Source organism: Colossoma macropomum, unplaced genomic scaffold (assembly GCF_904425465.1).
Source record: "Colossoma macropomum unplaced genomic scaffold, Colossoma_macropomum, whole genome shotgun sequence".
Lineage (NCBI taxonomy): Eukaryota > Metazoa > Chordata > Actinopteri > Characiformes > Serrasalmidae > Colossoma > Colossoma macropomum.
In genome coordinates, this window is record NW_023494806.1 from 18,720,113 (window position 1) to 18,825,761 (window position 105,649).

A 105,649-nucleotide genomic window follows, 5' to 3' on the forward strand; every position below is an offset into this window, starting at 1 on the left:
TCATGTCATTGTTAAAGGGTGTGCCACAATATATATCATATATAGATCTTTATATACTGTATATATATACACACATATATATATATATATATACACACACACATATATATATATATATACATACACACACACACACACACACACACACACACACACACACATATATATGATATATTAATATATTATCCATATGTGTTATGAGGCAATGTAATCATTTAATCAAAATAAAAGGATATGCTTGGCTTTGTTATGTAATTTCAGATATTGGGCTGAAACGTTTTCACTAGGTGCCCACCTGTATTTGAAGTGTAACGGAAAATACTGGTACAACAGTCAGCTGGCCAATTTATTTCATATATTCACAACAAAAATAAAATTATATTACCAGTTTGTAGGGTTACAAAAATATACTTAAAAAAGCAGCACACAAACAATGTCCAAACAAAATCATATTGCACTGGGCAAACCAAGTAGCTGGCAAAGCAACCGTCTGGAAGATGGTGTCTTAGTTTATTTAGCAACAATAAAGTATGTAGTCCATCCAGCAAGGATCAAGGCACCAAATAACACTGTATAGGTGAACAAAACAAATCTCAGCAGTTCTCTGAAAGTCCGGAGAAAGCGAAGCATCAGTGGTTCTGTTTCAAAATGCACCTCCATCTTCAAATACTTGTCAAGCTTTCAAGCTTCTTCAAAGAGGCAGAGGCGTTTCCAGACCTACTGGCATAAAGATTTGTTTGTAACTTTGTTGACATTTCTTTTCAAATAAAAACGTGGATTATGTATCAGAGCTGCACTGGTGTTAAACTGTGCCAGATAAGTCATCACCTTAATAATAATGAGTAATCAGTTATGAATTGGTTGAAAATCATTCAGTTACATTAAAGAAATACTCAGCCAGTTCTCTTCTGCAGTATCTGTGTTCATTACAATGGAAAATAATTTCTTTGGACTCAGAAAAGAACAGAAATGCTGTCGACTCAGATTCAGCATCTGGCCATTGTCTTCCATTATAAATGTGTTCCAAGTTTTCTGTTTTCTTTTCTAAGAACAGGGAAATGGGTCCAATTTATGTTTCATAGCCAGCAACCATAAGCTAGAGAGTGTGCAGATAGAGATCAGGTTGAAAAACATTGAAGGATTCCTGGAAAAAAGTCTGGTTCCATTGACTTAAAATTGTCTAAAGTAAATAAACATTAATTGTTCATAAAAATGTGCAGAACTGTGTTCTCTGTACAGGATGTGTACTTTTTTTTCACTATATTACACTATATATGTGTCGCTGCTGTCGGGAACAAAACGTTGTATCTCCAAAATGGTAACTTTATAGGAGAATGAAAAAAATACTTTTAATGTAAGTCAATGGAACCAGACTTTTTTCCAAGTCATTTTGGGCTGTTTCTTTTGGTCCATTCATCATGAAACTTACACACAATGTAAAGGACAACGGCTACTTTCTAATTATGTCAACAACTGAAAAATGACAAAAATGGAGATACCAGGTTTTGTTCCAATATGCACTTCTCAGATTATTTTTTCTACATCATTTGAAAACAGCAGCTGCCCTTTACACTGTGATAAACAGATCAATTGAAATGTTCCAAAATGGCTTGGAATGAAATCATGTCACATTACCCTACATTAAAAGTAAGTTGTCACTTACATTACATTTTGCCTCCTCCTACAAAGTTACTATTTTGGTGTTATTTTTTTTCAACAGCAATGTTATTCCTGTTTTACAAAACAGTCTAAACTGCCCGTTTGTTTTTTTAAGCAACAGCAGCAGCAGCATAATGTTCTACTTAAAAGTTCTCAAAGTGGCAAAACCTTACTGAAAGTAATCCTGCCAGTTATCCTACCACACGCTGTACATTTCCCTTGATTGTAATGTGATCTGTTTACTGTCTAAACATGAAGCTGTTTACTCACCCGGATTTGAGTGTATTCTCTTCAGACAGCCCAGGCAGAAAAAGTGCTGCTGTGCTTCTGGTTTTACTGAGAGCTGCCTTTGATGAAGGAGAAGAAGGTGGTGCTCAGTCAGTGCTCATGCTGTAGGAGTGGCCAAAAGAAGGCAATTAAATTGATTACAAGAGGCAGAAACCCTTGGGTCCCCCTAATGGCTCAAATGCAGCATCCAGCACCTGCTCCACAGGCCAGTCTCAGCACATCCTCCCCAAGCTGTCCAACAACACAACACTGATCACTTCACACATTCACATTTTGTAATGGGGAATAAACCGCACACACACGCGCACACACACGCGCACACACACACACACACACACACACACACACACACATACATACATATATATATATATATATATATATATATATATATATATATATATATATATATATATATATATATGGTAGACACTCTGAATATTGAAAAAATGTATATGTTTAATTGTTGAAGCTTATTTAGTTCAATAATAACTTGATTTAAACATTTGAAATCAAGCTAATATGTATTTTTAAGAAGCAACAAGAATTAATTAAATACATAAAACATTAAATACTGCAGTTAACTATTGTTATTTATTGGCAAGTTATCTGCCACAAGATTTGATCACTTGTCACAAAGAATTTGGGATATTAAACTTAACATAACTGCATCTGTGATGAATATAAACTATTACAAGAATATTCTAAGACTTGTAACTGCTTTTTGGTTAACTGCTCCATTGGTTATAAGGCCTAGACAAATAAAGCACATAGTTTTACACAAAACGACTGCCTTCTTTTCCCCTGTATCAAGTTTGACTATAATGTGCCTGATCTTTCTTATTAGTCTATTAAGCAGTGTGGACCTCTTGCTTCAAGCTAGCTTCGCTGCCTGTTCTTCCCCACACCCCGCTGCTTCCTGCACCATGCTGCTGGAGCTGAAGGCACGGATGAGCTATCGATCAGTGCTGAGATCAGTCTCCAACTCTAGCACAGTAAGGCTCGTCCGGAAGAGATAGCAAATGGCCCCCTAATTCAATCATTGTCCTCCACTGTCAAATCATGCTCCATTCCAGGCCAGAGCTCCAGACAGAAGCCCATTATCGGCTGATCAGGAGGCCTGTTATAGGACTAATTGCCACTGTAGGGAGAAGAGCGCTGACGTTTTGTTTAACGCAACCCGCCTTCAGCCCAGGTCGTTACTCTTTTCAGGTCTACAGTTATTACAGGAGTACTGTATTTGCCTAATTTTGACAGATGTATGAGCTACTGCTTATAGACATAAAATGTTTTTTATTTATTCTCATCTGTGTTATTGTGTGGTCTTATGTACTAAAACAGTCATGATTCATTTTTACATGATACATTTTCTATCCTTTATCCATTTGAATTAAACAGACTGTTTTTGTTAATGAAGACTGATAGACATTTGTCTCCAAAAGGTGGACACAAGTTAAATCACCCTCTACAGGGAACACAGTTAAATGTAATTTTCCTGCCAATTTTAGTGCACATTTTTTATACCATATTGGAAAAAATAAACTGTGCCATAACTTTTACACAGGCCATATTTTACACCCCCCCAATATGGTAAATTCAGTAAATGAACAGTAATTGTGTATTAAAATGCGAAGAAGTGTGTTCTGTGAAAAGGATGTGTTAACTCATTTTCAACTTCCACTCCTTCTAGATGTATGGAAGGCTGCAATAAGACATTCGCTTCCCGAAAATCAGAAACAGCACAATGTGTCATTGTTAAATGCTGTAATTGCAGTCACTACTATGATGCATTAAAACATGGGCGGTAGCTTAGTTTCCATATATGCACTGTTGGTTGGAAAGTGAATGGTGAGTTTTAAAATGTTTTGAAACAGAGTTTATACAAAGTATCAAAGTCTTTTGGTATTCCTCAATATAGACTCTTGAACAGTATGTCATTACTTATTTTTTATTTACTAAGCCAGTAAGCACCTATGTTACCATCATGCATGCTCATTCTGTACAGCAACATCATCTTACAGCATGTGCACATTATATGTGACTAAACCCACAGCCAAATCTACTAACTGCCTGCAAATTTCACATTCCTGTCCAGGTTCTGGATTTTTTTAATGTGTAACTGTAGATTCTTTATGTTCACTTCAGCACAATAGCTTATTTGGAATGGCTGAGTTGATGCCACTAGTGTAAGAGTAATCGGTAACACTTTACTGCAGGGTTCATAAGGCTACATGACATCTACATAATGTCACTGTCAGAACAAAACTTTGTATCTCCAAAACAGCAACTTTTCAGGGGAAGGAAAAACAAACTTGACTTTGAATGGAAGTTAATGGGACTGGATTTTTATTTCAAGTTATTCTGGGCCATATCTGTTAGTCCACTCATCAGGAAATTTTCAGATAATGTAAAGGGCAGCTGGTATTTTTACATTATGTCATTACATTATGGAGATTTTGTTCCAACAGGCTTATTCCAAAAAGCTTGTCATAAAAGGCGTATGTAATTCTGTAGCCTTTCCCATCAGACTGTGATTGACAGCAGTGTGATGAAATACTGATGAATGCACGTCATTGGCTAGTTACCTGTGGGGATTTTCACAAAGTGGCTGATGTTACTGGAGTTTTTTATTTATTTATTTTTACAGTTAATGGGTATTAAGAAGCTTTCAAGGGAGGTGACACTGGGAATTGCCAGTGACTGACTTATCAAAAAAACCCAAAATAAAACACACCTACAAAAGACACAAAAATGAACCTGTACAGAGTCAAAAGCAAGCCACTTCAGTATTTGCAGAGAGACCCCAATGTGTTGCCCCTCAATGTCGAAGTAGATGGGTATTAAACCAGAATATAGCAATAATAACCCAACTAAAGGAGCAGATTTAGGATATTTGAGTTTCCGGTCGGTCCATAAGAGATTTGATCCAGCTGGTGCCATTGATGAGTTTGGTGGTGGCGATGACGTACTCCGTCCCTCCGTCCTCCATCTGAGACAGGAAGCGAAGAGCAGCGATTTCTGCGTAAGTAACACCACCGAGGAAGAACACCAGTGTGGTCCTATTTTCACCCTGTTGACCTGTGAAATAAAAGAGCAGAAACTGACATTCATTAAAAAAAATGCTCTCATAAAAGCACATATGATATGGTCATGTTTAAGGCTATTATCCCAACACTTGGTACCAAAATGATACTGATGTAAAATTAAAAACACATCCAAAAGATTTCTTTTTGAAATCAAGAAAACAGCAAAGAAACTTGATTATCTATTATTGATATCCTTAATATCATTTTTACATTTTTTTATTTACAATTTTCATTTATTTACAATTAAATTTTATTTACTAAAGCGTTTATTTTCCACCTGGTCTAATTTGCTCAGGGATGGAGCCTGACCGCAAGGGCTTGAGGTGGTTCAAATACTTGGGACAATTCATTGCAGATGGAAAAAACAGATGAAGAAGTAATCCTTGAATTAATACAAATGGCTAAATACATGAGGAAACATCTGTTCTCAGGATCCTCAAGTTTTATATTGTTTTCTTGTTGCCAGATTTTAGACAGTGAATAATAGTGGTGTTTGCGTTTCCGTTTAGTGGCTCAGTTTGGAAAAGCAATCATGATTCAAATGGTACACAAAAAGAGTAAGCTGTTACAAATGTAGACACAGGAGGATATTGCACATTAATAAAGCTAATTTGATCTTCAGTAAATAATAAATAATTCCAGCATTGCTCAAAGTGCACATAAAACAAGTTTTCTTTGTTCTTTTTCAGATCTAATTAATTCAATTATTAATTTGTTTGTTCATTGTTTCCTGTTACATTTTTTTTTTTTTTAACATTTATGGCATTTGGCAGACGCTCTTATCCAGAGCGATTTACAAATTGATCATGTTACACAGGCAGACGAAGGTAGTGTTAGGAGTCTTGCCCAAGGACTCTTATTGGTATAGTATAGGGTGCTTACTCAGGCAGGGATTGAACCCCAGTCTACATCATAGAAGGCAGAGCTACCCACTACACTATACCAACCAATGGGTGTTACCAGGGAGTGTGGGGGGCTTCCAAAGGCTCTTGTGCCCAGGGGCCTCATAACACCAATATCCATCCCTGAATCGCATTCATTTTAATTTGTGATATTTCTGATGTCAAATTAACATCAGAACACCTTAAATAAAACCAAACAGAAGAGAGATCAACTGCCTAATACACTTCTATATGTTTCTGTGAAGATATGTTTAAAGGGTGGTGTGGATGTGACTGTAAGAAAAGAAAATCAGCACCTATCCAAGTGGTTAATCACACATAGTTTACTGTTCTGCTTTCAATTATCACTTTCCTGTGAACAGAACATGGCAAGTATGAACATGCAATAAGAGCACTATTCATGTCCCAAAACTGAATTGTCTACTGAACTTCTTGTGCCTTTAAAACTATAGCTTACCTTTTTATTAACCTGCTCTGTCCATAGACTGGACACCTTAAAAACAATGTTTTGTTATGAAACGTTCTCTGCTGCATGCTACATAACACAAAACATGATTTTGTTTTTTTCAGGTTACTGAGAAACACATAACAGTCTCCAGTACTGGACATTTTGGACATTTTGAGCTTTTGAAACAAGAAAGTATTTTTTTACCATCAACATAAGGCACAAAGCAAGCACAAAGTTTCTGAACCTCGGGAACTACCCGGATGTCTGCATGAAAGGCAGTCATTTTCATGATGTTTTTCATGTCATAAGAATAAACATAGATTTTTAACACAAAGCATAAACAATGATTTACATTAGTATATATAAAATAAAATCATTTAAACAACTGAGGTCATTGATGAAAAAGTCAGAAAGCTATATTACATATTGGCAAAATTAGAACAAAAAAGCATTTTATACACTAGTCCAGTGTCATAGACAAAAATAACGTTTCTGTTTCTCTGAAACACAGAAAATGCTATTACCTTGATGCTAAAATGTTCATTTGTTCAAGATATTGCACATTTCCTGTGCCTAATTGCAATGTCAACCGTACTGGACAGTAAAATCCACTGAATTCACTTTAAAATAAATAAATAAATAAACATTAGATTCAACTTTTAACAAAGCAAAACTATGACTAGATTGCATAATGCATAAATCTGTTATACTAATCAAAGTATGATTTATTTCACCAAATATCCAGTTTTACTGGACAATAAACTTAATCTCAAAATTTGGAGGCAGTGAGCGTCTGCCTTACCAGCCATGTTTGTTTTTGTTTATGACATGATAAAAAAAATATTCTATTAAAGCCCCGTATACACTTGCCATTATATGGGACGTGGATTATACGTGTTTCATATCTGGATATTGTCTGTGATAGCATTTAAAAGATGAGTATAATTGCGATTGTGATTTTAAACATGATTGGATTTGTGTGTGTGTGTGTGTGTGTGTGTGTGTGTGTGTGTGTGTGTGTGTGTTTAAACACATTTCCCTATACTTAATACAAGACCAAGAGCTGATGTATCTGCTCACTGGCTTCTATTATAAGTGTGTTTTGAGTCAGTGGGTGTTCTGTTCTTTTCCAAGTTCAGAGAAATAATTGACTGTGGTAATCGACCATAAGCTACAGATGCAGCAGACAGAAAAAAGCTGGAGTACACTTTTTCTCTGAAGAAAAAACACATTCCCCAATTAATCAAAGTTGCGTAATTAAGAGCACACATTTACCACCTTCAATGATGTATGAACTATCCTGCGTCTGTTTCATGAAATTTTCGTACGATATGGGAACAAGCAGAGATTTGAGGGCAAATTATGAACCATATTCGGCTTGAAATCATGCCGCTGCCTACCTGTACCTCATTTACATATTGTTTACATGAAGCACATCTTAATTCATGCAGATATTTTGGTACAGAGCCAATAATATGAATATGACAGCATTCAGTGACTCGTGAGCCAATGGCTGCACTCATAGGCAGAGTCTGAGGTCAAAAAGTGAGTGCTCTTTATAGTGTTAAAATTATGACGACTGAAAAGAATAAAATGTGAAATGAAACAGCTTCGTTTTCCAAGACAGTAGAAAGATGTGACGGTGTAGTGTGATTATTTACTAACATATTCAAATGCTGTATTACTGCAGCGAATGAAATGCTCCTACACTAGCTGCGTGTATTATTATTTTTTTTTAGGTGGCGTCCGTGGTTTAAATCAAACGCTCAGTGTAATATGTCTTTAAATGCAATGTAGTATATTTGTTTATATCAATGTGCAAGTAAAACAGGGACATCCACTTTTGTTCCTGTTTTGTGCTATTTTGATTCTTATTGTTGGTATTATAAATGATACTGATAATAGCTTTGGTTAGATAACTGCAAATCAGTCTTTTTTTTCAGGTTGTTTAAAGTTTACGGTAAAATTTACATGCACTCCTACTACACATGAGTTTGACTGTACCGATACGTCAAAGATGAAACTAATGAATGAAAAAAGTCTGTAAAATTTGGGTATGCTCATTTTATGATCAGATTTGACTGTATGTAACTTTGATGAATAAGAGTCAATCTGTTTGTACATGAGATTTTCTGCCATATGTAAATCCAGTTGGTTCTGGACAAAAAGTCTTCATAGGTCAATTTGGCATATTCAGTAACTACACTACTGTTAATGTTATGTTATATAGCCTGTTTTTATCTCTGTACCAAGGGCTGCTTAAGTGGGATGGATTTTCTACACTTTCTACTTAATAAGAGAACAAGGCAAAATCCTACTGATTTAAAACTTTAATAAAAGAAACTATTGGTTATAATTTGAATAATCAGCAGATTGGATTAAACAAATAAGCCAAAGTGATGCACATACAGGATCAAACAAAACGTCGAAGACAAAGGCTTCTCTTATCTACAGCTTGCACATGTTAGCCCTCGTGTTCCATCTGACTGCTGTCTGGACAATAAATCATGACAAAATACCCTCCGACAACAAGCCTTACACATATGAAGCAGAACAGTTAGCTTACATTCAGCATGTATCTAGAGCGACAGAGAGGCAGTTATCTGTTTTTCTCAATGCTGTCAATTACTAACAAAGTGAAAAACAAAATTAGCAGCTCAAAACCAAGCTGGAATATATGGTGTATATTTCCCCCTGTATGTAGGAGGAAATATATACCATATTACCATCATTTGCAAATAAGATGTAAAGTCTCCCCCCTCGTGTTGTGTCACTTTTTTATTTTTTTGGTGGCATATTTAACATTTAGCCAATCAACTTGTTTAGAAGTGTGGTGCCTGTCCCATAGTGCTGATGTAAACATCCGTGTGATGAAGTTTCAATCGAGGCTATGTGAGGTAATTTGGGAAAATTACACAGATCAGGTACAATTCCACAAGTCAAATCACGCACAAATTACATTACCGGACCTTCTCTGATAGACTGATTTTTATCTTGAACAGGACTAAAATATAGCTTTTAAAAGGCAGATTTTATTGGTGGCTCTCTTAATAAAAGTTATTTCCAGATACTGCCATGCCTAGAATTTGACAATCACTAAGGTCCAATGAGTCTGAAGTATCATTTACGAGCAGATCTCGCAGCTGGTGCAGGAATATCAGTAATATCATTAACATTAGCACTGGAGGACGCCTTCAGCAGATTATGTTTGACAGGGCTCACAGGAGATCTATGGACAAACTAACAAAAGCAAAATGAAAATTCCCTTTAAAACAAGGCCCAATGTAGCAGTATGAGAGTGAGACGTCTAATATTGCGGAGGAGTTGGAATATCTAGTCTAGTCTTTGAAAGTGATAAACACTGCTTCACTGCTTTTAAAAAGAGACTTTTTAGGGTCAGTTCAGAGCAAATGGTCATGATTAACTACACACACTAATGCGATTAATCATGATTCTTTTCATTGTTTGACAGCCCTAGTAAAAATGTACTGATGCATCAATTTGAAGGTAGCAATTCAGCTTCACACATTTTAAAATGCAAGAATTAATTGTAATAGATCAGTATTTTAGTATTATTTTTTTGTGTGTGTGTGTTTGGTGTGTTGTTTTTACTGTCTCTATTCTACTGCTGGTACTGAATCGCACTAAAACTGAATAAAATCACACTGAGTCAAAATGACTTGCAGATGCACAGAAGTTTGCATGCTGACTTTACATATTAACAATATTCAGAGTATGTTTTTTTTTAATAAATGCAACACCACCTTACTAGGTAGTTACTTATGAAGGTTATCACTTACGTTTCTTATGGAGGCCAGTTGGAAGCTGCTGCCTCTCTTCAAAGTGTGGACCAGGCAACATTTTCAGCACTTCTTCAATGCTCCGCCAGCCAGGCCGGGCCAGCAGCTGGGTCAGCCGCACACTGAGTGGAGCATATCCACTGTACACATAAGAGATGTCGTTGGGGTTCTGATAGAAAAAGAAAGCATACAGTATAAGTACACTGTATAATAGAGGCAGTGAATCAAAAATAGAGGCAATGAGTCAAATACAAAAACACTACTCATAGTAGTAGTAGTGAGCAGTATATTGGTTGAAATTCTTCTTCAGGTATTTGGTCATAACTGTTATACCAGTGTACCACAAATACGCACAGATAACACAAGGTACAAAGACCTGGATATCAAACATATAACAGCCAACTGGCATGATAATGTTGGCACACCTCTGGGAAAACCATTAAAATGTTACTTATTAAAAAAAATAAGGGACATCCCCGAAAAGGCAAGTAAATAAAAATAAAATAAAAAAAAACTCTCTTTAGTGCCTGACTAACCTGTTCATTCGCATCCTCCATCCACAGCTTGAGGGTTTTCCTAATAGTGGGGTAGTTGTTCCTCGTGGTAATCTGCGGTTTGAGTAAACCCACCTTCTCTAGGTTGTTCAGGGTCAAGATGTGCTCATACCCATACGTCTACACCACCGAAAAACATGCAAAGGTGTATATAGAGTTAAGATACCAATTTAATCTCCCAATACTGGAGAGGAATGAGTCAACAGAACAGAACTGTAAGCGGTCAGTTTCTACAGTATACTGTTAAACAAAAATGCAGATGCACCTGCAGGATCTCTCTCTTGTAGTGGTCAAGGACTTTCTGCTTCAGGCCGTTGTTGCAGACGGACTGCATGCAGACAAGCCGGAAGGTCTTGATAAGAGGGTCCTTTCGTGCTATACAGTCTTCTATGTATGTGTTAACCTGCACAAATTCAAGCAGGTGTATATTTAGCTGATGCCATCAAACATGCTCAGACTGAAGGTCTGTACCGTCATTGTTTTGTCCAAGGGTAGTTGGTTTAAGGATTTACAGCTACACTCCTGTCAAAAATTTGACGTCACCTTGCCATCTTCTGAAATTTTTGATTTCCACTTTTATTTTTCAATTGTTAAACAAATGGTTCTCTGAAAATTCAAATGTACACAATTTCCTGTACTTACCTCGAATACAGATAATCAGCCAAGACATGCTTGGTGTGTGCTGTAAGGCTAATGTAACTAAAAAGTAATAAGGTCTATATTTTGGGTGAGTGATAAGGAAAAAATATAATATTACCATACTTGTAGACGTTTTCATGATACACAATAAATATCACACTATGTTGTTTTTTGAATGGTTTCAACTAACAATGCATAAGCAGTGGCAAATTTATAAACCGTTACCAAAAACTATACAATATTTTTTAGCCAACATTTCATATACCCTTTTTCTCAAAATATTGACTTATGTTGAAAAAAGACATAGTATTTTATGACTTACTATGTTAGAATTACAATTTATTTTCTCAAAATACTGATTCTCAAAATACTTTGACTATGTCAAAAAATTACTTAGGTATCTCTTAATAATGACTTATTATCCTGTAATAATTACTTACTATCTAGACGCTCATTACCTCGACACAGTATCTCAAATAAATAAAAAATAAAAAAGTCCATATTTTTGACATACATTTTTGACACTCAGACATATGCAATATCCATTTTTCTTTTGTCCCTAGGATTTTCTAAAAAGTTCAGAGCTTCTTCAGATTGGAATAATGTTTCTTCTTCTGAGAACTCTTACTTCATTCTGCTGTTTCAGAACATTTTTAATTCCTCATCTTAATAAAACTTGTGTATACATTTAATTTGGGTACACTCAATCTTCAATTGATTTGTAGAATAATATAAATTGCTTCAATAGCCTTAATGTTTATATAATTGATCTATTATGTGGGTAATTTTTCCTTACACAACAGCTCAGCGCTTGGGGTGTGGGTGGGAGAGGGTAAGAGCTGTCTGTAATGGTGTATTTGTAATGTATGTTCTATTATGTTGTTTTTGTCTGTATGTATTTTATAATTTTGTATTTGTGTTTATAGGACCCCCATGAAAAGGTACATCTCAAAAGCCTATCCTTTCATTAAATCCTATTTAAATTCTATTGACAGTCGGTTTACTTAACTGTAAGCACGTGACATAACTTGTTGACAAACACAATAGTACCTTGTCTGTGTCCACTCCAGTCATGAATTCTTGCTCTACTGTCAAATTGTCAAAAAAGACTTCAGAAGCTGAAAGAAAAGATTAGTAGAGGTACATATTAACTGTGACTGCCAATTTTTCATATACATTTTTTTTTTAAACGTAAGATTAAACTTAAGTGATGTCCTACATACTCACTCTGCATGAAAACTGTAAAACCTGACAGAAATAGTTAAGAAAATGTGATAAAAATGATGGTAAGCTGAAGGAACTAAACTCACTGGTGATGTCCTTGATGAGCTCGGCAATAGACGTGTGATTGGCTAGTGAATTCCGAGCAGCCTGCATGTGGGGCAGCTGGGATACAAACTGTTTAATCTCTCCAACAGTCTTAGCATTGTGCCGCTCCTAGAAGAGATAGCCAACATAGACTGTTCAGAGAATACACAGAAAACAATCAAGGATTAATCGCAGCTAAAAAAATCATCCAGAATTAAATTCTGTGTTAGAGTTAAATAATCATAACATCAAATAAACCACACATTTTTTCTGTGTACTTCCATATACCAAAACAGTGTTTCTTCCCAATCTCTATTTATTCCTTAGCATTAAAACAGGCTGCTTATGTTACTGTGCCTTTAAGACTGATATGTAAATGTTCTCTCTTCTGATTGTCCGCCCTGCATTGTGATTCATTCATCAAGCAGTCTGGCCATTCCTTTTGGATGTGTGGATCTTTTGGCAGCAAGAAATGATGCAACTGCTACTTGACAGCCAGGAACAGCACAACGTTTAACTGTTTCTTTCACTCTAATAACTCTGCTACAGACTGTCTGCAGTAAGTTAAACGACATTAGGTTGATTGGATGGTTATATAGAAAATGGGCTGTTTTTGCAACTTTGTTGTCATGCATGGACTGTATGGACTTCGAAGTAAATGGTACATTTTAAAACTAACAAATGTTTACACATCAAACACCAATTTACAAAAAGCAGGGATGATTCATTCCAATCCATGATATGGGCCAATTAACCCCTTTTCACAGTAGCCATAAAATGCAAACTCCTTTAGACACAGAAAGACATGGGCCATTAACATACAATATAATTTAGGGGTGCCCAATGGAAGTCTACTGCCCTACAGACTTTAGCCTAAGCGATAACTTTGGTGTCAACTGTTAAATATAGTATATATCATACAGAATATAGTCTCTTTCAGCCTCATCACTTATATTCTCGAAAATCTCTTCTGCTCTGCTACTCTTTTACATAAAAACTAACTGACTAAATAAAAATGCTAAACTCTGACTTGATTTTTTTTTTTTTATACAAATTATTATGATCTATTTTGAGATGCCAGCCATGCCCCTAAAACTAGCCACACTTTAAGGAAGGCTTCAGTATCATGGCATGATTTTGATTCCACAGTCTAAATGCAGAAAACTCCTGCTCAGCTTTGTAACCTGAAATGTTAAGACACAAACCTCAAACGCGGCAGAGATGATCTTGGCCTTCTTACTGAGGGCCGCTCCGACAGCATTGAAGTTTTTGTCACGAATTTCAGCGTACAGCTCCTCGGCCGAGTTAAGTTGCAGTTTCTTCGGCTCAGTCGGCAGATCTTTACCTCCTTCTCCTGGCTTCTTCTGAGCAAATTTCTCAGGGGGCAGTTTCACATAACCTGCAGAAGTAAAGCAGTTTAAGACAAAATCAGAACACCAAATAGACAACTTACAGCACGGTCAAAACTGAGAATTATAACTGTGCATGAATATCTGCGCTACGTTTCTTCATCTACAGTCCTGGAGGGCTAGAGAAAAATGTACACAATTTTCCCCCTTAACCCAAATGCTGTCAATCAGCCAAAAAACGCCTAGTGTGTCACTGTGCTTCTCTAGTTTTGCAATGAAACTAAGATGCTAATGTAACTAACAACTAATGGAAGCTTATACTTCACCAATAAGCACTGTTCACACTACATGCCTAAGATCATCACACAATTACCTCAGCAGTCATCTCAAATAGACTTGCTTATGTGTTTTCTCTCACTGCATGACATCACCTATAAAAATGGCTAAAAGTATAGATTTCAAGACAACTGATAGTACTTCTTTTAGCTATACAATGTATTTTTGTCCAATTTTATGAATAACAATGTGTCAAAAAGTCTATGTGACCATTTACTAGGCATGCAATCGGCCTAAGGATAAGTGGTGGGATACAAGCTTCTTTTATTTAGGTTCATTAGTCTCGTAACTCCAGCGCAAACCTTCCTTCAAAAATTGCTGTACCATGTTTTTATGTCACTACCAAAACACAAAGAGTTTTAGTCCACAGACAGAGCCTTATTTTAGCCACACCCCTGCATTTTAGAGCAGGAAGTAAGACTGCATCCCTGTCCCTCAAGGCCACATGGTGATAAGTTTGATCTCATTGGTTTGAAGCAAATGTGTCCCTAAGTCTGAAAACCAGTATGAAACATTAAGAATGGTCACTACCAAATCACATTTTCTAAAATTAAGTAAACATTGTTGTGTTTTAACAAAAATCTTGATGATTTTTTTGTGTGCAGCCAGTCAAAGTTGTGTTTGCTAGTCCTGTACTGGCTAGTGTTTTTGAGTTATGATCAAAATGAGTTAAAATTGTCACAGTGTTATGATTGAATCACCTCCTTTAATTCTAATAAAATAACCATAATGAAGGTATAGGGTCACTCAAAGCAAAAAGATTTTAGTCTCAAATCCAAGTCAGTCAAAAGTCTGAAATGTGTTTTCAACTCTTTGCACCAATTTGGTAGAATTACACACATCTGTGAAACTAGTGGAAGGGTAACAAAATAATTAATGCCAGTTTACAAACCATTTACAACAGCTAGAAAATGTCGCTGTCCCAATTCTTCATTAGCCAGTGAGTGGCACGGAAAGAAATGGCTTGAGGCACTGGAGAAAACGGCCTTGACCAAACAAGTGACTGTTGTGGCTTTGCTTTAAAACAACTGGCACATTTCTTCCATTCTGAAGCCTCTGCGCACCAAATTCAATAAACATGGCTAATGTTACACAGCCTGCTATTACAGTTGAGGTGTTAAATTTAAATTCATTAGAAAGAACTCATGATAAAAAATTTCATGTCAAGCAGACATAATTCATGTGTAAATAAGAAAAAGACTACTTTTGGTGAATATCCTCAAAGGGGTTTGATTATTGTATGATAAAGCATTTGATTATTCATTATACAAATCAGTATCCCATTTGTTTTTTCCTGGTTCCCTACTGCTGTATGTATTTTTAAATTTTGGTTTTCATGACTTTTCAGCTCTGTAGCTAAACGGCCGTTTGTTTCAGCATGTCAGTTTGTTAAACTATTATTTTCGAGACGTCATACATTTAGTGATATTTGTTGAATGCTGCACTGTTTTTGAACAGTCTGGTTGTGATGGGGTTCACCTGAATTTGTGATGTTTATCACTAGGTTGATGTGCTTGATGCCATTAATATTCGCTGTCCAGTATGCTCCATTCTCTCTACTGCTTTGTCTACAATTTTAAAGACATAACAGCTATAAAACAAAATGCATTTAAATAAATTTGTTTTTGATCTGGCTTGTAGCTCACCCACACTCAAAGGGTATTTTTGGAACTTCTGCATAATTACATGGTTCAGATGTAAACTAAGTAATTTCAAAGAGGCTTGATGTGGAATGGTGCATTGTAGAGAAACTTACCAAGTCACAATTGTCTACAGTGGTCGTGGTGGTAGGAGCTATATGTCTAAGGCATTTAAGCTAAAAGCTTTGTCACAGAAAGTTATTACAAATACAAACACACAAACACCCACACACACACACACACACAAAAACACCTTCTAAGCCGCTTATCCTTCTGGGTCGTGGGGGTTATTACAAATATGTTGGTTACTAATATGTTGCCTGATGTTTGAGACAATAGTTTTGAGATACAGTTTAGGCTTAAAACATGTTTTTAAAATCCATTTGTGGTGGAGTAGTACATGCAGTCCTCAAAGAAAACTTTTTTTCCATATTCATTATTTTACCATTATCAACATACAAAAACTCAGAAGACATGCAAAGGTTCACTGGTCATTTTGGATAGTGAAGAAAATGGCTACATTTATGTTGTACACATTGTGACCCCTGGTTCCTACCAGTGTAGGAGCTGTAAAGAAATCCAAGTAGGTAAGTATCTCATTTCACACCAAACCACTCTGAATTACTTTGCTTACACCTCAACAACTTCATTCTGCAGAACATTAGCAAAATCTGTGAAATTTCCCGTTTTAGTTTAGCAGGCTGAAGGTTATCCACAAGAAAAAGCTTAGGAGACAAGTAGCTTTTATGTGCATCATTTGAATAGAGGAAATTGCATAAATGAGTTGTGGAAACACTTATGATATGAGGAACATTTGTTTCATCAGCTACACTCTCAGAACCTGTCATGGGGTAGTACCCTCAAGGGTACATCTTCAGTACCTTTAAGTTAGGGAACATAATTGTGCTTTGAGGGTACATTACATTGTCTGTACCATGATGAATGAAAAATGTACCTGCACAGAACCCCTTTTCTGACAGCGTAGGTTGTACAGGACTAAAAGCAGCAGGGGTGCTATCAAACAGTGGAACTTCATCTTAGTGATAGCTAAGATATCATTTTAAATGTGAATGAAGCCACACCATTAGTGATGCCATAGATTTCATCAATGAGGCCCTCATAGGTGAGCTGTGTGGCCAATGGCGTAAGTAGGTCCACATTGCGGTCCAGGAGCAGCAGCGTGTCAAACACAGGGAGGATCTGATTCTGGCTGCCAGCAAATTCCCTCTTCATCCGCAACATCATGTTAGCCACATGCTAAGAAAAAAAAAAAAGAAAGAAAAAGAGAGTTCCTATAAGCTGCACTGAAACTGAGGAGTGAACTAGAATGATGACTTCTCTTTAAGGTCACATGAGGAAGGGGATTGGAAATTAACAGAGTTAGAGCACAACACTATTCCAATGAAAAGAGATTATAGAATATAAAGTGAAAATAAGTTAATACACCCTCTACAGAGAACAAACATTTGCACATTTTAATGCATACTGTACATTTGCTGAATTTAACATATTGTGGAAATATTATGTTCCCCCAGCCCAATATGTTAAATCAGCTATGTTGAAGTAAAGAGAAACATGGACTAAAATAAATTTGTTCTCTGTAGCAGATGTGTTAACTTATTTTCACTTGGGAAATTACCAAAACATGTTATTTGACAAGGGGTTGTTGACAGTATAATGAAAATTTGAAAATGCTGACTACCTGTCCAAACTTAAGAGAATTAGGTATTGGAACTGTCTTACAAATGATCTACCCAACAAAAATGTTCTTTCGTCAACAAAAATGTAACTGAAACTAGTGAGCAAATAGAACTGTTAAAGCAGTAAAAATATGTACATTTAGAATACGCCGTGAGATTTATATCATTTTTATCATGGATGCATGTAACCAGTCACCTTTTGGGACGGATCAGGTCTTTTTTGTGTCATAAGTGTCATAGATGAAGTATTCTGGGACAAACATCTGAAAGGCTAAGTAAAACGTTGACTAACTTCTGTTTTACTTTTAGTGTGTTAGTGTTGCTAGCTAGCTACATTAATGTTGCGGCCTACACCACTAGCTACTGTAGCATGGCTAAAGCTTCTCTAAAGGATTTGACAACCTTCTTGTACATAAATAAGAAAAGGGGGTATGTGTATCTAATGTGTACTGATGTGTGTACAGAAAACATGAGATATAATATTCTTGGTGTATTCAGTTTAATTCGACTACATAATAGCACTTGCCTATCTTAATTGATGTCTTTGATTTAGATATCTAAGGTGGTTTTGGTAGGCTACATGTAAGGCTTTAAGAGGTAAGAGAGACATTAGTTAGCATCACTGTGGCTGCTCTGTAGTTCAGTAGCTGTTAAATGCTTCAGTATGTTCATGTCCACCTACTGCTAGCTCTGCAGTTGCTATACAGTTCATGAAAATGGAAAGTGTACAAAGAAAAGATGCTGGGGCACTATGGGAACTGCAGCATCTGTAGTGAATTTCCATGGTCATAATGTTTGTGTCATGCAGTTCAGCTCAACATTTTAACCTTAAAACAGAAAACTTTATGGGCAGTGTTGATCTTTTTTCTCCCATGATTACAGTGGGGCATGACAATGTTTTACCCGGGCACCTGCCTCGGTAATTTGGGTCTAGTGACGTCCCTGGGTGCAGCTAAGATAGACTGTATTTCTATATTTTCAGCCATTTGTTTACTGAGAATACTGATTCTGAGAATTTGAAGGACTTAGCTGGCGAACTCTTTCAGACTGTCCATCTCCTACAATCCTTTTTGCACAGTGCAAAACAATTTGGAAACAGTTGTGAATGGAGAGTTGCTGGAGTAGCAGAATAATGAAATGAAATTTAAATGAAAGTCTGTAATGAAATTCAAATCTTACCTATCCAAAGGCAACATTTTTAAATGCAAGGGCCAACATTCTACATTTTTCTTAGACTTTATTCATCACTTACGAAGTTTGTGTGGGTTTATGTATCAAAAATAGTCAAATAATTTTTCCTGGACCATTTTCCAACCTCTCTTTATCGCTAAGAATTAAACAGGCTGTTTTTGTTACTCTGCTTCTAGCACTGACATGATTTAACTCTGTTCTGATTAGTTGCCCTGTATTGTGCCGCATTCAAAAAGCAGTTTAAGCTGCAACACTTCTTTCATACTTCAACATATATATGTAAGTGAACAGGAGATGTGCTAACAAGGTCTCTCCTAACTCGAGTGCAGTCTTCACCCTGAGACACGACTAAAGTGACTTTTACACGCACATAAAACGAAGTTAATAACTTTAAAAAGAACACATTTTGGTATTTTATCAAGAATTGAGGTGTATACTACAATGTATCACTCAGTTGCATTGAATTTTTGTCACTGTTCTGTAAAGCTTATCCAAGCTTGCAAGAGTGGCTACAAAAAAAAAAACAAACAAAAAAAAACACATTTGCGGTTCTAAACACTTCTAACAGGACAGAAAAACAAGAGGACAAAACAAATGTGCCCCTGAGGCCACTCACCCGTGCACATTCTCCTTTACCAAATATCTGAGGTATCGTTCCATACAGAGCCTGCAGAGTCATCAGCCCTTTTGCAGTGTGATACAGGCTCGTCTGGTCATTCTCAAGATAACATTCCTGCATAAAGTGAAAAGAAGAGAAGAAAGTCAACAGAAAGTCAATATAAAGCAAAAGCATTAAAGCCTCTCTCTCTGTTCTTACTATGTCTGAAAACCCCAATTCTAAAAGTAGATACAGTGGGTAAATTGCAAATAAAAACAAAAAACATTGACATATAAACCTCTTTTGACCAAACAAAAACCGTACAAAAAAGACAAGACAAATGTGATGTTTTCCTTTATCAACTTCATTATTTTTTGTGAACAATTCTTCTAAAAACAAAAACTTCTTTGTAAACCAAATTATTCTGAAATCGTAGCCTGCAACACATTCCAAAAAGGTAGTGACAGAGGCAATTTAGGACCAGGGATATTGTAAAATGTTAAAAAAAAAAAAATAAAACACAACATCTTAAACAGTTGACACAAACATGCGTGGGCAGAAAAGAAACATCCAGGAAAGGCCTAGTACTCTGTGAGTAAGGATGGGTTGAGGCTCAACACTTGGCCAAAAACACATGAGGAAAAAAGTTAGTTGCTGATTCCTCTGGGCCAAGCTCACCCGAAATGGACTGATGCACAGTAAGCATGTATTGTAGTCTAATGTGTCAATCTTTCAGATTGTTTATGGAAATGAGGGACATTGCATTCTCTAGGCCAAAGAAAAAAAACACCCAGACTGTAACCAGTGTAAAGAGCCTATCAAAAAAAGCCTGCATGCTTGCAGGATTTTAAAAACGTGACAAACAAAGCAGATGATCCGAGCTGAGCTTTTTGCAGTGAACGGTGGCGTGTAGAAAATGGTGAAGCGAAAAATATCAGATTTTTTTCACACAATCTACGTCTCTGTCAGACCTTACGAGGTCATCTGCTAACGCCATCTGACTCCGGACCAGTGAACTAGTAAAAGACCCAAATGAAGATGTACTTGAACAATCTTCCACGTCAAGCACTTCATGCAAAAGTACAACAAAAGAAAGACATTTCAGAACTTCTTGGATTCAGGAGTTTCCGTGGCTCAGGTATGATAACAGCAGACTAAATGCACCCAATTTTATTATCTTCAAAGAGTGCTCCTAACTCCCGTATCCAGCGGAGTGTCCTATGCATGTGAAAAAACAGCCATAAAAGAATTCAAAAAGCTTAAAATTAAATTCAACACAGCCTACATGATATCATGTGAAGAACTACCCTTCACCAAATTCACCTTCCCCCTCTAGTGGTGCCTGATTTTTTTTCTTAAGCTCAATTTTTGTCTGGAGCCCTGATATGCTTCCATCCAGACATTGTCTTTTTCAATAAAGACCTTGCTTACTTCAGCATGACAATGCCAAACCACATTCTGCCTGTATTACAAAAGCATGGCTCTGTACTAAAAGAGTCTGGGTGCTAAACTGGCCTGACTGCAGTCTAGACCTGTCACCAATTGAAAACATTTGGGGCATGATGAAATAAAAATATGACAAAGGAGACCCTGAACTGTTGAGCAGCTGAAATCCTACATCAAGGACAGGAAAACATTTCACTTTCAAACGTACAGCAATTATTCTCCTCAGTTCCCAAACACTTGCAAAATGTTCTTAAAGAACAGGAGATGCAACACAAAGGTAAACATGTCCCCGTCCCAACTTTTTTGAAACATGTTGCTGGCATCAAATTCAAAATGGGTATATATTAAAAAATAATAATACATAAATAAAATTCTCAGTTTCAACATTTATGTTGTCATTGTACTATCTTCAGTTAAATATAGGGTTTAAATGATTTTCACATGAATACATTCTGCTTCTATTTATATATTGCATAATGTCCCAATGTTTTTGGAAAAGGGGTTGTCTTTATTCTCTTTGCCATCCAAGGTAGTCTCAAAGTCTTCACAACACCAAAGTTCAAAGACATCTATATGTGCCTGTTTTGCTTGTTTATGATCTGCTTTTCAAATCCTTAATAAAGCACAGAGGAGATCATAGTGTGGACAATTCTGATCTTTGTAGAAAGAAATGGTTCCATTTGTAGATCTTTTCAAGCTCTGTCATCCTTGTGCTGCTGATTGCCGATCTATGTCATCTTTCTTACGTGCTGGGTCCTTTGCTTCATCCAGATAGGTAAAAGCTGTCCACCATTTCCACATCTGGCTGAAAAAGTTACTAGCCCAATGGGAATTCTCCCAATTCTTGATTACCTACTCTGGCATTGGTTGTTAGCCATAATTAACCTCGTAGCAAACCTCTGACACCAAACAGGTGTAGGCTTAAGACCTCATTTGTAATATGCAACCAAATTAAATTTCTATTACATTAGCCTCATAGCGCAAATTAAAAATTGCAAACTTAAGACACCCAACATTTCTTTGCCATCTTTACTACAATGTTGGTTGGGTAAGAGGAAAACGGAGTGAGCGAACCAATCCTTTAACAAATTTATTAAGAAATTATATTAAGTGCCTTCAAGTAAATTTTTGCAGCCTGCCTTATCTTTCTATAATGTGTTGCTCTCACGCATCACAGCCCTCGCTGCCAACAACATAACTGACATTTAAAATAACAAGAAAGAACAGAGAGAAGAACTAAAGCTGGATTAGATGCAGGCCAAAATCTATTAATGAGAAACCCAATGTGAATTCTGAACCCAACCGAAGCTAATAAATATAGAGCAAGAAGTCAAGTCTGGTTGGGTTGGGACAGATATCTGAAGCTCTATTTCATACCCTGAATGCACTCTCAGACTCCATGGACAGCAGGTCTCCATCGTAAGGGATGAGATCCAGAATGTATTCGTCTATGTTGGTGAAGGAGTTGAGCACGCCCTGCTCTTTCAGACGCTGCTCACACAGCAGACTGCGTCGAGGCACAAACAGTATGTGGAACTCCCGCGGCGGCTGCAACTTGTCCTCACTGCAAAGCAAACATAGTAAAAGGAACAAGAAGGTAAAGATCATGCTATCACAAAAACAAAACATAACAAAATAGCATGGAAAGCGCCCATATAAAAAAATCTTTTTTTCTTCCTTTTAAATAGAAAAAGACTTTGGTGTACTACGCACTAACTGTTAATGTACACTGCACAAGATGCAATGCAGGGCTTTTTGAAAAGAATCACCTAATTAGAGGAAATTTACTTAAAGGACCCACATATTGAAGCTTAGCTGAAAAACGTTAAATTCATTGTTTTTGTGATGTCACAAAAACCAAAAATTTTACATAAATCTGTCCATCCAGTCTGCAGTAGTTTAGCCTCACCCATTCATGCTACAGTTTGTCAGAAGTGTATCAGCCTGGACTGCTTTTCAAATGAGTCACAATACAGGGCAGCCAATCAGAACAGAGGACATTTGCATACAGTAGTATGCAAAAGTTTTGGTGCCCTTAGTCAAATTACATTGTTTGTTCAACTGCTGAAGTAAAAATAACATTCACTAAAGTGATTTTTTTTATTGTTAAAGTGAAAATATGTTTGTTCTACAGAGAACACACTTCTGCAGGTTTTATGCACAATTACTTTTATTTGCTGAACTTAAAATAATTTGGGACACAAACAAAATAAAGGTGATGGCACATTTTATACTTCAATTATTTTTTGTCAATGTCAATCTCACTGAATAAATAAAAATTTAAGAGTGATCTCTGCAGAGGTGTTAACCTATTCCACTTAGAAATTCAACAAAACAAATGATTTCACCAGGGGTGTTCGAACTTTCATATACAACTGTATATCAGTCTTAAAAACTAACCTGTTCAATTCTAAGGACTAAAGAAAGGAAGGAAACTAGCCATACAAACTTTATAAGTAGAGTGAAAACAGAAGATGTAAGAAATTGGACAATAATCATAGAAATTATAATTGTTTTGGTACATAAAAACCACACCACCATAAGTGGAAAAAAAAAGAATTTGGGCCCTTTAGTACTCTTGGGTCCTAGTACCAAATACCTAAATTATCTGCTGGAACACATCGGCCTGAATATTTATCAAGCTAGCCTTAATTTAACGAGACAGAAAGAGTTACACTAACCTCATTACATTCTCTGCAATTATGTCCATCAACTCCAACCTCGGACGGACAAAGAAGATAATGTTTTTGACGTCAGCAGAGGGCACTCGTCCCCCTTTAAGTGTGAACATCTTTTCCACCTCATGTTCCTTAAAAGAGAAAGAACTGAATTCAGCAAGTAATTACTTATATGATACAGTGCTCCAAAAATAAATAAGCCATGAGAGGCCATGTGTTACAGAGTAAGGGTGCTAAAACCACCTTCCCCATTCTAAAAAAGAAGATGAGTAAGATCTACTGCTTTTGGGTTTGGGAATGGATAAAGATTCCCTATAAACTCTTTAAAAGTACCCATGCACAACGCAGCAACATACAGTAAAGTTCTGACAGCTTGTCAGAGGTGCATAGCTAGCCAAGATTTAGTCTTAAGGTGTGGGGTTTGGTGAGGGTCTCATTTGTAGAACATTTTATTGTTTTTTTTTAGTTTGTCAGTCAGCTTGATTGAGTGTTAGACTTCAAAATTCAATAGTTTTCTTTCACAAATTCCACATACAATGGTAGTAACAGAGAAATGTGTCATTGTGTGGTTTTAAGTGAGTATACACAAATCACTGTGGTTTCCTAATGAGTATACAGCAGGGTGCCCAATCTTATCTGCAAAGGGCCGATGTTGCTGCATGTTTTCACTCCAAACAAGCTAGAGCACACCCAACTCCACTTGCTTAATCAGTAGGTCAGTGGGTAATGATATGATAATAATGTATAAAATAGCATAAAATACCAGATCATCTAAATATACTTATAAAGTAAAACTCTCACGCATTCAATGTGCTCCCTGGATAGCTTATATCAATATGTTTCTCACCTTTAACAAGGAATACTGAGCTATTAACCCAAATGGTCCAGTGAGGTACTCGTCCCAGACAATAGCCTACAGACAAACAACAGACAGAAAACTGAAACAGTACATTTGCCTCAAAAAACAGCAAAATATCTGTAATGCTATAAGACAGGAGAAGCACTTCAGTCTGATCCTGAAATGGCCACAATTAAAGGCATAGTATATGATTTCAATCCAATTTTTGTCAAATTCTTCGAATATCTCCTAGTGATGAGCTAGCTCTCTTTTCTGTGCGTGCGCTGGAAAAAAAATCCAATGTTGGTGCACAGCCCTGGCTCTGTAAATGGGAATTACACAAAGTGGTTCAGGATGAGCTGAAGAGACGTCATCAAAGATTAAGGAAAAATGCTAAGTTAAAATACTGGCTTCTATGACAACACTGCTACAACCAGTATGCTCTCTTTGAAATTTCCATTCCGGAGCGGAAAGTCTGTTTTGGCCTGTGATCCCACTGGCCATTTCCCAGTACTGTTCCGACACCCCGGGTTGCCAGACATGAAACACAGCATGCTGCAGACATGCAAACTAATTGGACACTGACCTAAAAAGCCTCTACATCCTTCTAAAAGCCCAATGACCAGAGATGTAGTAAAATACGAGTAAATGTTGGCGATGTGCCTGAAAGATGGAGATGGCTTACAGCCCTGAAGGACTTTAAGAGGGATGCAGAGTTGGCTAATTTTCTCCTGAACAGATAAGCATTAAGCTTCAGCTAAGGTTAGCTAACCTTAATTAATCTGTCATAGCTACTAGTAGGGATGGTCATTTTACGTAATTTCAACATTCAAGTACTTGCATTCATACTGTGTGATCCACAAACAGCTTGGTTATCAAGGCAGACACGGCTGAAGTTAGCTTCCTATATGCATTTTCTCGTTCCACCTTAAATCGTACCATTTGACCAGTTAAGGTGGAACAGGAAAATTCAAGGAAGAAGCTGAGGCACCTGAATATAGGCAAACTGCTGCACCATTTAAGGTGGAACAGGAAAATTCAAAGAAGAAGCTGGCGAAAAAGAAGCTGACTTCAGCTTCATAGAGTTGAAAGGCAAGAAAACAGATGAGGAGGTTGTTTCTGCTTGACAGGTGGGTTTCATTAACTTATTTTTGCTGTTTCACAGAAAGCAGCACTTCTGAAGGAGCACTGAAGGGAGGGGTGTATTTGTTTTGCTGCTGAGGTCAAACATCAACAATCTTTCTCCAGAATCATTTACTGCGCCTTTAAAGTCCTTCTGTCCTCAACAAGTACAAGTGGATGGCTCGGCTGACACTGTTGATCAGCCGTGCACGTAAAAGTAAGACGTAGCTAGTTAATCTAATCATGTTTTTGCTCAGGAAATTGTGTGGTAGCTATATGTGAAAACAGCATTGTAGTAAGATATTCAAACACAGACATTCATTTTACTTGGCGACTCGTTCTATCTCACAATAAAATGATGATACAGTAGAATGATGTTTCTAATATATAAGAACAAAAATCCCCATACGTCGTAGCTAAAGCGCCACTATTGATGGCCTATTGGGAGCTAGTTATTGTTAGCAAAGTAAGAGTCCGTTGAATGCACCCGCGGTCAGTAACGTTAGTAACTTAGTTACCCTAAAATATTCACTCTACCTTACTCCCAGCGCATTTATCCAGAAACTCTCGAAGTTCTTTCCTCGCGGCTTCTCTCAAAATGTTCAAATTGACTCTGCCGTAAGACAAGTGGGCAGCCATCTTTGTGATGGTAAAAATCAGTGTCATGTGACGCTGTCAGAGTCATGTGGTTAGAAATGTTCTTTTCCCACCCGTATTCCGGAACACCCCGCCTCCTGCGCTCTGATTGGCCAGTAGAACAAACGCACAACAGTACGCCTGGAAACAAAAAAAGGAATAAAGAAAAAAATATAAACATATATATTTTTACGTTTGTTTCTTCTGAAAAATTTACGGTTCTAATTTTTTTTTAAAACCAACAGTCACAATTCACAAAATACAACGAAGAGGGCCAATATATAAAAGGGGTGCCTTATGTGTACAAAAAGATTACACTGATTAAAAGAAGACTCTTTTTTGGCAAACGGCAATGGCAAAAATAAACTTCCGGTGATACTGGCGGAGTTATGCAGGTCAAAATGTTATTTTTTCCACCTGAATTTCCACAAGCACCGCCTGATGGGCCAGCACTTCATTTTCACCCACAGTCCGGCTAAAAATAACTTAGTGTAGCGTAGGGAAACACATACAATACAAAAGCTTTTAGTTTGTAGAATTTATAGGTTATTTTAAAAAAATATTTTACTGCAAAAGTTCAGTTTAGGAGTGGCTTTGTTCATATGTTTGTTTATTAATTATTCTGATTGTACTATTTTTATTTTGCTAATAACTCACTTTGGCTTCATTGCCTTGCAAAAGCATTCAAACACTGAAAAGTCATGATATTCGTCTGGGCTACAATGACATCTATACAGATTGTTTCAGCCAGTATTTTTAGTGCAAACCAATAAGTAACTTTTCAAAGTCAAAATTATTTATTTATATTATAAATTGAACTTTAGTCATGGAATGTGTCAAATGTACATCAGCCAAGAAATATTTGGAGGCCTAATATTGCTTCTTTAGTTCTGGAATTAAGCTATGAGGCTAATGAGTCTAATAAGTAACTGAAACTACCACCACATTAGCGACCAGCAAACTGTATACCTCGTTAATAAAATACTCTGGCCAAAACGAAAAATTTAACCCCAGCTACATCTGTTGTAAACATGCTTATTCACATCCTGCAGCAGTAAACTCTAGCGCGAGATTTTCTAGTTCAAACGCTAGGACACTCCCTTCTGACATACCTTGAAGGTTATAACTGTTAAAATTATCGTTACAGTGGAGAGATCGGATTAATCAAATAAGCTAAAAGCTACCGCTAACAAAGTATCTGGCTATCTAGACAACTTACCTGAGTTTGGCTTTTCTTTCACCGAAAAAGAAAAATCACTTTCATCTGACAACCATTTTGTGCTGAATGAAGACAATCAGTTTTTTTTTTCAGTTGTTTAATGATAAAACGAGTTATACCAGCGGCCCCAACCTTGGTCTTGAAGATCTGCTTTCCTGCAGATCCTGGTTCTAACTCCAATTTGCCACACCCGCTTCATCTAATTAACTTGTTCAAAAGTCCGTGATTGGCCAAGATGCATTAGTGTGAGGAAAGCTGGATATAGCATGTTAGATGCAGTTTGGAACTAAGCTCTGACGGAACGTAGATCTCTAGGAGGAGAGTTGGTGACCACCAAGTGACACCAATACCTGAAGATCAGTGGCTAGGCTAGCAGTCAGTGGAGTGGTTGGCACCACAGGGATCCCTAGTGTTTGGATTATTTATTTACTTCATGCATCCTGGGCAGTGTAGTTAGAGAACACCGATAAACAAAATCATGAAAACAATATAAAACAAAATTAAAGAATTTAGTAAAATCAATAAGGCTAAGGATATCATGTACTACAAAACACCGTATGCCATGTCGAACACTGCTTTTAAGCCAGAATGCCTCTTTAAGTAATATCAAACAGATTGCTTGTGCGATTGCTGGATATACTGTCAGGTATAAAAATGTACAAAAGTAGCTTAAAAACAGCAGCAGCAGCAGAGGCCTGAATTTTGGACGCTGCCTTAGTAACGATGTTATGCTCACCTCACATCCGGCCCACCCATTGAACTGCTGCATTTGTTTTAAGTTCCTCGATAAGACCTTACGAACACCAAACCTGATATCAGCACCACACGTCGTTCCCCACTACGTCCTGCAGCAGCAACAAGTAGGTATCCCGTTCCAAAGCCAAGCACAATTCTGCTGTTTCCATGAACTTAAGGCAGTGAAATGCATGTTCACATACCTGCCATCTACTGCTACAGCAGTATCTAAATTGTTCAAAGAAAAGGAATATCCCTTTACAGTTATAGTAGCTTTAGCTCTGACTAAAGCTCAGCCTGTAAAGCCTGTGACGCCACTGCAGCAGTTTTTATAGTTGGAGTGTATGGGGGAGGTAGAAAGCTGCTGAAGTAACTCTGTAAGTCAAAGTTGGACATTTTATTACCAGACTCCTCTGGTCACCTGGTCAATAAACATTGAAAATAAAACCCTGAACAGGACAGAAACCATAAAATCTCATTGTAAAAAATAATTTAGAGTTAAAAGTAACTGCAAAAGTATACAATTGAGCAATGATGACAAATGATGAAACCTTTTGTGATAAACAAAACTTCCCATTAACTGTAAGTGAAAATGGCATAATGGGAACAACAATAAGACTCTTGGATAAAATAAAAAAAGCAAGAAAAACAGGAGGGATTGTTTATAAAACTGTACATACATAAAACCCTACATGTCAAATCTGAACCTTTGCTACAAAAGTTGGTGTCTGTGTAATTATAAAAACACAAAGTAAACTGACCGACCTGTGGGAAGGTGAGAAGTACTGGTAGTTGTATAAAAATTAATTTCCATGCCAAAAGAACGATGGGGAAAATTCAGACACCAATAATGTTGAAACACTGTTCCCAACAATTCCTGTGGTTCAATTCCTACAGACATACAGACCCTACTTATCCATAGAGATAATCAAAGTCTACTTCTTGTTTTTTGCCTGATTTCGAGGGGATTCTTTCAGCAACTCTCGGATCCTGAGATAAACCCCGGTTGCCTCGGCGACCTCTGTGAACTCCGGTGTGTCTTCAAATGGAATTATACCCTCAGCAAACTTACTTCGGTGTGGAACGGATGTAACTTTTGATACAGGGGGTTCCTCATTGTCCTCAGTTCCTTTGTTATCCAATGCCTGCAAGTTGGTTTCTTCGGTAACCTCAGCTAATTTATTCTCTTCAGGGTCACGATCGTTTTCCTGAGAAATCTCATCCAGAACTATGAGCTCATCCTGAGACTCCATCCCTGTGTCACTCTTGTCTTCATTAAGACTGTCCCTTACCTCGCCACTGTTGGTTTTATCTTCTTTAACATCAGTTACCTGTGGAAATAAATGTTATTATAATAATTATATCATACGTCATCTTAAAAAAGACACATTAAGACCAATCTACCTGTAGCACAAGTGAATAAAACACATAGTAACACAATCAGTTGTTTGGATGATATTCAGCAGCTTTTTGATGATCTGTCGGATTAGCATCTGAACGCTAATTTTAGCTTAGCTTACACTGCAGTGCCTTCATGACCTAAAAAAAAACGACGCAGAACTACGAAAGCAGTCGTAAATCAGCCCTTTCAGTATATTTAAAAACCCACCCTTGGATTTTTAGGAGGACTGTTGTGTCCTGCTAGCTGCACTGGTTGTGTAGGCTCTGGTTATTTCAATGGTTACGCTGGCCTGAGGTGCCAGAATGTAGCTGCTGGACTATTTAAGGTGGAACAGGAAAATTCAAACAAGAAGCTGGCGTAAAAGAAGCTGACTTCAGCTGTTGAAAGAGCTGAAGGCATGAAAAGGGATTAAATGGGTATAGTTGCTGTTTCTGTAAGACAGGTGGGTAACAACTTATTTTTGCTGTTCCACAGAATCAAGGTCATTACAGTTTTGTCCCGTTTGCTAATGTTTGTGGTTAGCATTGCAGCAGCAATTGTAGTGAAGCTTGCAAACCCACAACCTAGCTAATGTTACATTACTTCCTCTGTTGTCGTTTGTTGTCGCTGTGATGGACTGGCGACCTGTCCAGGGTGTATCCTGCCTTCCGCCCAATGACAGCTGGGATAGGCTCCAGCACCCCACCGCGACCCAGAAGGATAAGCGGTTTAGATGATGGATGTTGTCGTTTGCTCTAACGTGATATCACGGCATTTATCAGTACGTTTGCGAAGGATTTTATAGGCAAAAAAAAGTGCTTCCATGGATGTGGTGTAGAGCTTCTGAAGGAGCAATGAAGAGAGCGGTGTATTTGTTTTGCTGTTGAGAATCGCTTTGGCGCCTTTTAATGAAGATAGTATCCAGCCCTGCCCTCGGTCGGTATTGGCTATTGGCTGATGGTGCTAAAAGGTGATCGGTATCGGCCCTAAAAACACTGATGGATCCATCTCTAATCATGATTCATATTGTATATTGTGAAAATGCCTGCTGTATGTTTGCCACATCACTAATTTTTAGTCACCTGTGGTTCATCAGGTGAGGCAGGTGTGCTTAGAGGCTCACAAACATGGCTCACAGTTTTTTCCATCTTCACTTCCCCTTCTTCACCCTCCTCCATGTCAGCGTCTGGCCTAACTGATGGAGAGACACTGGATGAGCCCAAGCCAGTCTCAGAGTCACTATTAGCATTATCGGCGCTTTCAAGTGCTGCCCAAAGCAGCCTCTGCTGCTCTTCCAGCTCCTCTAAAGTCAGCCCATCCTCAGACTCCTCCCCTCCAGCTCCACCTTTACCCTGCAGAAACGGAGAGGCGTTTGTGGGAGGTGTTGGAGGAGGAGTGCCTTTAGGAAGTGGGGGTGGTGTGGGTGTGGCAGGAGGCGTTCCCAGGGGTAAAGGAGGGGGTGTACTAATGAGTGGAGAGCTAGGGGGAAGCGGTGGCTGAAACTGGAAACCATCGGACCGGGTGTGCACAGGAGTGTCCTGATCTGCAGACACACAGACACAATATTAGGTACCATCCTACATTTATACTGAGAAAAGCTTAAAGAAAAAAAAAAAAAAAAAAAACACCATCTAGTAGAAGTAAAAAACAAATACAGAAATACGTATCTATTTAGAATGAATACAGGTACTTTTGAAATAATAGGCTGAAACCTAACAGACATACTGTTGAAGTTACAGTGCTGCGCTTCCTATGGTATAGTTGTTTCAAACTGTTGCTTCTGCTAGCTGGCTTTGCTCACAAAATGCACTGTAGGATTCCAAAATCAAGAGAAACCTGTAATTGATGGAACGTTACACAACAGAAGAGAAATGTCAACTAAACAACCTAGCGCTTGTGCACAATGCAGTGAATTCCATGTGAATGATACAGCAGGTTTCGCTTAATTGCTAATGACAATTTAACTTGACTAAAGTTCATGACTACAAAGCCAAGACTTGAGTCTGACTCGCACCTCAGACTCAAAACTTGACTCGGACTGCACTTCAGACAGTCGAGACTTAACTCAGACGGGCACGTCAGACACTCAAGCCTCAACTTGGACTCACACATCAAAGATTCAACTCACATTGCCACCTCAGGGACTCAAGCCTCAACTTGGATTCAGACTAGCACTCGAAACAGGAACTCAACTTGGACAGGCAACTCAGAGACTCTAGACTCAATTTGGACTCTCGCCTCAGGGACGAGGACTGAACAGGCAACTCGGAAACTCTACTTGAACTCGCACCTCAGAGACAACACTTTGAGAAAGGTGACTTGTGAACATCTCTGGCTGTTGCTAATGTTAATAACTTAAAACTAGCCCAGTAGCTGAATGTGAAAAGTTCTGTAGAGCATTACTGGGTCAGCTGAGGCGGAAAGGGGAGTGGGGGGGGGGAAAGAGATCCATACTGTTCAGTACAAATCATGAAACAAAGCAATGCTTTGTCATGTCAATGAAAGGAAGTTGCAGAAACACTTTAAAATCTGTTTACACAGGAAATAAGCCCTCTACCTGAATCCGTGTCCATGTCTGAGCTCCTGTGGACATCAGAATTAGACCTCCGCTTCTTTGTGTGCTGTGGAGTTGATTCTGGCTCATGACACCTTTTGCTGCATTTGGACCCAGGCTGTTAACACACAAAAGGTTTAAGGTTCACTCAAAGACCCATGAAAATGCATTAAAAGAGATGAAAAATGTAGGAGGTATTTTACCGCTGGATACATATTAGACAAATGAGCAGCAAAAGTTTGCTTCCAGTGTTGAGGCTGCATTGGGATGGAACCAAAAGACCTGTAATCCTGTAAATAAAGAAAAAAGACACGGGAAAAACTCGAGCTAAGTATTGAGTGGCACATGTAATTCTACATTGCCAAAAAACTATTTACTGAATTAGAACAAATTTCTAAATTGATTAAATGTATAAATATTTAGAACACCACACTAAGCATAGTATGTGAAACACAGCTTCTTGTATCCAGTTAAGGAAATGTTGGGTTTGCATACGTTAGGTCAACCTTAATTCCTTGCCATCTATGGAGACAATGCAATTTAAGAAAAAGGATTAATCCATGGCAACATTTAAGAGGCAATTCCGAACCTGATATAGGTTTAAAATAGGGTTGTCAAATTTAAAAAAATAATCATAGTGAATCACATCCGTTTGTGTAATTAACCGTAATAAATCACATTTTGAAACATTTTTCAATTTGAAAGCAGAGAATTTTGTTAAGGCTGAGGGGACAAAAGCTATACGACTGGACAAAAGCCGTTTCCAATTTTCACAATTCTTTTTTGTAATTACTAATAACATGTTAACTGACATGCATACATACATACATACATATGAGCCAGAGTTTGTTGACATGGAATAACCCAAAAGTCAAATGCATCATAAGTTATTTTGATTGGTTCGCTGCTTTTCAGCAAAGGCAGCAAATATTGTATCATAAAAATATATATAAATTAGGGCTGGGACCACTTGTAGATAATTATCAATAACAGCCATGAAACTGATAAGCAGAATTTGACTTTTTTTTTGTTCTTTCCATTTTGATTGCTTGTTCAGTGCTCCAATTCACAACCTGAAACTCCAATCTTGGTTTTACTTCATTTACACATGGAGCAATGAGCTGCCCTGCAAGTGACTCATACTAGCAAAGTATACAAAGAAAATGTTAGTTTAACGTTTAGTTTTTGTGAGGGTTTTTTTTAACGCTGAGGGTTTAAAAAGGCTGAACTGTCTCACAGCTAAAGCTCTGCAGCAGCACTCTAACTGTGGCAGAGTTTGAGACTCTACTTCACCTTGAAGCTCCAAACTTTAAAATGAGCGAACAAACCACAATCATCCCTGAGCTCTGATGTGGAAGACGGCACAAGACTTAATGTGAACATTTTCAAAACTTGCCTTTTGTTTTGAATAGTTTTTTTTGAGTTGTCTGTGAAACTTGGACTTTGTGTGAAAAGGCTGTATGACTTTGCCGGCCTGTCTGGCCCAAGTCAAACCTAGATATTCTTGAATGTTACTGTAAAATACCTGTGGTTTTCAATAATGCAAAAATCTTTTATTGCAAAATATAATTCATTATTTTTAAAAATTGCTCAGTGTCCCAGCCCTAACATAAATAAAACATATTAAAGAAAAAGTGAAAAAAAATGTAAAAGCAGACAATTTCCTGCCCAACACCACTATACACTTACATCCCTAATGTTGGAAGGTGCAGAAACATTGAAACCAGGGAAATCCACTAGCTTAGAGACATCATAGGATATTTTTTGGTTACGGCCATTGATGTCTTCCTCGCCATCACCTGATGCTTTGAAAAGAAAAGTTTTGCAAAAGCTTTCACAATGTTATAAAGCTTGTGTTATGAGGTAGCATTTTGTAAAACATTCACCAAAATGCTCAGCATTTTAAGAAGCTGAGGAAAAAAGTGACAACTCTAAAAAAAGCACTTACTGATGTCTTTTCAGAAGAACTTACTTTTACCGTCGTAGAGTGTCAGGCCTGAGTGCTCCATCTCTGCTTCCTTTAGCCAGCCTGGCGGGTAGCCCAGTTCCCTCATCCGATAAATGAATGGTGGAAGCGTGTTAGTAACAATGCCAAGGGCGTCCAGGAGCTCCTTACTGTACAGGACAATGCGAGAAAACCAGCAAAGTGAGACTCAAAGTCATGACTGAAGTGACTTGTCGTTTAATCGACATTTCTTGGCTTGGATAAAAAGATGATCATGCCCACTGATCCTGGTAAGTTGGGTGATTCCTGGCCAAAATAGCAGTAACTCGATAGACTTTGGCAAATATTTAGCAAATCTTATGCTGCTCATTTAGTAAACAGTACAGGCTCTGAACCCCTGCCATTCTAAAAAATATATACCCTCACTGGCCATTTTATTAGAAACACCTTTATCTGCTCAGTTATTTATTTATCTGATCAGCCAATCATGTGGCAACATTATACATACACCAAACATCAGAAAAGAAAAATGTGATCTGAGTAACTTTGGTCTGTCATGTTTGTTGGTGCTGGCCAGGGTGGTCTGAATATTTATGAATTAGTTGATCTACAGGGATTTTCAAGCATAAGTCTCAGAAGTTTAAACAGAATGGTGCAAAAAACCATTGAGCATTGCCAATGAGTATCAGTTCTGTGGACAGAAAAGCCTTGCTGAGAGAGATCAGGTTCAGATCAGAGGATCCAGTGGATAGGAATGCTACAGTTAAACCTGAATAACCACACTTTCCAACAGTTGTGATCAAAAAAAGCATCTCTAAATGAAGAGCACGCCGAACCTTGAGACGAATCAAGAGCAAGAATCCAAGCATTCTGATGTGACATGCACACGGGAGGGTCAGAATTTGGCGTAAACAGCATGAATCCATAGACCTAACCTGCCTTGTATTAGCAGTTCAAGCTAATACCAGTCAAGCATTGTATGAATACCACTGTATATCTGTGTATTGTTGCTGACCATGCGCCTCCCTTTAAGGCCACAATTTATCCATTTTCTAATGGGTACTTCAAACATGATAATGTGCCTTGTCACAAAGCACACATCTCAAACTGGTTCCATGGACATAAGACTAAGTTAAGATGTACTTCAGGGGCTTCCCCAGAAATCAGATTTGAATTTAGTAGAGTACCTTTGGGATGTGGAAGAACGAGAGATGTGCAGCATGAAAGTGCAGCTGCGAAGCCTGTAGCAATTACATGATGCAATCATCTGAACATGGACCACAATCTATAAGAAATGTTTCCAGCACCTTGTCAAATCTATGCCATACAGAATTCAGGCTGTTCTGAGAGCAGAACAGCCTGTATTAGAATGTATTTGTATTAGAATAAGCCTTGTAACTTTAACACTTTGAATATCTGTCTTCAGAGGTCATTACTGAAGAGGTATGAAACATACTTTGGAAGGAAATTGATATAAGAATACCAACAGCTTTTGGAACAAGTCAAACATACTTGAAAGACAAATTAAAACAATAGCAATCTTAAATGAACCAAAAATTATTTAATTATTTTTGGTGATGGTTCTTTTTCATGCTGTAGAGACATAGAGCCTGGTGAAATGTGTGAAAAGTGTTAGTGTTAGTAAGAAACCTGACCTCACTACTCCTGGCTTGTACTTGGCAAACCTCTCCTCCACCTCCTCTTCATGGTAGCGCTGGTTACTCTGATAGTTGCCCTGCGCAAACTCCTTTCTCTTCTCACTGATGCGTGCCATGTCTTTGGGCTGGAAAAGTGACAATGGATTACACTTCCTCAGTTGCAGATAGGTATAGGGAGATTCACTCAAAAGATGCCCTGAATAATCTGTTGTAGCTCCCGTTAGGATGAAGCATCTGAACCAAAAAAAATCAGCTACATACTTTTGACGTATGTGTAAACGATTGAATTACATGCAATGCTGGAAGTGATCTCTGCGAGTAATTTTCTGCCAGATACATGAATGGGTACAGGGGTCTACACCCGGAAGTTGCAAACAGAGGTTAAATGTTGCGACGGCTGTCCGCCGCCTACCTCATCGCTCTGAATGGAATGTTGTTTCATTCAGAATTCTTCGTCCTAGAGAGAGTTACTACAGAATATTCGGGGCCTCTTTCGAGTGAAACTCCGTGGATTATCCACAAGAAACAATTTAGCAGCATTTGATCATCCGGATAATATTTACTTTTTTACTTTAAGGGAAACTCTTATACCTTTTCCTTGTGTTCTACATTTTCTCCACCCTGAGGTCCATTTATAATCTATGTGTTGTGCCATCCTTGGCAGCACCAATTGCAATGAAACATTTGTGCTAACTTCCGATGAGTCTTTTACCTCGCTGTGGAGGAATTCTGCCCCACTCCTCTTTGCAGAATTGTTTTAATTCGGCTACACTAGAAGATGTGAGCATGAACTGCCCGTTTAAGATTTTGCCACAGCATCTCAATGGGACTGAAGTCAGAACTTCTAATGGTGAAATGCACTGTCAGCTTTACACCACACGTAATGGGACCCAGGTCTCCGAAGTGTTTCATTTTGCACTCATCAGTCTACAGAGCATTAACCCACAAGTCTTGGGGGTCCTCTAGATGTTTTTTGGCAATCATGAGACAAGGCTTTGTGTTTTTTTTGGTCAGCAGTGGTTTGTGCCTTTCAACTCTTCAATGGATGTAATTATTGCCCAGTGTCTCTCATTGTGGAATCGTGTACATTGACCTTAACTGAGGCAAGTCAGGCCTGCACTTTTTTAGATGTTCGTCTGGGTTCTTTTGTGACTCCCTGGATGAGTCCTCGATGTGCTCTTGATGAAATTCTGGTAGGTCGGCCTCTCTTGGAATGTTCACCACTGTTCCAGGTTTTCTCCATTTGTGGATAATGGCTCTCACTGTGGTTTGCTCAAGTCCCAGAGCCTTAGAAATGGCTTTGTAACCCTTTCCAGACTGGTAGATTTCAATGACTGTTTCTCATCTATATATGAATCTATTTATAATGTGGCATCATGTGCTGTTTTTTGAGACCTTCTAGCCTGCTTTACGTTGCCAGACAGGTTTTATTTAAGTGACGTTTAGATTCAACAGGTCTGGCAGTAATCATGCCTGAGTGTGGCTAGTGAAATAAAATCCAACAGTCAAGTGAATTTAAAACTGGTTGATTTAGTAACTAAGGGGGCAATTACATTTCCACACAGGGCCAGGAAAGGCTGAACAGCATTTTTCCTTCAATGAATGAAATCGTTTAAAAACATTTTGCATTTACTTGGGTTATTTGTTTAACCTTTGTTTTAAGAATAATCTGATGATCTGAAACATACAAATATGCACAAATAGATTTGGAAGGGGTAAATCCTAATCAATTCAGAAGGGGTAAATACTTCTTCACAGCACTGTGTCAACAACCTCCAGAAAACGGAGCCAACTTCTCTGGGCTAAAGCTCATTTGAGATGGACCAAAGCAAAGCAGAAACGTGTGCAGTGGTATGAAGAGCGCATCTATCAAAATGTTGTGTTCTACAGGCCTTAGACGACAAAGGACCATCTTGCTGTCAACACAAAGTTCAAAAGCCATCCTGCATGTTTCAGCAAGACCGAGACAATCCAAAATGGTAAAAGAGTGCAGGTGCAAGACTGGCCTGCCTGCAGTCCAGACTTGTCTCCCTTTGAAAATGTGTGGCGCACTAGAAAGTGCAACACATGGCAACAGAGACCCTGGACTGTTGAGCAGCTGAAGTGCTGCCTCAAGCAAGAATGGGAAAAGATTTCACTACAACAATCTAATAACTTTCAAATAATAACACTAATAATTTTCAAAACAACTAACCTTTGGACAGTCTCGCAATTGATGGTCCTCACCACCACAGTTAAAACAGCACGGTTTAGGCCTGAAAAAGATGTTACAATTCAACAACATGTAATATATGCACAATTATACACAAACAGAGCACAAACTGTATTCCTTGTAATTTACACTTCAGGTTTTCTTGAAAACACCAGTGAATAATGAAATTATCTTCACATTTCTCAGTGAAACGATAAACTGTTTAAGTCAACTGCATTGCATACCTTTTCTCCTTTATCTGCATCTCTTGCCCCTCTAAACCAACTACCTGCCCAAAAACTTGCTGAAACCTTTGCAGACGTGATTCAGGAAGGGTAAGCGTGTTAGACATATACAAATTTGAGATATGTAGCTAATAACAGTATCATACACAACAAGAACGAGAAAAAATGTCAATAATCAAATAATTACAAGTGTCTGCAAATTTGAGCTTAAGGATACTTGGGTATCTCCCATCCTTCTGTCAGCTGAGGGTTTTCATTGAGAAGAGGCTGGCCCAGTTTATCAAGGCAGAAGCTGGTGAAGTATAACACACTCCCCACCATCTATAAAACAAGGTGGGGGGACACACACATCTGAGCTTTGAGGTCTACTCATTATTTGTTTACAAGAAAATATGGTTATAAGGGAACAGGACTGTAACATTTGTGGCATAATTAGTTAGAAATACCCACAGTAAAAGCGTCTTTAATCTGTTTTCCAGTTGAAGAACCATTTGTTTTCTGGATCTCCTCCATGACAAAACTTGAGTTCTGCATGAAAACAGAATATGAAAATCTCAGGACATTACATGCACAGATGAATCTTAATGGAATAAATTACTATCAAAAAATCTCTTACATCAAATTTCTTAGACATATTTGATGTCTGAAGATTGCTTCTTTAGTATTGCATTGAAGGCTACAAAGCTAAAGTAGCTAACAAGTAATGAAACTTATACCCTACCAATCAGCATCCTGCAAACTGCATGCTGCAATCATCTCTCACCTGCATTAAACCATGAGGAGTTAAAGCTGCATTATGTAAGATTTTTTTTGTTGAAAAAAGTAGCATTACCGAGTCAGGAGGAAAATGGCATCTGTGGCTCTGCTGTGAGTCTCCCTGTAAAGTCTGGGTCAGATTTTGAGGGAGTTTTTCAGACCACATCATACTTTATGTATTAACATCACGCACCGGCTCAAAAAGAAGGTCTGACTTGATGTTTAGCTCTCAAATGCAAAATCAACATAATACTGATGAAGACTTGATGACTATAGTAGATAATTGATTTCTCACTTCACTCGGAAGACATGTCCGTCTCCAAGTTTTGACAGTTCTCTTTCAACACACAATACTTTTTCAACACACCTGCAAACTGGGAGAGGGCCCGAAGCACAACCAACAAACTTACAAAAATTACCAGAGAGGTCTCCAAGTCACTAAATCTTACATAGTGCAGCTTTAAAAAATCTTAAAAACTACACTCAGCCTGCAAGGGAAAGCCCACATCTGATTTACTGCCCAAATTTGTTGTTTGGTTCACAATTTGTATTTTTTTCTTTTAAGAAAAAAATTCACCCCAATTCAGTCATTACTAATTACCCCCAGTAACTAGGTCATGCCCACTCACACAATGCTACTAAGCTAGGAGGGTGAAGGCTAGTGCTTCCATCCAGACATGTGATGCCAGCTGCCCACATCTTTTCAAACTGTCGCTAAAGCAAAATCATTGGACAACACCACACTCGGAGAAGAACTATTAACTTCCAATTCTTCTATGTCAATCGGATGCCTATGTTGGCATTGTGCTGAGTGACGGGGGGGAGACGGAGGACCGTCCTGCCCACTAGGGCTGTATATTAACATAAAATGTGATGTTTGATGAAACTGTCAGACAGCACAATAACAACATGAGAAGTGATAATTAATAATAATAATAATAATAATAATTAATTTTTTTAATTTAACACATACATGGACTTTTGATATAGAAACAGAAATCTAATCTACTTTACCTTATTAACAAAATACAGAATTGCAAAAGCACCGTTCAATATTGTACAAAATAAAAATAAATACTAACAGCTACTTACATCAGAATTGCAAGCACATTTTTTGTGTACTGAAAGGCTGATAAACAGTCAGCATTAACTCAACATCTTTTCCTATAAAAGCTACAAAACGTAAATGTATTTAAATTTTATAAAGGCACACAAGAATTAATACATTTATGTATGTATTATTTATGTATTTGTTTGTACTTTTGCTTAGTTATTAAACATGTTTGCTATGACAGTAACCATTATTGCCTTGCACACCTAGAACACAATACTGGTTGTGAGAATGATCCTAATGTTTGATGTGTTTTACAGGTTTCTAGTCCAGGACTAAATAGTTTTTGAGCTCTGCACGTTATGTGAAAGTCATTTCACAATAACGATAAAAACACGATTTATCCTACGGCCCTACTGCCCACCGAAAGAGAGCGATGCAGATTATTTATACACTTTGACTCCTGGCTACAGATAGCTGAGGCTTCACCAGGGATCAAACTTGTGACCTCCAGATGATAATGCCAACAATTAGACAGGAACCCCACAATATCTTTTTTTAACGTGTAAGATATCCTATACCTGACATCCGGGCAGATCATGCTCATAAACTGACCCACATGTGCAAAAGAACACTATCCACTCAGCACACTCATTCAACAAATACAGCTGTCCTCTATATTTCCTTAAGATTAAAAGACTCCTTTCACATAATGTCAAAATCAGCTTTGTGCTTTTGAACTGCTACTTGTAACTTGTTTTAAATTGTACTTGTAGGACAAACAGCATGGGAACAAACCAAGCTAATCAAAGTTTACAGAAAAGTGTAAAGAAATGGTGAATTTCTATGTAAAGCTCCTCTGACTCCATTGCTTCTTTCTTTTTCCAAACTATCCTTGACCTAAAATGCTGTAATGTACAAATTGATTTCAAAGCGTCAAGAACATTGATTTCTTGGTTAAAAAAATTTGGGTGTCACTCCATTAAAAAAAAAAACAAAACAAAAAAAACAAACAAACAAAAGCATTCATTTTAGATGTGAAGCCTATTTTAATGTCTAAAAATAAAGGGCAAAGTATCTTTCACACCTGACCCACAGTCAAAACATGCATCACGCTACCTGTGGGTTGACCTGTAAAGCAGAGCCCTGTTTGTCATTGTTCTGTTCTTGCTGGTGTTTCTCAAAGAGACTAAAGATGTAATCTTCAATTTCTTGTCGATGCTCCCTGGATGGACAGGAACACAAAGTATTTAGACGTATAACAATGCTGAAAATAAAGCACTGTCAAAGCAAGATATCAATATTTAGAACAATCAACACCTACTTTGAGATGCTGTTGTTTCCAAAAAGAATTTGGCAGAGGGGTCCGTCAACTTTTGAATTTACAACAATGATACCTCTGCAATAAAGTCAAGTAAGGGTACATTAAACCATACATTAATTGTTGTAGACAACAAGGCAACTATAACAACACTGCCAAAAAGTGTAATTGCAAGCTAACTTACGTAGGCCGACTCAAAAACTTTAACTTTCTCCTCAGCTCCTCATGTGAACTAGTTGTTAAGGGGCAGAAAAAATAATTTGAGTGCTGTGCCTATGGGTACAAAGGGTTAGCGTCAATTTAAGGCTTAAGACTGTTTATCAGACAGTCCTGGCAGTTTAGCCAGGAATGTGTATCAGACTTATACAACACCCTGCCATGATGTATTGTTTCTTTTTGTTAGTTGCAACATTAGGGAGAGATTTTAGAGGACTATGAATAAAGTTGTTATTAGTAGGAAAACGGTCCATGGACCCAAGCCTGCCAACCACTCTAGTGTTGCGGACACACAGTAAAACATACGACCCTGCATTTCAAGTCGATTCCTTTGGAAAACATGAAAAGTTCTCTGTCAGGTCAGAATGTCTAGGCGGGATCTCTCTAGCTATATAACCCTACACATTAAAATTAGCTGAACGAAGTGGTGCCATTCTTTTACAAATAGTCACCAACGTAACAAAAATGTGTCTAGCTACGTCAAAAACAGTGAGGAACGCCAAACCCGAGGTATCCATAACACCACTGTAGTCGAAGTTCTGGGGAAAGTGAAAGCAGAAATCAACTGAAAAAAAACTTTATACTACAACAAAACACATGTGGTATCCATATCTGCAACTGGACTGTAGTCAACTGACTGGCTACTATTTAGCGTAGTACGATAGTTCACTGAGCAGGAACCGAGCTGTGCTGCTTGAGTAACATTACCTAGCTAGATTGTTAACCTAACGTTAAGTTCATTTATGACCAACCACAGCAAATGACTCTAAAGCTATGATGTGATAAAGCAATAAAATAAAGTATAACCAATAGCTATCTAGCAGCATGGGGCTTTCTGATCTGAACGCTAGTCAGAGCACGAAGCTTAAGTTAGCGAGCTTTTTATTCGAATTATCCATTCCACGGAAAAAAAACGGAAAAGGTTAAATGAAGAGGCGCAAGACTGTAACTGTCGAGCCATTTAAGGTGGAACGGAGCAATCGAATAAAAAGCAGGCGAATAGGAGGCTAACTTGAGCTTCGCAGCTAGTTAGCGTTAGCTAACCTAGCGTTTCTTTAATACAGCTGTGTAAAGGATATTCTCCGCTTTCAGACGGTCTACAGTCTCCTCGCACTCCTCTAATCTTTCGCGGAGCTCACAGAGAACACCCGGCGCTTCCTCTTCATCGTCTGTAAACCTAATGTGTTTAGGAATCGGTGGGTCTGCATCTAGCTGCTCGAACAGCTCACTGTCCCCGAAATCAACCTCCATGTTCGCTCTTGTTTGGCGGAGAGTTGAATACGACAGGTGATACGAAGGCCGGCGACCGCGCTGATTGGCCGCGATGACGCTCACGACACACAGACGTAACTGGCTCCCTACATGTAGTGCACGTATTAGGGAGTAGGGAGCACCGCACTTACATTGGGGTGCGTCCGAATAGTTAAATGAAACTTACTTTCCTATCTCTTTTGCTTGATTTCTGGCCTATCATTAAGTATTTGTGGTTTTCTTTAGGTGTACATTCATGTCACATATTTCAGAACTTGTAAAAAGCGCTCAGCCATCGTGTATCATGTGAGACAAGCAGTTGCCAAGGTTCTCACAATGTTAATGTCCTTCCCTAATATTTCCAAAACAGCGCGATAGGACGATCGATCGTAGTTCATCTAGTGTGCGTTGTACACTGTACTTTTGCACATTTGAGAAACAGGACACTTAAAAGTGCAATGGAAAACACGAATGTGTACACAAAACCCCGAATGTGAAAGTGGGACAGGCGGTTAGCCTGATCTGTAGCATATGGCCTCACTAAACATACTGACAGACCCGACTAGCATGTGGATCTGCATGATTAGCAGATCAGACAAAATCAAGGCACGCACGACAGAAACTGAGGTTTTATTCGATTATTGGGACGCAGCCTGAGTGCAGTGTGGGGCAGTGGTCTCCAACCCTGGTGCTGGAGAGCTACCTTATCGCTGAGCTTAGTTTCAACCACAATTTACAACACCTGGACCTCTTCCCAAGGCCCTGATTGGCTGGATCAGCTGGACGTATTAAAGTTAAGTAAGAAGCGGGGCAGCTTATTGGATACAGGTTGGAACTGAACTCTGTAGGAAGGTGGCTCTCCAGGACCAGGGTTGGAGACCACTGTAGTAGGGCAGTACACAACCCTGTCCGAGAACCCCTGCCCTGCATACTGAGATGTCTTCTCTGTTGTAAGAACGTTAGACGACAAATGGGACAAATTCACAATTAGTATTAGTACTATGTTAAGGACAGCCCAAAATGTTCTACCTCCAGGGGGCGATAACACGACTTTCACCATTCAATCACGCTTCCCAAGAAGAAACAGCGGCGCATGCGCCGTTCTTATTCGACAGTTCGGCTGTGATACAGCAGATAAAATATACGCACTTTGTTCATTCTCTTTAGTTGACTTCAGCAAAGACGGGGGGGACAAAATAATAGACAAATTCATCAACATGAAATGGTAATCTTGATCGCCAGATGTAAACGCCATTTTCCTTTTTTAGGATATTTTGGAGTGCAGAATGTGAAGGATTGATAGATGCTTTCTTCTTTTGAAGTAGGACTTCAACAAGTAGAACTTGATTTTTTTCCTCTTGAAGAAGCAGAACTGAAGACATTTTTCTAGATGGACAGTCCGATATACTACCACACATAGGTCAGCTGTTGTTCTCAGGGATGAGAGGGTGTCTTAGTAATATTTGATAATAATATATTGTTGGGCTTCACTATTCTGTCCATCCCCTGCATTTGTTTGCATATGTAGACCAGCTGTGGTTCCTCAAAAAATGAATGAATGCAATGCCTGAAAGGATACACAGACAACGGTTTGGCTAAACACTTAAAGGACTTGTCCAAACCTCGTCATTTCTGCGAGAGTGTAGAATTAAGGACTGAACTCATGACTACTGAGAGTGTCTCAGTCATTGACTTACCACACTGGGAAAGTGGAAAAAGGAGGATTCGGTTCTTATATCTAGCTGGAAACAACTCCTTTAAAGTTACCAAACAGAATGCTAATGAGGTAAGTGAACACTGTCAGGCTACTTTTTAAATATCGCATGAAATAAGAGTAAAATGGAAGGTGTCCTGTCACCAAATGTAACCAACTGATGCTTTACTTTTTAAAGGAGCAGATGATTCCTCTTTTCCTTGGAGCCGATCTCTTTTCTAACACAGATGTCCGCACTGAGAACCATCCTAGATACCATGCAAAATTTGCCAAAAGGGGACTGGCAGCAAAACTGGTTTTCTCCTCTGGTATTTAGCCTGTTTTTAACTAAATCAATCATGCCCAACCCAAATCTACAACACTGCAGAGTTTGGTTTCGAAGAGCAGAGCAGGGCAGGGCAAGTCTGATCTAGACAAATGTCTGAGCAAATACAAATTGCATGAACTACCAGTTAAATGTGGAAATAAGTGGATGGTCTTTTGTCCCTTTTATTATTCTAGCCTTCAGGTTCCAAGGCATTCGACTTCCTTGCTCCAGTAATGGCTTGTGGTTCTATTGCATTCATGGTGTTTTCCGGGTGGCCTTTGAGCTCTTCAGTAAACAAGAGCAGCTCTCAGTCTTGGAGTCATTTCAGGTGCTGTATACTTTTCACTACTGTATAATGCAGTGGTTCTCAAGCCAATCATCAGAGACCCCTAGATGGTGCATGTTTTAGCTCTGTCTTTATGCGTTAGCAATTGAAATCAAGCAAAAATGTGGACTGTTTGAGGGTCCCTGAAGATCAGTTTGAGAACCAAAGGTATAGTGTAATTACTCAATTTAAGCTCTGTCACACTGTATACACAATAATATTAATATGACAAATTTGTGTATTGATTAGTGCTTAAACTCTGGTCTGTATCTGAGCAAATACAATACAGTTTGGTGATTTCCTTGCTCGAACACAACTGATTCAATGCACCTGTTGATTGCCATTTTCAGTAGGTGTTTTGTGAGTAGAGCAGTTGCTAAAATCATTTACATTTTTGTCAAGGGAGTTTATGATCCACACCAGAACATATAAAAATCACTCATGTCTCATAGCGTAAGAAGGCACAAGAGTGCATTTTAACTATTCAAATAGTTTATTGGGAACCTTTTATTGATGTTTTTCTCTGAATGTGTCATTTTTCAGGATCTCTGGAAGTCCCGAATCAACGATGAGCAATTAAACATGGTTTACAACCTGCATGTCCAACTGCCAACAACTTCCAGCTACCATAGTGACGAAGAGATATCACATGGACATACTTCTAGTAATATCTCTGCACCTGCCCCTGTCCATTCAGAACCTCAGGAAGTAGAAGAAGACTTTGCCATCTCCCAGCCGGTGTCTGGTCTACCAGAAGAGTCGTCATCCGTGGACCATGACTACTGCTCCTTATCAGAGCAGGTGGAGTTTAAGCAGTCTAGTCTGCTAGCTGAGAAACTCTGCATTATAGGAGACAAGTTAAAGGCCATCATTACAATGGATGTGAGTCAAGAGGAAACCATCTTGAAGCTTCTAGATTATGCTGAATATTGGATTAGTGGAGGGCAGGACGAGGAAAGGTTGACAGATGCTGTGATGGCTTTACTTCGGACTCATTCACAAGGGTACTCAATCTACTCCAGTCTTCTGCTGCAAGCTCTGGCTGGCTGGCTGGGTCAGAAGTTTCATTCAGCCAACAGCAGCATAAGCCAGCAGGTAGAAAGCTTCAAGATGCGACACATTGAACACATTACAGACTTGCCTCCTGCTGAGGAACTTGCCACAGAACTCTTCCCCGAGGCAATGCGGAACCTGCTGATAAACTGGATGGGTCTGGGTGAAGAGGCAGCCACATGGAAAAGACTCAGTGAATATCCTATTGTACTGCTTATACTGGAATTTGCCAACCATAATCTCATCACAGGAGTGGCCCATGTACTATATTCCAGTCTCATAAGCAGGTAGAGAGGTATTACATCAAACATGTGGTTCAACCAAGAATCAAATCACAGGTTTATCCCGAATTGTAGTGAATTGCCCAAGACGCGTTTCATTTTTCTTTAATTTTCCAAAAAGGCTGAAGTAGCTAACAAGCAATGGGAGCTTTTTCATGAAATCTACTTCTAAATAATCACTGCATCAAGTGAACAGTGAAAGACACTTTTCTTTTACAACATTTCTGCGTAATTCAGTGATTGAGATGTAAGCAGTCATTCAGAGTGGTTTGATGTGAAATAGTGCCAACGCACATTTCAATACAGTGGTGGTGATCGGAACCAAGGGTCACAATGTTCACAGTGCAAACTTTTATAAAATAAAATATAAAGCCATTTTATTTGCTATCCAAAACCACCAGTTAACTTGCATGTCTTTTAAATTTTGATAATGGAAAAACAGTGATAAATCCAAGTTTGGGTATGCTTTGCATCACAGCACCTCTTGGCTATGATTTAATTTTAAGAAATACATTTTAGACCAAAACCTTATCTATTGTAAAACAATCTCAGATATCAGGCAATAGATTTTAAACCATTTCATGTAGTAACTTTGTGTGCATTCAACATTTTAGACATCTGGTTCCTGTCACCACTGGTGTGAACAATTCTGACTTGGCAAGTTCCTCTAGAACGGAGCTTTTCACAACTCTTCAAACCACTCTTCATGAGTTTTCACTACTGAATTATGCAGAAATTTTGAAAAATGGGTGGAATTCTCCTTACAGTGATCTCAGACAGACTATAAAAATTGACAAGCATCTAGTTTGGCATGGGTGGTTATGTATTGTTATTGAGATATTAAGAAGTTGTCCCACAATAGGCTATTCTGTGCATATCAGATATCGTCAGTGATTAAAGAAAAACATGATTAAAAAGGCCAAATTATGCTCTGTTGTCAGTTTATTTTATTCATTGTTCATAGACGTATCTTGATGTTACTTTTGTCATCACTCAGTCCAGTCTGGAAGGGGTCAAATGTGTAATATTCAGAGACTGACATGACATTCATGTACATGCAGTCGTATCCTTCTTGTGTAATTCTGTAACTTTTTAAGCATCGGGATACAACCGAAGAACAATTGACAACTTTTTCAAAACTACTTCAACTGATTTTTAAGATTACTAGTCAGAATCTTCGTTCTTCTGAAAGTTACTCAAAACTGCTAGGAATCAAACTAAATGAAAACTAGAACCACAAAATTTTCTTCGGGACTAACAAAAATTTAATGAGGCTGTCATAAGCAGTTACAATAGCTTGGCACACCTGTCATGGTACTATGCCTGTGTCTTGATGATGCAAAGGTTTCGATCAAGTGTTACTCGGCAAGATCCTAAACAATCATGTTCTATTCACACAAAACTGACTTGTAGTAAGAAATAAAAAAAAATTAATAAAAGATGTTACCATTTTGTTGACCCAAGTCTAATTGTCCTTAAAGCTTTGCAATACCAATATTGCACCTTTGCATAATTTTCCAGAGAGATGTGTAGTACAAGCCAAAAAGATGTAAGACAAATGACTGTATTTACATATGAATTCTTCCAAGACAAAATTGGTGTTTGAATAAATTACAGATTTGACCAACATCCATGCGATCTAAAGTGTCAACTTCCTATACACGTTAAAATCAGCCTGAACTGCTGGAACATGGATGGAAGAGTAAGAGGGGTACAAGTTGCCGTTCAAACAGCATCCATTCCTCGTGAAAAAGATGACGAGAAGCCAAGGCCCATTCCTCTCTGTGTATGTGTCTGTGACCGGGCCATCTCATACTGGACATCCAAGTTACGGAACATTTCTTCCTGCTTCTGCATTGTCTTCAGGCCTTCATCATTGAGCATACCAGATGATCCACTTTCATCATCAGCCTGTAGGGGAGACACCACAGCATACTGTTAAAAACAGCAGTATTTCCACTAGTCTTTTTTTAATAAGGTTTGTTAACTCAATCTAATTTGAGCATGCAACACATCTCTGACTGGGATACTCTGGTCAAAATGAAAAATCACTGCTACATTTGCTGTAAGCATGCCTGCTCGCATCCTGCAGCAGTGCCTCGACAGTCCCGAGAATTATACTTTCGAGTTGAAAGACTAGGAAAATCTTTCTGCATCTCTTCTGATGATGTATTTTAAAGCCCCTGTCAAGATGGTTTCAAACGTTTACATGTTTCCATGCCATGGAAAAAGTATTTACCAGTGTTATATTCATACACCACTTCGTTCATAACAACCAGCCTCTGAATAGTGAGTGCAAAATCAAGAACAAGCTGTCTTTTAGAGATCAAATTACATTTTGCAGCTAATGTTTGAGAACTCAGGCTTTCATTTTATGACTGGTATACCATAAACCTTAGTGGCACTAACATTACATCAGTAACCTATAGATAGACACTGATGGCTGGACCATGTTCCAAAAACTGAGGATAGACAAGCTTCTGTTATGAGTCGCCAGTTATATTTGCGGACACTGTGGAGAAATTTCTCGTGTGCCTTATTGTGTGTCACACTTGTAAAGTACAATGGCAGAAAGACACGGTGAGCCTTGATGTTGGGGGATAACGTTGGGGGATACATAACTAACCTAACGTATCATTTTACTTTATTCCCACAGTTAAGGTGGACTGCAACTATCATGCTTTCATAAATGAAGTTCATCATTAACAGTACAATCCTGCAACAGGTGGCTAACGCAAGTAGGAAAGTGTCCAGCCACACTATAAACAATTTTGTAATAAACCTTCACAACAAACACTGTTCAATTTAGAACAGCCTAAATAACCCAGTTGTTGGGAGTTTTGGCTGGGACTTTGAACAGCTGGGAAGCAGTCACCTTATGTCAGGGAGAGGACTGCGAGTAGTTTGCATACATATTGCTAACTCTGATTGGTTCTTCGGCAGATCTGACGTCACCTGTACCAAATTCAGTCCCATCCAACTCAAATCGAACAGAAGAAAACAGCAGAAAAAGTAACTTCAAAAATCCCTCAACAGAAAAGACGGACAGAATTCTTTCTCTACCAGTTCATAGTAAAAGCACCACAAAAACTATAGAAAAAACGTGAAAATGAGTAGACAAGGGCTTTAAAGGTAGGAGTTTTCCCTTGGCAGCTGGTGAATGCAGGTGCTAGCGTTACTGCTAGCAAACTGAATATTACACCTGTATCATGTCTAATATTGTAATGCAAGTGCATTTCTTTATCGCTATATAGGGTTCTCGTTGTTTTATGATGCATGGTTTGGCACCACTGTGGGAGAACACCGATGAATGGAAACACAAAGGATACGAAATTGTGAATTCTGTTAAACCGTATTACGGTAATCTACATGTCAGCTACATGTGGAATAACTGCAAGATGACTGCGACACTTACTTTAATGCCCATTAGTTTGCGGAACTTGACGTTTTGGTCCTTATTGCCAAAATTCAGCTTCTCCCATAGTTCAGCTGTCTGGGACTTGTCCTTCAACATAACGAAGCAAAACACATTACTAAAATTAAAATGGCGTATTGCATGGCAGTGATATACACTGAATCAAAATCATATACACTAGTCAGAGGACAATGTCGTAAAATCTCTCTGGAAAGTTTTTGTGCAAATGTCCCAAAATTTGCATACCATATTTTTGATGATGCAGTATATAGCGACAAGTTTGTGACAGATTAGGTCAGATACAATACAATAATAAACTAATTCTACTGAACTTCTCTCACCCCTTCCTTCTTTCCTTGCCACAACAGTTTCCTCTTCTTCTCCTGCTCAGCAAACTTCATGGGATTGACAGCTGAAGGGTTATAGTAGCTTGGCACAGCAATGCCCGTTTCTGCTAATGTTTTGGCCTGTAGCGCAGCCATCTGAGCTGCCATAGCAATCTGTGGCGTGACCTGTGTGCCAGACGCCAGCAGTGCTGCCACATTCAGCCCTGGACTGGCTGCAGTAGCTGTGGCATTTTCACCCAACAATGGAGCTGCTGTTGCTGCTGAAGGGAAAAAAAAAACCCCAAAAAACCATCAGTGATATTTACAATAAAAAGATGAGTTATTTTATGATGGTTGAAGTTAGACACTGGTAGCCAAAGTAAGTTACTTACCTGTTGTGATCTCCTGTTGCTGATTTTGCTGCTTCTCTAACATCTCTTTCTCTTTCTGTTCTTGAAGTTTTTTCGCTCTTTCCAACCTAGGAGTGGAATGAAGTAGAATACAATAAAGTACATTTCAGTTTGTGGCACAGGGTTCTATTTGTAGGTTTTAGGTAATTTTACTTCTTTAACTTATTAAAATGTACATATTTACAGTACAAATTTAGAAACTGCATAGACTTTGCATATATTTGTGAACTATATATAATTAAACAGGAAATATTCAGTTTTAACAAATAACATATGCATTAAATGTTCTAAAACAGTGGTTCCCAAAACCAGTCCTCAGGGGCCCCAGATAGTCCAATTTTTTTGTTTGATCCCAATTCCCAAAAATAGTGTGTTCTAAAATAACGATTTTAAATAATGAAAAAGTACTATTTTACCTCCTAGCCAAAGCCTCTTGTGCATCCATGGCTGTGTTTCTGCCTCTGAAAGCCACAGGGCTGACAGACCGACTGCGGCTCTTCCTTCTTGGCTTTTCAGGCCTCTTCTTCCTTTCCCTGATTAAACAGTACAATTATTTGACATTATTGGCATTAAAAATGAGATTTTATAAATCACACAGTTGTTTGACCAGGAAAGATACAACAGCAATACAATTTTAGAAAAATTTGCAAAAAACAATACAATATCAGTGACAGGGCAGCTAATTTTTTAAACCATCAGTAAAACCACACAGGATGATCAAACTCCATTATGCAGAGGGATGTACATGAGGACAGCACAGGACATGACTTCTGTTATCATTAATAATAACTTTAAATTCACTGCCTTTTGCACCTACTACTCATCTGATAAATATGTTTCTCAAATGCTAGTACATTTCTCACATTTGGCCAAAAAATCGTGAATGAGCAAAAAATAAAATCAATTAGCCACTGCACTCTTAATTCTTGGTAACAAGCCCCAGTAGATTCAGAATAGAAGTCTTAACTTCAGAATACTGTCTAGTGAGTACAATGCAAAGAGGTAGTTTTACCAAGATTTTGTGGAGCAATTAATATTTAACTAAAATATACAAACAGATTGAAAAGAACAGATCTAAACAAAAGTGGTCACCAACTGGTTACAAGTGTTTACGTGGAGCCTGAGAACAACAAAAAAGGAAATGGCCTACTACCAATGACACATTAATTGATTAATCAAAGGTAAAAGCAATAAATTAATAATTTACTGAAATACACAAGTAAAACAGGCACTTACAGTATTCAAGGACAAACAGCCTAGTCCCATACCTTCAAGACAAACATCTAACGCTTCAACACTGATGCGTCAGCGTTCACCAACCTGCTCTTGCTCCGGCTTCTGCTGCGCCTTATGTGTTTGCTTCTTGAGTTGGATCGTGACCTGGGCCGTCTCTTCTTCTCACGGCTCTTTGATCTCCTTTCACGACTGCGAGACCTTCGTTTGTCCCGACTTCGACTGCGATGTCGTCTGCAACCACATTAAAAAACAACCACATACAGTAACAACCTATATTCAAACAACAACACCTACTCAAACTGCAACGTAGCCTTGCCAAAGCCATGTCACTACTACACTTTGACAAAGCCTGCTAGTTTGCATGGGGCTTTTGGTGAGGAGTGTTAGGTGGATTAATGTAAATGTAGCAAAATTCCTATTTCAACTATTTAATTACCTTGTCATTACAACGATACAGTGATGTGCGAAGGAAACATACACCGGACAAAATATACATGCTTTGGAAGTCATCTCTTAACCAAAGAGCATGATACAGATGATTTTCAAAAATTTCACTTTTTTTTTTTTAAAAAGCCCAGAGCTCGGATACTCATGGCAAGCTTTTTTTAAAAAAAAAAGAAAAGAAAAAAGAAAATCACATCTTCAGAGATGTATGGTTAAACCAAAAAGAAATAAAATGATAACACTTACCACTTTTTTTAATTTCTGGTCATATATAGAAAGGGCATAAAGCTTGTCAATGGAGAGCATCTTGTCTGTGCAGTTTGTGATTTGTGAGAAATACCAACATACAAATAAAGAAAAGCAGAAATGCTCACATAGTAACTTATGTCAAAAAATCTGATCCTGAGTTAGTGTTTAGAGTTCTTGCAAGTGGACATATTAGATATTTTAATGACATCTGACCTTTCTCTTGAGCGTGATCTGGACTGACTTCTTCCTCTGGAGGATTTTCTGTCCTTTTTGCGGTGTCTGTCCTCACAGCTGTCTTCAGAAAACCTCTCGCGGTCCTTATCTGAATTCTGCAGTATGTCCTCCGATCGGCTCTGCGATTTTAGCGCCTTCTCCGGGTCCCTCCGTCGTGCCTGTTTTAAGAAGAAGTGGTCTCTTTCAGGAAAATAGTGTGACAAAGAGAGTTAGTATGCTTGTTTCAAAACAAACAACTTTGAAGAACCATAACATGTACAACCTCACTCTCACATCCAAACCCTTCACAAACCATCCACATTCAGCTGTATGGCCTTGTATTACATCCACATTAAATGCAAAAATTAAACAAAAAAAGGTGAAAAGGATCTTGTCCTACCCTAAGAGGCAAGTGGAGTGATTTATGAAGAAATCAGTACCTTTAAAGCTGGGCTTACTGTTGGTTTTCCTTTTTGATGCATGCATGCACTCTTTAAACAAACTTATACATGTTCAAAAAATGACAGTATATCCATTACTTAACCTAGCCTCTGAATTATATTTGTTGCAGTGAATTACACACATTACCAGTGTGCATGCATAAAGGCAGAAGGACAAAGATCGCTCAAGACAGCATATCTGATTTTACTTCAATGTTGGGACTTGGAAAATAGGGCAATGATTCAGGTTGCTAGACAAACAGTTATTTTAAAGTAAGTGTAAAATTGAATGGCTGATAGTTACCTGTCCAGTTGTAGGCATATAATTTTGCTATCTGTCAGCAGCGTCTTCTGTTCAGAGTGTCTCTTCGTGCATTAGCACGCTGAGTGTAATTTATTATAGAGATGTTATCATGTGATCTAAATACAGGATTTTACCAAAAAAAAAATCCCACACAATCTGTAAGCCTCTACTTTAGTGATCTCTAAATTTCACATATCTCACATGTGAGAAAGAACCAAATATATTAACCCTCAAGATCTAATGACATGACTAATGACCAACATTTGAAGCTGGCATTTCATCATGTTCTGTAAAGCTTCATACTTACCCTGGACTAAAGCTAGAAATGCCAGCTGATAAATTACATTAATGATGAGACCATATCATCTTATGTCTACGTGAGTGAAATGGACTTTAAATTAGTTACCTCTTTGCTTCTGCTCCGGGATCTTCTATGCTTCTTGTCACCTGAAATTGAGGAGAAATATAATTAAATACACATTGAATGGTATGGCCCAATTCCATAGTGCAAACACGTGTTGCTACTTCATTTCACTGAACACAGATACAAGTATCAGTTATAAGTGAATAACATACAGTTGAGACAGATGTCTAGCCATGTTATTAATCTGTATTAATAGCTTCACTATACTGTATATTGTATTGAGGCTCTTATGCCTAAAGCTATAGATAGATAGACAGACAGATAGATAGATACCATAACTTCATAACAAAACTGAAAACAGTTGTGTTGTGAGTTTTAGCATGCATATGGTATACAGAGAACGAAAAATCTTGTGGGTCCAAGGACACAGGATTGCTCTTAAAGGATGTTGCAATCATCTTTTGGAACACTATTTCCAGCTGAAAATAAGTGCACAAGGTATACATTAGTCTGATATTTTTGTTCAGCAGGTAAAATGCAATAAATGATTCGGCTAATGATGATGGTTTCTGTGAGCTGTCCATTTTCATTGATTATAATGTGTTTAATTACAGGTGAATAGGGGTACCAGACTGTTTGGTGATGAAAACAGTTTCCGCCCCACTTCACTACACTTCTTGTTTTTTTTACAGGATGTTAAAAATAAAGATCTACCTGACTTGCGTTTCCGGTCCCTTGAACGTGATCTGGACCGTGAATGATGTTTTGTGCTCCTAGGTGATTTAGAGGTTTCCATGTTGAATGTATGAGCCCACGTCAACAACCGAGGCTATAGAAAGTAACTTGTTCACGGCAGCATCAGCTGCCTAACTGGAATCAGAGAAAAATGGCACACAAATATTTGATTATCATGTGGGCAGTAATGCATTTACTTCCAAAAAAGAAGAGGAAAAAAACTGAACATAAAACATGAAAAAAATTAAAACATTTTTATAGTGATTTTTTTTGTATGTATGATAAGAGGAAATATACTGTTCTGGAGTAAATTTTATAGCAAGATATCATTTAAAGGACACATCCCTGATTATAGAGGCTATCCCCCAGCATGCTGCAACTAAACCTACTTTAGGTACAAAAGAACAAAAAAAAATCTCAACAATAAGTAACTAAGAACAGATGTATGGCAAAACTGATGGTTTATTATGAAGGAATCTTGCTTAGGGTTAATGTGAATATCAGTCTAAGGAAGCTAAACTGTACCACTTTTCAAAATACCATTTTTTTTTTCCATTTAGTAAATGCAGTTTACAATTTGTATATCTATGCTAATCCTAACCCCTGGATATTTGTGATATTTTTGCCATATCGCCCATCTCTAGATCAAATACTTAAAGCTGGAAGATTTCAAGAAACCTGTCAACTGTGACGAAACCATATCTGTCTTAAAAGGCAAGCAAGGACTTTGCATCACTGTGCCAAAGGCTGAATCCTACATTGCTCATTACTGGACATCTGGTGCACTATTTTAGTGCTGAGGCCACTACTTAATGACACATCATGCACTATATATATGGAGCAAGGAGCCATTTAAAATTCAGCCAAAGAGAATTAGCCAGTACCACTCTGTCTGCTGTCACCAGATAGCAGAGATCATGCCCATTTTAAATATTAAAGGTTTTGCTATCCATTCGCATGGAAACCTCAGCTTTATGAACCTTAAGACTTTTAATTACTCGTAATCAGAAGACAAACTGTGCTACTTAACAAGCCAACTACCAAATTAGTAATATATATCTACAGCGTAAGCAGACTGCATTAGATGACTATTAAGATATAACGACTTCAATTACAGTGACTGAACTGAGACAAAGTTAGCCTGCCTTAAGGATCAAAACGTTACATCTGTTTAAATGACCAAACTTTTTGATCAGGCTAAAGAGTACCTTGAACTCACTAGAGAATCCTTGTACACATTAAGTGATATCCACAGGGCCCATGCCATTAAAAAAAAAAATGAAATGCAATATGTAATATGTAAACATCGATAAAGCGCACTCCCAGGATTTTTTCAGAATTTCTTCATAATTCAATCATTAATATATAAAAACAGTCAATGAGTGTTTTGCTGTGAAATTGAATGCTGTACAAAAACATACCAACTCAGATTTTCTCTACAGTAAGGTTGATGGGAACCAACATAATTATTAATGTTGCAAACATATCCATTTAACTGGCCATCCAAAATGATTAGCCCAGCCCATTCATGTTTAAGTTATAAGGAGTTTTTCAGCATGAACTGCTTATTGAATAGGGCAGTGACAGAAATAAACCCTGTTTAATTCTAGAGAATAAAAAGAAGTAGGAAAACAGGCATGTAAAAATGACTGATGACTGTTTTTGTTAAACACACCCACACAAATGTCATACGTGCACTTCAGGGAAGAAATAAAGTCCAAGAAAAATGCAAGATATGGTCCTTTTAAAGCAAAAGTCATTAGTCTTATCCACAAAGGGCCGGCGGGGCTACAGGTTTTCATTCCCATCAAACAGAAGCACATTTGATTCCACCTGTTCAATCAGTTGGTCTCAATCTTCAAACAGTTAATCAGTAATATGAGCACGTGTTTTTTTGGAACAAAAACCTTACCAGCCCTTTATGGATAGAACTGGTGACCACTGCCTTGAAAGGTTTATTCCCTAAACCAGTCCAGTAAGTCGACCTGAACTGCAATTTCGTGTTTTCACATCAAAAGCTTCTTCAGCTGAATCGAGCAGGAAAACATGCAGCTGTTATGTGAAAGTGGACTGTAGGAATAACCTGGTGTACAGATCTTTTAAGGACATCACTCGATGAGTAGGAGGGCAAGTGCGCCATTTTCTGCATCATAACTATGGTAGCTAGCTAATGTACAGTATTGCTTGTGTGTTTAAAGTAACGTTAAGTTACACAAGCTGCGGCAATGTAACGTTACAGCTTTACTACGCTCCTCACTTTAACGTTACGTTATAAATATAAAATATTAGCTATATTATGCAAGATACCTGAACTAGACTTGACGACTGTTGACATCCCCCTCCACTATAAACAGCTCAGCTAGCCAAGTAAATTCAGAAATATTCAGTGGGCTTAGTGCAGAAAATGTGGCTGTATTTTGTCCTTTTCTGACACTGCGCATTGCCCAGTTTCGTGGTTGGCTTTGTGTATTAACCTAGCTAACTAACTTAGGTTAATGTCTTCGGGTTGTTAGCTCGGTAGCTAGCTAGCCATGTCGAGTTGTTGCTGTTCCGTTAACCTTACGTTCATTGTGACGAAAAGCGAAACATTTAACTGCTCTGAACCAATTTCAGAAATGTAAAAGAGTAAAATATGTTGGAAATCAACACAATTACACATATAACGAAATCTACTCGGTATCCAGCAAGCTTACCGCTTCTGTTTAGTGTACCCGGCTGGCGAGGCTTCCGAGTTCTTTTTCATTCGGTACGCAGCAATTTTCAACTCGCCATGATTGAAGATGTTCTAGCTTTTTAGCGTCTTTAGACATGGTCTTTTACAAAATATATAGTTAAAAAATAATTCTAAGAAAGTACATACCGCTGTGCCAAACTCGGACGCCCTCAAACGTTTTTATTTATACGGATTTTCATGCCGTGGAAGACTGACTTCGACGATGTCAATGTAGTAGCTGGTTAGCTTTGCTAACACAATACGCAGTAACCCGGATGTCGTCCCTTGTTGCTCTTCCTTTGCTTTCTCGTACGTACATGGTCAGAGCCGGTTTATAACTCTCTAGTTATCTGCTATCACAACGTTTCGGAAGCATAAGTGACGTGTTAATATTAGACATCATATTAGATTTTATTATAGTAAATTACTCCTATTAATAAAAATTGTCCCTTCGGTTTAATGAGGATGTTATTTTGGGTAAAACCTTAGAAAAGCATAGAAACGTTGACTGTCAACGATCTAACTTTTTCTGAACCTTTCGCCTTGTTAATTTAAATAAAGCTACCGAATTTCCATTTTTCATTGACCTTGTGTCTGTATGACAAGGTCAATGAAACCAGACAGGGGCGATAACAATTTTCATATATTTAACCTGTCATACATCTATGACAGTTTCACTCGCATTTTAAAACTAACCAGAAATCAAAACTGACCTTTCTTTACCTTGTTAGTTCATGTCCCTTAATAAAGATGCATCACATCATGCCATTTAAAATAATAAAGTCTTGTTTTTCTGCAACCTTTCATCAAAATGTAAAGGGTCTCATCTCTAAAATGTCTTTTGTATTTTGATTACATCACCATGCACCAGTGGATGGGGAAAAATATTAACCCTTAATGTCACGTTTCACCTCACTGTCCCACCATCTCCACCTATCACCGAGCAAAATTGCTCAGTTAGCTGAGGCACAAGAAAGAGGTTTAACAGTTGTGCATTTTGTAAAAAAGATATGGAAGCATCTGACAATCTATTCTATGAATGCATTGTTGTTCAAATGTTTTGGGAAAACATGCATGTATACAGGCATTTTGAGAATGTAATGCATGTCAGTTCAAAAGAAATCATGTTGTATTTGGTCTTGTTAGTAACATATTGCTGCTGGGAATTTTTATGCTCAAGCCAAAATATATAGTCTAGATTTACTATATTTACATAATCTTTATTATTGTGAAAATATCAATATTGCTACATGCTAGCAGTGGAACTGCATTCTCTGGAGTGATGGAACTCTGGGACGAGCTGGAGTGGTGTTAGTGATCAAGACCCAATTGTCCAACATCAATTCCTGATCTCACTAATGCTTATGGCTGAATGTAATCTAATCCTCACAGCAATGTTTCAACATCTAGTTTAAAGCCTTTCCACAAGAGTAAAGGCTATTACTGTAGCAAAGGGGGGAACAAACCCCGTATGAATCAATACCCTTGATTTTAGAAGAAACGATGAGCAGGTGTCTACAAACTTTTGAATATATATTGCGTATTAACGTCCACTATTCCAGTCATGGGCAGCACAGTGGCGCAGTGGGTAGCGCTGTTGCCTCACAGCGAGAATGGCCTGGGTTCAATTCCTGGCTGGGCGACCAGGGTCATTTCTGTGTGGAGTTTGCATGTTCTCCCCGTGTCAGTGTGGGTTTCCTCTGGGTACTTCTGTTTCCTCCCACAGTCCAAAAACATGCAGTTAAGCTAATTGGACATGCTAAATTGCCCCTAGGTGTGAGTGATTGTGTGTGTCTGTCTGCCCTGTGATGGACTGGTGACCTGTCCAGGGTGTATCCTGCCTTCTGCCCAATGACAGCTGGGATAGGCTCCAGTGACCCAGAAGGATAAGTGGTTTAGATGATGTATGTATGTATTCCAGTCATGGAATATCTGGTCACCTCAAAGATCACACTGAATGTTGTCAGAAATTCAAAGCTTGTTTATTTCATTGTCTTCAGGTTTGAGAGCTGTGAAGCAGACAATACTTTGTTAAGCTGTACACTGAACTCCACAGTCAGAGGCTCCATGTTGGAAGGGCTGCTTTCATCAGCGGGAGCATCTGTCTCACTCTCCTTCCATCCTTTACCTTTAGCTGTTCAAATACACAAAAGAAGACTTGTTTGAATGTTGATGTCACACAGGGCATCTTCTTGCTATAAGCAGTCAATTATGTGTTTGCGTTTTTTTATGTAGTTTGAAATTATGGTTGAAATCTTGAAATATTTGTCCAAACTTAATGGGACCCACCCAACTACTCATTCTGCATTTGGTTAGGTTCAAGTGTCATTTCCCAAATATGAGCTGAGCTCAGGTTGGATTCAAATTTAACTTTCAGTTCTCACAGCCCGGCACCTACAAATTTTACCCCCTGCTTTAGTCATTCGCTTGTTGTGTTGACAGAATTTAACACTGTGATACACCAAGCCCATGCTGGTGAGAAAGTGCATGCAAGAGAAATAAAACAACAAACTGACTAATAAGAGGACAGAATAGTGCAGACCCTCAGAGACCAGCTCCTGCAAATTGCTACTACTGTTTAAAGCATGCTATGTATGCCTGTGTCTTACATAATGTCACTAAAACTACACACACACACACACACACACACATTTTCTTATTCTTCTCGGTCGCAGGGTGGAGCTGGAGCCTATGCCAGCGGTCATTGGGTGGAAGGCAGGAAACATCCTGGACAGGTCACCAGTCCATCGCAGGGCAACTAAAACTACATCTCCCAGCAATTCACACTCTAAACTGTATTTTAGCATCATTTGTGATAATAAAGAAATGTTCTGACTTTAACAGCATGGCAAATCAAGCAACAAGCCTACTATTAACATTCTTAAAAATGTTTGCAATGATCCATTAAATATTTGAGCTGTGATATTTTTTACTTCATTTCTAATATGTTTAGTAATAGAAAAAATACAACAAACAAATTAAACATGCACATGCACAATTTTTGGGAATGTTGAAAAAGTGCACCCTGGAGATTTAATGTTGACCACCTTTTAGCATTATTCACACAGCGGCCCCTTTTTATCCATAAAAATCAATTAACCCAACTGCAAACTTGACTCCCTGCCACACATATATTCACCTAAAAACATCTGATCAGCTCCTTATGTAATTATCAAACCCTTTATCCAGTGGATCAGGTATTGTGTGGCAGGAAATTCAGGAAATTGCAGGTTTTTTGTCCTGCTGATAGCACATACATTCATACACACTATATATATATATATATACACACACGCTAGGTCCATTTGATCAGGTCCACTTATTGTATATATTCACTTTTGTAGATCTACAATTACAGACTGTCAGTTTTTAAGCAATGTGTCCACTTACTGTCCGCTCTATCAGACACAGCTATGTTTTTGGTCCACCTTGTAGATGTAAAGTCAGATATAGTAGCTCAAACTGTGCAGCAACAGATGTGTTAGTCATCCTCTAGTCCTGGGGTGCACATTTCTGATACATGCTACTGTCCTACTGTCCTGGCTTACAGTCTCGCAATGTGGCAGAAAAGTTTAGAAAACAGCGCAAATACCACCAGATATTTGAAGTACATAACATGAAAAGAAACAAGCTGAATTAACTCAATTTATAATACATTGTTATTTTCTAATCTAAAGTGAGAGAGTAAAGTTATGAGAAGAAATGAGACTATCTGCTGGCATACATATACATGCAGCTGGGAGTGGAGGCGATGACAGTGTTCTTGCTCAATGATTGTTGAGGATGATGGGTGAGGAGGGAAAACATACTAAAATATTACTGGTTAGTAAAATTTAGAGTTTAGAGTGGGCAACCATTGCTACACTCAATCAAAGACTGTCTTTTGAATGATATGACACAATTGATTGTGCTGAAAATCACCAAGGACATGAACTATGTAAAAAAAGTCATTTTGGTTTCCAGTTGACATTACGGCTTTGTCTTTGTCAGTTATTTTGCTCATATTCGGACTCGGTCTAGATTTGGTCTTAGCCCTTTTTAGACTCAATCTCCGCTAGTTATAGTCTTGAAATTATCATGGACTTGTCAAAGGTGGTCTTGTCTTCAGCCCTAGTTCATATGTACAGACTTCTGAAGTATATTTAAAAAGAGTAGTTTTATAAAAGAAGGTAAAAACACTCTTAATTTCAGTATAAGTTGATGTTGGATTATCTGAAGTTCCATGTGCTCTGTTTTTGCAGGGTTTGGAATGTTTAAATTAAGGGGGCCCCCTGGTCCAAAGGCCCCATAGGGAGTAGGCCTCTCGCTTTCTCCCTTCTTCTCTTAGTTCCAAATAGATGAGATCATTTTAATAAGGACCATATGTTCTGTCTCCTTTTTCAACAACAAGCAGCCTATATTAGCCATTGGCTATAGTGGTCTGGGGGGGGACACTTTAGAATTGGCACGGATCCCCTCTCAGGTACTTTATAGTGCTTGATATGATACTGTTTTAGGAAGGAAGACAGTGTCAGCGGAGTCTCCTTCATCATTTTCATATCATCGCTACTTAATAAACAACACTTCAAAGTCAAAAGTGGGATGATGATGTCACTGGCTTGTAGGGTTGGTGAAGTTATTGTGTGGGGGAACTGTGCAACCAGTAATACCTGTAACTATATAATATTGCAACAACAACAACACTATTATTTCAATGCAACATATTTTCATTTTTAATGAAAATTATGTGCGTTTATAGCAAAGATTTTAGGGTTACTGTGCCAATAACTGTAGGTGCACTGCAGGCCAAGGTGCACCACCAAAATTGCAAAAATTACTTGGGGGTTTTAATACAATTTATCTATTTTTCAATCAGAAAACTGGTCATAAGCTGGCCTATTTTAAAATGGAGAGATAAACAGGATCACATGCAAAGTGTGGTGCACTTATTTTATTACCTTTTGAAGAAGTTATATTCCTTTGAGAACTTGTCGTATCTCCACTTAGCTTTATTTTCTTGTCTTCCTTCTTATCTTCTTTGGGCTTCTTACTTTGCTCCTGTGGAAGTTTTATTATAAAGAAACTCATTTAAGCTCCAGTAGGTCATGCCATGAATTTCCAAGGTGTGCAAAAATAACAGTCACGGCACTCAGTAGACAGTAGTTTACAATTACTTTCCATGTGCAAGAACTCTCAACATCACTGCCACAGCACTTTACTGTGTGCAATATCTCAATCCACCATGCGTAGTATATTCACTGCGGATCACTGTCAATATGTTTACCACCATTATGTGCAATTATGTCAAGTGCAATATTTCTCCATTTATTACTGTTTATTTATTTGCTATTTTATTCACTATGCAATACTCACTACAATACATACATTTCTACATTTCTAAATTTAAATTTAATACTTTGTATATTTTTCTTGTAATTTTTGTACATATACATATATCTTTATATTTTTATTGTTTATTCTATTTTATATATTGTTTGTATATTTCCTGCTGCTCTGTCTTCTGTGCTGCTGTAACACCACAAATTTCCCCGTTGTGGGATTAATAATGGATTATCTTATCTTATCTTATCTTATCTTAACCCCTGGTGTCCAGTGCTGGCTGACTGCTAACTCACTAGCCAGAGCAGCGCTGATGCTAGCTTCAATACTTGTTTAGAAATGCTCTTTTCTTGTCTAGATAATCATGTTAATTGAGATCTTAAGCATCTCCTCTTTGGTCTTGGGTTTGGGAAATGAGTAACAATTCACTCTTTCCACCAATCTCTTGGGAAATTGACCATGTTCTCAAACTTATGCTGTGCTATACTGTAAAGTTTTTAGAGGTACGCCAGCCACATTTGCAGTTGCTAGGCTATGAAGACCAACTTCAGTTTCTTCCATGCCCTACCTTTTCACGGGTCACTGTGGTCCTAATGTTCTGTTCTGAGAGCAGCACCCCCAGATCACACTCCATTTGAATTTTATCCTTTCCTTCCAGCAGATCTTTGAGTTCCACTTGAACTGTACTGAGGGTGCGTCTGACTGGCGCCTCCTGTATCAGGTTGAGCACGGGTTCCTTTTTCTTCTTCTTATCCTTCAACTTTTGACCTGTATCTGTACTCTGCAAAGCACAGTGGCAGAACAATGAGTGAAGTGAACTGAAAGGCTCACTTTTAAATCTCAAACTTGCTACATAACATGTTTTCTGAAGGGGCATGGCATGACCTTGAGAATGCGGCTCTTCAAGAGTAATGTGTATTGCTGTTAGTAAAAGTCAAAATGTAAGAAAGCTGGCTAGATCTCAGTTATGACACTCACATAAACTTGCAGGACCACAGCTTAGACTGGCTTTACACTGTAAATACAACTTTAGTTGCTTGGAATTTGCATGAAACTAAATTGCTCTTGAGCTGCATACAATAAAGTGTCCTGCAACTCACTTGAAACCTGCAATAGTTGCAAGTGTTTCAAACTTCACTGAAGAACTTTCATGAAAAGCCAATCAAAACATTGATAATGCATCCTGCGATCAAAACAAATGGCATAACATGATAGTACTCAAGTCTGGTCTTGAGACCATAAATGAACAAAATCTTGTCTCGGTCTCGACAATATTTTGTTTAAATTATTCTCGAGACCAGCAGAGTGCAATGGCTCTGTCTGAGGTAACTGGAAACGGATATTTCTTTTTTTATCCATCATAATTATCAACATAATAAACAGTCCTTTTTTGTCTTTAAATGAAATCTCTTCTGTTATTTGAGGATCTAATTGATCTTTCCATGATGGCTTGGGTTTTATTTGTTTGTTGATGTCAATTCAAACATTTCTTGAGGGCAGATCATAATGTTAATATTGTTTATATCCAGTAATAGAAATGGCTGTATTTAGTTGACTTAAGGTGGTGATTCTGAATAAGTTTTAGAGAAGAAGGGATAGAGAATAACTTCACCAGTTGTAACACATAAATAAAAAAGGGCACCAGTGTCCTGTCAAATATTGAACCCACATTCATCTATAATGTTACACCTCAGATCTCGCAGATTACTGACATTACTACATCAATCAGCATTAAATTGTCAGCTTTATCAGATATTTATATTCATTAGATATAACAGGTCACTGCTGTCCTTTTTTCAGGTGTAATAACTGTTTGTTAATGATTTAAGGGTGTTAATTAAGTAGGTTTATGACCTACTTAAGAACCATTGATTAACTTATTTTAAATCATTCAGAAACCCTTTATAAGAATAGTCTTTTTGTAAAGTAGTACCTATATTTTCAATGTGGCAGAATCTAGTGGCACGTTTATATTTTTAGAGTCCTAGCTAAAGGTGGACAAGGAAAATGTGTTTTTTTATCTAGCCTCTGATGACTTTGCAGATTACTGCCGACAAGGACGATTTTTTTCTTTAACACGTGGCTGACATTTTATATTTGGCTTTGGCAGTGAGCATCCTCTACCCTGTTGTGGTATCAAGTCTTTCTCAGATGCCTCAGGCACATATTTTGAATATCTGGAGCTTCAAATTCAAAGTTCATTCAAAGGAATGCTAGCTCATGTCCAGATATGATGCATATTTGGAAAATGATGTCCGAATCTGACCAAACCCAGCATGAGCAGTTGGTTCCCTTTGGGTTCTGCTAAACACCTAAAAATTAAAAGGTAGCAAAATAGTGTACCGGTTACTAAGCAGTGATTGGAGGAGACACGGAGAGCGTCAGGATTATGAATGGCTGTAACACAGTGAAAAAAAATAAAAGGAAAGAGCTTGATCCCAAACAAACATTATGTAATGCTGCTTGATGCGTTTGGTAGCTGTCGTATGTTATTGGACCGATAACTGTTACTGTCTTTTTATGAGAACAAGAACTGTTACTGTTGGTTATGAGAACAGCCATTTCAGTTATTGATTACACAAGTATTTTAAAGTATTTTTTTTATAGTTATAGCAGTAAACTAACTCTGACTTAGACATCTTTTGAGTTACACTGAACGTGACAGTGGAAGAAGTAAAGTATAAAGTATGGGGAAAAAATAAAGCAGGGGAAATGCAGGGTAAAATCTTCTAAAGAATAAAGTACAGAGAAAAACTTAAACATAGGGAAATGCAGGGTAAAAGCTGTTAAACATAGGAGGATGGGCTGTGAGAACCTGAACATGGAATTTGAACCTGACCTGAGCCTGACGCATATTTGGAAATTGATGTCCGAATCTGACCAAACCCAGCATGAACAGCTGGTTCCCTCAGGGCTTGGACAAACATTGCAAGCACAAGTACAAGTGGAGTCCATGACAGCAACTCATGAATGCAAAATGAACGCATTACCTCAGTTTATTTCATGTAACTTTTCTTGGCTGAGACAAATATTTTGTAATGTTGTAAAGTGATCACTCTTTATGCGGCTAAAGCAGTGTTAGCTCAGTTTTTACAGACAGTATGCTTACTTGCTAAGAATAACACCACCACCTAGTGGAACAGAAGTGAAAAAAGATATAAAAGATAGATTGGAGCTGACGGAATGATTACTGATAATATTCAGCTTCTAATTTCAGGCATTCCAAAACATATTCAAATACCCCCCATACAACCCCCCCCCCAAAAAAAAACAAACAAAAAACATACAAAGAAATGTATAGGAAATTTATAATTTACAGGCTACTGCACACTGGACGCCACCAGAGACAGTGATGCCACTCAGCATTTTACTATTGCTGTACAATATTAAACCCAGACCCACAGCACACATCCAAAGTAGATTATAAATGGCTTGACATTTACACAGAGAAAGGTGTCAATCTAAAGGAAAACAAATGCTAATCATCTGTTTTTACCTCAGATAACATTACTAGCCTCGTCACAACATATTTCACCTCATATCTTTTAGCTCAAACGCAGCAGGTCTGTGAAGAGTTGATACCAAACGAGATAGTAAATGTTTCCTTCTTTGGACTAAACAGATAAGGGACACTGATCAAAACATAAATGCTGACTCTTCACTGCCTTCTTCTGGAGATTGGGCAGTTCATCGTTCTTCCATATGAGGATGTATAACGTTAGAGAGAAATCCTAATTTACTATTTGCTTTTCTGAACTATCACAGCTGTTTGAATATTCAGAAACTGTGAGTTCGATACTCACCTCTTTTCCTTTCTTGTCTGCTGATGCTTTGGTTCCAGCATTTTCAGCAGGAGGTGCAGGCCATGACAGAACCTGCAAACATCATTAGGTTTAACATTTGGTTTGTCATCATTATAGCCTACAAATAAGCAGCAAACACAAAAAAACACTCACACAAAGCTCATTCATTTCATGTCTTATCTGAAACCATACCCTGTGATTCATTTCTCAGTAAATCTTACATGTCTAACATAACATTTTTCTGGGTTTACATATTTTACAAGCTTAATTTAAGATGACATTATACCTTCTCTTCTTCCACAGTGAGCCACAGACCTCTAAGAAAGAAGTTCTTGAGCGCTGACAGGTCACTGATGCGGTGTGTTGTTGTATAGTTAAACTCAATCACCTCAGCCCATTCTTGCTTCAGTGTACTGTTCAGCACTACAGGAATGTTAAGGTCTTGGGCAGAGACAGAGACAGGGAATTAAAGCAGATTTCATTTATGTGTTCCCAATACTCAAGATAAACATATACACTATTGTGTAGATCAGTTGCAATTATCATTTAAAAAAAGTTATTCAAAAAGTTTTTAAAATGGAATTCCACCCATTTTTCAAAATGGTATCTTGGCAAAATTGACTAAAATCTAGTTGATATATATAATATTTCTTATTCTGAGGTTGTTGTAATCTTTATATAAGATTTTTTTACTTATTTCTACACATTTTTAATTTGTTTTTATTTTTGTAAGTGAAATCATCTTATTATACTGGCAGAAAATGCTACTTGTTTCAAACATATTTCTTACAATAAGCAAAATGATCTACCAATAAAGTGAGATAATTATATTTAAATAAAATCACTTAAAGCAATTTTTTTTAGAAATAAGTTAAAGAATCTTGTAATAAATCTCAATTACAACAATCTCAGAATAAGAAATATCAAGTATATCAATATCACACAAATATAGCAGCTTTATTTACTATCCAAAATGACCAGTGAACCTACACATGTCTTCTGAGTTCCGTATACAATGTTCGTAATGATAATTCTGACAGTTCTGAGCTCTGAGTTCTGAGTCTTTTTGTCAGCAACACTTTGGTTTTCACTGAAATTTAACTGCTGTATATATATATATATATATATATATATATATATATATATATATTTTGTCGCTAACCAGATTTATAAAACATCAGCCAATAACAGTGAAGAGTTTCTCTGCAAAAAATGCTATGTTGGCCAGTAAAATCATCTTGAATCTAGTTGATGTGATCTAATTATTCTCACTTTGAGATTACTGTAAGCTTATTATAAGATTATTTAACTTCTTTCTAGAAGCTTCTTTCTAGAAGCTTTCCCTGTTTTTACTTGTTTAAAGTGATTTTATCAAGTCGAATTATCTATTATCTATATTGGTAGATAATTTTGCTTGTTTCAAAATTATCTTATATGAGTAAAACTATAATCTTATTTTAAGCTTACAGTAACCTCAAAATGATAAATATTAGATATATGAACAACATTTCAAGGAAGTACTAAGTACTTCTTATTCAGTAACTACAGGGACTTCAGTGCAAACGGGTTTAGTAATTCTTAAGTTATAGAAGTGTGTAATAACACTTTAGGCCTGTCTGTGGGCCCTGGCCATTTAAGGGGTTAACCCCTTAACATTTCAGGTTTATTTCATACAAAGGCATATTATTCAGTAACCACAGGGACTTCAGTGCAAGCTAATGGATCTTTTCTTAGGTTACAGAAGTGTGTAATGGCTTGTTAAGGGGTTAAGGAATGCACACATTCAGTGTAACTGGATCAACCAATAAAGCTGAACCAATCATGCTTGATGCTTATAATGTTTATTCATAGTATGTAGACACACTTACTTTCAATATGAATAAAGTTAACCCTCTGACAAGAAGTACCTGTATTCTGGTCTTTTCTGCTTGTTTTCAGGAGATCTGCTGGCAGATGTGAAACTGACGCTACTTCCTCATGTTGCTCTTGCAGATTCTGAGGGACATTTGCTGAGGTATAACCCACATCTGTCTGCAAATTATGAGATTTCCTTTAATATATCATTAATATTAGTCTTGGTACATACACTATATGGCCAGAGGTATGTGGGCACCTGATCATCACACCTATATGAGCTTATTGGACATTCCAAAACCATGGGCATTAATATAGAGTTGACACCCTCTTCAGGGCTAAAACATCCTCCCTTCTTCTGGGAAGACTTTTGACAAGATCTTGGAATGTTTCTGTGGTAATTTGTGTCTATTCAGTCAAATGAGCAAATGTGAAGTTGTTGAATTAGAAGGCCTCTCTCAAAGTTGATGTTCCAGTTCATCCCAAAGATGTTCAGTGGAGTACCCCCACAGCAAACTGGTCAAACCATGTCTTTACGGACTTCACTTTATGCACAGGTGTACAGTTGTTGGAACATGAAAGGTACTTTCATAAACTTTTGCCACGAAGTTGGACGCGTATAATGTCCAAAACATCTTTGTATGCTGTATCATTAACGTTACCCTTCATTGGAACTGGCCAAGCCAAACCCTGAAAAACAGCCCCAGATCATTATCCTTCCTCCACCAAACTTCACTGTTGGCACTATGTATTCTGGTAGGCAGCATCTCCCGGTATCCGCCAAACCCGGATTCATCCATCAGACTGTAAGATGAAGCATGATTCATCACTCCAGAGAACACGCTTGGCACTGCTCATAGTGATCTTAGGCTTGAGTGCAGCTGCTCAGCCACGGAAACCCATTTCATGAAGTTCTCAACAGGCAATTCTTGTGCTGATCTTGCCTCCAGAGGCAGTTTGGAACTCTGTAGTGAAGACAATTTTTATGCACAATGCTGTTCACGCCTCACTCTAAGTTTGAATGGTCTACCACTTTGTGACTTAGCTGGTGTTGCTTGTAGATGCTTCCTTTTCACAATAATAGCACTTACAGACAGTTAACTGGGGCAGATCTAGCAGGGTAGAAATTTCACAAACTGACTTGTGGCTAAAGTGACATCCTTACAGTGGCACATTCAAAGTCACCAAGCTCTTCAGTATGATCAATTCTACTGCCAATGTTTGTCTTTGGAGATTGCCATGTGGGTGTCCACATACTTTTGGTACATTACTCATATATTTAAATTCCTCTCATTTACAGTTAAATTAGCATCTGAACAATAACATCCATGCAAGTCAAATGTTATTATGATGATGATGATGATGATGATTATTATTATTATTGTTGTTGTTGCTGCTGTTTTCTGCAAATTAGTTGTGATGTTGTAAATGTGAAAGAGAACCTGATGTATGTTTTCCTGGGACTGAGGTTGATTGAGAAATTCGTAGGAGACTGAATAGCTGTGGCTGATCACAGGGAACTCATCCAGTGGCAAAGCAGGGCTAGGAACACCCTTCATTTTCTGTATGCACACATTGACCTCTGCTTCCTCAAAAACTACACCTATAAATGCAAAAGGTTTCATTAGTTTTAGGCAGGTCAATGTGATGCAAACTCACTAATTATAAATCACAGCTATTGCAACACATATTTATTGGTTGAAATTATAATTCTGTTAAAAAGATTTCTGCTGTTTTGTGAATCAGATTTCCTTATAGCTGAGAATGAATGTGATAATAACCAGCTTTATTACTATGGAAAATGAACACAAATTTCTGGATGAAAAGGAATGTGGTTTCACAAGCAAACACAAATATTTTTACCAATAATTTTAAAATGTGATTTTTTAAAATGTGATGCAATTACATTTTATGTTGATTTCTGATGTGGAAAGAAGTACACACAAACTCTGCAGCCAACTATTTTAAATATATATTTATATTGTTTCTGCAAAAGTAAACATCATTGCATAGTTACTTTATATTTAATTAACTAAAAATAAATCTTTACCTGTGGCTTGTGCAAAAGTTTGGACACGCTTCCAGTAAAGTCTCAGAACTTAACTCATTTAAACCGTCAAGGATTGTCATCTGGAACTATATAGCTGATGAACTATCCCAGAGCACAATGGACTCTTCAAACCTTCTGCTAACACTCAACAACCATGTATTCGTCTAAGCAGCTGGCTGAGAATTTGAGTGAAGTGAAGCTAACTGATGCCTACAAAGCAGGGAAAGGATATAGCTTTCAAAGTGCTTCCAGCTCGCAATTTCCACTGTCCAAAATGTCATTAAGAAATGAAGAACTGTGGAAGTCAAGGTAAGAACTAGAAAACCAAGAATAATCTCAGATAAAACTGCTTTTATGCTGGCTTGAAAGCCAAAGCAAAACCCTCATATGACAGTTAAAGATCTGCAGGTAGGTTCAGCTGATGCAGAAGTGATATCATTATTTTGCAGCTTAATTTAGGTATAGGTACAGATCGGGGAGTAAACGGTATGTTTTGAAACTTTAACAATGTTTACATGCTACATCAAACAATCTTATTTTAAATATATTTTGACTGCAAATGGTGGCTGTTACAGTGAGCATATTTTCATTTCGTTTTGTAACTACAATGCTGTAGGTTGCATGATTACTCTACCTCTGCAAAATTGTTACTTAAAAAATTAAAATTTAAATTTAACTTCTCTATGAATCGTCTTTTATTAGCTCAAAATTTGATTGATGATAATGCATATTTTAAATTCTCCAAAACCTTTTTCACTAATTTACATTATTCTGCCACATTTTATATTTTAATATATTTAAGTAATCATTTCCTATCTTTTTCCAAAAAAAAGCCTCTGAAAGCCTCTGCATATTATTGTTACAGTTAAGTCCATTTCTACTGTTTTTTAAATTGTTTTTTACTTTTTTCGCCCCAATTTAGTCATGTCCAATTCCACAAGCAAGTTAGGTTACTGCAAGTTACCATTACTAATATAATTGACTGTGAGCATTAGATATTTCATGCTTATACTGAGAAAATATTACTTCTTATTGGCTAACATGTGACTACGCAGCCCTTTTGCTACAAATTCATCTGGGTTTGTCTGGTTCTTGCAGATATATCAGTTATGAAGATAAGACACAAAACCTTGCAGCAGATATTCAGATGTTACTATATACAGCGATGTCTTGCAAAAATGTTGTGTTTTACTGAAGTTTTTTGACAGGCTTTGTTTGATCAAGTACTTGCATATTTACCTTGATTAGTTTTCATATTTGTGGTTAAGGATAATATCACAGACACAGAAGCTGGAGGGAAAATTGTTTTCTGTTACCTTTGAGTTGGGCAAGGCCACTGAAGCGAAGACGGTCCTCTGGTGTTACTCGCCTTCCATCTATGTAGAGCAAGCGGAACAGGCTGTCCAGTACAAAGCCTGGATATGAAGGGGTTAGTGTCAGGGGGTTGCCCTTTAGAACTAAACTTTGTAGATGTGGCAGTGCAGAGAGAGCTTCCACTAGAACACACTGCTCTGTAAATCCAGACCAGCTTAGATCTAGAGACCTCAGCTGGGGCCTACAGGGGAGCAAAACAATATAAACTTACTGCATAATATATTAAAGGTACACTATGTATGTTTTGGGATGGAAATGTGTAATTGCATGCAGCGTGCACAAGAACTTTTTGTAACATGGATTGTGCTTTGGACTTCCTCAAGCGGATAAATCTGATGATTGTGAGGGAGTTGAAAGAACATTCAAAGAGAACTCAATCAATACTTGGTGAAGGATGTGTCTTCTGAGGATGTAAGTGAATTGTTAATGTATTATTAATGAATGTAAGTGACATGAATACATAAAAATGTATGACATGCTCCTAACAAAACCTTTGCAAAATCCATCCCATTGACATAAATGATTATTTCAGACTTGAATTCAATTGTTTATTGAACATTGGTGTATTTTGTCATGGTGAAGAAGAAATGGGTATTCTGCATATTGTAATGTGAGTAATATAAAAGCATTCAGGCTGTCTGTTACAGTGATTTTACTAGTGTTGTAGTACTCAGGCCTAGTCTGGGTCTTGTCTTGGTCTCAACATCATTTGGTCTTGTCTTGGTCAGGGGTTAAGGTGTACTCGGAAATTGTTCTTGAGACCAGCCGAGAGTGATGCAGTAAAGTCTGTGGTAAATAGAAACTTAACTTTTTGCTATCATTATTGAATATCAACAATCCTTTCAAACAGAATGAAACAGTCCTTGCTCTAAAAATTCTTGTATAAAATCTGTTCCTCTGGTTGAGCCTGACTAATTATTATTTGTTGATGTTCATTGGTTTCAATATCTAAAACATCCCCTGAGGGCAGAGCATAATGTTTTTATTAATATGCTTTCTTTTAGTAATAAAAATAGATGTATATGTGGTTGGTATAGTGTAGTGGGTAACACTGCTCCCTTCTATGCTGTAGACTGGGGTTATATCCCCCACATGGGCAAATACCCTACACTATACTAGTAAGAGCCCTTGGGCAAGATTCCTAACACTACCTTTGTCTACCTGTGTAAAACAATTAAGTTGTTCTGGATAAGAGTGTCTGCCAAATGCCATAAATGTAAAAATTGATGCCGTCTGGTTTGCTTTCATGCATGAGGTGGTGATTCTGAATAAGGTTTAGAGAAGAAGGGACAAACAATAACCTTGTTTTGGTCTTGTTTTAATCATGCTACTCCAGGTCTCGGTCTTGACTTGAACTCATCTCATGCAGCCTTGACTACATTTTATTCCGCTACATGTGCCTACACCCCTTACTCATGGCAAAATGTCTAAGCTCAGCCTTATTTCAGAGCATATTTCTTTCAAACTACCAAATTATTCATTTAACAATAACAAAAACACCCTTCTTGCATTTTCTTCACATCTGTGACATCCATGATGCTAACTGCAGACACAGTAGACATGTCTGGTTTTGCAAGAAGTTATTCCTTCAAATTATTTCTCCTTAAAAATAAGTAAATTATTCCTTCATTTGTTGGTCTTGCCATTTTTTTGTTTCATCTATCAGTATTAAACGTATGCCCATCTACAGTGTAGATGTGGATAATCTACATGGCCATACTTCCTCCAAGACACATGAAAAACCACCTCATCTTCACCAGCCCCACCAACCTCTAATGCAACATCATTGGACAGCTCAACACGCAGGAGAACACTAAACACTAAATGCTACATCAGATGCAGATGCCTTCCTTATCTAGCATCATGGTGAGTGATGGGGGAGAGAGATCAAGGAGGAACTCTTGGATGCCTGAACAAGGGATATGCCATTGCTAGAGATGGAACACATGATGTCCTGATGAAAGGGCCAGCACTTAGATTTGAGGTCAGTGATTAACAATAAAGCTACTCCTTTATAGAATCCCAAAACACCCCTGCCTTATAACAATATGTGTGTTTTCCTTGTTTTCATGCTGGATAGAAAAAGCATTAAGAAGATTAGGTTAGATGTTGAGTACAATGACTTGATTTTTTGAACACCTGTGTTGTGTCTTGGCGCATTAAGTTCTTGGCACATTATCTTAAATATCAAAGGTATAAGCACTGAAGGATATAACTTTTGTACATGTTGGTCATGTACCTTATCTTATATTAGGATATTATTAACAGATCAGCGGTGTGTGTCACTAGGAGATGTTTGCAGAGTACATAGGGAGGGGGCACCATAACTGTTCGCCTGTACTGTTAGACACAGTAGTTGTGTAGTTGATCAGATGTTTGGTGTCCAGGTTTTGCTCCTTCAGTTTAGAACAGGAGCAGGATAACAGTGCTAACAAATACTGGAAGTAAATAGTCACAGAAACTGCTTCCACAAATACATGCCAACATCTTCATATATTTGTATTAAAATTACACTGAAGCTATGTAAACTTCTTTAGAAAAATAACATTTAGCAAAATGGCATGGACAGATCTTCTTTACACATTTAAGCTAAAATTGGAACTGTGTTCTAAACCACATCAACAAGTCTGCTCAACCACATTTAAAGCCTGAAAGCAGTTTAAGGAGGTTGAGTAGTTTCTGGTCATGTATTTGTGGAAATGGAATGGGCGACTATTAATTTCCAGTGTTTGTTTCCAACATTTAGCCCCAGTTCTAAACTAAAGAAGCAAAATTTTGACATCAAACATCTGATTTATTGCATTTGGGGTAAGAGGAAAGTCATGTCAATTTGAACTATTCCTGGAATATTAAGGTTAATAATTGAATAATCAGCCTGTAAAGTGTTCCATGACACAGATGTAACAAAAGCAGGTTTCTATGTTTAGCCCACGGCAGAAACATGATCCTTATGGTTGAGTCTTTACCAAAGGTCTGCAGTAAAGTACTGTATGTCCTCTGGAGAGCCAAGGCAGTTGTTCCCAAGGCCTAAATGCTGGAGATGAGGAGGAGGACTGGTGCTGACACTCTTGAGGCTTTTAATCTGATTGGCATACAGTTCCAGAACCTTAAAATGTATAATATGAAAAAAGTTGTCAATTTTTAGCAGTGCACTTATAATATATACAAATAAGGCTATTTCAGAATATTCATGTAGGTACATACATCTTCTCTTATTCTATTTACTGATAAATGCCATTGCAAACTAATCATTAATTATTATTATTTTTTATTAGAATTGTTGTACACAGGTAATCTTAGCTAAAGGCTGAATACAGCCATATTTCCACCTGTAGTTTTCCAGTCTCACCCCTTTTCTTTGAAAGAATGAAGCAAGATAAGTAAGTGAAAGATATAAAAATAGAAAATAATGTTTTAAAGAGCCAAAAAAAAAGCCAAATACATTCATTTGTTTGACTGTTGAATGAATACGCTCAGTGTGTTCTCAGTTACTCATTTGGCTCCTGAGTAGCTGAGAGACAGAGAAATGGTTTAGATGATTCCTTTATGTTATGAAATCTAAACAAATTAATATAAAACACTGAAATAACAGAATCCTCAGAATCTTTAATGAGATTTTTTCGGCCTATTTTGAATTTGAACTTGGTGCATTAAGTTAGCAGTAGAAAATGAACTTGGCTAGACATTCAGTAAACCAGCTAAACTTACTGAAATGAAAACACTAAACAAAATTTTTAAAGAGTTTCACATCTTAAACTTCATCTGTATCATGAGTATCTAGGTAAGCAGAAATCCAGTCAGACTCAGTCTCTTTATCTGACATGATGTGACATACTGTTCCAAATCAAAACTATAATATTTAAATGAAAAAAAGAACAAACAAAAATGCAAAATGAACAAACATGCTAATTTTTTGGTTTTGGTTTGGTTAATTATGGTTATTTATGAAATGCAAATATTGCTTGATATTAATTTGTTTTAGTTAATGCTGAGTTCTATGTTTAAAAATCTTACATGTTCATTTTAACAAACACATGCTTATGTGATTTATACATGTATTTATGTTTTTATTTATATTTTATTTAACACAAAAGTAACAACAATAACTGCTATTAAAAAGAATAGATCTTAATTTAACAGCGTGTCATTATTGAGCCTGTGTAGTTAATTTTATTTAAAAATGTGTATATAAATAATATGTGATAATAATAATGTCACGCATTCGGCGAACTCTCTGAAAGAGACGGACTTCATCTCCCAGAATCCCCTGGGAGATCACATGACTCGGCAACTTCCCTCGGACTCCGACGCGGACTCCATTGCCCACAATTCTATGGGAGATCACGTGACTTCTGACACTCGCTCACGTTCCAATCAGCGCTCCCAATCACCCGAATATTAACTGGTAGCACCTGTGTAGTTTACTTTATAAGCCCGGGCTTTAGTCCAATTCAGTGAGAGGTATTGTTCCTGTTGAACTACCGGGCGTTTGTACACTGACTGCCATTATCCCGTGTTTGAACCTTTGCTTTGTGTATATCGACTCTGCCTTTTTGTCTCTTCCCTTTTGTGCTTTTGCCTCTCCTGACTGATCTGTGTTTTGGAACTTTTTGCCTGTATTTTTGACTTCGTCTTTTGCTCTGCCCTTTTTCGGTTGGTTAGCCTGGTATTATTAAACGCCATCATCTTTTACTTCCGCGAGCGTCTGGTTTCTGTTGACACGTCACAAATAAAAATGAACAATATATAAGGTAAAAAAAAAAAAATCACAGATAGCTAACAAAATAAATAAAAATAATCCAGTGCTGGGTCAAATTAACCATACACACTGACCGGCTGCTTCATTAAGTACACCTTGTTGTATCTACACTATATTTTTACAATTACAGACTGTAGTCTCTGCATACTTTGTTAGCCCCCTTTCCCCTGTTCTTTAATGGTCAGGCCCCCCCACAGAACCACCACAGAGCAGGTTTTATTTGGGTGCTGGATCAGGTTTGAGCACCAACCCTGGTTCCTCACCCGCAGCATCTTCGGAAGGTTCCCTGAAGGAAGCTCAGTGATGTTGTTAGCACTTAGCACCAACTCTTCCAAACGGCTGAATATCAACAGTCCCTGATCAATTTCGAAGACCTAGCACACACAAAAATAACCCGGATGAACAAATATTTAGATCAGTTGTCTCAAACTATTGGTCTGCAGCTTCATATGGCACAGCACATATTTACAATTTTCATTAAATCCTTATATTTTTGTTTTTTCTGTGGCTAAATATTTACATCTGACGAGTAGATTTACTTCACCCACCAGACACTGTGGCTGGTTACCCAACATAAGCCCCATAAAATTAGCTTAGACTGATGATGATTTTAGAAGTGAAACTAAAGTGCTGCATGCAGGAGGAACCATTCATCTAAAACCTGATGCAGCATGAAACTGTACTTTAGCTCTAACTAACTTAGCCATTATTCCAATTCAGGCTGATAGTTGGGACATGAGGGACATTTTTTCTCATGTTTTAGTTTACAGCACTGGGTAAAATGATAAATGAAAACTTTATATAGTTAATATTCATACTAGTCCCCCCCGGATTAATTGAATTTGAGATCCTGATCTAGATCGTTTATGCAAGAAAAGGGTTGTTTTACTGAGAATCCTAATCAAGTGTACTGTTGCTTATGCACACCTGCAGTTGTGATTGCCCAATCAGAAGAAGTTACTTCCATAGTAATTAAGTAACAATGGAAATATAAATGACGAACACTTGTATGTGTTCAAACAGACCGCCAGTGTTAAATATTATTTTATTTCATTTTACTTTATTTGTTCCTTATTAACTTTGTAACTTCTCTTAAATCTTTTCCCTGTTTTCTCCCTTGCCTTTTTGTATTAATCTCATTTGCATTTTGTATGTTTCTCTTGGGTGATGTGTGGGGGCTGTGGAGAGCAGTCCTTTGTCATTTAACGACCCCCAATGGTTAGCCTATCTCACATCTGGTTATCTATAGCCCCCCAATCTAGCAATGCCATTTGCTGACTGGATATCTCGGACCCATCCTGGTTCCTAGGGTGGGCCTCAACACCTCTATTTTAATTACAAAGGTACAGGCAGTTGTCCATCCCGTGGGGGGTTCCGGGGGTTAGTTGAGACAAAGAGACAACTGAGGGTGTGGTTTACATTTCGTGACTATAAGTTTGTCAGTGTGTAAGCTACTTTAGACTTGTTTGGTTAGGAAGACGCGCGTTCAATAAACTTCATTTTCCTCAAGTCTCCACTCCTGTTTGCTTCAAAAAACCAACGCCTGACAGCAGAAGTCAACACGAGCAACATGCACGCTCATGCATACACTGACTTACTCACACTGATAAGCTCAGCAAGCTTATCAAGGGTAGACTTATCTTAACATCAAAGCATAGCAGAGGTCAGAAAATGTTAATAAAGGAAATCTTACACATAAAAAGACCACAAAAGCAGTAATTTCCGGTTCATTCAACCTCTGTAGGCAAACTTCGGAGTTCCCCTCTGACGATTCTCTTTCTCTTGCCTCTACCTTTAGACCTACTCTCAAAACTCTACCTCAAGATCATAGAATCTTTAATATAGCACAGAATTTCCATACAAAACCTCTTATCTACATCTGAAATGCAGTTATCAGTATTTTGACATATTTGACTAGACAGAATGAATTTAAATAAAACTGCATAAATTCAGAAGTACACTTACTTGAGGTAAATATATTTTTTCCAAATAAAAAACAAATGCAATAAATTATGGTAGAAATGCATTTGCCAAATGAACGAGTGATGTTCCCGCACTCAAGCTGGCTGGACTCCAGATGTTTGTGCAAAAGCCTCTCATTAATTTAAAAAACTAAAACATATAAAATGTGCCAGAACTTTTACACAGGCCACATTTTATATGTTTTAGTTTTTCCAATATATTAAACTCAGCTAATAGAAACAGTGCTCTAAAATTTGTAGAAAATGGATGTTTTAACTTATTTTATGTAAAAATCAACAAAAGGTGTAATTTGACCAGCAGTGCTCAAGCTGTTGCATTTAACTGTATAGATATACACTGTTCAAGCATAATATTATGACCATCTCCTTGTTACTATGCTCATTGTCCGTTTTATCAGCTCCACTTACTATATAGGTGCACTTTGTAGTTCTACAATCACAGACTGTAGTCCATCTGTTTCTCTGCATACTTTGTCAGCCGCTCCAGTGCTGCTGGAGTTTTTAAACACAGTGTCCACTCTCTGTCCAATCTATTAGACACTCCTACCTTGTCAGTCCACCTTGTAGATGTAAAGTCAGAGACGATAGCTCACCTGCTGCTGCACAGTTTGTGTGGGTCATCCTCTAGTCCTTCATCAGTGGTCACAGGACGCTGCCCACAGGATGCTGTTGGCTGGATATTTTTGGTATTCTCAGTCCAGCAGTGACACTGAGGTGTTTAAAAACTCCAGCAGCACTGCTGTGTCTGATCCACTCGTACCAGTGCAACCCATACTAACACACCACCAACACATCAGTATTACTGCAGTGCTGAGAATGATCCACCACCCAAATAGTACCTGCTCTGTGAGGGTCCATGGGGGTCCTGACCACTGAAGAACAGGGTAAAAAGGGGGCTAACAAAGTATGCAGAGAAACAGATGGACTACAGTCTGTAATTGTAGAACTACAAAGTGCACATATATAGTAAGTGGAGCTGATAAAATGGACAATGAGTGTAGAAACAAAGATCGGTGCCTGATCGGTGTAGATATAATACCTGAAACAGACAGGACTAATCTGTAGTGTTTGTGGAAAACCCATTTCTAGCCATATTAAACACTCGTGTCCAAGTTCTAAGAACATCTTTTGAAATCCTTTAGTTTTTTATATATTCTTTGTTTCTGTAAGTATTAGTTTTAGTTTTGAAAGCAAATAATACTTTAAATTCCATTAATATCTGAGATATATACGTCAAGTTACCTTGGATGTATCACGTGGTGCTTACATAGAAATGTGCACTTTCAATTGTCATTGTGAATGTTTGGTAATTGTTCACAGTGGTGGTGATAGGAACCAGATGTCTGAAGTGGTTAACACCTCTAAAACCTTCCTCATCAAAACTACATGAATTGGCTATGAATAGACCGCCTGAGACATTTTTCATGGTTTTGGCCTCGAATATATAGTTTTTTATAATCCTATTATAATAAAGGGTGTTGTAAGTAAGGGTGGGCGACACGGCAAAAATATGATACTTCAAGACATTTTCAGGGTGTATAATATGCACCACAACATTTCGTTTTCTGAGATTTAATAAATTGGAATAGACAAATTAGAACCTGTGGTGCCACAAATAAAAATATACTAATAATAAACCTACAACAATGATTTTTATTAAATTAAATTAAACAAGACTAATTATGCTCTTTGTAATGAAACACAGTTAGTCAGTGTTCTTTGAGTACCAACGACATACATGATATACTCAGAAAAGTGTGTTGTGACAAAATGTATCATGATAACAAAAGATCATCATAATGCCCACTGCTAGTTGTAAGGCAAAATGGTCCCCCAACAAAAAAAAAATCTTGTCAGATTTAACACTATTTTATCATCAACATTACATAAAACTTTTTTAAAATTCATTTTTCAGATCAGATAGTCAAAAAAGTGGCTATTTTATACCTCAGGTTTCTATCTCCACCTCTGAGTCTGCAGGTTTCTCCACAATGAGCTGAATCACATCAAACCACTCTGAATGACTTTGTCAACGATCAAATTTTGCAGTAATTTTAAAAAATCTGTAAAATTCCCCTTCAAGATTATAAAGAAGCAACATGCTTGCCTAACACTGGAATTTAAGATATTTTGTGGCCTATGGATTTTTCCATGATAGCTCCTTCAAAGGACATGAGTGTTTGAGTGAGTGATGGGGGTTTTCCTATTAATATAGCATCAGAAAATGAAATGCCTTTTTCGAATCCTTTGTTGATATGCATGCATGTGGTTTTTATGCCGAAATTCAGTCATCGAACCACAAACAGATTACGGGTATTGAGCCTTTGCTAAAATGAAGTACTGCCATCCAAACTTTATTCAGTCAGTCTGCGTTAATAGAGAAGGCTCTGTCACCATTATTTCAAGTAGTGGCAGTGAAAGGAGAGCTTTCGCAGTAGAAACAGGTTGCATTTCTGCCTCAGCCTGTTTGCTATCTACACTGACTCTATCTTTCAACTGTCCTTCTATCTTCATCTTTGCTGGCCTTGACCTCTGTCCTGGCATTCAGATTCAATACATTTAAACAGAAGGCAAAGTCACTGGGGTGGTATCCTCAAGGGTATATCTCAGTACCTTTAGTCAGGAACTTAATTGTACCATAATTTATTGAAATTATATTTTCTAAGTTGTATTGACTTCACACACCCCATCTCATCTCCAGGCTTCTTATTTTATTGCTCTGTTTTAAAACATTCAGTTATTAAAAAGTACAAATATGTACTTTTGCACTGGGGAAAACATATTTAGGGTACACAGTTGGATCTTAAAGCCACTGATGTACCTTTGAGGTACATTTACATTGTTTGTACATTGATGAACGAAAAATGTACCTGCATAGAACCTTTATTTCTAACAGTGTATGGTTTCCATTAGATGGATTAAAAACAGGCCAATAAATGGGGGTGCATACTAGGACAGTGGGTGGTTATTAAAAATATAATTTGTTCGTTTGTTTGTGATTATGTGACTTAAAATTAAAGTTTACTGTACTATGATATGCTTTAACTGCTAATCTGTGGAGATTACACAAGCTAAAAAAAATCAGATGACTCTTTAGAGTGCCATTTTTCATGAACATCACAATATAATGGTATAGTTTCTCTTAGGGATACATTTACATTTGGCAGATGCTCTTATCTGAATCAACTTACAATTTAGTCATGTTACAGAGGTAGGTGAATGTAGCATTAGGTGTCCTGCCCAAGGTGTACTTGCCCAGTATATAGTTTCATATGACATTGCCAGAGCTGCTCCACATATCTAAAAATTTCAAGTAGAAAACTTTATTCGAACACTGCTACATAACATTGACATAACCATGCCATAAATGTGCCATGGCAGATGTCATAATGGTGACAAGACACTGTTACATTACTGAACAAAAAAATCTTTCATGACATGTCTATGGCATGATAATGTTAACATTATGTAGAAGGCTTCAAGTGAAGTGTTAACTAAAAAGATATCTGCACATCAAAGCACTGGTGTTAGGAAGGAGTAAGGCTGTCGAAATGCATTTTCCCTAAAGCTTAGCTGTGGTCGCAAATATTCAAATTGAGGGTGCAGTGCATGTTTTTACACCCCCATAGAACAAGGCCTCAAGAGATGGAAGGATTGACACACCAGTGTGGATTATTCTGAAAGAAGCCAAACGTTTCACCGCACCACTATTATCAAACATGAACGGCTGAAAATCCAAGCAACTAAGCAAGGGACCCTGGATAGGAAGAACAGCCATCCAGCAGCACCCCCCCCTCCAACCACCTGCACTCCCCACTCTTTTCAAAAAGATAATAAAAAAAATCACTCCATTAGTGTTTATACCTTGCAGTTCTGTGCAGTCAAACAGAGTACAGATATGCAAACTTTAGAATCACAAAGGTTGACTTTTCTTGCTTTCATTTTGTTAGTCTATATGCGTCCACCCATATTAGGGAAGTGCTTGTGATTTGTGTTAAAACCGCAGACTGTATTCGTGGCTAAAATCTGCCAAGGTGAAATGGCATGAGCAGCACTTCGATGTGTGAACAGACCCTTGTTCAAGCTCAAGTAGTTTGTTCATTAACTAGGTCACTAGGTTTATATTATGTGGTATCAGGGAGTACTAAATATTGTAATTGGTGCATTTTATGACTACAGGTATATGAGACCCGATACCACTATCGGTATCGATGCATTCCTTACCAGAACACAGAAGCTCCATTCAGACTGGATTAGTTTTACATCAGTAAAAATGCTATCATATTCTTTGGAAAAGGAGTTTCGAGGCACTTGAAGAAGCATTGACTTCTGTTCTCTGTTGCCAAAAGCAAGCTGATATGCTGTCCTGCTTTAAGCGTACAACTTAAAACAAGAAAAACAATGTTTGATTTTATGCAGTGATGTTGACTGTTGGCTGTGAATTCCCAAGCTAATAACAATGCTAATGACACACTATTCACTTCTCATAAACATTACATGTGTACTTCGGTAAACTGACATTACACACCTGCACATGTAAAACTAATCCCATCTGAATGACACTGGGTGTCAGCGTAAATCATAGGTGCCCAGTTCCTTTCGTGAAGGAAATGGCATCACGCTGCAGAGCTTAGTTCCAGAGTATTAGCCATTTGATCTACTCTTCTCTTTTAAATCCTCAATGTGTTGTGAACTCAGGACATACTTCTCAGAAATTATTACAGTGCGTCCATCAATAAAGGCATCATGGAGCTTCTGTTAAACAGTGACAGAAAACAAGATAGCACACAGAAAGCTCCAAATCCACATGCTGATGCATTTTACTATGGCCAGTGTGCATATGGACGCACACCAGCTATTCACAGGGCAGCCCTGATGATAGGTGTGATGGGCCCAAATGCTCTCTAGAAGCAGGTTTGGGCATTCATAATACTACTTTAACCCCTTGAATGGCCATGAGCCCCACTTGCGGGCCCAAGGTTTATTAAACAATTCTATAACCTAAGAATAGCTCAACCAGTTTGCATTGGATTCCTTGTACAACTGAATAATATTAGTATGTAATAAGTCTGGGATTTTAAGGGGTTAAATACGGCCACATTAGTTACAACGATTGGGAAGATGTAACAGTAGAGTGAGCTGCAAAGAGATACATTATCTACAAAGGAGCAGTATGATACGATCTTCAACAGGCCACAAAGTGCAAAAGGCAGCAATAAAAGTGAGATGACATTAATACATTAATGCCAAACCATATCTGACAAGTTAACTATACTTCCAACTAGTGCCGTTTCTAAACATTTGAGGGCACTAACATTTAAGATGAAAATTTGATTAACCCATTTTCACAGTAACAATAAAAAGCAATTAACTCCCGTTTTGGAGGTTTGTCAGTTGAACTCTGCACTGTGTATTCTTCCCTTTTCCCCCCCTCATTGCTCTCCAGCACAGTATGCTGCTGTAGGCTTCTTCGGCCTCTCTCTTTTTCTCTCTCTCTTTCTCTATCTCTATATATAACTACAAATTTTTGTAGCTATATAGCTGTAGCCACTACAGTTTTATGAAATGTAGCTAATAGTTGTAGCGCCTACAATTTTTTGTGTAGCTACAGCGATAATTTTCGCTACATGCTTCAGACAATCCGCGCAAAATCTGAACCACAGAACCCGGTCGTTAACTGGGCTTGTGGCGATTGTGCATTCCTGACTGAGCGGAGGACAGTTCGAGCAAACGGTCGCGCGCCGCCCCCACGCGCTGGTCACCCCTTACAGGCTTAGCTCAGGGGTCGGCAACCGAAGCATTTCATATCCGTTTTACCATCTTGTCTGTGAATAAGTCTCAGTGTGTGCCAATGTGTAACCTAGTATGGGTTAAAAACATAATATAAACGAAAACGCAGACTTACTTTGCTCTGCTTTAAGCTTTAGGTCAAAAGCTGTAGCCGCTTTTCTCGCATATCAGCCAGGAAACTTTAAAATGTAAAATGTCACTGAACTTTTGACTTTTTCCGAGGCTGAAGTCAGATTCTCATTTACCAGCTTCTTGTTCGAATTGTCCCGTTTCACCTTAAATGGTACATGAGGCGCCAGAATGTACGTTACTGCTGCGCAATTTAAGGTGGAACGGGAGAATTCGAACGAGAAGCTGACTTCAGTCCTTTTTGTCTCCAAATTATTGATGTTCGTCTTAAATCTGGGGACAGAATATTATGCCTCATTTTTATATGAAATTTGATTAGTTCTCTGTGAGCGCTGTCACTGAATTATGGCCAATCAAAATCTGCCAAGATCCGCGTTATTTTCTCAACCCTCCTATCACTGCTTATTAATTCTTGCTGTCCGCAATTACTTTAGTAATCAGCGCCTGTGACATTCGTAACTAGCGTTAGGACTCCGAGCTCCTCAGAAGTATCTTAGGGTTTTATAAGATTCAAAAAGCGATGAAACTACACAGCGAGCAGTGAGAGGTTCTCAGCTGACCTCGGTACAGCTGTGGCTCAGCCATAGACAGAACTGCCTGCTCTGTTTGTCTCTGTACGAGACACTACACAGCCCAGAGAAGCAGAGTAACTTCTTGAGGTGTTCAGGTATGCAGCACACATGCTATAAGCTAACACATAACATCGCTATGGCAAAAATGTAGTTAGCTGAGAGTTTATGAGCACAATTAACACATTAAGATTGTAAAATGAACACCCTATATTTCATTTTTTGCTTGGACTGCTCGGAATGTTGCTAGCCAAATCAGCATGCTTTAGTCTAGCTCCAGTAGCTGCTCTGTTTAGGCTACAGGCTCCATAGTAGGCTATATTAGAGATTAGATGTGAAATTAAAGTTATATTGAGTTACCTACTCATAACATACTACAAGCAACATGAGAAAGTTCACTGTTAACCAGCATATTGAAGGTATGGTATCATGTAGCAAACATTAAGAAATCAGCAGGTACATTAGACCATATTTTGTCTCATTAACTATATGAGTAGCCACCTTTCCCTCTAGCTGGGCTTTGGTACAGACAGCCTTTTTATAACATATGTTTAATGTGTGCTTTTACAATAATCAGTGAGTACAGAGATGCAACGGAAACAAGCAAAGATAGAGAGAGAGGTAAATGAAACAAAATCAATTTGAAACTATCGCCTGATTTAATGCAGGTTTAATGTATTATTTTAGCTGAAAATAAACATAAATAAATAGTTAAATGATTAATTAAACTTAAACAGGACAATTGAAGTCAAATAAGTTTATGGAACATTAATAGCAGTTTATGGAAGAATGGAGGAATGAAGATGGAAGAAATGAAAGAAAAAGGTGCATGACAGTTATAGATGGGTAAAAAAGGAGAAGTGATTGAATAAAAAAACAAAAGGAGAAACTTATTGTTGCTTTAATACTCATATTTGGTAGTTATTGTAATCACAAAAAGATGCGAGTAACATTTCTGCAAAATGGACCTCACAAAAATTCTGATGCCCTGTTAGCAGTTATATGCTAACTCCAGCATTTTAAGACCACTTATTGTTAAAACTCTGTTAGAATGATCAGCAGAGCTGATTGTTATTTTACCTAAAAATCTAGTTCTGCTGTGGAGCCGTAACAGGGCAGTAAAAGAGCCGTGTGTTGCTGACCCTTGCCTTAGCTAAAGTGGAAAAAATATTTTCGTAATAGACTATTACTAATAGTACTCTGCAGAGCCAGGGTCACTGATAAAAATTTTGAGGCTGAAGTGTTGCTGAAGTTTAACAAAGGACTCTGACTATGAATGTCATGTCTGTACATATCTTGCTGAAATGTTTAAATTGGAGCAGTTTTATTTCAACAATTGACAGCGCTTTGCTCAAATTTGTTTGGTTTGTATAGTTATTTTTGTTGATTTTTGTTAGGAAAAACCTGGAATGGTTGACTTTGCCTTTACTTAGTCTACATTTTTGCTGGATATCACGCCTTTGGTTGTGTAAGTTTGATTGTTGGTTACACTTAAACTTACTTTTTGGTGATCTTTTTGTATATTTGCAGCTTTTCAATTGTATGTGTCTTTCTGGCACATAATTAAATGCAGTGTCTTGTTCACATTGTCAGTTAGGCTTGTTTGGTGTGTCAGGTGGAAATTCACAAACATTCTGACAATTGCGCTTTGAAAGTAGCTAAAAAGTAGTGCACTACTTTTCAAAAAGTAGCTAAAAAGTAGCCACTACTTTTTCTGGAAATGTAGCTAAATTGTAGTTAGCTACAAATTTTGGGAAAGTAGCTACAAAGTAGCTAACTACTAATTTTTCAGTAGCTATTCCAACCCTGGCTGTGTGTCTGTGCGTTAGTCTTCAATGTAAAACGTTGGTGAATTAGCAGTTATGCGTTAACTCCAGCGTTTAATACCATTTATTGTGAAAACTGTGCTAGAACTGTGTGTTACAACGATTTTACAGCAAAGGAGGATTATGTTATTTTACCTAAAAATCTAGTTCTGCTGTGGAGCCGCAACAGCTCTGTAGCAGTGGAGAGATTATTCAGGTCTGATTCTCACCCCAAACAGAGCCAGAGTCACTGATGAGAATTTTGAGGCTAAAGTGTTGCTGAAGTTTAATAAAGGACACTGAATGTCATGTCTGTATATCTTGCTGAAATGTTTAAATTGGAGCAGTTTTATTTCAACAGTTGACAATGTTTTGCACGAATTTGTTTGGTTTGTATCTGGTTATTTTTGTTGATTTTTGTTAGGAAAAACCTGGAATGGTTGACTTTGCCTTTACTTAGTCTACATTTTTGCTGGATATCACACCTTTGGTTGTGTAAGTTTGATTGTTGGTTACACTTAAACTTACTTTTTGGTGATCTTTTTGTATATTTGCAGCTTTTCAGTTGTATGTTTCTTTCTGGCACATGACTAAATGCAGTGTCTTGTTCACACTTTCAGTTGGGCTTAAACAAGCCAGGTGGAGATTCACAAACATTCTGACAATCGTGCTTTGAAAGTAACTAAAAAGTAGTGCACTACTTTTCAAAAAGTAGCTAAAAAGTAGCCACTACTTTTTCTGGAAATGTAGCTAAATTGTAGTTAGCTACAAATTTTGGGAAAGTAGCTACAAAGTAGCTAACTACAAATTTTTCAGTAGCTATTCCAACCCTGACCTAATATAAAGTAACCATGGAAATTGGTTTACTACAGGTGTAGCCATGTCACAGACATATGAATATATCTATTAGTCTACTTCATACAGATTCTTAACACGTTATAATCTCTCCTATGGATTATTTCAGCTGGCTATCAAGAGAAGATCTTTCCTATGTAGTGACTTTTCCTGTAAACACTACCAATGTTTACTAACTGGATTTTGCATGCCAGCCACCTGTTCCAGTACCAGTTTTAATAACCCCCTCGCCAACTTAGCCTTGTCATATCCCCTCGGGGTAACCCTGATGACATCTTAAGGGTCATTCTGTGACTTTTATTAGCTCAAATGAAGAGTGTTAGTTGAGCTATCTGAGCCAAGGGACTGAGTGAACACAAGTGTTGGCTTCAGCAGCAGAAAATCATTGAGATCTGATGCATTTCCCCTTTTAAACCCCCAGGAATAAGAGACAAAGCTATTTGTAAGCCACACTGTTTCCATTTAAGCCATACCAGAGGTCACAGTGTTTCGATTTCCTATGTAGAATGGGCTTTAGGTAGCATATCCCATCTGTTGTACATGACTTTTGATACAGCTGTATTATTCTGCTAGCCTGCTAGCTAACAAGCAAAAGCCTACACAGCTAGCAACGGGTCATTCTGCAGAAATGTCCATTTTGTGTCTTTAGCGTTTACAGATGTATTACACTTGAAAAACATGTTAGGGTTACAATTTATTTTTATTTTAAAATAAAACAATGAGTTATTTTAACAATTACACCTTCTTGAGCCATCAATTTAGCAATACTGGTTTTGAAATCAATTACCACAGTCATGTGTAAAGGGTGAGTGCCATATTCTGAAGTAAAAAACACATTTTTCTGCAATTTTAACTGCAATAAGCTATACATGACTATGAAATATATGAATTAAATTACACAAAGAAAACAAATGCCAAATAAATATTATAAAATATATAATGAAAGTTGTTGCCCCAAGGAGTCAAGTTACCGTGTAACAAAAAATCTTATTTTGAAAGAAAAATCACACTGATGACACCACTTGACTTCCTTTTACCTATTTTCTGAGGATCTATGAAAAAATGTTAAGTCCACAGTGTCTTTTCAGTTATCAGAAATTTTCTCATTTAGCTCATGATTTCATAGTTGACGTCACTGGTATGACCTACTTTATTCTTAGGTAACTGTAAAAAAATAGAATACAAATGGATTAAATTACATATTTTAGTGGATATTGCATGATTTGACAATATGTGGTTTGATGCTCTGTAGCAGCCATTTTGTAAAATGCATTTTTTATTAAAAATGTCAATGGTGTTACTGTCACTGATGTTACCTTTCTTATGTGCAACACCAATGAGCATTGATAACAACAGAATGTATGTATGTTCAAAAATCTCAAAAAACATTTTGCATCATGAAGTTTACATGGCTGGCTGTATAACTTACTGAGGCTAACCTAGTTGAGGGCAAGGTGTAAGTGCCAGTGGTGAGTTGAAGATGGCAAAGGCATGTAAATGGAGCCCCATGTGTCTTGAAATGGAGCCCCAGTGGAAACTATGTCTATGGCTTTTGGGAGAAGACATAAAAAACTCACCCCTTTGTCTACAATACGTAGAGTTGTGAAGAATGAATATATGAAGTTGCCTTTAAGAATTTCTGGTGTCTTCACAGCCAGTTCTCTCAGGGCTAATGCCTGTGGACTCCAGGACCCTTCCTCTTGCCATGGTGACAGTGGGCTTCGTAGGAGCTCCAGGAGAGCATCCTCCTCCTCTGAAGTTACATCATCCAAGTCTTCACATTCTCTCAAACTTGGTTTATGCTGTTGAAATAAATGGGCAAGATCAAACATTTGGCCTTACTGGTAATGTTTAGCAAGATCAGTAGCCCTGGCTGTATTGATTGAAAGAATATCTATCTATGTGTGTTTCTTAACGTGCAATAGAGATGCAAAGCTAAGCTAAGGGATTATTAAATTACACTCACCCAACTGCCTCTGCCACAAGGATAATTTTCCAAACACAGGCTGTGAATGAGCTTGCTGATAACTGATGTGAGCATTTGGCAGGTCACTAAGATCAATGAAGAAGAAATGTCACATAAAGCCACTGAAGGAGTAATCTTACTTTCAAAGGCTTCTGTTACTTGTAAAACACATACTGAGCCTAACTGTCAAATAGACTTCTTCCCAGTCAACCAGACCTTCTCTCTGTTGTGTTTAGTGTGGTTGCCTGGCAACACAAAGAATGCTCTCATTGGTGCTCTGTGCTGGAATGTGGGGCCGGATTAGAGTTTTTAAGCCTAGGCTAATATTAAGAATAATATAAGGGTTTTTCTTGTATAACTATCCAAAATAATAAAATATGCCACAAATATGGAATAGTGTAAAAGGAATCTGTGTCAGATGACAGACAGAGACTGTTATATTTATTTGTGTGTGTGTGTGTGTGTGTGTGCATCCTGTGCAATAGTTATTCCATATTTTCATATCTTCTGTTTTTTTATGTTTATGATTATGGTTTTATATTTTATATAATATTAATATGTTAAGCTAAGCAAATACATAAAGTGTGCACTAAGGCACATTTATGGCAGAAAAATGGCATATTTAATTGTGTACCCTGTATTTACTAGGTTTATGTTTAATAATAAAAATGGATTTATGTTGTTTAGTTTGTATTCAGTTCACTTAAGGTGGTGATTCTGAATTTGTTTTAGAGAAGAAGAGACAGAGAATAACCTCACCATCATTTACTTCCAAAACATATAATGCAAAGCTAGACTAAGAGTATGATGTATGAATAGTTAAGTTAACATTATATTTTACTATGTATATCACTGCTGTCAGAACAAAACCTCATATTTTTTTGTTTTTCAGTTTTTGACATAATAAAAAAAAATTAAAAAATGGCTGTTGCTGTTTACATTGTGTGCAAGTTTCATGATGAAAGAACCAAAAGAAACAGCCCAAAATTACTTGGAAAAAAGTCTGGTTCCATTTATATATACATGTATATATATATATATATATATATATATATATATATATATATATATATATATGTATATATATATGTGTGTATATATATATATATATATATATATATATATATATATATATGAATTAAGGATAATGAATGTACAATAAACTACAAATTATTGTTTCCCCTTTCTTCTTTTTATTTTTATACTCTGAATAAATCTTAATCTGATCTTGATGTCTTTAACATATTGGAAAAAAATATACAGAAAATATAAAATGTATCAAAACTTCTGCACAGGCCATATTTTGTTTACATTTTTCTCCCAATGTATTATATTCAGCAAATAAACAGTGTTGTGCAGACTTGTGTGTTCTTTGTAGAGGAAATGTAATTGATAAAATATATTTCTTTTGTTCCCCATATTACTATTACTGAACAATATCTATAATAATGAAATTAAACTCATCTTAAATGTTTTCTTCTGTTACTATTAAACTTTGTCACTTGACTGTAAAGTACTATGAGCTGCCACTGGTAATAAAAGTTCCCTAAAAAAAGTACAATAATATATATATATATATATATATATACTAACAGTTTTGGTGAATATTTGTCTGTTTTCTCAAGCATGAAGAAAATGTATTTCTATGCATTTCATTGGAGAATCTACGGAGAGATGCACATGAGTAATATCAGATTTTTTTCATCTTAATCTTAACTTCAGTTTATTATCTCCTGCCGCTTTCCTAAATGTGATATATCTGCATACATCATGGCTGAGTCACAGTAATTTAAGTGGGCAAACATTTTTAAAACTTGGTCTACTCTGATAGCGGCTAGGAAAAGAGATTATAATGTGGAGATGAGATTACAAGAGTCATCACAAAGGTGAATCCCCGGTCTAGAATATAAATGAGAAACAAGCATCTCAAGATGCACAAACTTCTTCAAGACATACCAAAGACACTTCTGCAATATGAACTGCGCACCAGGTATGTCAATATTCCTTTACAACTCAGCACAAGATGCACATCTTAAAAACTTGTGATTACTTAAAAACAGGGTCATATATCAATTAAGGTTTAGAACTATATATAAATGCAGTTGTGTGCCAAAGTGTGGGCACCTTGGTCAAGTTGTTGATTTTCTAAGTGAAAAGTTAACACGTCCTCTACAGGGAACACAATTACTGTTTAATTGCTTAATTCAATATTTAAATCATATTTGGGGCAAAAATAACAAATTGTGGCCTGTGCAAAAGTTATAACAGTTTATATGTTTTATTTTTGACAAATAAATAGAAACTCTAGAAGCTCTAAAATTTGCATAGGAATGCCATATTTATGTCTGTTCTTTGTAGATGATGTGTTAAATTATTTCCACTTAGAAAATCAACAGAATGTGTAAATTTGGGGGTGATCAAATTTTGCGTACAGCTGTATATAAACAGTACCATGCAGCGGTTCTAGGCACCTGTGAAATTTACAGTTAAAAAGATATTTATCTGAGCAATATGCATTTCTTTGCTCAGAAAAACACTAAAATGAGAATAATATTAATAAACTAACTGATGATTTTTTCCTCGTGGCAGCCCAATATTTGTAGTAAATATGTTTTGGCTAATCAAGTGTTCTGCTGATAGACATTAACAAATCTATGTGATAGGGTAGGGATCGTCCAGGAGAAAGCTGGAAGCAAACTTTGTTTTTTAATATAGCTCACAAAATATCATCTACAAAAACTACAAAATTCAGCTTGCTTTTCTCTGTATGTGTGTTTACTTGCATTGATTCAAGTGATATATAGTGTTTTAACAAGCAACATCGCACAGATGAATCATTCTAAACACTTTGCTTAAGTGCCTAAGACATTTGCATAGTACTGTATATAGCGGATCGTTCTCAGCACTGCAGTGACTCTGACGTGGTGGTGTGTTAGTGTGTGTTGTGCTAGTGTGAGTGAATCAGACACAGCAGTGCTGCTGGAGTTTTTAAACACTCCACTCATTGTCCACTCTGTTAGACACGCCTGTCTTGCTGGTTCACCTTGTAGATGTAATAGCTCATGTGTTGTTGGATATCTGTGGGTAATTTTAGTTGGTGGACTATTCTCAGTCCAGCAGTGACACTGAGGTGTTTAAAAACTACAGCAGCACTGCTGTGTCTTGATTTACTCATAACAGCGTGCAACCCAGTACAGATGAAGTACTGGTTCTTAAACACACGGAAACGTGAATGTGCTTGGAAATGTGATCAGGGCTTGAATCATCCACCAAAAAAATAGCAGAATAATGTAAAGTGTGCCATGATTCTGTCAAATCTGTAAAATATAATCATTATTTAAAAACCATGAATGTTTAAATATCATTTTTACTATTTGCCTTATCATGTAGCATTATTCAAAAACTGTCCACCTGTGATGCATTTAAGCATATCATAACACAAGATTCTCATTTCAGGGTCCATTTACAGCACCTTTATCATGGTCCTTCTTGCCTGCGGCTTAAAGCATTATCAATCTGCAACGGTGCCGGGCAGAGACTTTAATCTGTCACTTCACTATATCGCAGAAGCAACATCTCATCTATGTGAGAATTATGTAAGTAATTCTGGGCAATGTATCATGTTTACTCTTATTGGTGGCTCACAGCAAAGCCGATATTGACGCTTTGTTAAAGGGGAATTCTAACGATTTTTAAAGACTTCCATATAATTCTGTGTGTGTAAGCAAAGTCAGTCAGAGTGGTGTAATGTGAAATACTCCATTTTACAGAAACTTATAAACTCAGAATTGTTCACAGTGGTGATGATGGAACCAGATGTCTGAAGAATTTAATGCTGTGAAAAGCTCCATCATTGAAAGTTATTACCTGGAAAAGTTACAAATACATTCTCTGCTCCATTGTTATATGATGGTTTTGTGATAAGTTTTTTAATTGTTTAAAAAAAAACTTTTTTGCCATCGATGTACATGCAGGACTATTATTTAACTACTATTTTACCATTATACACTACATATAAAAATTTAGAAGACACCTGTAGGTTCACTGGTTATTTTGCGACTATGACTATATTTGCACTGTAGACACGCCAACCCCTGGTTCCTATCAAAGATTCTCTACAATGAACCACTTCACACCAGACCAGTCTGAAGGACTTGCACCTCAGTCATTGAATTATGCAGATGTTTTTTAAAAATTAGTGTAATTCCGCTTTAACTACAACATGTGTCATTTGGTAGGTGCTTCAGATTGATTCGAAAGATCAACCAAAAAACCATAACATCTTTAAAAGAAGCAGAAATAACAGAGAGGTCTAAAACAAATTATGTCAGATTAATACAATGTTCTGGTAACACTTTAGTGTAGGGCAGTATTAATACAACACTGATAAACACTTATTCCAATAGATATTATTTCTCAGACATGTTGTATTTGCCAACTTTGATGTGCCATTGATCTCGTTGAGTCATGACACTTTTTGACTTTGCTAATATGCTAATGCTAATAATATGACATAGCCTGCCACATCAGTCTGGTTAAACCAGTGAACATTTTCTATGACTCTTAGGTAAAGTGTGTTTCAGTTTTCCATAGATCCATAGACAATTTAAGCAGTGGTGAGTTGATTATTACAGCGAGGCCTTCAATTTGGATCATAAATGTCAAAAACTGGAAAAAAACATTATATCAGTGATAATGCTAACCTCTGCTAGTATCCCTACAGGATTCTAGTAGTTCTGATGAGACTGAAGTTAGTTATTCTCTGAAGGCCTAGAAGGCCCTGAGGGTTTCCCTCTGGATTTAAGCAATGTCACCTCATCAGCCTGTGATCAGTAACTGTGATACACAGTAAGCTACAAAGTCAGGTGTTACAACATGCTTAAAAAACACAAAAACCAAACCAATGTCCGAAAAAACATCTATGTTTATCTCATCAAAGGCAACAAAAGCAGCTTTTATGATATATGATGCTTATAAGAATAAGCCATACAAACGCTTATGTATAAGCTTATGCAGGTGTCATGTCACCTTGTGAACAATGCCCTACAGTAAAGTGCACCATAAATTCTTTTAGCACAGAGCACCAGTACCGGAAAGCATGGGTTCATTTACGTTATTATTGCAAACTTACATGGACTATCTGCCCAAAAGTTTGTAGACACCCACTCATCCAACGTTTCTTCTGATATTGAATTTTGTCAATAACGCCCAGCACTACCTGAAAGGATGAAATGCACATGTCTACATAAGTTAACTGTAAAACATATTTTTGTGACTGTATTTTTCAGACACGCTCCGTCAATGGCTGTTCATCTATGACAAACATCAGTGGGACCTGGCACAATAATCATGCGTCTGCCTGTGCTTTCAAAGAATATCTCGGAGCTATTGAAGAAAAAGCGCTTACTCCCGAAATGAAGAACAACACCAGAATACTCAAAAAACAATTTGTTACCGTTTTCCTAGATAAAGACTGTGAAAATAAAGCACATCTGGATGCGAGGATGAAAAGCAGTGAGACCTATTTAATCAAATGTCTGAGTCGAAACATTCTCCAAAGCCTTATTTCATGGCTAGAGAGAAAAGCTCACCATGAGTTTCCCAACATGACTCATAATTTTTCAAAATACTCATGCTAACTTATATGTACAAGCATCAACTATTTATTCTAATTAACTTATTCTACACTGTATGATAATGTGCTCTGTTTGTGATGGAGAAATAAATAACAAGAAATAAATTATGCAACCAAATCTGCCTCATCACATCTTTGAGCAAAGATACATTTAAGAACTGCAGATCATGCATGTAGTAACCCAAGCCTCAAAATCTAGGGGTGCACAATAGGAATCGGCCAGTTACGATCCTAACCCCAGAGATGAGGACTCGAGTCAGTGACTTCTACATTTGCTGACTCACCCCTTGACTCGGACTCAAGACTTTCAATTTTGATTTCAGCGAAAGAAAGGTCATGTCCTTTCCAGCCTTTCATTACTTTGACTTTTGGTTTTGCAACTGCCTTGTGTAGTCATTACTACAGTGATGTTCTCCCAAAACTCACAGCATCATCAGGTTTGACAGCTTTAAATAACAAATAAGCGTTTAGTTATTCCTAACATTCATGCAATAAGTTCATTTGGTAGCGCAGTGGCGGTTTGTTATGAGATAATAAAGCCATAACTGATCCAGCTAAGGCAGTAAAACATGGTTTTGGGGGAATATTTGATTTAAATTTGTTGCTCTAGTGATAACAAATGAAAGCTGAAATATAAATGGCTGCACTACTTCTGCTGCGTTATAAACTGCATACTAGCACACTAACTAGTAGGCCTATGTAAAAAACAGTAGAAGAGCACTCCTGTAGTAGGTGAAGTGTGGTTTGGGAAGCAGTGTTAGATCAGCCACACCCTTATAAAGAAAAGGTATGAAACTGTCACTAGGGCAGTACCCCTCTTGTTACTGGGGTGGTATCCTCAAGGGTACATCTCAGTACCTTTAGTCAGGGAACATAATTATACCATAATCCATTGAAATTATTTTTTCTAAGTTGTATTGACTCCACACACCCGTCTTGTCTCCAGGCTTTTTATTGTATTGTTCTGTTTTAAAACTAAAAAATAAAAAGGTTATTGAAATGTACAAATATGTACTTTTCACCTGGGAAAAACTTGTTTAAGGTTCACAATTGGATCTTAAAACCACTGTTGTACTATTGGCTATTTTGCCTAATTTTTTAAATTTATTTTATAAATGCATTTACATACATTTATTTTTGTATGGCACATTTCTAGGCATAATATTTCCCCATACATTTTAAATAAATGCATTTTAAAATATATTTGGTTAATATGACAGTACATTCCGAAATGCATTTTAGTGTTTGGAATGTATGTCGGCACGGATTTCAATACATTGAAATTTGTTTCAAATATTTAAAAATACATGTCCATATATTTTTTCCATATTAAATTTTTATTAGTTTTTCTTATATCTTGCACATTGGAATGTTCTGCAGATCCAGTTTACAAATCAAGCACATCTTCTTCTCGTAGCGTCATATCTTTTTCGTGGTCAGTCTGGTCTGTTTTGTTTGGTCGTCATCCACCTGCAGGGTTGTAGTTGCAGCAGCGGTAACAAGACAGGCTTTATCGGAGCACAGTCTGATGCAGTAGGCCTATCTGAAACGAAATAAACACGGCCTACTCATACAATATTCTGAGGAAGGAAGGCACATAGTCACGTTTGTGTCTAATCCCAGTAAACAAAGAACGTCTGTGGACGTCCAAAATGTGTTTAAAAATAGTCGGTCAGTCGGGGACATGTTATGAACGTCAATAGACGTCCAAAATCCGTTTCAAAAAGTCAGTCCATTGGTGACCTGTTAATAACGTCCATAGACGTCCAAAATCAGTTTCAAAAAGTCAGTCCATTGGTGACCCGTTAATAACGTCAATAGACGTCCAAAATCCGTTTCAAAAAGTCAGTCCATTGGTGACCTGTTTTTAACGTCCATAGACGTCCAAAATCCGTTTCAAAAAGTCAGTCCATTGGTGACCCGCTAATAACGTCAATAGACGTCCAAAATCCGTTTCAAAAAGTCAGTCCATTGGTGACCTGTTAATAACGTCAATGGACGTTTCACTATAACCCAAAAATAATGATAACGATCATGATAATAACAATACCAGTACCACTGCTTCTAGCCTACTGCTACTAGTACAACTACTACTACTACTACTACTACTAATAATAATAATAATAATAATAGTAATAATAATAGTAATAGTAAGAAGAAGAAGAAACAACAAAAAGAAAGCTGTATTCCAGTCCAGAGATATTATGTTATGTTTCTTTTCTCAAAGATACCAAATGTTAAATATAGATTGGCTTACTGTTATGTTAGATGTTGATTGCTGAAGCTTGATAATATTTCACTTGTCTTTATGGTGTAAAGAACATGCCATATGACGTCACATGGAGTGTGGTTGTCATTATTTAACATGGTGCCATCAGCTTTTCTATATTTCCTGGACTTTTTTCAAATTTAAATGCAAGTGCTAAATGGTGTTTGTAATTGCATATCTCATAGCAGTATGCATTATTTAAGACACAATTCGAATTTGAATGCAAACCTATTTGCGTTTTAATTTATTGTATTGTATAATAGCTGGAAACTTTTAATATAGAAAAGCAGCGTTTTTGACCATTCATTTTCATTATCTTAATATGGTCTGACTCTGACATAAAAAAACGCCCATTTTATTGTATTTCGTCATCATGGCCCTTCAGCTCTGCCAAAATGAATATTTGCAATCCTGTTTGCAACTGCATTTCCACTGTCAGCAAGGCAGTTCTGTCATTTAAGCGCTGTGGGTTTGTTGGATGTATCAAGCGGGTTAAAGAAGCCGCGATATCCATCTGAACGGACACCGATCACTGCCCCTATGGAAGGTCCTCGTCTGAGAAAGTCCTCAGCGAGCCGCCGACAGCACACAGCGCTACTGTCCACATTGGTCCAGGTGAGTAAACGTTAGCTGGCCGTTTTAGGTGGACCTTTTGCCATATACGAGTCACTAAGCTTACAAAGATTTTTTTTAAACATTAGCTAGTATTATCGTTTGTTTTTGAATAGAGGGTACATGTTAGCCAGCTAGCTAGCTAGTTAGTATTTGATACAGCTGCTGAAGCCGTCCTGCTAAGGTCAGCTAGTGCTTAACAGTCGTGCTAACTACGGGAAACATAGCGGTCGGTTGGGCACGTCATTAACGCAGATTTAAAGATTTGTCTGTATTGGCTGAATATAGCGAATTAAAACCTTATTAACGAAGGTAGCGGTCATTTTATTTCCCTTAATTCAGTGTGATTGATGGTGAAGGTCCTGATAAAAGCTAAGATCGCTAGCTAACGCTATTGATTCATCACGACAACACGCGTTTTCTGACATTAGCTGTTTCTGTTGTTGCCCTGTATAAGTATTTGCTAATAACTTCTTAGAAACACCACATAATCATTATAGTAAAACGCTAACGTGAATAGCAGCTGTATATTGTGAATGCAGCGCTCCATATAGCGTCTACGTCGGCGTTCATCTTGGATTTTTGCACGGGCTCATTTGTAAATGTTAGCCGTTAGCTATATTGAGCTACATTAGCTATATTTATCTAAGCTTGTAGTCACATACATGAATAGCTCGAGGCTCATTTTAAAACTGCCAGGAGCATATTTTTACTTTGAAATGAACTACCACAATTAATGATTATTTTACACTATTTGAAAGTAGTTAGCTTATGCAGCTAGGTAATTTGAGTAGCTAACGCTAGCTAGCTAGCTAGCATATTTTTTAAACAGCTGCAGAAGCTACAGCTGTGTTTCTAGATGTTGGTGGAGAGTGGAAATGTGGCAGTCATTCTGATGCTTCGTTCATTAGCTTTGGCTACACACGTTGAAATCATTAGTGAGGTTTTATTAGACAATGAAATGTCCTATCAGCGATAAGTTACTGAATTAACTGTTGCTGACTGTCGTCTTTTGCAAACAAATATTTGTTTCAGAAGCTGACTGGATTTGTCTGTGTGCCACAACAACATACTGGCAGTGGTCAAATAATGTGCACAAGTTAAAAAAGTAAGTATTATCACAAACAGAATAGAACGTAATGTGTTAACAATTTATGTACCGGTTTCCTGGTTATCAGTTGCCACACTCATTTTATGACTAAGAACCTGTTTAAAGGAATGGTTTAGCAAAATATAAAATTTAAACAGTTTTATGCTTACCCCCAATGTAGTCTTTTGGCCAAGACATAATTGGTGTCCAAAGTTTGTGTCTTTAGTTTAGCAATGGAGCTGTGAAGCTAACATTTCTAACAAACACTAGAAGTCAATATTCACCTAAATCATTTCATGTCTTCATTAAGGTGGCGCAGACTTCTCAGTGTGGTGTGCAACACAATATGACATACTGTGGGCTATAAAAGTGAACAAAACGTCATCACAGAGTAAGTGCCATGGGCGACCTCTCTGTCTCAGGAGTAAGATTGCTGAGCTAGAATAGTTTTTTATGGAAATGACAGTCATAATATCTGATCCAACATCAGTCCTGTGCAGCCTTTGTGTTGCCTAAAATGGCCGTAGTGGTGAGGTTTTGTTCATTTCTATAGTTCAAAGTAAGTCTTTCTGTGTCCTACACTACACTGACAAGTCTGCTGACTCTAATGGAGACCTAGATGAGGTTTGAGAGGGTTGAGAGAAGTTTTAGGGATGTATTTATGGAAAAACAGCTGGGTTAATATTGTCTTCTAGTGTTTGAGCAATGTTACACATAACACCAATACTAAAGAAGCAGAATCATTAATTGTAGTCATTTCAGTCAAATTTGATATTGGAATTTGTAAGGCATATAAAAAAGTCAAATAATAATACTGAGCTTTAAAGCTGCATTCTGTACTATTTACTACCCAGTTTGTTCTTTGGACTGTGCTTTGTTCTTTTAACAAATAAACACTGACCAAAATAAGAGAGAGGCTTTTCATTTCCGAGCAGTCTAGTACAGAGTTTAGAAATCTCATGGGTCTTAGGAGAATATATAAAATTAGAGACAGTATATAAAATTAGAGACAAGCTCAAGCCCTTTGCATTTAAAAGAACATATCACAACATCACTACTTCGCAGTTGTTTAGAAGCCCACTGAAATAAACATTTAAAAATAACTAAAAAATAGATTTGTAATTATCAGTTGCCTCCTTATTGGCTACATTGCAGACAGGAAAATATTATGTATATTATATGGAAACATATTTCAGATTTGAAAGGTTTAAATATATGTGAATTAAAAGCTGTCAAAGGCCTTGTGGCATTGTGACTATTAATTGATAAGTAAGACTAAATAAGTAAAAAGTATGATGTTAGAATGGCTTTCACCTTCCACAGATCTGTCTGTTTTTGTCAAGAGATTTTAATGCTTTGTGTGTACATTAATTGTAACAGTCTTGTTTGTGTTTTATGTTAGCTGCAGTTCTGAAGTGGAACAACAAAGCCACAGCTCATGAGATGGATTCTGCTGTGGCCGATCACCTCAAGCATGCCCCCTGCAGAGCTTTTAACTTTTTTTTTCTTTTCTTGTTTGACTTCTCAGAAACTAAAATGCAAGATTTTGTCTTGTTAAATAATCACCTTGATCTCCTTTACATTAAAACATTGAAAATCATGTACAATACTGACACAGCTTATGGTTCAAAGGTTTGAAAATTCTTTCTGAATTGATGCATAGGATCTTTGTCTTAGTCCTAACGAAGTTCATGGTCCAGTTTCATGTTCCACAAATGAAATTAATAATAACTACACGTTTTCAATAAAGTTTCCATTTAACAAAGTTTGTTTTATGTTTACATTGGAATCAAAATTGTTAGTTAACTACAGGAAGTTTTTTTATATTATATTTTTTGATAATGCGTTGTATATGGTTCTATATAGAAAAATTCATTCTATATAGCACCAAAAAAGGTTGTTCTATTGTACAGTGTATTAAGCATGAAATGGTTCTATATAGGATTCATGCTAAAGTGTTATCTTTTTTTGAGAGTGTACTAGTGGAAATTAATTTTGGATGACTTTTCAATGCCTTTTAATTTATCATTTATAATTTTTTCCAAGGCCTTAGAACACCTTAAAATGACATTTTTACTGTGACTTTTTGGTCGTCTTTTCAACAGTTAAGCTTGAACGTCTTTTCAACTTTCATTTTCAACCATAAGAAAACTTAAATTAAACAGCAGTTATGCACGTGATTTCAACGTTAAATCAGCGGCCTTTAAATGACGTCTTTAATGTGACTATTTTGGCCGTTATTTCAACGGCTAAGTTTAGACGTCTTTTCAACTTTCATTTTCAACCATAAGAAAACGTAAATTAAACAGCAGTTATGTACGTGATTTCAACGTTAAATCAACGGCCTTAAAATGACGTCTTTAATGTGACTATTTTGGCCGTTTTTTCAACGGCCAAGTTTAGACGTCTTTTCAACTTTAATTTTGAACCTTAATAAAGCGTAGTTTAAACGGCAGTCAGATGCGTGATTTCAACGTTGTTTCAACGGCCAAATGTTTACTGGGATGTTTGTATAAAATGCTGCCTAGGTATCTTTTTTGAAGGCAGTGTAGATGTATCCTTCACTGCCTCACATATCTCATATTCTTCTGTGTCTGCCCCATTATGGTTAGAAAAATAGAGCATAAAACACCAGCACCGACACAGCGACCATTTTTGTGTTTCTAAAAAGAGATGACAGGGCTTGTGGGTGGAGCTTAACTGGTGGCAGAAAGTGAGCATAGCTGTGTCAAGTGTAGGAATATAGGAATATGGATCATCCGGAGGCCTTCTCCAGTTATTTTAATGGTTTGCCAGCAGAAGACAGGTTGTCGTGCACTAATAAGCTAACCCTAATTAGCAATGGGGTGAGAATTCCTGACTCGTAATCACAGTTAGGTTGATGGGTCAAGTATCCAACTACATGGCCAAGTTACAGAGGCCGGACATGGTTGTCTACCTTGTGGAAAAACCTGGGCATAAAAATCTCTTGTGGCAAACAATTTTATACTTTGCGGTCATGTCCAGGACCTTGAATACTGAGATTTGTCGGATGCTTTTTGTGTATGTAAATTATCACCACAATGACAGCACTTTTACTTAAATAGGGATTTTCAGTACTCTTTCTACCGTGACAACCAACCATTTCATGTTGTTTTACGTCTTTCCTCTAAATAAAGCATTGACTGAAGGTTTTTCTATAATACAAGATTCGTTATTTGAAGCCATTTAGAACCTGAAAGGTTTTCAGTAGGGTTTTGCATATAATAATGAGACTAAACTAAAATTCTTTACTAAAGACTCGAGACTTGATCCGAACTTGCATGAAATCTGTAATCTTTAATCAAGTGTAGTGACTTTTGCTCGGCTCTAAATGCTGTCTAACGTTTGGTTGCATGTTCCAGCAGCCATGAAAAAATACACTAACCAATAATGTCTTTGCATGTTTTCCCTCCCTTCCCTCCAGCCTGACCTATCATCGAGCTAAAGCACCAGTCATCACCTCTGCTCCCAGCTGCACAAATCAGAGTGGCCTCCAAGTAAAAACGACCAAATAAAGTCAATAAAGTCGATTGTTTTCGTCGGCTAAGACGACTCATCACGTTCAATGGTTAAGCGACATCTTGTGGTCACAAAAAATTACAACAGCGTTTTATAACAGCTCTCACAAGTACCAGTGGTGCACGATTGCGGCTTTTCTGGACTCGACTCCGACTCTCGACTCCGACTCTCGACTCCTGCTTCTCCACTTTATTTTAACAAAAGCAGCGCCGAGCCGGTGATAAAGGGACATACCACAGATTAAACCATCCTAAATGTATTTACCCATTTTTGAGTAGCTACAGACTTCTTTTGCGCAATGTTCTGTGAAAAACATTTTTTGTTTTCGTTTCGTTTCTAATCGTTTATTGCGACCCTCATCATGAATAAAGAGCTGCGGTGCATGACGTATCGAAAACGGTTTTGTGAGCAGTTTGTGCTACAGCGGCTAGCGAGCAGCGTTAGAATTGTTTAAAGTTGGCAATTAAACAAATTCTTACTACACAAACTACCCTTTTCTCTATTATGTCCCTCAAGCCAATTTCGATGAAAATCACCGAGTCGAAGAGTCGACTCCAGGCATTTCGACTCTTAGAGTCACTTGCCGACTCCCAGACGTGTTAGAGCCGAAGAATCGATTCTTTTGGAATCGACTCCTCATCACCAGTACCAGCTAAGTGAGTCATCTCACAGAAAATTTGCTCACATACAACTTAATTGTAGCACCTGCTCCACGCTGCAGATAAAAGTTCTGTTATATGAATATGATGCATATCAGTGCATAAGACTTTGACTGCGCTGCTCTTTTAGCACGTCGTGCAGCTACGTCGAGCACGTCACGTGGTTATTAATGTGTGTATTAATGTTTCAGGAGTATGTTTTTGCTATGGATCAGTAGAGATTTCAGAATTTATCTGCATGTTTCCATTTCCATTTCTATAAATATCAAAAGACATGACGGCATAAGATAAATGTGAAAACTTATAAGATACACATTTTAAAGGTAAGGACAATATAAAAAAAAATCCAGTATATATCAACGTTGGTTTTCAGCCTTGTCCCTTGCATATAGATATTTCTCAGGATTCTCTGAATCATTACATGCATGTACATGCACACAATAGTCCAGTCTTAATTAGATTTCTGCAGTTATCTAATTTTTCAAATGGTAATGTAAACAGCATACTCCGATTTCTAAGACTGAAGTAAAGTCTAAAAATCCTATTTAGAAAGCCAATAAAGAGAGCCGGATTTTAGCTCAGTAATGAGATTTCTCAGTGCATGTAAACTCTTACTCAGATTTCTTTCAGATTTCTCAATCTGCATATGTGCGAAACCAACTGCACTACCAGAAAAAAGCAAGCAGCATTTAACACAGCATCCATGAGACAACAACAAAACCCTTTCAGAGCGACGCTGAAACCAACTACATACTTGTTGAAATAAAGATTTAAATATTCTTCATCTTCTAGATGATGTATGTCATATTTTCAAGGAAGGCGGATTGATGTTTTAAAAAGCTGCAGCATGAAGTTTGAGTTTTACGTTACATCTCGTCTTCTTTTGTCAGTTTATTTGCTGGTTGTAAAGCAGAAATCTGATTATTGCCTGACTCCTGTAGACCTGGAGTTTTCCATTATCTGATTACTCGAGTGCATGTAAACGCATTAAACGAATTACCAACAAAATCTGTTTTTCTTCAGTTTTCAGATTAAGTGCATATAAACACACTCTTAAGTATATCAAGTACTGTAGATGATGAAATCCCCAAATTCTTTGCTATTTTACATTGAGAAACATTGTTCTTGAATTGTTGGTTAACTGGATGGTGGTGAACGCCTCCCCATCTTTACTTCTGAAAGACTCAGCCTCTCTGGGATGCTCGTTTTAAACCAATTCATGTTACTGCCAAGTAACTTAATTAGTTGTCAGATGTTCCACCAGGTGTGTTTTTGGGACTTCTAAGGTAGAGATCTAATGAAGAATGCCATATATCAGTTCTATAAAAGATGGTCAAACTAAAGTGATATGAAAAAATATGAAAATGATCACTTTAGTTTGAGGATATCTTGCATGGAACTGATTTATGGTGTCAGGCCTCTGCCTTACAAGTTCTATTGCTAGAGAACAAAGCATCATAGCAGTGTATTAAATGGAACAAAGTCTATCTATTTAGGGTCCTTTTGTCAATATTGTCTTTACTTCATAAAGCATCTTGCGATTACTCACATAAGCTGCTCATGAACTCTTAAGTATTGCTTTTTAAATACATTAAACAATGTTTATGTATTTGGTACAAAGTCTTTATTTACGTAGCCTTCAAACAGTGTTACCAAAAAGATTATTTTTATTAATCCAAATAGAAACATGAGCAAAACACATTCACATTCATAAAGAGAGCCCATATGGGTGCAGATATCTACTTGCTGCCATTTTACATGAGCCTGTTTCCGCAAAAGCAAGTTGCTCTGCATCTTATCTGCCACAATCCTTTCGCAACAGATTTTACAGAGATGTTATTTTTAGGCCTTAGCAATCATGTGGCTTATGTGGCATTTCTAGGAAAAATGAATTACATCATTATTCTATCACATACTACTATTGCACCTTGAAGCCCATATCCCCTAAATTCTGCCGAGCTGACTTTTTGATTTTTGATTTTTTAGTGGTCTTAATCAAAATACAAAAATGCTAATAAAACAATAATAAATATAGCCGCAAGCGGCAATGAGCGGGTTCAAGCACGCAACAGCAGTACGGGCCCTTCTGCAGGTTTAGCCCATTAGGCCTAAAAAGGCCTCAAGCTTTTGGTTTAGCCCATTAGGCCTAAAAAGGCCTCAAGCTTTTTGTTTAGCCCATTAGGCCTAAAAAGGCCTCAAGCCTTTTATTATATTAGGCCTTTGTATAGTAAGTCTTTGTATAGTGAAATCTTTGAATGAATAAGCCTAAATAAAAGACAAGCAGTGCAATTTTTGACATAACATGTAATTAGAAAGTTG

General features: G+C 37.4%; 5 protein-coding genes and 3 long non-coding RNA genes across 15 annotated transcripts; 2 read left to right on the plus strand and 6 right to left on the minus strand.

The window, feature by feature from the left end:
• Positions 1–328: 328 nt before the first annotated feature.
• On the minus strand, positions 329–2,263 carry LOC118826916. Its single transcript, XR_005008820.1, has 2 exons — positions 1,930–2,263; positions 329–717 (listed from the first exon to the last, which is right to left on the minus strand). It is a non-coding gene; the product is annotated as an uncharacterized LOC118826916 (long non-coding RNA).
• A 1,618-nt stretch (positions 2,264–3,881) lies between these two features.
• Positions 3,882–26,323, minus strand: vps33a (VPS33A core subunit of CORVET and HOPS complexes). Its single transcript, XM_036597926.1, has 13 exons — positions 26,120–26,323; positions 24,470–24,535; positions 23,626–23,753; positions 22,322–22,508; positions 19,517–19,633; positions 17,092–17,266; positions 13,890–14,083; positions 12,687–12,813; positions 12,427–12,494; positions 11,003–11,140; positions 10,720–10,857; positions 10,184–10,352; positions 3,882–5,025 (listed from the first exon to the last, which is right to left on the minus strand). The coding sequence occupies exons 1-13, from the start codon at positions 26,246–26,248 to the stop codon at positions 4,832–4,834; spliced, it is 1,830 nt and encodes a 609-aa protein (XP_036453819.1). The 5' UTR covers positions 26,249–26,323; the 3' UTR covers positions 3,882–4,831.
• Positions 26,324–28,995: 2,672 nt separating this feature from the next.
• On the minus strand, positions 28,996–42,769 carry zcchc8 (zinc finger, CCHC domain containing 8). The gene is made up of 15 exons (XM_036597925.1): positions 42,570–42,769; positions 41,459–41,501; positions 41,278–41,352; positions 41,073–41,178; positions 38,597–38,674; positions 38,364–38,467; positions 38,147–38,212; positions 37,905–37,965; positions 35,708–35,835; positions 34,080–34,222; positions 33,797–33,912; positions 32,311–32,397; positions 32,111–32,225; positions 30,636–31,096; positions 28,996–29,503 (listed from the first exon to the last, which is right to left on the minus strand). Exons 1-15 carry the CDS (start codon positions 42,739–42,741, stop codon positions 29,108–29,110), a joined length of 2,151 nt encoding a protein of 716 aa, XP_036453818.1. The 5' UTR covers positions 42,742–42,769; the 3' UTR covers positions 28,996–29,107.
• A 629-nt stretch (positions 42,770–43,398) lies between these two features.
• On the plus strand, positions 43,399–47,350 carry si:ch211-110p13.9 (uncharacterized protein LOC562347 homolog). Its single transcript, XM_036597937.1, has 4 exons — positions 43,399–44,527; positions 44,634–44,763; positions 44,957–45,090; positions 45,631–47,350. The coding sequence occupies exons 1-4, from the start codon at positions 44,300–44,302 to the stop codon at positions 46,429–46,431; spliced, it is 1,293 nt and encodes a 430-aa protein (XP_036453830.1). The 5' UTR covers positions 43,399–44,299; the 3' UTR covers positions 46,432–47,350.
• Positions 47,351–47,663: 313 nt separating this feature from the next.
• On the minus strand, positions 47,664–57,560 carry rsrc2 (arginine/serine-rich coiled-coil 2). 6 transcript variants are annotated; one of them, XM_036597942.1, is made up of 10 exons: positions 57,418–57,560; positions 54,537–54,692; positions 53,865–53,905; positions 52,715–52,893; positions 51,893–52,039; positions 50,989–51,105; positions 50,555–50,640; positions 50,178–50,440; positions 49,837–49,926; positions 47,664–48,332 (listed from the first exon to the last, which is right to left on the minus strand). In XM_036597942.1, exons 2-10 carry the CDS (start codon positions 54,616–54,618, stop codon positions 48,147–48,149), a joined length of 1,191 nt encoding a protein of 396 aa, XP_036453835.1. In that variant the 5' UTR covers positions 54,619–54,692; positions 57,418–57,560; the 3' UTR covers positions 47,664–48,146. The 6 variants fall into 6 exon arrangements, with proteins under 6 accessions (XP_036453835.1, XP_036453831.1, XP_036453834.1 ...); XM_036597938.1 differs by having other exon boundaries at positions 50,178–50,443; XM_036597941.1 differs by having other exon boundaries at positions 50,178–50,443; positions 54,537–54,688; positions 57,418–57,556.
• A 1,680-nt stretch (positions 57,561–59,240) lies between these two features.
• LOC118826885 (leucine-rich repeat-containing protein 43-like) lies at positions 59,241–95,122 on the minus strand. 3 transcript variants are annotated; one of them, XM_036597929.1, is made up of 13 exons: positions 94,657–95,122; positions 89,526–89,611; positions 89,137–89,361; positions 76,693–76,803; positions 74,637–74,776; positions 71,613–71,851; positions 69,689–69,849; positions 68,300–68,423; positions 66,679–66,833; positions 66,393–66,464; positions 63,158–63,370; positions 62,208–62,307; positions 59,241–59,404 (listed from the first exon to the last, which is right to left on the minus strand). In XM_036597929.1, exons 2-13 carry the CDS (start codon positions 89,598–89,600, stop codon positions 59,253–59,255), a joined length of 1,767 nt encoding a protein of 588 aa, XP_036453822.1. In that variant the 5' UTR covers positions 89,601–89,611; positions 94,657–95,122; the 3' UTR covers positions 59,241–59,252. The 3 variants fall into 3 exon arrangements, with proteins under 3 accessions (XP_036453822.1, XP_036453821.1, XP_036453823.1); XM_036597928.1 differs by lacking the exon at positions 94,657–95,122 and adding an exon at positions 89,700–89,985; XM_036597930.1 differs by lacking the exons at positions 89,137–89,361; positions 89,526–89,611; positions 94,657–95,122 and adding an exon at positions 84,317–84,366.
• Positions 95,123–96,478: 1,356 nt separating this feature from the next.
• Positions 96,479–99,478, minus strand: LOC118826914. The gene is made up of 2 exons (XR_005008819.1): positions 99,302–99,478; positions 96,479–96,703 (listed from the first exon to the last, which is right to left on the minus strand). It is a non-coding gene; the product is annotated as an uncharacterized LOC118826914 (long non-coding RNA).
• LOC118826913 lies at positions 97,789–100,896 on the plus strand. Its single transcript, XR_005008818.1, has 3 exons — positions 97,789–98,044; positions 99,077–99,149; positions 100,534–100,896. It is a non-coding gene; the product is annotated as an uncharacterized LOC118826913 (long non-coding RNA).
• Positions 100,897–105,649: the final 4,753 nt, after the last annotated feature.

Bases quoted from the DNA above. Each gene is read 5' to 3' on its own strand.
- vps33a (XM_036597926.1), bottom strand. From the start codon at position 26,248: ATGACACTGATTTTTACCATCACAAAGATGGCTGCCCACTTGTCTTAC. The intron at 24,536-26,119 runs GTAGAGTGAATA...GTTTGTCTGTAG, and splicing joins ATAAATGCGCTGGGAGTAAG to GCTATTGTCTGGGACGAGTA. The intron at 23,754-24,469 runs GTGAGAAACATA...TTCTCTTTTAAG, and splicing joins CTCAGTATTCCTTGTTAAAG to GAACATGAGGTGGAAAAGAT.
- zcchc8 (XM_036597925.1), bottom strand. From the start codon at position 42,741: ATGGAGGTTGATTTCGGGGACAGTGAGCTGTTCGAGCAGCTAGATGCA. The intron at 37,966-38,146 runs GTATGCAATGCA...CATCTTTTTCAG, and splicing joins ATGCAGATAAAGGAGAAAAG to GCCTAAACCGTGCTGTTTTA. The intron at 31,097-32,110 runs GTAGAGGGCTTA...GTGTGTCTGCAG, and splicing joins AGACATGGACACGGATTCAG to ATCAGGACACTCCTGTGCAC.
- si:ch211-110p13.9 (XM_036597937.1), top strand. From the start codon at position 44,300: ATGCAATGCCTGAAAGGATACACAGACAACGGTTTGGCTAAACACTTA. The intron at 44,764-44,956 runs GTATTTAGCCTG...TTATTATTCTAG, and splicing joins AAAACTGGTTTTCTCCTCTG to CCTTCAGGTTCCAAGGCATT. The intron at 45,091-45,630 runs GTGCTGTATACT...GTCATTTTTCAG, and splicing joins CAGTCTTGGAGTCATTTCAG to GATCTCTGGAAGTCCCGAAT.
- rsrc2 (XM_036597938.1), bottom strand. From the start codon at position 54,618: ATGGAAACCTCTAAATCACCTAGGAGCACAAAACATCATTCACGGTCC. The intron at 51,106-51,892 runs GTTGGTGAACGC...CTGTTTAATCAG, and splicing joins AGAAGCCGGAGCAAGAGCAG to GGAAAGGAAGAAGAGGCCTG. The intron at 50,641-50,988 runs GTAAAATAGTAC...TTCCACTCCTAG, and splicing joins CAAGAGGCTTTGGCTAGGAG to GTTGGAAAGAGCGAAAAAAC.
- LOC118826885 (XM_036597928.1), bottom strand. The intron at 76,804-89,136 runs GTGAGTTTTTTA...TGTGTGTGCTAG, and splicing joins TACGTATTGTAGACAAAGGG to GTCTTCGAAATTGATCAGGG. The intron at 69,850-71,612 runs GTAACAGAAAAC...TTGCATTTATAG, and splicing joins TGGCCTTGCCCAACTCAAAG to GTGTAGTTTTTGAGGAAGCA.